This window comes from Marmota flaviventris, chromosome 17 (genome assembly GCF_047511675.1).
Source record: "Marmota flaviventris isolate mMarFla1 chromosome 17, mMarFla1.hap1, whole genome shotgun sequence".
In the NCBI taxonomy this organism is placed as follows: domain Eukaryota; kingdom Metazoa; phylum Chordata; class Mammalia; order Rodentia; family Sciuridae; genus Marmota; species Marmota flaviventris.
The window spans coordinates 49,030,618-49,174,796 of record NC_092514.1 but is presented as its reverse complement, the minus strand read 5'-3'; positions in this window follow the sequence as shown (position 1 = coordinate 49,174,796).

Genomic DNA, 144,179 nt, shown 5'->3' with positions numbered 1-144,179 from the left:
GCTATTATTTTTTAATAATTTTTTTTTCATTTTTTAGTTTTACATGGACACAATAGCTTTATTTTATTTATTTACTTTTATGTGGAGCTGAAGATCGAACCCAGTGCCTCAAACATGGTAGGCAAATGCTCTACCACTGAGCCACAACCTCAGCCCACCTGTGTACTATTTTAAAAATTTACCATTCATGGGTGGGGGATGTGGCTCAAGCAGTAGCGCGCTCACCTGGCAAACGCAGGGCCCTGGGTTCGATCCTCAGCACCCCATAAAAATAAAGATGTTGTGTCCACTGAAAACTAAAAAATAAATATTAAAAAATTATCTCTCTCTCTTAAAAAAAAATTACCATTCACTCTTGCTTATTCAAACCTTGTGAGTTTTATTAATAATAAATATTGAGTATATATAAATTTTATTTTGCTAATGTAATATATTACAATTAATTTATTGGCATAAAATCACAAATTTATTATTTATAGGTCAAATGTCCTCTCATTTGAGAACTGAGTTTGTATGGATGTATTGTATGGATGACTTCTTCACATCCTCTGAAAATTAATTCCTAAATTTCCAAGTTTGAATTACTCTTATATGTGTTGTCATAACATCATGTGCATCAAAATACATATGCCATATAATTTGTTTATTTTTTTACAGGTGGTATCTCACTCAAGAATCAAAGCCTATATCACAGGACAGGAGCCATATCCTTAAATATTTTCAATTTTTATTACATATTTGCTTTTTCTGAGATCACAAATATTTACATATACATCCTGGAATAATTTCTATATATGATCTCTCAAGCTATTAAGATACAAACATAATTGAAATTGCAATAGCTAAGATAAATGATACTGACAAGAATAGAGAATACTTTTTTACAATGTTATGCTTCAAATTATAGTAAATTTTAGATTGAAAATCTAAATAATAAATTTTCTACCATGAATTTCTTATTTTGTTATGTTTTCAAAATTATTATATACATAAATAATTGCAAATATGTTTTGTCTTCAAAACATATGAAAAAATGGAAGTGATTTTATGCATGAGCACAGCAAAGTTTGAGTTAAAATCATTAAAAATAAGAATGTTGGTCTAGTCAACAATTTTCTAGAGCAAAAATATGTTAAATTTTATCACAGAATTTCTTTTAGACTGTTCTCTGTTATATGTAAAATGAGGAAGAGAAATTTATCTAACCAATATTTTTTTACTGAAATTTTGCTTCTAAAATAAGTAAGCAATTTAATGGATTTTTAAAAAAAATAATTTAGTGTTGAAACAAGTGATTTTTCAACTGAGTGTTTTATAGTTTAATTGTTTGTTTTTGAATCATTAAACACATGCTGATTGACCATGATAACAATCAAATTAACAAAACAGCTGCAAATGTTAGTTTTAGCGATAATATGTCTCTTTTGAGCCCATTTAAATTCACACCTATTGAAGAACTGAAAATTTGATTTTCAGATTTTCCCAATAAAAATAAATTCTAACCTTGAGGATAGTAGGCTATTATAATGAAGCAAAGTGATTGCCAGAGGCAATAATAAGATTATCATACAAGACAATATTGTGTATGTAGAATAGGTGCGAATAATTATAGAATGCATCTATTCCAAAAACATGTCACAGTTACAATCTATTGCTCAAGTTTTCCCTACTAATGCAAGAAAAAACAATGTCCTTAGACTTTCATCTTGTTTGCGGCAATCAAAAAAAAAAAAAAGAGTCTAAAATTTAAGTTAAAGGAAAAAAAAAACTTTACCAAACGAAGGCCACAATTTCATATTATTTCTCCTTATTATCATAGGGTCAAACAAAATTGGTTGCAGAGGCAATATTGCTGTCATCAAAACCTGAGTTCTTGACTTCTACTGAGTTCTTGCTTTTTTATCATGTAAAAGGTATAGGTAATTTATTCTCGCAATGTTTTCTATTGTTAATTCTTTTATTAAATTTTGGGCATTGGAAAAGATTATAAATTAACCTTGAAAATCCTACAAGAATTTTTAAGAGAAGCATTTTATATTAACATTTTAAAATTACATTTTTATGTGTCACATTTCATCTCACTAATCAGAGTTAGTTAGTGGTTTACTTGGGGTACCCAGACTCAGACTTGAAATGAGGTTTTGTATACAAATTAAAATAGTATAAAAGATCTAGAAATGCAGATCAAGTAAGGAAATAAAACCAAGCAAACATATATGTCAGAAAAAAAGAAGAAGAGTTGATAGCTATAACTTTATTCATAGGGAAGATGTATTAGGATTCTCTAGAGGAACAGAATCAACAGGAAGTATAATTATAAAAGGGGGACTTATTAGGTTGGCTTATGTGACCAGAAGCTGGATAGTCCACAGTGGCCATCTGCAGGGTGGAGAGCTAGAAGAAGCAGTAGCTGCACACTCCAAGAGGCTGAAGCTCCAGAACAAGAGGGATCAATGGCGCTACCCTAGCCCAAGACTGAAGGCTTCTGGAGAATCCACTTTGGAAAAGTGAAGAAGTGAAAGTCTGATATCCTCAGATGATCACAGCAGCAATCAAGAATCTGTCTAGAAGAATGAAACTTACATCTACTTCTGCTTCTTTGTTCTTCCAACTTTTATTCCATTTTACTCCATCCAAGCCATTATCTTATTGAACAGTGCTGCCTGCACTTAAGGAGGGTCTCCATTTCAGTTGGCTATCCCACATGCCAATCATTCCTAGATACACCCTCACTGACATAACCATAAAACCTCTTAATCCAATCAAATTGACAATCCAAATTAACCATTACAGAAAAAATCTACTGATCTGAGATGAGGAATCTGAGTTTCCATATTTCTTTTGCCTTCAGACATTGACTAGGCAGCTCCAAGAAAAACATAATTTCTGTCTCTTTTCTTTTCAGAGAATATGAGCTTCAGTAGCCTAAAGGTATTCATTTGCTGGGTTGGAAGGATGTCACAAGAATAGTAGGGGGAAAACAGTGATCCAAAAGATATGAGCAGAGCACAGATATTTTGCACCACAGTCAGGTGTTACTATCTCACTTTCAAAGGTGAGAAAAGTAAGATTAGAAAGAAAACATGAAAAATGCATAAGGTCATATATACACCATTTTAATATCATAGAATAATTTCACTAGTTTAAACATTTTGTTTGCTCTACCATTTACCACCACATACCTCAAATCTCTGGCAATTACCACTCTTTACTATATTTATAGTTTTTTTTGTTTGTTTGTTTTTTTACTTATGAGTTACGAAGAGATCCACCCCCAAAGCTAATGTGTGAGACAATGCAAGAATGTTCAGAGGTGAAAAGATTGTATATTTGAGAGTTGAAACGTAATCAGTAGATTATTCCACTGATGGAGTAACTGGGAGGTAACTGTAAGCATGTGAGTTGTGTCTGGAGGCAGTAGATAACTGGGGTATATACTTTGTCCCCGGTGAGTAGAGCTCTTTCTCTCTGATTCCTGGTCGACACATCCTCTCCTACATTTTTCTCCCATGATATTTTGCCACATCTTGGGCCCAGAGATATAGAGTAGGCTGACCATGGACTGAACCTCCAAATCCATGAAGCAAAACAAACTTTCCCTCCTCTAAATTGTTCTTGTAAGGTATTTTGGTTATAGCAACTCAAAAGCTAACTAAAAACAGATATTGGTACCGAGAAGTGGGGTCATTGCTGTTACTAACCTGACCATGTGATTCAGAAGACTTTGGAGCTCATTGAAGGAAATTTGAAAAGTTTAGAGATGCAAACTGAAAAATCTTTAGAATATTACAAATAGAGCTTAGTGGGCCATTCTGAAGGGAGTTCAGAAGACTAGAATTTTGATAGGACTATGGACAGTAAAGACTGGGTCCATGAGGTTTCAGAGGAGAAGGAATCTATTAGAAATTGAAATAGAGTCCATTTGTGTTATGTGCTGGCAAAAAGATGTTATATTTTGTCCTTTTCCTGAGACACTTGTGAGGTTGAGTTTAAAGGTGTACTAATTAATTTGCCTGAGAAAATTTCAATGCAGCACATTATTCAGGCACCAGCATGGACATTGCTGGCAGTTTTTAGCCAAGATTGCCGTCATAATCAGGAGCAAAAGGCAAAGCAGAAATATTTGAAAAACTTGCAATTTGGTGAGTAAAATCAAGGCCAAGGAACTTGTGATTATTAAAAATATTATATCCACTAGAGAGCTGCTAAGTATTTTATCCAGGCTTGAAGGTATCTCAGGAATTGGCAAAATCATTCTCTATTTTGGCTCAAGGATGGAACAGTAAAAATTCCTTTGAAAAGAGAACTTGGGGGCAATCTGCTTACCCAGGGGTGCCTGGGGAGTTTTTTTCACCATAGTTTGCTACTCAGGTACTCTGAGGCTACTGCTTGTACAATCCCAGGAGGATTGGCTACTGCTTGAGATGGTGGCAGACCTTGTCATCAACCATAAGGTGCTTGTCCTGCAGGAATGCAGGATATATGAGTTAGGGGGTCATGGAGGCTTCGGTGCAGCAGGGTCATAGTCCCTGTGGGCTGCCCCTGAGAGGATGATGTCTGAAGATGTAGAAAGCAAGCCAAAGTTGCAGTGAGACCCATGAGATTGTGAGATACAAGTAAAGTGAGATATCTGCTGAGGAAAGCCACAGAAATAAAGCAGAGACAAAGAAAGGAAAAGGCCATGAAGGCTGTAAACAGAAAGGCCATAGGGTTGTAACTATGGAAGCCCTTTGGAGAGAAGATCATAATGCAATGTACCCCAGCTGTTGTACCTGAAGCTATAGGATCTATTTGTTCAGCTGGATTTTGCTCTTCCTTTGGTCTCATCCCTATTTCTATGCCCCAATTTTCTCCCTTGTGGAAGGGAAATGCTTGCCCTGTGCCATTATGTATTGGAGATATACATTAGTGTTGCTCTTTATGGGGGAAAACGCCCATGAATTTGCCCTGAGTCTGAGGTGAGATTGTGGACATAGACTATCAGGCAATGATGGAACTGTTAAGACTATGGGAACTCTTGAAAATGGATTAAATGTATTTTGCATTGTGAGATGGGTAGGAGTTTGGGAGACCAACAGCAGAATTTATGGTTTAGATATGAGGTGTTGTCCGAACACTCATGTATGAAACAATGCAAGAATGTTCAGGCCAGGTATGATGGTGCAGGCCTGTAATCCCAGGGGCTCAGGAAGCTGAGGCAGGAGGATCGAGAGTTCAAAGCCAGCCTCAGCAACGGATCAAGGCCCTAAGTAACTCAGCAAGATCCTGTCTCTAAATAAAATATTAAAAAGGGCTGGGGATTAAGTGTTTAAGCGCCCCCTGGTTCAATCCCTGGTACTAAAAAAAAAAATAAATAAAAAGAATGTTCAGAGGTAAAATGATTAGATTATGAGACTTGTGATCTAATCTGTGGATTGACTGGGTTTTTACTATAGGCAGGTAGAGTCTGGCTAGAGGAAGCAGGTCACTGAGGGGGTGTAACTTTTGAGTTTATATTTTTTTCCCCTGATAAGCAGAATCCTCTCTTCACTTCCTGGATGCCAATCCTGAGCCTCTTTCCTCTGGCACACGCTTCCATCTGCCTCACCTTGTCCCAGGCTCTGGAGTCAGCCTCTGAAACTATGAGGCAAAATAAACTTTCCCTCTTCTAAACTGTTCTTGTCATGTGTTTTTGTCAAAGCTATGCAAAAGTTAATTAAAACAGTTTTCCAGAACATCATATAGGTAGAATCTTACCATATGTGAATTGCACAATAGAAAAGTTAATACTAACATAAAGGAATTTTAGTTAGCAATGACATATTAATACTGGTTCATCAATTATAACAAAGTAGCTCACTAATGCAAGATAGAAGTAAAAAGAAAACCTTAAGCAAGGAAGAGGGATAAATAAGAAGCCTATACTAACTGCTCAATTTTCTGTAAACCTGAAATTGCTCTAAAAGTATAGTCCATTAATTCAGGAAAGCATAAGCAATACAATTTACATACAGCCATACACAGGTAAAGATGTAAAACTGAGATTATACATGACCCTGGCTAAAAATCCAAATTGTCCTCACTCTTTGTCCATTACATCATACTATGCAATAGTATTATTTGTTAATAATTAACATGTAATGTTTTGATAAAATATGAGCTGATATTTTCTAGCATTCTATGCATTTATGATTACTTTGAATATTTTATTTCTCTGTGTTATTATTCATTATAATTTTATAACCAATAAAGCCAGAGGCCAAAAACCAAGAACTGTGGCATATAATATAAATCAATGTATCAGGCCAGCACTGAGACAAAAGTAAAGAAGGTGACCAGGGGAATTACCCCTGTCTGAAGGAAGCAGCCACTTCTCAGCCCCAGATTACTGTTGCCACAGGAATATTTTTCATACTCAGATGAAAATGATAATGTTTTATACACAGTCTTCTAAAAGTACTGGCAATTGACCCAATTTGTTTTAACACTGAAAGCCAATGTACTTCATGTCAGAAATCACGCACACACACATACAAACACACACACATGTACACACACACACACACACACAGCACACACACGCCATGTTCTTGTTGCCAGTGAACTGTCACTTTATTCCTTATATATGCCAGTATGGTTTTTGGTACGATTTTAAGTATATGTCTCAGCTAAAGTCAGTCAAATTAAAACAATTTAAAATCATGATGGTAGCCAAAAAATGAAAAATATATATTATGTATAAAAATATATATTATGTATAATATGTGTGTCTATTATATATTATACAATTTATATATATATATATATAGATATATAGATATAGATAGATAGAGAGAGAGAGAGAGAGAGAGAGTTCTGGGGCTTGCATTGTGGTCTTGAGCTTGGGATGCCTGAATTAAGGTTAAGACTTCCATGAACTATAATGCTTTTTCAATTCAATCACAAATAATCGGTTATTTTCAATGCAAATGAGTCCCATTTTTGGTTTTGAATGTTGGACTAAACCTGAACAAAAGTGAAAGAACATCTCAAAATACTTTACATTTGTTCTAAATATTTTCAAAGTGAATCCACTCTGCATAAAGCAATGACTCACAACCTCAAGAACCCCATGTCATCATTAAAAAAGTCTTTTTTTTCACATCACTTCTATTATTATGAAATAAGATTTCATAATATGTTTCACATCAATACACAAAAATTTTGATAAAATCCGTCAATCATCTCAAGCTGATAAAGCTACAAACTATAACATTAAGGAGAAAAAACAGAAAGACAATTTAAAATTAAATAACATATTTCTAAGTGCTTTCACATGATAATACTAGTAATATGCCTGCATCTATGGAATGATGTCAGCTACTAGTGAGGAAGAAGAAAATTTTTAGTATTTGTGATCTAAATATCAAAAATGCATTGTTCTCAAGAAAATATCTTTCAAATTAGAAAACAGTTCTTGGTATAAGTTCCAGAAACACAAATAAAACAAATTCTTTTTTTTATTTATATGAATTTCGAATGTTTGTGAAATGCAACATACACATTTAAAAATGGGCAAAAATATCTAAAAAAAAGTGATGATATAGACTCTGTAAAGTGATATAGATTCTGGGATCAGAGGGTCATTGAAAAGGTTTTAAACATAATGACCATTGGAACATTTTGCAAGTCACACAGAATGTGAGAAAATTCTTAATCTGTTGACCATCTCTTGTATTAACAGGATTCCAGCATCTATGGTCCCAGTATTAAATTAAATACTTCAGTGTCCCAATTATAGTGCTAATCCAAGATATTACAAATTCTTCACTTAAGATCAACATTTCCTATTGAGACCCAATGTTCTAAAGTTATCATGAAGACAGAAGCCAAATGCTTAAACTAACACACAGCATGGAGTGAAACAAATGAAAAAGAGCTCATTTCTTTCAAATGTTAACTAACATGGTACCTGGAAGAGAGTACAGTTTTAAAACAAACATCAGCCAAAGCGGACCAGCCCCCAGCAAAGAGCAAATTAATTGGCTATTAATGTGCTGCTCTGTCAATCACCTCAAGCTGATAAAGCTACAAACTAAAATAATCTTTATGACTGTGGCCATCATACATGATGGTTGTTAACTTAGGGTCAAGGTGAATTTGGTCAATGTTTGTATTCTATTCAAACACTTTCATTTATAGCTCTGACATGTGCCACTTTTTTTTGATTCAGAGATTTCCCACTAGCCTCTTTAACTGAGGCTGTCATGACTAAATGGTCAAGATGGATTTTACAGAAAAAAAATGAAGTCTTTGATTTTAACATTTTGAAGAGGTTACATAATGACACCATCAATTTATATGTGAGCACAGGACTAGAAATCAAGAAGAGCTCAGATTTTTAAAACAACTTCCAGGCATTGATATACTCAGTAAAAGTTGAATAAATATCTATATTCATCATTTTCTATCAAAAAAATTTTGAACAAATATGAAAAACATTTCTAATAATGTGATCTATAAAATTTGAAGCAGGACTATGGTTTTAAACTCTTAATAGAATTACTTCAATTGCAAAACTATATAAGTATAAAAACATTGAAAAAATGAAAAATGTGATTTCTTAAATTTACCAAAAACAACATGGAAAACCACAAATGTATTCTCAAATCATATTGATTGCAAAAAGGCAATCATTGTTGAACCAAACAAAATCATAAGAAAATTATTAATAGCCAAAGGGGTAAATTATATCTAACCTAATTGTCATAAGATTCAATAGCCATAGAACATCAAAGACATGAGTTAGACCAGTTGGGAAATGGACTGGAATCTTCATATTACAATTTCTGTGAGGAAATAAAATGAGTGAAGACTTTGATGCCTGAGAAGAGAAATTAGTACATGAGCAAATGTATTAGTTTGTCACATATACAGTAAGTAGGTGTTCCAATTTTGTTTCTCAGTCTTCTTCAGATTTAACAAACATAATATATTTCTTTGGTCGGCTGATGATTCTTAGAAATAAATGAGAAACTGAAAGGTCAAGATTCTAATCTTTACTCAGCTGACATATGCAGTCTCAGCTAAGTCATTTAATAAATCTGGTTACCAAAGTGCAGTTAATTATTTTTAACCATCTTTATTAATAATATTTCAAATAGTTTCACTGAAAGTTATACAAAGTAACTATAGCTTTATTGCCTCTCATGTACATGTATATAAAAAGATATTATTTTCATTAAAATATTATTTAAAGTGGCTTCTTGAAAAATAGTTAGATAAAATTTTCAGTAACTACTCTTAGATGTACAAAATAATTATTTTTTCCTAGAAAATTTTCCCTAACATAGGTGGGTAGAAATTCCTTTCATTGTTGAGCAAACTGTGAAAGATAATATGTTGGATACCTAGCAGGAATATACATGTTACTTGGATATGTGAATATAGAGGGAGTTATACTGTATAAGATTGAAAAAGTGTGAAGAAATCATTCAGTGGCAGTAGGTGCCCTTGAATATTTAAAAGTAGGAGAGTGTCAGGAAGAAAAATTTGTGTTTCCCACACTACTCTGAGAAATTAGGACTCTAAAGGACCATGCTATCATAATGGAAAGAAAGGTAGGCATTCTAGTAATATGGTAAAAAAAATGCAAATTATTTGTTACCATGTGCCTTTTGTAGTCCTTTTATGGAAGGTAATATCAGGGAAATACAAAAGGACTCAAAGGCATGTTTTTATTTCAAACACCGTCTACAAACTTTAAAATTTACAAATCCTACAAGTTTGATGCCCTCTTCAACATAAAAACAGGAAAACACCTCCCTTAATGCTGTGTTTTTCCAGAATCTCTAGAAATCTTCTTTGCCTTTTTCAGTAGCAGAAAGTCTCCATCCATGTGCTTCATGCAAACACTATATGATTTTTTGCATTTGTTTATCCAATTTTCCATGAGCTTGATCTGAATAGCTATCTAATTTATTCTCTGAGGATAAAGTAAAACAGCTTGTCTCTTCACAGAAAATATGTGGACTGAATTATTTATTTCTAACTTCTTAAGAAGCTTATAAAATGCAGGATGAAAGGTCAAGATTAATTAAGAAAAATGGTGTGAATTCCTACAGAAGAAATGTATGTTAATTGGCAAAAATCTATGGTAGCCATCGCCCTATTGATATTCAACAAAACTAGACTGGACCAAAAAAATAAAAGTCTTATTTTGAACAAGTTGTGGGTTGTGATAGTGTTGATTTTAGTGTTGGAGTGCATGTGATTTTTGGATAATATTTTTTCTCAGAAGTGGTCCTCACTGACAGTTGTCGAAGGTAATGGAAAGTCACTCCAGATGCAGGACCATTAAGAGAGACAGGGTTGGAAGGAGAATTACAGGATTAGGAAAGTTGTAGCCACACCTCATAACTCTTGTGTTCTCTAAATAATGCATGTTTAATGATCGTACCTTTTATCCTAAGGAGAGCTCATCCTGGCTTCCCATCCTTCAGAAGCCAGCATTTGTGCTGACTGCTGCTGGTTGTGTTAATGCATGTGGTAAAGACTGAGAACTGATCTAGGAATCACTCTCCCTTGATTAGTATCTACTTTTTCTTCTCTGTCATCACTTGTTCGGAGTGCATGTGAACTTGAATGTGTTACATTACTGCCTCAAAAATGACATATTCCAAACAAACCCTATAATCTTGCTCACCAAGATAAATTTTCTCCTGCATTCTGAAGCCATTTATTTCTTTTCAATAAATATCTCTTTGCCAGATATTGTTCAAAAGTAGTAAGATCAATGAAGCCAAACATGCAGGTCAACTGTTCTTAGGGAATTTATGACCAAATAGGGAGGGACAGGCATGTAAATAAATGCAGTTCAGTACACAATAGAAATGTAGAAGAAGGGTTTGACTCTTCCAGCCTTTCAGTCCCTTGGTAATTTTCTTTTCAATGTTAGTTCTCTAGAACTAGTTCACTAGAATGGATATAAGTTCTCAAAGAGCAGACACCACAGTGGGTGAATGAACGAAGTCAGTATTCAGTAAGTACTTATTGAACAAACTTGCTGAGTATGTGGATTAATGACTATGATCCTGGGGGTGCGGAGTAAATATTTGTTAAATGAATAACGGTTCTGATAGAAATAAGTTCTCTTTACTTTCTGCTTAGATTATTGTAGATTATCCTTAATCCCAATCTTTCTTTTCCAAAATATAAGGATAAAATAATTGAATGCATTGCTCCTAAATCACTAGCATTAATACAGGTGTGTGTAAACTTTTTTTGTTACAGAAAAGTTACTTAGTTGTTATGTTTATATCTAAAAATGTCCCAGAAGAGCCTATGATGGGCTTATGAGAGCAGGAATCTGAGAAGTGCATTAATTCATTTGATGGATAATTTGAATGGACTACTGAGTGATAACCATAGTAAGGGGGTCATGGAGGACCTGGAGGAAGTAGGTCCTTGGAGGTCCTATCTTGTCCCTGGATCCTCTCATTCTCTCTGCTTCCTGGGAAGCCATGAACTGAGCTGCTTTCCTCTGTTCACATCTTCAGCTGTGATGTTGTATCTCACCTCAGGCTCAGAGCAAGGGAGTCAGACTGAGATCTATGAAACTGTTGAGTCCAAAAGAAACATGTCCTCCTCTAAGTTATTCTTGTCAGGTATTTTGGTCACTGTGATAAAGAGCTGGCTAACATGTTGGTCTCCTCTATGTTCTGGTCCCTAAGGTCTCTTTTGTGGCTACTCAACTCTGCCATTGTGTTGCAAAAGTAGCTACAGAGAATTGAACCGGATTTAAAGACAGGTAGTTAGTGTAGCTAGGTAAATCAGGTCTAATATTGATTGGGTCTGATAGAGAAAATAGGAGTCTGATTTGAATCCTGGAAATCAGAAACTGTACCTCAGAGATTGAAATGTTAATGTCCCCAAAGCCCAGCCTATACTGCCCATCCTTAAGAACTGTTAATGAAGCAACTTCTAGCAAATAGGGAAGCACTAATTAATTCGCCCTGGGCCCCCTTCCTGCCAGGATCACACCCTACCCCCTGCCCCACCTGTTTCCCACTTTTTGGCCTTCCCACCTGCATCCCTCATCACATATGCAGGATAAAGGGAAATAAACAAGATAAAGGAGAGGAATGTAGAGGGAAAAAGAAAACTTTAGATATAAAAGGAATAGTACTTCCTCATCCCTTGGATTCTGCCTTTTGGGTCCCCGTCTTCCTCCAGGGAGAAGTCTGTTCTACTATCCTTTCAATAATACCTCTTACTTTCTACTCTACACTTGCTTCAGTGTGCTTCTCTGGTGTTACACTTCAGCATTCAGGAAAGAAGGATTCAGCAAGGTAACCAATAACCAGCGGTATCATATTGTGAAAAAAAAAAAAATATGAGTGAGCTCCATTGTGACCCAACAAAGTTATTTACAAAAACAGGCAGTAGGTCTCATTTGACTGTAGCTTGCTGATCTCTGATTTAATAGCTATTCTAAAGTTCACAGAGCATTTCTATATGAACTTTATATTTGCATGATAGCATTATAGGGTTTTGTCCAGCTATTTAAAAAAAGGGATAGTTCTCCTTATATGTATAAGGAATTGAGTTATGTACAAGGAATTGAGTTATGTACCAGGGGATAGAAAAGTAATAAGACAAAAATCTGTGACCTAGTAGAACAACCCTTAGTCAAATCTAAGGCAAGCCTGTAAATAGATAGTTCCCTCTCAGAGAAATAAGCATCATATTAATAGTATCATAGAACTAAGAGAACAGAGAATAGATGATTATATTGTCCTTATTTTGTACTACAATTCGACTTAGTTCCCCAATAAGAACTCATTAGAACTGTCAAGAGAAAATAAATCAAACCTCAAATTCCACTGTTCCCAAGGAGCTTACTTGTAATTTAAATTGTATTTTTGGTGCTAGTGTAATTTTTCCAAACTGGTAGCTGGTGGAAACAGCCTGCTCCCATTTTCTCCACCTCAATACTTGTGGGAAAAATCACACTCAGACCTAGCATTTGGAATGAAGCTTGCACCTTGCTCCTGAACATGTAAATGTAGCATCAAGGGTGTGAAGTTCAGAATCAAAGCAATCTGAATTCAAATTCTATCTCTCATATCCTGTTAATATAGCAAAGTTGGTGGCACATAATTCATCCTCAAAGTCTTCATCTATAAAACGAAAATAGCATTTATTTTAGAGGAATCAATGAGAATTAAATGAAACAAAATTATCAAGTACCTGTAATTTTGCAGGCACTTAGTACCTGCTGGTTCTCCTTATTGCCACCTATAGCTTAAACATGCTACACCTTAGTGCTGATCTTATTCCAGACCCTGTTCCTGAATGCTGATGCCTCCTGCTGACTAGCAAGACAGGGCTTGAACAGCTTCTGTTCACCTATGCCCCAGCCTGTTTTCTGATCTCTACATTGTGTCAAGGAAAAGTTAAATGAATTATGGAGATCCAAAGTATATTTCTCTTTTGTAAGCACAAGAAATACTTTAAGATAATAAAATAATGGCATAAATATCAGTACTAGCAGCTGATGCTGAGAGCCTATATTTCAAGGTCTGTGCTAGATGATATATTCATTATGTCATTCCATAATCGACATGAGGCTCTGACAAACCACTGCTACCGTTAATGCTCCAGTTTAAGTTAAGTTCAGTAACTTGACAACAGCAAATAGTGGACTTCTCCAAGCACTCACTATTAAAAATTATAGCTCAAACAACTTGTGAACTCATCTATCACTCCGTCATAAACAAACTTTCAAATTAGGCACTGGCTAGAAAGCTCATAGGTTATCTACCTACCTACCTATTTATATTTATGTTTCTTTGTTTTATCTAGATAATCCATTTATCTCTCCATATTCTACATCTACCCACATATATAAGCATCTTAATATAAATTAACATAAATTCTATGTATCTCTTCTAGCTATCTCTCTTTATCTATCTATACAACCATCTTTTCAATTATCCTGAATAATAGTATCCAATATACTCTTTCCAAAAAGATATTATGCCAACATAACATGCAAATGAATTCTCCAATTAATAAGCTTAACATATTCTTTCCTTTTTCTATCTCTATCATTTCTATCTCCATACCAGGAATTGAACCCAGGTGTGCTTTACCACTGAGTTATACAACCCCACACCCCACACCTCACCCCCCATCCCCCGCCATTCTTTCTATTTTTTTTTTTTTTTTAAAGCTGCAGCATCTCACTAAGTTGCCCAGGTTGACACTGAACTAGCAGTCCTCCTGCTTCAGCCTCCTGAGAACCTAGAATTACAGGCACACATCACCACTCCTAGCCTAAAATACTATTTTGAAAATATGTGTTGGCCAGGTGTGGTGGTGCACCCCGGTAATCCCAGTGGTTTGGGATTACCATAATAACAGATAGAAAGATGTCAAGTTCGAAGCCAGCCTCAGCAACAGTGAGATGCTAAGCAATTTAGTGAGACCTTGTCTCTAAATAAAATACAAAATAGGGCTGAGGATGTGGCTCAGTGCTCCCATGCCCTTCAGTTCAAACCCAGTACCCCCAAAAAGAAAATATGTGTTTTCATTCTTATTCTATCATTCATAGTTTGGAAACATTTTAACTATCAGTTTACCAACAGTTCACACACACACACACACACACCCCACATATGGCCACTCCAGAATTTACAAAACTTTATGCCTTTAAAGATTAGATGGAAAAATGCCTTTCAGAGGAAAGGAAAGACAACCATTTCCCTTGCTGATAATTTAACTCTAAGGCAAATATCAACTCAAACTTAATAATAAGTGGCAAGTACCAGCTCTGTCTGCTTCAGTGTGAGTAGACAAATGAAATTACTTGGAAAACATCCAAAATTGCAGTGATTTTAACCTTGCTTTCACATCAGGATTACTAGGAAGTTGATATTATTATCATTGATCTTTTAATTTGGAGATTCATGCACATGTAAGGAATAATGGAGAGAACTACCCCCATGTTTACGTTTCCTATTCAAAAAATGATAATGCCCTGAAAACCATAGCATAATGTCACAGCCAAAATAAGGACACTGATCCAGATAGGATACGGGTGATCTTATCACCTCCAGGACCTCTCCAAGTTCCTTTTTATAACCATACCCACTTTTATTCCACACTCACCACCCTTCTTACTTCCTGGCAACCATTTATCTGTTCTCCATTTCTATAGTTTTTTGCAATTTCAAAAATGGTATATACATACACAATATGTACCTTTGGGATTTAATTTTCCTTCAGTTTGATTCTCTGGGGATTCATCCAGGTTTTTGCTCAGCAGTTGCATGAGTCAATGGTTTGTTGTCTTTGATTGCTGAGTGTATTTCATGATTTAGATGGACCAGTAGGTTTAATCATTTACCTACTGAAAAACATCTGGGTTATTTACTGTTTGTAGTTATTATTGAAGTGCTGTTAGTGTAGAGATTTTTGTATAAATAAACTTTCAACTTTCTGGAATACAGGGCCAAGAGTTCAATTCCTCAGTCATATAGTAATTTAATGCTTAGTTTCTAAAGAAAATATGAAAGTATTTTCCAGTTTATATTTCCATCAGCAATGTATGAACAATACAGTTTATTCATTTAAGTACAAACACTTAGAGTTATCAACATTTATAATACACATATATAATGTATAAAATATATAATATTTTATAGTATATATAATTTATATATAAGTCCACATAAATTTATATTTTGTGTATATATATATATATATATATATATATATATATATATATATAGCATTGTGATAGTGTACCTCATTCAGATAGGTTTTAACTTTCGATCTCTACTGATAATATTGAATATCTTTTCATGTAGTTGTTTGCTATCCTGCATATCTTTTTGGTGAAATAGCTTTACATTCTTTTCTTGTTTCCTGATCTGATTGTTTACTTTTTGACTGTTCAGTTTTAAGTGTGCTTTATATATTCTAGACATCAGTCTTGATCACATACATGGTATGTGAATATTTTCTCCTATTACATACCTTATCTTTTTATCCTTTAAACAGGGTTATATGCAAAGTAAAATATTTTGTTTAAAAACATTTTTTAGTTGTAGATGGACACAATATATTTATTTATTTTTATGTGGTGCTGAGGATCAAACCCAGTGCCTCATGCATGTGAGGCAAGTGCTCTACCACTGACCTACAACCCCAGCCTGATATTTTAGGCTTGATGTTGTCAGTTTATTTGGTTTTCCTTTTATAGATCATGCTTTTGGTGTCAATTACAAAAATCTCCTGTCTCCTAAGGATTTTGTCTCATGGTTTTATCCAAAAGCTTTATAGTTTTATCTTTTGAGTTTATATGTATTTATGTTAAGAGATCAGATATAGTGTTTTTTTTCTTTGTTAGTTTTTTTTATTATTATTTAGTTTAGTTTTGCTTTTACTGGTGGATATTTATTTGCTCTAGCACTACTTGCTGAGAAAGCTATCTTTACTCTATTAATTTTACAAGCTGGTCAAAAATATGTTAGGTATATATTATGTTTTTCTAATCTTATTTCTGAGTTCTATATTCTGTTCCATAATTGATGTGTTGATCTGTCTCTCTACTGATATTAGTCTTTAGTATTCTAGATATAGTAGTATTGCAATTGGTTAAAATTATTACTCCCACTTTTTTTTTTGCAAAAATGTTTCTAGCTATCATTATATTCCATTGCCTTATCATATGATTATTAATATTTTTGTCAATGTTTGCAAGAAAACCTTGTTGGGGTTATATAGGAATTGAGTTAAATGTGTATAATTGACAATTGACATCTTTATTACATTTGTTGATATTTTCTATCCTTGAAGATGGAAAAACTCACCATTTATCATTTAATATGTTTCTTCAGTATTCTGTAGTTTTCAGCATGTGGGTACTATGTGGTTTTGGTTAGAGTTAAACCTAAGTATTCCATCTTCCAAGCAATGGCAAATGACCTTATATTTTTAATTTGAATGCCAATTGCTAGTACTTAAAAATTTGATTGTTTTTTGCACAGGTACCTTGTGCTATGTGACTATGCTGAACTCAGTCATTAATGGATTTTTTAAAATTCTTTGTAATATTTATGTAGACAGTTATGTCAACTGCAACTAATAACACTTTTATTTCTTCCTTTATTTTTCCTTTTTCCTTATTGAACTGACTAAAGTTTCCACCAAGATATCAAATAAAATTATTGAGATAGTACTTCCATGGTTTGTTCCTAATCTCAGGAAAGCATTGTCTTTAATCCATTAAATATAATGGTAACTTTAGGAGGTTTTGTAATTTTTTAAAATCAAGTTGAGGAAATTTTCCTCCATTGTTCTTTTGTCTGAATTTTATCCTGAGTGGGTATTAGACATTTTAAATGAATTTTGTGAATTAAAAGAATACTTTGATTTTTCTTTTTAGCCTATTAATATGGTGGATCACAGTGATTGATTTTCAAATACCAAATTGGCCTTGAATCCCTGGAGTAAACCCTATGTAATGGTTAATTTGATTGGATTAAGAAAAACCAATGATCAGGGGGCTTCTGGGTATATCCATGAGGGTGTGTCTAGGAATGATTGGCATGTGGGATAGCCAACTCAAAAGGAGACCCTAAGCACTGGCAGCACCATCCAATAGGATGATGGCTTGGATGGAATAAAAGTTGGAAGAACAAGGAAACAACAGCAGGTCAAGCTTAATTCTTCTTGAACCAGTTCTTGATTGCTTCTGCAATCATCTCAGGATATCAGACTCTTGCTTCTTCACTCTTCCAAAGCAGACTCTGCCCGAGATTCTCCAGAAGGCTTAGGTCTCAGACTAGGGCAGCACCATTGAGCCCTCTTGTTCTGGGGCTTCAGCCTCTTGGAGTGCACAGCTACTGATTCTTCCCACTCTCCAGCTTGCCGACAGCCATTGTGGAGTATCCAGTTTCTGGTCAAGTAAGCCAACCTAACAAGTCCCCCTTTTATACTTATACTTCCTATTGATTCTGTTCCTCTACAGAACCCTGATTAATATACCCTATTTCATCATTCTATGTAATTACTTTTATATGTTTTATATGTTTATGAATATCATTTGCATTTATAATGTTAAAATTGTGTTTGGTTTTTTTTTTTTTTTCACTTTTTCAACTGTCTTTGTCTGATTTTTTTATCAGAATAAGATTGATATTATCAAATGATTGAAGGGGCTGAGGACATAGCTCACTTGGTAGAGTGCTTTCCTCGCATGCATGAATCTCAACAAAACAAAATAAAATGATTGAGATTTTTCTTTTACTTCCTGGGAGAGTTTATGTAGATCATCAATTATCTTTAACTCATAAGCATTATCTACTGAAGTTATTTGGGTCTAGAAATGTCTTGTTTGTGAATTTTTAAATTATAATTAAATTTCCTTAAGAGTTATAGGGCTGTTCTAATTACCTGTTATGTTGAGTGAATTGTAATATGTTCCATTTTTAAAAATTTAAAAATTGTTATTTTTATTGGTTCTTTTTAGTAATACATGACAGTAAAATCCATTTTGACATAATTATAAAAACATAGAATGTATTGTTCTAATTGAGAACCCTACTACCTCTTCTTCCTCTTCCCTTTCCCAACGTCTGCTCCCTTCCCTCTATTGATTTTTCTGCCAATTACGCATAATTATTTTTTAATTAATTTCATGTGAATGTACACAATGGTGAGATTCACTGTGGTATAGTCATATATGTACATAGGAAAGTTTTCAGGGGAAAGATGGCCAGCATCTCATTGGAGGGTTCTTCTGCCCACAGGAATCCAAGCCACCCTAAATAGCCACCCTAAGTCTTAATATCTCAAATAATTAACCAATAATAAAACACAAACACTCATAGATATATTTACACAAGTGAAGCCCCTGACAGATCTAATTCACATGGGTTCTTGAAATAGACAAAGACAAATGGCCCCAGTGGCTTATTTAAGGGGGTACATCAAAGGCAGGGGTAAGCTTTCAAAGGCAGAGTCTTGCTTTGTGAGTCTTGCAATCAACAGATTCATTGACATCTTGGCATGTCACACCCATTTCAGGTGCTATGTGAGATCTTAGGCAGAGCTTGAGGGGGAAGTTCACCTGCATCAGACAGTCAATCCTTGTGGGGAGTGCCCTAGGGAGTTCCCAGTGCCAGACTTATCCCCTCGGGAGGCTGCATAGTCCACAGATAGCCCAGAGATGGCTGTGACCGAAAGTTATGTCAGATTCATTCCACTGTCCTCTCTTCCCTTCATTTCCTTTTATCTAATCAAATGAACTTCAATGCCTGATCTCCTATATTGTAGTTTAGCTTACATATATCAGACAAAACATTCAACCTTTGTTTTTGGGGGGATTGGATTATTTTATTTAGCATGATAATTTCCAGACTCATCCCTTTACTGGTAAATATTATAAAATCATTCTTCTTTATGGCTAAATAATATTCCATTGTGCATGTATACCACATTTTATTTATCTGTTTATCTATTGAAGGATACATATGTTGGTTCCATAGCTTACCTATTGTGAATTGTACTACTGTAAATATTGATGTGGCTGCATCACTGTAGTATGATGATTTTAAATCCTTTGAATATATACTAACAAGCAGGATAACTGGGTCAGTTGTGGTTCCATTACTAGTTTCCATTACTGCTTTCCAGAGTGGTTTCATCAATTTGCAGTCTCACCACCAATGTATGAGTGTACCCTTTTCTTCACATACTCACCAACATTTATTGTTACTTGTATTCTTGATAATTGCCATTCTGACTGGAATGAGATGAAATTTCAGTGTAGTTTTAATTGGCATTTCTCTAATTGAAAGGGAACATTTTGAACATTTTTTTCATATAATTGTTGACCATTTGTATTTCTTCCTTTGAGAAGTGTCTGTTCAGTTCCTTAGCCCATTTATTGATTGGGTTATTTCAGTTTTTACATTATTAAGTTTTTTAATTCTTTATATATCCTGGAGATTAATGTTGAATCTGAGGTGCAGGTGGCAAAGATTTTCTCCCATTCTGTAGGCACTTTCTTCATCTTCTTAATTATTTCCTTTGCTGTGAAGAAGCTTCTTTTGAAGCTGATGCCATCCCATTTATTGATTTTAGATTTGATTTTTTAAGATATTGTTCCACTTCAAATTTATATGTCACTTTCAGTATTTTCTAATTATCTTTTTAATGTCTAAGATTTGCAGTGATAGCCCTTCATTTTGTTCCATTTTCTAAAGTTAGTAAGTTGTCTTTTCTATTTTATTTTCTTTATGTGAGATTTGCAAATATATTTATCTTTGAAAGAACAGGCTTCTTTCCATTGATTTTATATATTTTCTGTTTTTAATTTATTTAATATTACGTTTTCTTTACTGTATTATTTCTTATAGCTTTGGATTTATTTTGCTCTCATTTTTCTAGGTTCATAAAGCAGAAACTTGTATTACTGTTCTAAGACTTTTCTTCTTTTCTAATATGTTTAATCACTACAAAAGTACCTCCAGTCACTATTTTAGGCATGTTCCACACATTTTGATATATCCTGCTGTTATTTTCATTCAGTTCAATGTGTTTTTTATATTAACTCTTTGACCTGTGGATTATTTAGATATGTATTGTTTATTTCCCCAGTGTTTTCAGATTTTCCTGTATTTATGTTGTTTACTTTTAGTTTTATTCCTTTCTGAGGATAGAGTGTTTGTCTAATTACAATTTTAGAATAGCATTGATATTTGTTTGGGTAAAAGTTAGTTGTACCTTAGGTGTATGTTCCTTGTATACTAGAAAAGAAAGCATTTGATTATGTTGTGAATGTTGTGGGTGTTCTAAAAATATCTGTTTGATTTCATTAGTGATACCAAAATCTATGGATGATAAAAATCTCTTATATAAAAAGGCACAGAAAAGGTTGTATTTGTATATAACTTCTACACATCCTCCCCTATGCTGTAACTCATTTCTAGATTATGTACAATACTAGTGCAATGCATGTGCCATGTAAATAGTTGTTTCCTAGCCCCTTCATAATGACGAATGACCATTTTTTTCCCAGTATTTTTCCTTTCAGGCTTTGTATATCATTTCACTCAAAGTGAGTTTCCTATAGAAAACAGTTGGGTCATGCCTGTAATCCAAAACAGTTTGATGTCTTCTGGGTTTTTGATGCAACTATTTTTTTTGGTTGAAATCATACTTTTATATGTTAGGGGAGTCTAAATCTTATTTATTTCTTGTATTTTTGTTGACTCTTTATGACATCATTGGGTAGGAAAAATGTGAATACTGCTTTGTTACTTCCAGATGCAAGGATAAGTTCATTTTCCCCACTCTACATGCATTTACACAGCCTTCTTTTTAATGCTAGGTAGAGATGGAATGTCCAGCTGCCAACGTGGTCTCCATTGACATTAAGGTTAGCATATCCTTACAGTCCTTTGGCAGTAGTGGTAGAGCTGTGACTCCACTGGGCTTTTTCTGACAATATTCCAGTGGAGAAGACTAGGGACATCATGTCACTGCCAGGTTAGATTGGAGGTCCAGGTTCCCACATATGTTCTTCACGGATACTGTGTGAGTAGGTGGGCATTCATTACCACTTAAGAGGGATGAAAATTTCAGCTCTCTGTGAGTCCTTCTCAGACACCGTCCCAACAGTGGTGCTGAGGTGCCTCATTACAGTCTCACACAGGAGGAAGTGCAGGCTTCAGCTGGACCTTTGCTGGTGCAGTTGTGGATCAACTATGTTGATAGAGTAGAGCAGTTATGCTATCTCAGTAGGCTAACCTTTCCCTGGTCTTTTAGCTAGAGATAGGAGAATTTTGTTTGGTTTTTGGTTTTTGTGGTACTAGGGATTGAACCCAGGGACCTGTGCATACAAGGCAAGCACTGTACCAACTGAGCTATCTCCCCAACCCTAGATAGAGATTTTAATTGGGGCTTTTTGTGTGTGTCTATTGGCATGTCCAAGTTGTTAACTCCTTTAGCTATCAACTTGGGATAATGTGAAGCAACATGAAAGCCAGGGAGCTCACCACCGTGTCATTTCTGAGATCCCCAAATCCTTAGCCACTTTGCCTTATAAGCATGAGACCTTTCCGAGTCTTCTTATGCTTTTTTAAAAAAATAGTTTACATCCAGGAGTTTTGGTTATACATAGCAAATTAAATAGGAAAAAAAAAATCATCTACTTCATCTTTCTGGAAGAGGAAGATGTGACAATTTTCAAAATTACAAATGCATGAATCTCATCCTTAGCTAACTCAATTTAATCAATGAAGAGTATGACCTGAGGATTCAGGCTTTAAAATATCCCCAGGTGGTGTTTCTTATGTGCAGCTGCGATATTTTGTCCATGGTTCCTGGGTCATTGCTCCCCTACCCCTTGCTATTTCTTAAGTGACTACAACTGCAAGTTTAAATTGTTCAGCCTTTTGTCCTTGGTTCCTGAAGATGCTTCAGAATAGTTTCAGAGGGATGAAGGTGAAAGGCAGTCTGTTGTTATATTGTTGAGGTATTACAGGCCTTAGAAACACTTCTCAGAAAGCAAAATCTTTTTTTGACCTCCTCTCATCTGCTCCTTCTTCTCCAAAAGATAGAACATAGAAATTAGAATTTCTCTTTGCTAAGGTTGATCATGGGATGTCATCTTCCCATGATTTTTTTTTTTTTTTTTTTTTTTTTTTTGTCATGGAGCTGGCCACAAGGAAATTTTCTGATCTGCTTTGTCAATAGTTGATCATAAGATCCTCTTTTCAGAAGTGGTCCTGCCTCAGAGGAATGACTGATACACAAAGAGACAAAGAAAAATCTGAACACATGGGCCTGCCTGGGATTTCCCACTCAGGATATTTACATCAAATTAGACCCTTTTGCTCCAATTTCATTTCTTCACTACTGTCCAAGGTTCTATAACACTGATACGATGAAGTCTTAATAAAAATCCAAAAGAGTAGGGCTCAGAGAGCTTCTGGACAGCTGAACAGTTGGAAGCATGCCAGAAGGTGAACAAGAACCCCACATATACTCATCCAACTCTTTGGGGACTGGAAGTTCCTGTGTTTGGGACCCTTCTGAAACTCATACATCTCTTCATTTAGCTGGATTTTTTTTTAATCCTTTAAGATATCCTTTATCCTAAACTAGTAAGCATGTTCCCCTGCATTCTATTAACCACTCTAGCAAAGTATTCAAGTTTAAAGAGGCACTCCTGAGAACCGCAGTTGGGAGTCAGTAGGTCAGAATTTCCTATGACTGGGTCTGAACTGGGACATTCTTGTGGGATTGAGCCCTCAATCTGTGACAAGGGTGAAATGCAGCTTTTAAAAAATAATAATAATAATGGTGGGACACTCTCTGATCTCCAGGTAGATGGCATTTTGATTGAGGTGGGTTAGAGGATGCTCCAATGGTATCTGATGCAAGATTGATTGCTTGCTCTCTGGTAAGGAGAAATCCCCACGCACTTTTAGAATCACAGGAGTGAGCTGTGTTGTGAATGTATAATAGGAGAAACTGAGTTTATTTTCCCCTCTAAGCAGCCATAGATGAGGAACACTCAGACCATATGTTTTATCCTCTGTCTAAAGGGAGAACGTGCAATTCCACCCCAGCTAATTGTTTTCATGCAGGATTGCAAACCTAGTGCATCAATCTTTTTCCCCAAGTGGAATCAGATAATAGGATTCATTACAGTGTGAATATTCTCAGGGTTTTTTTTTTTTTGTTGTTGTTGTTGTTGTTGTTCTTTTGGTTGTCAGTGATTTTTTCTTTTATATATCAGGTCTTGGGACAGTTTGTGAGTCCATAAACACCAATCTGAGAATGTAGCTTGCAGTCTCTAATTTGAAACTTTAGATTACCTGCTTGTATTTTCATGAACTAACAGCTTATTTCTTCCTTTATGTTCTTACATCCACTTTCCAACTTTAGAAGTTAATGATTGCAGAATTCCACACCTTCTTATTGGGCACTCACTCCTATTTTCTCTCTTACAAAATATAACTTATTAAGATAATCAAATAAAAAAATGGGCTCTCTGGTAAAATTGGGCTCTCCCTTCTTTTCTTTCTGGAAGGTTCTTTTCTGTATCTCCTCTTTTCAGCATTCTACTTGAAAATACAGTTTAAATGACATCTTACGGATGACTTCCTTGATGCCCTTCAAAAGAAGTGGTATATTACTATGTATCTAAATATGGAAAGGATTTAACAATTTCTTTAATGGTAGTTATGACATACTGTCCTATTCATGTATTTTGCTTTCCGTTATGCTTAACTTTTCTTGAAAACTAGTGTCGTGTACTATAGGGCAAACACAATGCCAAATGCATGCTAACATTTGCATACAGGTATGCCCTTTAAAAATTACTGGGATTGAGACTTAATCTTCAACTTAAACACACACACACACACACACACAGAAATATGAATGCGTATACACACACACACACATTCCATGTTGGAAATCAAATGATAAGTCTTCCTGCTTAACCAGCTTTCTCAGGTGTATATTACTTTCTAAATGAAGATGATTTTGAAAGGTATAACTTCATTATTCCTCTGAATGGAACGAATTTATGAATTCATATTGTAAGTTCATATTTTCTGCACTTGATTCTATGGGTGTATACTATTTTGCTATGGGGTTTCACATTTCAAAAATTTTATTTTCCTCATGGGCTAAAATCTCATGGGGATTATTAGCATCCTATGTCCTTTATTGATTTTATGATAAGCAGACCAATTTACTTTCTCCAAATATGTCCAACTATCCCTCCAGGCACAGTGCCTTCCAATTGTTGAAACTGCTGACCATATTCAAGCTGTTCTGAGAGCCATAGAGTGCCTGAGACCATGCCATTATGTGGAAGAGTTAAAATAAGTAACTTGCTTATATTAGAGACTAGAAAACTAGAAACATTATATTATTTTACATAAAATCCAGGAGCAAAAATTTCTAGAGTCTTCAGTAAGCAAGGACATTTCCACTCCAAGTAGCACAGCCCTTCAAACATTTTTTTCCAAAGTTATTATTAACCTACTGACTTTCAAAAGTCATAATACAATCTAATTTGAACATAGTAACATTTAAAGATCATTCACTGTGAGTTCCTCACAAATATCACTTCAACATTTTTTAGTATCAAAGAGACCCAATAATTTAATCATATATTACATAGTCAATTTTCTTTTTTTCCTCTATTCCTAAAGGAAACCATTTCTGTGGACACTTACTGAGGTCAGTTGTCTCAATGTGTTCTTAACTGATTAATGAACTAACGAATATCTTAAATGTTTGTTTAAAGGTTACTTTTACTATGCCAGGAATATACAGGAATATAACAGAAGAATACTGATTTCCATGGCTTTATAGACTAGTATAAGAAATAAAAAGTGCTTTGAGTGAGATATAAATAAAGTGTTTGGACTTCTGTAGATAAAATCTTACTCTTGCTCTCTTACAATAGCTATAGAAATTATAGAAAATATAATAGAGTTGATAAATTTGTAACTATATTTGAAAACAGAAAAAGTGAGATGAATATGTGAAAAATCTAAGAACAATATTTAAAGAATCAGAAAACTGGAAATGGACGTGCCAACTAGAGACAGTATTGCAGGTAAGCAAGATGTCTGTATATAAGATCAATACAGAAATTAATTTTCCTTAACAACAATAATAATGAAAGTTTTAAAAAAAGAAATAATGGACCAATAAGAAGTATCAAATTTGCAAGCTTTGCAAATTTTAAAAAGGATAAAATATCTAGCAAAACATTTAACAAGAAATGTACAAGAAATTTATTTGAAAACAGTAAAATTTTATTAAAGAGCATGTAAGGATCCTTGCATAGAGAAATTTATAGTATTTATCAATAGGGAAAATTCATTATTATAAAGACTTATTTCTATCTAATTAGTCAGAAAATTTATTTCAATCTCCATTATTATTATTTTCTTTTTTCTTTTCCATTCACTAAGTTGCTAAAGGTGTCCCTAAGTTGCTAAGACTGGCCTCAAACTTGCAATCCTCCTGCCTTAGCCTCCCAAATCACTGGGGTTACAGGCACCTGGATTACATCAGGTGTAATGGAGCCCTACACCTGGCTCCATTAAAATTTTAGCAGAACTTTTCTATAGAATTTGACAAGCTAGTTATCGGTTTCATGCTAAAGAGTAAGTAGGGCCAAAAGAAACAGAACAAAGAGAAATGCCTTCCCCCCCCACCTCCAGTTGCTAATATATGCCTATGATATATAGTAATTTTGAAAGTAATGATACTCTTTAAAAAATAGACATATAGGGGCTGGCTGATTCTGGCTTTTGTTCAATGTGTTCAAAGCCACGTCCTTCCTGATGTTCTCCAGAAGTATTCTTGTTCTTCACTATTCTTTAAGTACCTGTGTTTCAGTCACCTCTTGGCCTTGCAGCATATTGTTCTCTTTGTCTTCATAACTTTTGCCAACCTTTGAGGTTTAGTGGCTGGTTAAATGGGCTGCATCCTCCCCAAGTGGGAGAGGATGCCTCTGACAGTGGGGGAGAAAGGAGGAGACCCCCTTGATGTGTATTTCCTCTTTTCCCCATCTACCCCCAGAACATAATTTAGGACCCCTGTTTTATGCTTCCCTGTTGGACAGGACAAATGCCTGTAGAATGAATAGATGAATCAATCAGTGAATAGAACTTGTCCCTTTGCTCTACCCTGCTTCCTAGCCAGAAGAGATTGTGCCACCTCAAAGGCTGTCTATTTTTCCAGGGTTTCTAAGAAGGGGATTTTCTTAGGCCCTGAGCGGTACAGACCACATATATTCAACCTTCCTTAACTGAATGCCCATTCAGTTGAGGGGTGCTGACATTTTCTTGTCATATGATGGGAAAACACTCTTAAAATTGAGTTTGAGTAGAAAGACTGTATGAAGAATAATAAACTCAAATTTGACCTTCTAAAAACAAATAGACATATAGGGGCTGGGGTTGTGGCTCAGTGGTAGAGCGCTAGCCTAGCACATACAAGGCCCTGGGTTTGATCCTCAGCATCACCTAAAAATAAATAAATAAAATAAAGGTATTGACAACTATAACTAAAATAAATGTTAAAAAAACAGATATTATAGGTCAATGGTTCAGAAGAAAGGGTCCTTAATCATTACATTTCTTAATGGATGATGAAGCCTAGCAATGATAAGTCACTCAAAGAAAGCATTAGAAAGTAATAATTACTATTAAAATGCCAAGTGGTAAGTACCTACAAAAAACACCACACTGTAAGCAATGAAAATATGCTTGGGCTGGGGATGTGGCTCAAGTGGTAGTGCGCTCGCCTGGCATGGGTGCCGCCAGGGTTGGATCCTCAGCACCACATGCAAACAAAGATGTTGTGTCCGCAGAAAACTAAAGAATAAATATTAAAAATAATTCTCTCTCTCTCTCTCTCTCTCTCTCTCTCTCTCTCTCTCTTAAAAAAAAGAAAGAAAATATGCTCTATTGTTTGTGTTTATGTGTGTACGTACACATGCATACACAGGTGTCTTGGCTGTGCATATTGGCTCTCAACCCCCAACTGTGCCTATTCCAGAGACTTAAAACCCCCAAAGAAGTGATCATACAATTTCTAAAAATTACAAAGTTCGATGAAATTGAGGACAGGGTAAGTTTATTTCTTTCTTATTATCTCAGAATAAGTTTTACAGAAGAGGTTAAAACTTAAAAAGACTTGACGTTTTTATTTGCATATAAGGAGACATGAGTGAAGTTAGGAAGAATAAACTTCATGGACAAAGTAGAAAGCCAGTCCACCTGCAGTTTAGCTGTGTCTTTGCTCCACTGTTGCTCAATGTGAATTGTTCCCTCTCTTTACCTCAGTCTTTTACAGAGGTCATCTCTCAGCTTCAGACTCAGTCCTCTGTATACAGTGTTTGATGCTGGGGCTGGGACTACAAAACATTGTTCCTTTGTCAGTTGATCTCCATTTTGGCTCTGCTAGAAGAGGAAATAGAATACGACCCTAAAGGTGGAGGAAGGAAAAGGGATTATTCGTTTCCCTTTTCTCTCTTTCCCAACAGTATCACCTCATACCTTTTTCTTTACTCTGGCGGTAACAGTTCTTTAAAGAATCAACAATTCAATGCCTGAAGGGGAGTGGTCTAGGTATGCCATCCCAGGGTGCTTCCAGGGGACCAGTGTGATCAGCTGAGCTTTTTTACAATTCAAACACCTTTCACCATCTTAGTGGGAACTATTTTCTTTGCCTTGAGGGGAAAAAAAAAAGAATCAACAATTGAGTCCAGATCATTTTTTCTTCCCCTAAAACTCATGAAACCAGTCTTTATCATGCTCCAGGTCCAGTTGAGAGGTCTAGGTCTCAGTCCTGAGAGGTCCTCTTCCAGCACTAGATCTGCAAAGTCTTCTCCTCAAGTGTCTTACTCCATGGAACTCCTTTTCCTTCAAGCTTTTAATTATGGAGTTTGAGGAAGGATGGCAGTGCTGCCTCTGTGATGTTTCAGGTTACCTTTATATCTTTTCCAATATCTAGTTAACAACTTTATAACTGCTCACATAACTGATGTGGTCTCTGTCAGTTGATAGGACTGATTAATACAAAAATATTAGAGATCTGCATTTATCTTTGGATTCTTATTTACAAAACATCTTTTCTAAACGTTATGGCGAGATTGCAATAAATCACCAAGTCCATCTTAAAGCAGGAGATGGAAACTTTATTCACCAGTCAGCCGTCTGGATCCACCAGCTGGTGGGCCAAGGGGTAGCCTGCAAGTCTATACTCTTCGACTCCCTCCTAGGGTTTGAGTACACCCTTTTATAGTAAGTGGCTGTTGCTATGATTCAAAACAATAAACAATCGGCATGAGATCTAAAATCATAAACAAAAAAGGGAACGAGCCAAAATGTCCCTAGTTGAATACAAGTTGAAGAATGATTACTAACATCTAGACAATCAATCTCTGAGAGGGTACATTGTCCAGTAAAAATGGGAACCAAAGAGAGAAAGATTTTACATTGTATAAGGATTGTCATTTTATGTTGCCAAACATGCTATGCTAAGGAACTACTGATGGGTACAGAGGCGGGGCTTTCCATGGAAGAAGCATTTCTTACATCATGGAGTCTCAGGCAAAATGGAGTCTGTTTGGTCATGGCCCATATAGCCTGGCCCATAACATAAACAAAGTCAAAAAATATTTACATTGTTTATTTTGACAACTCAATTTTTCAACATCTGTTGAGTACCTATAATGTGTCAGGAATTGCATTAAATTCTAGAGATATGAAGAAGAATGAGACCCAGTTTCTTTCTCCAAAGAGTCCACAGTGCCATGGGAAGAGAGAAATGCAAACAATTAATATCAATGGCAGTAATGTACACGTTATAATAAAAGCTACAAAGACAGCGCACATCAGAGAGTGCTAAATATTCAAGGAGAGGAGAAGTGGTTCCACCTAAGTGTACAGAATATGTAAATGTTTTGCAAACTGGAAGGAGTGCAAAACACAAAATTGCCTTTAATCCTGGGTATCAACAAATGTCATTTGTTAATTGAAAAAATAGATTGTGAAGATGGCAGGGAAAAGGGAAATGTGAAGAGGTATACCAGATCACAGAAGTCCCTGTTAAAATGCCAAAGAGTTTAAACTTTATCCTTCAGGCCAGACACATTTAAAAAATAATTCACTGCAATCATTTTAAAATTGAGACTTCAAACAAAGCTCTGGCTTCTCTTGGAATATCAGACCATCTGGCTACTCTGGGCTCACATTCGGTATTTTCAGAAGTGGCTGGAGCTGAGTCGTTTCAGGTGGCCAATGTCTGCTGGCTGCTCTTCTCCTTGTATTTTTATTTACCTGGATGACCTATGTATGCATTTTCCACCCTGCATTAGTGAACGGGTAACCTTTAAGCAAGGGAATTTCATCTTCCTTTGTAATGTGTGGTTTAAATATCACTGGAAGTTATACAGTGCATATTAGAATTAATGAAGTCTGGGAAGTATTCATACAAGGAGCAAGGATAAATATTACTTTTATTTTTAGAGTTTATGGCTTTAATGTTCACTGGTAAGATGCCAAAAACGTATCAGGACTAATGAAGAAAAAAGATATTGGGGCATTAGATTTGGGTATGTTAGCTTTGAAATGTCTATGGGATTTCTAGGGAGCATGTCCACCAAGCAGGTGAATAAGTTGCAGTCTCTCTTTGTCATATGATGAGACTGGAACCTTGGCAGGAGACTTGGTCTAGAGACATGGATTTTTGAGTCCTTTACTTGTGGATAGTGTTCTAAACACCACCAAACTAGAAAATGGGTCACTTCTGTTGTGTGTGTTATAACATAATTAAGGATACCTATCTCCTCCCAAAGTAAGTTGATATAGTTGGGGTAGAATTCTGCATGGAAGTAATGTTACATGGAGGAAAAGAGGAATAACCAAATAGAACTGACAACAAAGGGGTCCAAAAAGGAAACTTTTCTCAAATAAATTTCAGTCAATTGCTGAAAAAGAATTTTCCTGAAAAAGAATTTAGTATGCAGGACTATTCCTTCCCATAGTTTTATAGAACATGAAATGAAATATGGTTTCCTAATGAATTTGAAAATAGTAAGAAACTACACTATTTAACAGAATTGACTTTATTTGGAAACTTACATATTTTCACATTTATATCCATGGGTCTAATATTCTCACTAAATAGAATAACTGTATTGTATCTCCTGGAACATTTTTATTAACAGAATTTCCAAGCTGTTGGCCACAGTTTGCTGGCCTATGATTATTAGTCTGACCAGATATATTGTGTTACAGTTATTTTCTAAGAAAATCTTAGAATTGCATTTTAGGATTGATCTAATTTTCTTATAACTGCATTATATAAACTATTAGAGACACAAATGATAGAATTTTATTGTCTAAAGCAGTCACAGAGGGACTATAGAATGCAGAGATCTTAGATGTGTAGCCCTTTTGCCCAAAGGGTCAGTAGCAGAAACAGAACTATAAAACACATCTTCTGTCTTTATGCAGATGATTAAGCAATAGAAATCTTATTATATCCATTATTGAAATTCATAGCTATATAATTTGTTGATTCTTTGATTATATGGTTAACATTAGCTCTACTTATTATACATTGTATCTTCCACCAAAATATTATCTCTTATGATGCTCTAATGATAACCTCTTATGATTATTTAATTGCATATGCAAATGTATCAATCATAAAGTGATGGGTGTTTCACATTTTTCATCTTCTTCTTTGAAATACTCATGTTTTATTAGACATACATTCAAAAACAAAAAAGTGAATGCATTTCTTTCAATGATAGTTATCCAAATATTTAATAGCCTTCAAGTAGTGTAAATAGCTATTGATGATGGATAAAAATGTATATTTAATAAACTTGTAAATCCCCAAAGCGATCATTTACAGTCATTTCCTGAAACTAGTTTCAGAGGATCCTCTAGCAAATCTCTTTTAACAAATCTTATTTGTATCCTGTATTGTTGTAAGCATTTGTAAGCTAAATTACACAAACTAAGGAACTCAAACAATTTAATCAAACAGGATGTTTTTAAAGACATCAGTAAATATATTTAAGCATCAGACTGATTGTACAAGGGGCCACCAAATGCCGCAGTCTGGCTGGGCACAAAATCACGAGCCACCACACAGCTTGTAGATTCAAACAGCAACTCTTTATTCCCGAACTCACACCAGCCGTATACAATCCACGTTCTCTGCCCAAATCCACCCCTACTGGGCTTCTATCTCCCAAAAAATACTGTCTGAATCCCGTGAGAACTCAAGGGGAACTCAGGCAGCAGGATACGCCCTATTCCCAGCAGGAATAATCTTAAACCTGGAACCACCCTAAACCCGGATAGTCCTAAACTGGGAACGCCCTAAACTCGGATCCGCCTTGGTCCTTGAGCAAGGTCACCTACATGCAAAGTCACTTCAAAATGTCCTATTTCCATGAGTCCTTCCACTAAGCAACATGGGGTACGCTGGCAAGGAAATTGTCATACCTACTTGGCTAATGGCTCCCAGCAGGTGTATACTTAGCTCCAAACTCTTCAAGTTGTATACATTAAATAGGTACAAATTTTCTATGTCAGACATATTTCAATAAAGTTTTTTTAAATACATATTTATATTCATATTCATAGTTTATCTGTAAGTCTGCATTCAATCAACATAAACATTTAACATCATAGCTGCAAATCTGGAAGGAGATGAATAGGAAAGTTTTCTGATGAGCAAATTATCATCAAACACATAAACTTTGATCAGCAGAACTTCTATAGAAACACACTCATGTCTTCATTTAAGCAAATTAGAAAATTAGGTTAAAAAAATAGATGCAGTAGAATAAACCAATAGCTGCAAAGGAGCTGATGGTTGAAGGAGTGGTATAAAAGTGTAGTATTTTGGTTAAGGACAAAATATTAAATCATTCAACAGGCCCTAAAGATACTATTAGAAATAACATTATGCAAACTCCATTAGGTCTTTATATATATGATTTATCTCCCTTTGACTGTCATTTTTAAATTTAGCCATTTTGTTTGAAGTCATTTTCAAATAGCCTATGCTCATCTGTGTTTTTTTAATGAAAAATATAGAACATAAATTACTTTCCCTCTATATACATAAAGATTATACTCTCTGAATACACTGCACACATATACTATATAGCACACACATCTATAAGAAAGTTATTTCTTCAATAATTATATTGACATTTAAGCATGGACTTACAGGTTGGTTAAGATTTTATAAAACATACATATGAAATTTTAACAGTTTGATGAATCTGCCATGAATATGGATCACATTTAGTTTATGGGTTATACTGCCTTCTGTTGGCATAAATAATTATAAAAGAGACATAGAAGTAGCTGTCCAAGGTTGAATGACTCAACAATGGCTCTCACCTTATAGATGACACTATTTAACTTTAATCCTGAAATACTGACCCTTGCTCTTCCCTGGTAACTTGTACGTAGTATGTACAAGAAAAAAAAAAAAGCACCAACCTTGAATCTGCTTGATGCCAATTCACTTCAGTTACAGTGAATCACACAGTCCAAACTTGTTTAATTAGAGATTTCTTAATGCCAACGTTAGTTTTCCTCGAGGTACTAAAATTTGTTCTTGGATGTTTCTTCTAATGGTATGAAAGAAAACATTTTAAATGATAGATTACTCAGATTCTCTCATATTATTCTATTTAGAAGAAGAGAGGAGGTATTAAGAGAGGAGGTGTCAGATCAGTTACTTATTCAGCAAACACAGATTAAGCACGGGGATGTTACAATGAAAGAAAATATCATGACTTTTCCTTTTCCTTAATGAGGTTGCTATAAAGTATGCAGAATAAGCGAAAAGAATGAAAGAGACATGCCAGAGCTCTCACGGGAGCCCTCACACTCACAGACAGGTGCATGGACCTACACATGTGTGCTCACACACCAAGTTTCCACAGATCAGAGCTGCTGGAGATTTCCTATGATCAGGAGGCTGTCAGTGCTATTGCCTGCCAAGAACTCAAGCACGGTGCGTCTGGCTGCAATGATGAAGCTGTTCATTAGCTGGCAGGTGGTGGAGCTAATTGATTTGGGAGGCAGTGTGCTCTAGTCAGAGTGGAAGATCAAGCTTTGGAGGGAGACAGCTCATCTGTAACCAGCCTAACTACTGATCTATCAGAAGCTCCTTTTACATCTTTAAACGTCAGTTCACCAAGTCCAAGCTTCAGTTTAAGAATCTCTACTTTGCCAGGCGCAGTGTTGTGTGCCTGTAATCCCAGTGACTCTGGAGGCTGAAGCAGGAGGATGGCGAGTTCAAAGCCAGCCTCAGCAAAGAGTGAGGCGCTCAGAAACTCAGTGAGACCCTGTCTGTAAATAGAATATAAAATAGAGCTGGGGATGTGGCTCAGTGGTCGAGTGCCCCTGAGTTTAATTCCTGGTATCAAAAATAATAATAATAATAATCACTATTTTACAAAGTCATCACAACTTGAGGTTTCCTCAAGTGTTGGGTCCAATTTTCCCTTTTAGTGTTGAGTCTCATTTTCCCTTTTGCCTAATTATTGATATTGTTAAAACATTGGCTGAAGCCCAGAAATAAACTTTCCCCTCCCCTCCCCTCCCCTCCCTTTCTCTCTCCATATTTATATGATAAATCACTAATCATTAATAAGCTATTTAGTCTGGTAAGAAGAATTAACTAAATCCTCGCCTTCAACCCAGGAGAACTGCATTTGAGTGCAGGGCTCCTCTGGGTGACTGCTTGGGTGATCTCCTGATAGAGAAAGGCATCTGTGACTGATTTAGGGGAGTCTTGCATGATCATATGAGGCATCCTCAAGATTTGTGAGTCATGAAGGCTACAATTGCTGCTGTTCAGACTCTTGCTGTTCAAGAACTACGCTCCAAAGGTAGTAGAGATCTAACCTCAAAGAGTTCACAGATGCATGTGGAAGTAGACTTATATGCTGATAAATTCAGTACAACACAAATTGCATTGGAGCACCAAGAAAGGTCAGGGCCCATTTGCAGGATCAGGAAGGTTTCCTATGGAACACAAGACTTGGAAAATGATCAAGAGGCCAAGAAGCATCTCAGCAAAACATATACGTAAGCAGTTACTTCCAATGTATATATATATATATTTGGGTTTTCTATTTTTCTGAAAAAAAATCACACAATAGATATAGAACTGTTAAGATTTTCATTGCTGCCTAGGGATTACTTTGTAGTCTATTTGTCTCTGTCTCTTTCTTTCTGGAAATCTAACCTATCATTTCTCCTTTTTCCTAGTTACTCCTTCCTCATTTAAGTCAAGGGTCAAATGGGAAAATGCTTTACTAATGAGTAAGCTAGCATGATACTGGAGCTTTGTAAAAATTCCTGATGGAGTTCTTCATTGGCCATGAGGGGCAGAGTCATAAATTTTAAAGAACTCTGATGACAACAATTAAGGTAATGGATTCAGGCACAGGTTCTTAAACATGTGAAATGTCTTCTCCTCTCTCCCAGCACCATAACCTCAAACAATGGATATTTCAGTCACTGGAAAGTTAATTATGTTCTTATTTCCTATTTTCTATTTCATTTCTTTGGTCTTGTCCAAGAATATGGATCTAGTTCCAAGCTGTTCCACTACCTCTGGGAAAAATGTAGCCACCTTGTTTGTATTACTGCACAAACAGGCACCTTGATGAATAAGTGTTTCATTCTCTGGAAGCTGACAGACACTTGGGTTTCTAGGCAACACCTTATAACCAACAAGTATCATATCACACATCATAAATCGAAGAGATATCAATACACTGCTCTCTCCAAGGATGAACAAAGATTTACAAGTGACAATGATAAAAGTTTGACAAACAGGGCTGGGTGAGGGATCCAGATGATGGATAGTAAATAGACCATCTGGCAGGCAAGTGTACAAAATGGTTGGGAATTTTCCCCTCATTCTAACTGAGAGGCTATAAACATTTTGTCAACAAACTCTAGAGCTCAGCTCTTCACTTGGTGGCAATGACCGCTGCCAGTTGATGAACAACTTGCCATCTGAACAGCTATGAGGAATTTTCCTGTGAGCCTTGGATACGTGATTGGCATGGGATGACCGGATCGCTAGGTAGCAAGTCCTTCTCTGCATCTCCCCCTGGGTGCTCTATTATAATAATTAAGTGAAGTGGGGTGCAGGTCTTGCAACAGGGCCACTTTGTCTAGGTGCTATGCTCAATGCACTTTATTAATTGAAGAGTGGAGAGAAGCAATATTCCCTGCTTCTCTAGAAAGAAGAGAAAGCCCCTCAACTCAGAGGTACTCTTTCTCTTCCTGAGACTCCAGCGAGGAAATTGGAGGCAGAGCTCTCTCTAGCCTTGAGTAGGCATCAGGGAGTTGATGAGCCTCAGGAAAGGGGACTCTGGAAGTGATGGGGGCAGGGGCCAAGCAGGCATTGGGGAATACATTTGTGTGGAGTAAGTTGTTTTCTACATCTTATTTTACAAAGGCAAGGGTGAACTATAAAAACAATAATATGACCAAAGCCAGAAAATTAACATCAGAGCATTTAGTTTGGGAGCTTGTCCCACTGTGTTCTAAGGGATGATCATGGTAACAAATACAAACCCTCTCAACTCCAGTGGCCCCCATTTGTCAAATTTTGTGTTTTTAAACTTGCAAGTAAAATAAATTACACCCTTGACTTAGGAGACAGGGATCTAATAAACAAACAAGCAAATACATAAATAAAAGTAATACATGGATAATAAAAATAGCATTACTGAAAACAAAAATCATAGATTTATTGAGTTCTTATTACCACTAGACACTATCATGTGCTTTAAATACATAATCTGATTCTATATTCACAATAGCCCTTAAGAGGCACTCATATTATTACCATTTTACTGATGCAGAAACTGAAACTCAGACCTTGGATTTTCCTAGAGTCTACAAGTCAGCAAATGGCAGAGATTTGAACCCAGGCACTCTGACTCCAGAGGCTTCACATTTTACTGCCTTCTTTGTGGCACATATTTTTTTGCTTTCTAATTTTTTATAAACCTCTTTTAAACTAAATTTCTTTATATAGTAGGATGAACTACATTTTTGTCATAGAATATATCACTTTCACTTTTCCATTAAGTAACCTACACTTTTTATATAAGTTTTGAATTTTTACCTTGAAACAATCTTAAGTTTACAGGAGAGTATGAAGGTAGTTTAGAGTTTTCTTATATCCTTTACCAGCTCCCTTTAATGTTAATATCTTATACAACCATGGCCCATTTGCTAAAATCAATAAGTTAACATTGGTACAATAGCGATAACTATATGCTATTTTTATGTTCTTTCATCTAGTGGCAAGAACTCAGTTCCACTGGTGTTAAAAGATGGACTTGGGATGAATCCTTTTAGAAATTTCCTTCTTGTGAATAACAGTCTTGTGAATAATAACAATAATTATTTTAATAGCTTGAATTGTCCCCATATCACCTGATATGACTTCTGCTGATTATTGTGAAATGTGAATTGCTAGTGATGATTAGAGGAAGCTGGGTAGATGTTTGTGGTTTTTCTAAGCTTTATTCTGGATGCATCCCTTTGAACTCTATTCCTAAGGCATGAAATATAGCTATTCCAACAAACGCATTCCCCAAGAATATCAATGTAGACTGAGCTATATATTACCTATATTTTCCCGTCTCACCTAAATAATGTAGTACCTACAAAAGGGATCTTCCCAGTTCTTCTCCTAATGATCCATGGTCAAGAACACTCAACCTTACAGAAAATTAATATTAAACTTACTCCAGTTTTCAGAAGGATTCCATCTCTTCTCCTGGAACAGACAAGCAAGAGGATAAAGTGCAAAAGGGGAGGGAATAAAGTCCCCATATATTCTCCAGATCACACTCTTTTGAGCTGTGGTTTGGCAGAAGCTGCATCCTCAGACTATAGCCCCTCTCTGAGCTCTGAAGTGGGCTTGAGTAACATGGTTTCTTCTCTGAATGAACCCAGACTGAAACGGGTCCCTCTCTTTCCAATGCCTTGGTGATTTCAAAGTTCTTCTTGCTTTCCTTGCCTCTGTTAAACTTCTAGAAATAGTTAATGCACTGAAACCTTCTTTTGAAAACTTCTCTATATGTGCTGTTTTCTGCTATGGTCATGGCTAATGCACTAAAGGTTCCAATTCAATGACTGGACTCTAATCTTTGCTATGAAAAATATTTAGAAACTTTTCCATTTATTTAAGCAAGAAAATTATAAACACAAATTTCCATTGTCTTGAAATACCAATTAGGAATTTGTACATAAATATTTGTAAAGCATAATATCTGAATATTAGCGTGTCCAAGATTCCTGTTGTCTCAAATGGAAGAGAAGCATTTTTAACCCTTTGTTTCCTCCCTTACCTGACCAGGTTCTTTTTCTAAGACAAGTAATATCTTTCCTGCCTTATTTATCTAGATGATTCAACTTGTTTTAACCAAACTCAGCTGTTGCCTTTTTCATACAACTCCATCTGCATCTGATACCCCTTCTTTGTATTTTGTAATAATTGTATATAGAACATAAGCACAAGGCATTGTCTGAACAGTCTTAAAAAGAATTTTCCTCAAGATATGCAATTCTAAGAATTCATCCCAAGGAAACAAAACTCTGTACCTACACAAAAAGATATTATTTATAACACTTTAAAAAAATTAACCCAGGGAAGAATGTCTTCCAGCAGGAAATGATTGACTAAAGTACAGTGCATTTATACAATGAAATATTAAGTAGCCATTAAAAGTCATCATCTAAACTTGGTATAGAAGGATTATACCTCAACATCATAAAGGATATGTACAACAAACACTTAGGCAATGTCATACAGAATAGGGAAAACCTGAAAGCACCTCCTATAAAATCAGGAATGAAGACAAAGTTATCTATTTTCACCACTCTTAGTCAATAAAGCATTTGAAATTTTATCCAGAGCAATCATGCAAAAGAAAGGAATAAAAAAAATAGGAAAAGAAGTCAAATTATCCATGCTTCTATATGTATGATATGAGGGCCTTAGGGACTCCACCAAAAAATCTCATAGAACTATTTTAAAAGTTTAGCAAAGTAGCAGCATACAAAAATCAATATACAAAAATCAGTAGCTTTTCTATATATCAAAACCAAACTCACTGAGAAAGAAATCAGGAAAACAATCCCATTCAGAATAACCTTAAGCAACAATCTAGGAACAAACTAACCAAGGGGTGAAAGATTTCTACCATGAAATTATAAAACACCAAGGAAATAAATTGAAGAAGACACTAGGAGATGGAAACACCACCCATGTTCATGGATTGGGAAAATCAACATTGTTAAAATGGCCATACAACCCAAAGCAACCTAGAGATTCAAAGCTATCTCCACCAAAATATCAACTGCATTCTTCACAGACTGGAAAAAAACAATCCCCAAATTTATGTGGAACCCCAAAAGACCCGAAATAGCCAACACAATCCTGAACAAAAAGGGCAATGCGGAGGCATCAAAATACCAAATTTCAAAATATACTATAGTGCCATAGTAACAAAAACAGCATGGAATTAGCATAGAAACAGACATGTAGACCAATGGAATAGAATCCAGAATAGGATCCAGAATTAAACTCATACATCTACAGCCAACTGGTTCTTGACAAAGATGCCAAAAACATACATTGGAGAAAAGATATCCTCTTCACCAAATGGTGCTCAGAAATTCACATGTAAAATACAAGATTTTTACCTGTCGATGATCGAACTAGACCCCTTTCTCTCACCCCGCATATAAATCATCTGAAAACGAATTAAAGACCTTACATTAAGACCTGGAACCTTGAAATTCTAGAGAAAAACATAATGGTAACATTTCAAAATGTAAGCATAGTAAACAACTTCCTGACTAGGACTCCAATAGCTCAGGAAATAAAAGCAAGAAATAACAAATGTGATTGCATCAAATTAAAAGTTTCTTCACAGCAAGGGAAACAACAGAGTAAAGAAACAACGTACAGAATGGAAGAAAGAGTTTTCCAGTTATTCAACTGACAGAGGATTAATATTCAGAATACACAAGGAATGCAAAAAAGTTACCAACAAAAGACCATGTAATCCAATCAATAAATGGGCAAATGAGCTGAGCAGATACATCTCAAAAGAATAAACACAAATAGGGAAGTGCAAATCAAACTACACTCAGACTTCACCCCACCCTAGTCAGAATGACGATATCAAAAGAAAAAAAATATTCTGGTGATGATGTGGAGAAAAAGGAACCTTACACAGTGTTGGTGGGAATATAAACTAGTACAGCCACTAAGGAAAATATGGAGATTCCCCAATAACTAAAATTCACTTTGTGATGCTATATTAATAATAAGGCAAAAAATACCTTATACCCACATGCAATACAAAATATAAAGTGTACCTATGTGCTCAAGGTGGTGGATATATTTATATATATATATATATATATATATATATATATATATATATACACACACACATATATAAACACACACATATATGTATACATATATATGTATATGTATATGCATTATTAAATTTAACATGCATTACTTTTAAATAAAGTGCAGTATACTTAATAAAAATAGAAAAACCTTTCTTAAATACACACTCTAACAGCCCATGTGCTACTAGCACTCTTCGTGAATATATGTTCTCAAATTCACTCTGTGAGGTAATGCAAAATTGGATTGTGAAAAATTACACATTGCAGGAATTGTATAAATGAAAAACTTGCAAGTGGGAGCAATAGTAATTTGTACCAAATTTACCTTTCTCTATTTCATGTGACAACTAGACCCTTTGTGAAGCTTTTTCTTGCTTTTTGATCCAGCTGTTCTGCCCAAGGTTGATGCAATATTCGGGTCAGATATGCATCAAACACTCTATTTTGTAGATTTCATGTTTTATTTATGGTTATTATTTTAGATGCTATTTCTCCTATCTTTCAGCTGAATCACTGCCAGAATGACTCTTTAAAAATAACAAAATAGTGTGAACAATAGAAATTGTAGTTAGAATCTATTTTCCTCTGTATAACTGACACTGTAGACAGGAAGTGAGAATTTTGGTTTGCCCTGAATGCCTAATATAAATAAAAATCTAAATGACTCTGTTTTTTATTATGGAGTTCTGCTTGTGATAGAATTCTTTGTCACATAAACCCCTGCAGGAAGGAGCTGACACAGGTGCCAGGCTGGGCCAGAATTTTCAGTTAACTATGTATGTATCAAGGTGACCCTCTGTGCAGAAGGTGCCAAGGCTGAAAATTTAAAAAAACAAATTCCATTATTTTTCCAGGTGAATGTATTAGATAACCTTGCCTTCCAACAAGTCCTTTCTGATTTGATAATTGTTGATTTCTGATTTTTCAAGCCCCCCAACATACCAGGTGGCTGGTACAAAGTACAGTAACATTCACACTTGTTTGAGGCTTTAGAGTTTGCAAAAGTAATGTTCTATGTCTTCTCATAACAATTCACAGCACTTTAGGCTAAATAATATTATCATCTCCATTTTACAGATACTAAAACTGAGATTTCATTAGCTTAAAGGGTTTGCCCAAAGATGTTAAGTAATTTATGGAGTTGATATTCAAACTCTAGACTGTTAACTATTTAGGTTATGAAAATTTCTGCCATTTCATGTTGTTAAATAGGTTACCATTTGTAAACTATGGGTTACCATTTGTAAATTGCTGTGATTCACATTATTTTATAGTTGCTAATTAATGAAATTTAATAAATTATATAGGTTTCTGCAATACCTGAAAATTGATATTTTTCATCCTCCATATTTTATATTTCTAGACTATTTTTTGACTCATATAATTCAGAATTTCACATATATTCATCATCTATCAGAATTATTTGTCTTATATTTAATATATGAATTTTATATATGTATTTCTGACAAAAATGTCTCAAATACTTAATAGTATGTCATTCTATTAGAACAATTAATTTTGTTAGGAAAATAATGTGTTAATGTTTTATTATTATGTGAATAACAATCCCCTTATTTAATGCTTTGTGAGTTTAATTCTTTTTATGGCAAAGGTTCTTGACATCTGGATGCTTACTTTTCCTAAAGCCAGAAAGCAGTGCTTTGGAACATGGTGGCTGAAAATTGAAAGGCACGTTTTATTATTGGCGCCATGCTGTATTTTAGTTATGTTGAAAGATCAACAAACAAAAAGACAATGTTTTGTTCATGTCAAAGCTGAGGGTTGTGCTGATTTAATAACTATTTGAAGAGGTATGACACTTTATATGGGGGAGAATATATTCTTACTTTTCCTTTTGATTTGTTTTAATTCTAAAACCTACAAAAAAAATTCTACAATTTTTGCACTTACAAAGATCCATGATCCTTTCTTATCCAGTCTAGATAACAAGATATATGATTCTTTCCTGTTTTTTTTTTTTTAATCATCAAACTCACCCCTAACATCACCACTACCTCTGACTTCACATTATGACCTCCTTCTTTTCAACACCTACATATCACTAAGAGTAGTTCTATTTTTAGGCAACATTTTCTTAGTTTTCTGTACTTCACCTCTTGACCCACAAGTTCAATGGCAATTCCATCTCGCCTTCTTTCTTAGTTGGTGCCATCTTGCTAAAACTATTTCTCATTAGTATTGTTGAAAAGTATATTCTCTCTAGCCAATTATATTTTTTCCTTAATTTCAACACTCTTCTCTCTCCCTCTATCACTTTCTCTCTCTCCCTCTCTCTTCCTTCCTCTATCTCATATCAATGTGATATGTGTACTACTTATGTATATCTTGTAACTAAAGAAAACATAGACCTCTTCCATATTTAATCCTTTTTTTGGTCTCTCAATCATATTGTATGTCTCTGTTTAGTTACAGCACTGACTATACAACCAAATATTGAATGTTTTTGTACTATTTTCACTTTCACATCATTCATTCATACTTCAACCCAGATATGGTTTCTTGCAACCTCTTTGCTACTGATTTGATTCCTATGAGAATATTCCAATACCTTGAATGATTTCATATTTTGTAAAAGTATGTGGATATGGTTTCCTTATGAGAAGTTAATTCTACTTTTCTAACCATAAAATCAAACATTATATGCTCATTATAGATCATTTGATGGGTATGTGAACAATATGTTTATTCTTTTCATTCTCATTCATTTTCTTATCTCATTTTCCCTCCTCTCGTATCATTTTACTCACTCCTTTCGTTCCTTTTCATTTTCTCCCCTATTTTTAATTGTATTGTTAATGTTATGCAAATAATCATATTTTTGTTGTTCTACTTTTTATTTGTTTTTATTGAATAATCTCTTTTCTCAGTGCCTTCCTCCTACTTTCCCTGGATTTGCTTTTTCTCTCTTCAAGGTCCAAATTCAATGCTCATTTATGTTATAATGAAACTATTAAAATATGTAGCTTCCTCTGAGAAGAGTTATCATATTAATCATATTTAGTATATCCTAAATATATTCAAATTGTGGTTTTGGGGGGTTTAATAATCACTTAGAAGAGTATGCTTTTTGTCTTTAGTCAGTAGTTCACATTTGCTTGGTAAAGCATTTTAAATTGATTTCTATGTCATCATATTCTGATCAGAGAATATGAACAAGATAATGTCTTCCTAACTGGGGCTAAGTTTTTTTTTTTCTTTTTAGAGTGGTACATAATGAATTTCAAAGTTAACACATAAAGGATAATAAAAAGATTTTTTTTAATTTGTTTTAGGCAATCTTTAATATCTTTTATTTCATCTTCACTAATTAAGATCTTCAAATCTGTTATAGCTTTGTTATTTGCTTTTTCTTGTCATGGAACAATAGCCACGTGTTAAACATTCCCTTAACAGTTTTATTTCTGTCACAATGTTGACAGGGTCTCAATACATACTTTTTGCGATGCCATTATATTCCTACAATTTGGCTATGAATGTTATTTTTTTTTTAATTTTTTATTGTTGGTTGTTCAAAACATTACAAATTTCTTGACATATCATATTCCACACTTTGATTCAAGTGGGTTATGAACTCCCACCTTCACCCATACACAGATTGCAGAATCACATCAGTTACACATCCATTGATTTACATATTGCCATACTAGTGTCTGTTGTGCTCCGCTGCCTTTCCCATCCTCCCCCCTCCCCCCTCCCCACCTCTCCTCTCCCCTCCCCTCCTCTCTCTCTACCCCCTCCACTGTATAACCCTGAGGGTCTCCTTCCATTTCCATGCAATTTCCCTTCTCTCCCCCTTTCCCTCCCACCTCTCATCCCTGTTAAATGTTAATCTTCTTCTCCTGCTCTTCGTCCCTACTCTGATCTTAGTTACTCTCCTTATATCAAAGAAGACATTTGGCATTTGTTTTTTAGGGATTGGCTAGCTTCACTTAGCATAATCTGCTCTAATGCCATCCATTTCCCTGCAAATTCTATGATTTTGTCATTTTTTAATGCAGAGTAATACTCCATTGTGTATAAATGCCACATGTTTTTTATCCATTCATCTATTGAAGGGCATCTAGGTTGGTTCCACAGTCTTGCTATTGTGAATTGTGCTGCTATGAACATCGATGTAGCAGTGTCCCTGTAGCATGCTCTTTTTAGGTCTTTAGGGAATAGACCAAGAAGGGGAATAGCTGGGTCAAATGGTGGCTCCATTCCCAGCTTTCCAAGAAATCTCCATACTGCTTTCCAAATTGGCTGCACCAATTTGCAGTCCCACCAGCAATGTACAAGTGTACCCTTTTCCCCACATCCTCACCAGCACTTGTTGTTGTTTGACTTCATAATGGCTGCCAATCTAACTGGAGTGAGATGGTATCTTAGGGTGGTTTTGATTTGCATTTCTCTGACTGCTAGAGATGGTGAGCATTTTTTCATGTACTTGTTGATTGACTGTATGTCCTCCTCTGAGAAGTGTCTGTTCAGGTCCTTGGCCCATTTGTTGATTGGGTTGTTTGTTCTCTTATTGTCTAATTTTTTGAGTTCTTTGTATACTCTGGATATTAGGGCTCTATCTGAAGTGTGAGGAGTAAAGATTTGTTTCCAGGATGTAGGCTCTCTATTTACCTCTCTTATTGTTTCTTTTGCTGAGAAAAAACTTTTTAGTTTGAGTAAGTCCCATTTGTTGATTCTAGTTATTAACTTTTGTGCTATGGGTGTCCTATTGAGGAATTTGGAGTCCGACCCCACAGTATGTAGATCGTAGCCAACTTTTTCTTCTATCAGACGGCGTGTCTCTGATTTGATATCAAGCTCCTTGATCCATTTTGAATTCACTTTTGTGCATGGCGAGAGAAAGGGATTCAGTTTCATTTTGTTGCATATGGATTTCCAGTTTTCCCAGCACCATTTGTTGAAGATGCTATCCTTCCTCCATTGCATGCTTTTAGCCCCTTTATCAAATATAAGATAGTTGTAGTTTTGTGGATTGGTTTCTGTGTCCTCTATTCTGTACCATTGGTCCACTCGCCTGTTTTGGTACCAGTACCATGCTGTTTTTGTTACTATTGCTCTGTAGTATAGTTTGAAGTCTGGTATCGCTATACCGCCTGATTCACACTTCCTGCTTAGCATTGTTTTTGCTATTCTGGGTCTTTTATTTTTCCATATGAATTTCATGATTGCTTTCTCTATTTCTACAAGAAATGCTGATGGGATTTTGATTGGCATTGCATTAAACCTATAGAGAAGTTTTGGTAATATCGCCATTTTGATGATGTTAGTTCTGCCTATCCATGAACAGGGTATATTTTTCCATCTTCTAAGATCTTCTTCTATTTCTCTCTTTAGGGTTCTGTAGTTTTCATTGTATAAGTCTTTCATCTCTTTTGTTAGGTTGATTCCCAAGTATTTTATTTTTTTTGAAGATATTGTGAATGGAGTGGTTGTCCTCATTTCCATTTCAGAGGATTTGTCGCTGATATACAGGAATGCCTTTGATTTATGCGTGTTGATTTTATATCCTGCCACTTTGCTGAATTCAGTTATTAGCTCTAATAGTTTCTTTGTAGAGCCTTTTGGGTCTGTTAGGTATAGAATCATATCATCTGCAAATAGTGATAATTTAAGTTCTTCTTTTCCTATTTTTATGCCTTTAATTTCTTTCGTCTGTCTAATTGCTCTGGCCAGTGTTTCGAGAACTATGTTGAACAGAAGTGGAGAGAGAGGGCATCCCTGTCTTGTTCCAGATTTTAGAGGGAATGCCTTCAGTTTTTCTCCATTCAGAATGATGCTAGCCTGAGGCTTAACATAGATTGCTTTTACAATATTGAGGTATGTTCCTGTTATCCCTAGTTTTTCTAGAGTTGTGAACATAAAGGGATGCTGTACTTTGTCAAATGCTTTTTCCGCATCTATCGAGATGATCATATGGTTCTTATTTTTAAGTCTATTGATGTGGTGAATAACATTTATTGATTTCCGTATATTGAACCAGCCTTGCATCCCAGGGATGAATCCTACTTGATCATGGTGCACAATTTTTTTGATATGTTTTTGTATCCGATTTGCCAGAATTTTATTGAGGATTTTTGCATCTAGGTTCATTAGAGATATTGGTCTGTAGTTTTCTTTCTTTGAAGTGTCTTTGTCTGGTTTAGGTATCAGGGTGATGTTGGCCTCATAGAATGAATTTGGAAGTTCTCCCTCTTTTTCTATTTCCTGAAGTAGCTTGAAAAGTATTGGTATTAGTTCTTCTTTAAAGGTTTTGTAAAATTCTGCTGTATACCCATCCGGTCCTGGGCTTTTCTTAGTTGGTAGTCTTTTGATGGTTTCTTCTATTTCCTCAATTGATATTGGTCTGTTTAGGTTGTCTATATCCTCCTGACTCAATCTGGGCAGATCATATGACTTAAGAAATTTATCGATGCCTTCACTATCTTCTAATTTATTGGAGTATAAGGATTCAAAATAATTTTTGAATTATCTTCTGTATTTCTGAAGTGTCTGTTGTGACATTGCCTTTTTCATCCCGTATGCTAGTAATTTGCGTTCTCTCTCTTCTTCTCTTCGGTAGCATGGCTAAGGGTCTGTCGATTTTGTTTATTTTTTCAAAGAACCAACTTTTAGTTTTGTCAATTTTTTCAATTGTTTCTTTTGTTTCGATTTCATTAATTTCAGCTCTGATTTTAATTATTTTTTGCCTTCTACTTCTTTTGCTGTTGTTTTGCTCTTCTTTTTCAAGGATTTTGAGATGAAGTATGAGATCATTTATTTGTTGTTTTTTACTTTTTTTAAGGAATGAACTCCAAGCAATGAATTTTCCTCTTAGAACTGCTTTCAATGTGTCCCATAGATTCCAATATGTTGTGTCTGTGTTTTCATTTATCTCTAAGAATTTTTTAATTTCCTCCTTGATGTCTTCTATAACCCATTGATCATTCAGTAACCTATTGTTCATTCTCCAAGTGATGTATGCTTTTTCCTTCGTTCTTTTATGGTTGATTTTCAGTTTCATTCCATTATGATCAGATAAGATGCATGGTATTATCTCTACTCCTTTATATTGTCTAAGAGTTGCCCTGTGACATAATACATGATCTATTTTTGAGAAGGATCCATGTGCTGCTGAGAAAAAAGTGTAACTGCTTGATGTTGGGCGGTATATTCTATATATGTCAATTAAGTCTAGGTTATTAATTGTGTTATTGAGTTCTATAGTTTCCTTATTCAACTTTTGTTTGGAAGATCTGTCCAGTGGCGAGAGAGGTGTGTTGAAGTCTCCCATGAATATGGTATGGTGGTCTATTAGACTCTTGAACTTGAGAAGAGTTTATTTGACGAACATAGCTGCACCATTGTTTGGGGCATAAATATTTATGATTGTTATGTCTTGTTGGTGTATGGTTCCCTGAAGCAGTATGTAGTGTCCCTCTTTATCCCTTTTGATTAACTTTGGCTTGAAATCTATTTTATTTGATATGAGTATGGACACTCCTGCTTGTTTCCGAAGTCCATATGAGTGATATGATTTTTCCCAACCTTTCACCTTCAGCCTATGTATGTCTTTTCCTATCAAATGCATCTCCTGTAGGCAGCATATTGTTGGATCTTGTTTTGTGATCCATTCTACTAGCCTGTGCCTCTTAATTGGTGAGTTTAAGCCATTAACATTTAGGGTTATTATTGAGATATGGGTTGTTCTTCCAGCCATATTTGTTTATTTCTGTTACTAAACATGTTTTGTTTTCCTCTTTGATTATCCCCCCCCCTTTACTGTCCTACCTCCCACTGTTGGTTTTCATTGTTATTTTCCATTTCCTCTTCCTGTAATGTTTTGCCAAGGATGTTTTGAAGAGATGGTTTTCTAGCTGCAAATTCTTTTAACTTTTGTTTATCGTGGAAGGTTTTAATTTCATCTTCCATCCTGAAGCTTAATTTCGCTGGATACACAATTCTTGGTTGGAACCCATTTTCTTTCAGTGTTAGAAATATGTTATTCCAGGATCTTCTAGCTTTCAGAGTCTGTGTTGAAAGATCAGCTGTTATCCTGATTGGCTTACCCCTAAATGTAATCTGCTTCCTTTCTCTTGTAGCTTTTAAAATTCTCTCCTTATTCTGTATGTTGGGCATCTTCATTATAATGTGTCTAGGTGTGGGTCTCTTATGATTTTGCACATTCGGCGTCCTGTAGGCTTCTAGGATTTGGGATTCTGTCTCATTCTTCAAGTCTGGGAAGTTTTCTCATATTATTTCATTGAATAGACTGCTCATTCCTTTGGTTTGGAGCTCTGTACCTTCCTGTATCCCAATGACTCTTAAGTTTGGTCTCTTAATGTTATCCCATATTTCTTGGATGTTCTGCTCATGGTTTCTTAACAGTCTTGCTTAGCTGTCTATGTTCTTTTCCAGTTGAAATACTTTGTCTTCATTGTCTGATGTTCTATCTTCTAAGTGTTCTACTCTGCTGGTAGTATTCTCCATTGAGTTTTTAAGTTGGTTTATTGCTTCCTGCATTTCTAGGATTTCTGTTTGTTTGTTTTTTGTAACCTCTATCTCCCTGTATAGTTGATCCTTTGCTTCCTGGATTTGTTTGCATAATTCATTGTCGAAGTGATCTTTCATTGTCTGATTTTGCTGTTTAATGTCTTCCTTGATACTCCAGATCATCTGAAGCATGTATATCCTGAATTCTTTATCTGACATTCCATCTGCTGCAGCTGTTACCTCTTCTAAAGTTGCGTTGACCTGCATTGCTTGTGGTCCTTTCTTTCCTTTTCTTTTCATACTGCTTGTGTATCTTTCTTGCAGGGGCGGGCGGTGGCTCTGCTCTCTCCTTATTCCAATTGGGGTGTCGTGGCTACCACGCCGGCAGGTCACTGGGCCTGTTCTGGGCGCTGGCAGTGGCTCTGTTCTGCCCCTACTCCAATTGGGGTGACGAGTGTACCACGCCGGCAGGCCACCGGGTCTGATCCGCCGGTCGGTTGCAGGTTTGCCTACCTTACCGGCGCGGGCGGCGGCTCTACTCTGCCCCTACTCCAAATGGGGTGACGTGTCTGTCGTACCGGCAGGCCACTGGGCCTGTCCCGCTGGTCGGTCGCAGATCTGCCCACCTTTTGGGCACGGGTGGTGGCTCTGCTCTGCCCCTACTCCAATTGGGGTGTTGTGACTACCCCGCCTGCAGGTCGCTGGGCCTGTTCCTGGCACGGGCGGCGACTCTGCTCTGCCCCTACTCCAATTAGGGTGGTGTGTGTACCACGCCGGCAGGCTCCTGGGCCTGATCCGCCGGTCTGTCGCAGGTCTGCCTAACTTGGAGGCGCGGGCAGCGTATCTGCCCTGCCCCTCCTACCACGCCTGCGGACCCCTGGGCCTGATCTGCAGGTTGGTCACAGGTCTGCTCACCCTGCGGGCACGCGTGGCGATTCCGCTCCGCCCCCACTCCAATTGGGGTCACGTGGCCACCACACCGGCAGGGCCTGCTCCGGGCATGGGAGAAGGATCTGCTCTGCCCCTACTCCAGTTGGGGTGACATGTGTACCACACTGGCAGGCCACTCGGCCTGACCCGCCAGTCTGTGACAGGTCTGTTTACCTTGCAAGCATGGGTGGCGGCTCTGCCCTGCCCCTCCTACCACGCCTGTTGAGAGCCACAGCCGAAGGGGCCCCAGCAAACTTCCAGCTGCCGGCTAATGATTGGCTCACAGCGGCCCCAGCAACATCTAGCTGATTGGCTCCTCTGCGGTGATGCTCATTGGGCTGTTTCCCTGCCCTTTCAGACCATGGAGCTGCTCATTGGGGGACTTTTTTGGCTCTGCCCACGTGACCCAGCCAATCGGCCTCAAGAGCAGGAGGATTGTGGGAGTTGGAGAAGCTTGTGTGGGAGAGAGAGGCTTGTGGAAAGCCGGTGGTGGCAGTTGAGGCTCTGAGGGTTTTTCCTGAGAGGCTGTTTTGTTTGGCGTGTGTGGTTCTAAAAATAAAGTTAGTTTCTTTTGACAAGTAGCTCCTGATTGTGCCCAGCCAGACTGCGGCATTTGGTGGGCCGCACGGGGAGCGACTGAGGGTAAGTGAAACTGCTCGCCCCTGAGGGCAGGGCAAGAGGATGGGTAGCCATTTTAAGATTCCTCTTTTGTTATTTTGTTTCACTTTTGTTTTAAGTTGCCTGTCCCTGGAGATGTGTAAGATGGAAGAAAATCCGCTCACATCTGAGGAACAGATAGGGAGAAAGGATGGATGGACATTTCAGGAGGCTATTATAATGATTTTGTGTTGTTCCAATTTTGTTTCACTCTGTTTCAGTTTTGTTAGGCATTATCTTGTTGGGTTGTATTATAGTAGAAATACGGGATCAGAAATTAGTAAAAAACAAACTGAAAGAGTGTTAAGTAAATTGTTAGAGGAAGGAGGCATCTCAGTAAAATCAAGAACAATCAGGGCATACGTTGATACAATACAAAAATGTAGCCCATGGCTTTTAAGGAGGAGTTGTTAAATATATCACAATGGAACCATCATGGTGAAGATTTAAAAAGAATAGAAAAGAAAAGCCCAGGGACTCTGCCAGTTGGCACATTGCCATTGTGGACGTTCATATCTTGTTTGCTTAGTCCAAAGCCTTCAGTTCAGACAATGGTAGAGGAAGGAGAAGACATAATGATTCAAGTAAAAGAGAAGGCCTCTCAAGCTAGTCAGACAGAGGAAAAGATTCAAGTAAAAGAGAAGGCCTCTCAAGCTAGTCAGACAGAGGAAAAGATTCAAGTAAAAGAGAAGGCCTCTCAAGTTAGTCAGACAGAGAAAGAAAGTGTAAAACAGAACAAGCCATCAGGGGGAAAGTTACAACAGGAGACTGCTACTAACACCTTTCTATCACCAGAGGGTGTAAGTGTCCAACCAACAGCACCACCTCTACAGGAGACTGCTACTAACACCTTTCTATCACCAGAGGACATAAGTGTCCAACTAACAAGGCCACCTCCATATGCTGGGAGGTCCCCAACCCCCGCAGTTGATAGTTGGGATCCTGAGACAAGATCTCAAATATTAACATGCCCTGTATTTGAGGCAGGAGGGCAGCGATTTTACCAAGTTTTAAATTTCAAAACAGTGAAGCAGCTAAAAGAGGCTGTAACAACCTATGGTCCTCAAGCACCCTTCACTGTAAGCATGGTCGAATCCATTAACAACTTGAACATGACGCCAGCAGATTGGGCTAATATGTGTAAAGCTGTGCTAAATGGAGGACAATACCTGTTATGGAAGGTTGCCAATGAGGAATTTTGCAAGGAGACGGCTAGGCGAAATGCAGCAGCTGGTTATCCGCAGAGAAATCTAGATATGTTGTTAGGAAAGGGACCTTATGAGGATCAGCAGCAACAAATTACATATGATCCTGGTGTATATGCACAGATTGCTGTAGATGCAATTAAGGCATGGAAGACTTTACAAGGACATGGAGGTTTACAAGGTCAATTATCTAAGGTAATACAAGGAGCTAATGAACCTTATGCTGAATTTGTAGATAGGCTTATTCAAACAGCTACCAGAGTTTTTGGGAATACAGAACAAGCAATGCCATTACTAAAACACCTGGCTTATGAGCAAGCGAATTGTTGGTGCAGAGATATCATTAGACCATGGAAACATGAAGATTTAAACACATATATTAAATTATGTAGAGACATTAATGAACAAGAGCAAGTCGTGGCAGCTGCAGTAAAACAGGCTTTAGATGCCAGAGACATTAATGAACAAGGGCAAATTGTGGCAGCTGCAGTAAAACAGGCTTTAGATGCCAGGCCAAGAACATGCTACAATTGTGAACAAACAGGACATTTTAAAAGGAATTGCCCCATTGGAGGAGGGTTTAACAAAACTAGGTATCAAAGGAGTAGAATACCAGGTATTTTCCCACGATGCCGTAGAGGGAGACATTGGGCTAATGAATGCCGTTCTCAAACCACCATAGAGGGTACTCCATTATCAAAAAACGAACAAGGACCAGGTGTTTATCCACGATATCATGGAGAAAGGCATCGGGCTCCATTGCCAAAAAATGGACAGGGGGGCCCAATGCTCCGGGGCCCAAAACCACAAATATACGGAGCACTGGAGGAACCCAGCAACCCCATCAGGATAGTGCCCAGGACACATTGTCCATCAGATCCCTCATCAGACAAACCAGAGGGAGCGCAGGGTTGGACATCTGCGCCTCCGCCAGAGCAGTACAAACTCCAGAGATGGGAGTTCAAATCATTCCCACAAGGGTGAAAGGACCACTTCCCAAAGGAACAGTAGGCTTATTATTGGGACACAGCTCTTCTACTCTAAAAGGACTTATGATAAGTCCTGGGGTAATTGATCCCGATTATGAAGGTGAAATAAAAATTATAGCCAGTTCTCCAAAGGGTATATCAGTAATTTCACCAGGAGATAGAATAGCAAAGTTATTAATAATACCCAGCCTACATGATAAATTTTCCAGTCGTACTGTAGAAAGAGGTTCCAAGGGATTAGGCTCCACAGGTGTAGATTGGGCTATGCTTTCTTTAAATTTAGATTCTCGCCCCATGCTAAAACTAAATATTCAAGGACATGAATTTAATGGGCTACTGGATACAGGTGCAGACCTTAGCATCATCTCTCGTCAAGAATGGCCAAAACATTGGCCATTACAACAAGCCACTCAAACGCTTCGAGGCCTAGGAGTGGCAACTAATCCCCATAGAAGTGCAATGGTATTAGATTGGAAGGATCCTGAAGGATGTGAAGGAACTATACAGCCATATGTATTGGATCATCTTCCCGTAAATTTATGGGGACGAGATGTCCTAGATCAATTAGGTTTGACATTAACAAATAACATCAACCAAAATGCACCCACTATTATGACTAGACAAGGTTTTAGGAAAGGAAAAAGATTAGAAAAACAAGAACAAGGTATAGCAGCACCAATACAAATAGATCAAGGAACAGACAGACATGGGTTGGATTTTCAGAAAGGGCCACTGAGACAATAAAAATTACTTGGAAATCAGAAAGACCAGTATGGGTTCCTCAGTGGCCCCTGACTAAAGAAAAGATACAAGCAGCCCATGACCTGGTCAAACAACAATTAGCAGAAGGACATATACAACCTTCTGTATCTCCCCATAATACTCCCATTTTTGTCATCAAAAAGAAATCTGGTAAATGGAGATTATTGCAAGATTTAAGAGCCATTAATAATGAGATGGTTATTATGGGACCTGCTCAATCAGGGATTCCTCAGTTGTCTGCTTTGCCAAAAACCTGGTATGTTTTAGTTATAGATATTAAAGATTGTTTTTTTTTCAATTCTAATTCATCCTGAGGATAGTCCACGTTTTGCATTTACTATCCCTGCACTGAATCATGAAGGTCCTGATCAGAGATATGAATGGAAAGTACTCCCTCAAGGGATGGCTAACAGCCCAACTATGTGTCAAATTTATGTTAACAAAGTAATCCAGCCACTTAGAAATCAAAATCCTGAACTACAAATATTTCACTATATGGATGATGTATTATTAGCACACAAAGATAAAAACACATTGCTAGAATGTTATGCCACACTTACAAACTTATTAAAAAATTATAATCTAGAGATAGCAATAGATAAAGTACAATTAAATTTTCTAATTAATTATTTAGGAGTTCTATTATCCTCAACCATGGTCCGTCCACCAAAAATTCAAATACGAGTAGATCAACTCAAATCACTTAATGACTTTCAAAAGTTATTAGGAGACATAAATTGGATAAGGCCTTATTTAGGTATACCAACAGGAGAGTTGGGACCTTTATTTGATATCCTAAAAGGTCCATCAGATCCAAATTCACCCCGAATGTTAACGCCTGAAGCAAGAAAGGCATTAAAAATCATTGAAACATATATGGAAAATATGCATTTGGATAGAATTGATATAAGTTTGCCTTTATTATTTATTGTACTACCAACAAAGAATATTCCTACAGGAGTATTTTGGCAAGAAGGTCCATTATTATGGATACATTTATCTTATTCTCCTAACACTATTCTTACTAGGTATCCTGAGGCTGTAGGACAATTAATACTCAAAGGAATAAAAGCAGCAAAGGGAGTGTTTGGAATTTCTCCCAATAAAATTATTACTCCATATACTATGAATCAAATTGATGAGTTAGCTAATGAGTTAAATACTTGGGCAATAATCATGTGCAAATCTAATGTTTCATTTGATAACCACTTACCATCTAATCCTTTATTGTCTTTTTGGTCATTGCATCCTGTAATTTTTCCAAAAATGACAAGAAAAACACCTATCATGAATGCTCCAAATATATTCACTGATGGGTCAAACAATGGTACAGCAGCAGTAGTTACCCCTGATCAAACTTTTACATTTTTAGTACCCAAACAATCAGCTCAAAAGGTAGAGCTTAATGCAGTTTTACAAGCTTTTGTGATGTTTAAATATTCTGTATTTAATTTATTTTCTGATAGTCAGTATGTAGTTAATGCTATAGTATCTCTTGAAGATGCTGGTAGGATTTCCCCTTCTTCTACTGTTTTCTCTTTGCTTTCCACTATACAAAGTCTAATCTGGGACAGAAAAGATCCATTCTTTATAGGACATATCAGGGCACATACAGGATTGCCTGGAGCCCTTAGTTTGGGCAATGATTTAGCAGATAAAACTACACATGACATACATATTTTCTCTACACTAGAAGAAGCTATAAATTTTCATAAAAAGTTCCATGTCAATGCTAATACTTTACAAAAGCGTTTTAAAATAACTAAGGAACAAGCTAGACAAATAATAAAACAATGTCAAAATTGTGTGACCTTTTTACCACAAGTTAATCTTGGAGTCAATCCTAGAGGATTGATACCTAACCATATTTGGCAGATGGACGTCACACACTTGCCAGAATTTGGAAAATTAAAATATTTGCATGTTACAGTTGATACTTCTTCTGGATTTTTGATGGGCTCCCTTCATGCCGGAGAAAAAACTAAAGATGTTATAGCTCATTGCTTACAAAATTTTGCCACTGTGGGTGTTCCAAAACAGTTGAAAACAGATAATGCCCCTGGTTATACTTCTACCTCTTTTAAACAATTTTGCTCAACATTTGGCATTACTCATATAACAGGAATCCCATACAATCCACAGGGACAACGCATAGTTGAAAGAGCTCATCAAACTATTAAAATGTACTTATTAAAGCAAAAAGAAGGAATTGGGAAGGGGTATATATTCCCCAAAGATAAACTTAAAATAACCCTTTTTACTCTAAACTTTTTAAATTTGGATTCATCAGGACTTAGTGCTGCGGAAAGGCATATGTGTCCAAAAAATGTGCATAAGCCCAAGGTACTTTGGAAGGATATTCTAACAGGACAATGGAAAGGTCCTGACCCAGTAATTGTCTGGAGTCGGGGGTCTGTTTGTGTGTTTCCACAGGGAGAACAGCAGCCGATTTGGATTCCAGAGAGATTAACCAAGGTCCTGACCCAGTGATTGTCTGGAGTCGGGGGTCTGTTTATGTGTTTCCACAGGGAGAACAGCAGCCGATTTGGATTCCAGAAAGATTAACTAAAGCGATTTCTACAGACCAAAAAGAAGATGATTTGGCTCAAATCCATAACAACTGATATCCAAAACTCCAGTTTGGCTATTCTTACATCTGCAACAGAACCAGGATGCTTTTTTCAATATCTATTTTATTATTGCCCTTTGCCATATCATGAAGTTCTATTTTGTTTTTTGAGCTCATACAGACCTAGGTTAATGTTTTGCTGATCAGTTCTATTTTTTGACTATAGAGTTTTTAAAGATTGCAATGGAGATTTCACCTGTAAAAAGTTATAAGGCCTTTACTATAATGTTATGTGTTGTATGTTTTATATTATGTGTGCACACTTGTGTTTTGTGTTATATGTTTGAATGTACGTATGTCCATATATCATATATGATGAGCGCTCATGATAATATGGATCCAAATATTTTTTTTTCACATGATTTATATGGTTTAATTTAAATTGGGTAAACAACTGTTGAGGATTGTTTTAATATGTAAACAAAAAAGAAGGTTAACAGATCTGTTTGTTTACTTTCACCTTTCCTTTTCATTATATTTAATAATTCTCTTAAAGACAATGTAAATTGTTAAGAAAATTGTTTTCTTTTAGTGCCTTCTGTAATGTTACATAATTTTTTCTTTAGCCATTATTGCCAGAATTCCTATCTTCATCCCAGTGCTGGTGAAGTCAAAGATAAAACCAATCTACAGCTTCTGCAATAGCCATCACTGAACTGCTTGCAGAACTTGCCTGGACCCATTGTGAACTCACCTGTATGCATTGTGAACTATCTGTTGGTGCAGCGACTTGTGGTAGTGTTGGGGTATTTTTGCTGATGATGTCATCGGTGGTACAATTTTTCCAAAAGGAGCCGTCAATTGGCTTGGTGTATCTTCCTCCCTTCTGCTTGTCAAGATTGTCCAGCTAAAATTTGGGGGCCAACAGAGGTGAGGCAAAGAACCTCACCCCCCCGCTGGTACAAAGACCTCTCCACAGGTGTGGCTGTATATTGGACCGGTAGTCAATGACGGGTAAGATCCAATTGCAATGGTACCAACCTAACGGGTAAGGACCATGTGTACTATTGGACAACCTAAGGCAGGCACGGTCCCTAAGCCACATGCTTTTTGTTTAAACAGAGAGGGGGAGATGTTGAGAGCCACAGCCGAAGGGGCCCCAGCAAACTTCCAGCTGCCGGCTGATGATTGGCTCACAGCGGCCCCAGCAACATCTAGCTGATTGGCTCCTCTGCGGTGATGCTCATTGGGCTGTTTCCCTGCCCTTTCAGACCACGGAGCTGCTCATTGGGGGACTTTTTTGGCTCCGCCCATGTGACCCAGCCAATCGGCCTCAAGAGCAGGAGGATTGTGGGAGGTGGAGAAGCTTGTGTGGGAGAGAGAGGCTTGTGGAAAGCCGGTGGTGGCAGTTGAGGCTCTGAGGGTTTTTCCTGAGAGGCTGTTTGGTTTGGCGTGTGTGGTTCTAAAAATAAAGTTAGTTTCTTTTGACAAGTGGCTCCTGATTGTGCCCAGCCAGACTGCGGCACACGCCCATGTACCACTGGGTCGCGGGTCTGCCCACCTTGTGGGTGCGGGTGGCGGCTCCGCTCCGCCCCCTCTCCAATTGGGGTCACGAGGTCACTATGCTGGCGAGCCGCTGGGCCTGCTCCAGGCGCTGGCGGCGGCCCGGCTCCTCCCCTCTGGCTCGACGACAAATTGAGGAGACTCGGGTGTCTGTGCCTCAACCCCCTACCAGGAGACCAACTGTTTCTGTCACCGCTGGTATTGATGAAGTTCTCTCCTCCGCCACTTTCTGATGACATCAGATCTCTGCCATGTTGGTATCCTATGTGAATGGCAGCATTTCGTTACCCTTGCTGGGCAACCAAAGCAACGGGTGAGTCCTGACCGGCCCTCAGCAGGACCCGGACCGAGAAGCAGTTTCCGTGGGCTCCTAGCCCTGGGCCAGGGCAGTTCCGGGAGCCGGAACTCGGCCGCTCCGTGCTCGGTGTAAGCTCCAATAAGAGTAGGCTCCAAGAAGCAGTCCCCGCGGGCTCAGTTCTGGGAGCCGGAATTCGGCCGCTTAGTGCTTGGTGTATGCTCTCATAGGAGCAGGGTCCAAGAAGCAGCCTCCGCAGGCTCCCCAGCCCTGGGCCAGGGCGGTTCCGGGAGCCGGAACTCGGCTGCCCTGCGCTCGGTGTTGGCTCCGATAAGATCAGGTTGTAAGAAGCCCCCAGGCACTGAACCCTAGCAATCTGTCTGCAAGCCGCAGGCGAATGGCAGCCTGAAATTACCTGTTCTATGGCTGAATGAGCTGTGGTCAGTCGAAAACAGGGATGGTGACCTGAATGTTATTTTATAGCAGTGTATAAAATAATTTCAATGCAATTGACTTTATTTGATGCCAGTTTTACCAGGCTTTACATTTTTTAATTATTTAAATAATTTTTCTTTTTTAGTTTTTTTTGGGGGGGAGGGAATCATATTTAATCAATCTCTCTTTGCAGACTTTTGTGATAAAGTCCTGTGCTGCTCACAGTGCGTAGGATTTTCTGTTGTGCGTCAGAAAAATGGATTATCTGGGGATATGCATATTGGTACCCTAACCACAATTAGTATTTCCATGGCACTAATAAAATATAAATGTGAACACTTTTATAATACAATATAGATTTTTTTTTTTTTGGCTTTGCTTGAAAAATCAGAAAGCCTAAGAAATCAGACCTACTTTTCTTTTATCAATAGTAACGTGAAGTTGGTTGAGAGCTGCCCCCATAGATGGGACAGGCCAGCAAGGTGGCATCAAACATTTCTTACCTCCTAAATGTTAGAACAATTTTGTTTTCAACTTCTCTTTATAAACGTCCTTTAGACAACACTTCTGCATAGTGGAAAACTTTTAGTTCTAATAGCTCTTTCTGTCTGTCCATGTCTGTAATACACATTTATGGTCCTTTTCCTATCTTTGCACAACAGAGGAGCTCAGAGTAGAACAACCTCTACCTTTGGATCAGAAAACAAAGCCTTGTTTATTGGCCCCTCTGCTACGTACTTGAGCAAATACCTCAAGAGTGAACTGGACTTATATGCAAAGCACCATCATGTCCCAAACATTTTAAATTTCCTGGACTTTTAACTTTTATTTATTTATTTATTTATTTGTTTGTTTGTTTGTTTATTTATTTATTCTTTGCCTTCTTGGGATTATCCTACTGCTTTTCCAAACTAACATGGACAACCCGGATTTTGCTATCTATTCATCAATCTATCTCTTCCCCCATCTATTGACAAAGACTTAATGAACTTTAAACTCTACTCTGACTAACTCTTTCTTTTGGCAAGAGTAGCATTTACCCTAAATGTCCTTTAAAACTTGATTCCCTGCCTTGGCTTCTGCTTCTGAATTGATGAGCCACTGGCTCAGGAAGGGGGAACATATTGGCTCCATGCATGAAGAAGAAAGCATTACTGTCATTCAATAAATGTGTTCTGCTGCCTGCTGAAGTTCCGAATAGAAATCAAACACCCAAAAGGAAACCTATAACAAAACAATTACCTGAGAAATGAGTACATCCTCTTCTCATGCCCTTAGAGAGAATTCTCAGAAAGAGAGACGTTGCAAAAGCAAGATGCCTGAAATTTTTAGTCCCACGTTGTTTAAACCACATACTGGGAATTCAAGCAGAGCTGCTAGATACAGTGTTTTTCCTTGCACCTCTACCATAGATTCTCATGTTTTCACAGCTTATTTTATAAGGCTGTCGTGTTTGGATTTATTATGCCAAGCAGTCATTTTCTCTTCCACGGTACTGTTCTGTATATCTAACTACACATCCATTTATTCATCTCCTTTTCTACCTAGCCATCCTTCAACTGTTTATCTTCTCCATATGACTCTTCTTTCGATTGCTCTCTTTATATTTCCATTGTTTAGCTTGAGGTAGACTTGGGACAGCCACATTCCTTTTAAAGACTTCAGGCACTATCAGAAATACTGCCAGTCTCATCCTCTGATCATCAACAACTTCTTAGGGAAGTTCTTTTCATTTTGACATGGCAAATTAATTTGAGTTAAAATTCACATTTCTCTCTAATGATAGCAATTTATACAGGATTTGTGGAATTTTCCTAATATGAAAGAATGACATGCTTGAAAACAAATATGTATTCAATTAATAATCTATTAATGTCTTGACATGTATAAATGCATGGAACACATTTGTTGCCTATAAGTAAGTTTTTTTGTCCATACCATTAATGAAATGATTTGGTTTTTTGGACTTCAGATATGCCTTAAGCTTTTCTAGTCTTTTTTTTTTTATTTGATCCTTTCCTTAGGACTACTTTATCCTGTCCCTCTCTGTCTCTCACTGGCTCTTTCTCCTGCTGCTGACTATGAAGGCCCAGAGGCTGGCTCTCTTTTGTTACAAGATTAGTATTTGCTAAATGGTGTTAACAGAAGTGGTGGTGGTTTATTAGCACCTAATTGGTACTTTTCCCAGAAGAACTAAAACACTGTAGGAAAAGTCAGGACCATGTTGAGAAATGTTTGCAGCCTTTGTGAACAAATAATTATTGATGCAGACTATTTAAGGATTTCTTTGCTTCTTTGCCTTTTAACCTGGCAGCAAGTTAGCTACTTAGGGAACTCTATATATTGCTGAGTCAGTTAATGTTTCAAAAGAGGAATGAGCCTGGATTTGAATATATATGAGAGAGAGATCTATCTTTATACATGGAATTTTTAAAGTAGTTTATTCTTTTGAAGAGTGTATATTAATTATACACATCCATGGGTTTAGTGTGAAATGTTTCCACACATGCATACATTGTGCACTGATCAGATTTGGGTGATGATCATTTCTCTCTCATTATTTCTTTATTCTTAGAGATTTTGAGCTCCTGTCTTCTAGATCCTCATAGGATATATATTAGGCTGTTATTTAGTCATTCTGCTGTGCTGTGGAACACGAGGACATATTTGTTTCTAAATGTGATTTGATACCCTTTATATTTATTTTAGACATGATGCCATTTATCTTTTATTTTAGACATTTTGACAGCTGATTCCGGTACTGATAGAAAATGCAAAGATGACCAGTATAGAAAACACTTGCTGGGTTTAACCACACAGCATGCATCTCCCCTTTCTAATGATACCCCAATTTCCTTGTAGAAAATTGTCTTCTTATATACTACATATTGACCTGGTGGGTGATAAATCCAGATACTCTGCTCTCTCAGTGGAAGATCCTTCTTCTTAACTATCTAGCCCGTGACTACCCAGGTGCTAGATCTAAGTATGTTCACAAGCTTCTCTGTGTAAGGACACTGAATCATGGGCAAGGTGCATAGGAACAAAAGGGATAGTGCTCTAATTCTACTAGCAGACTCTTCACCAAGGATTCTTTCACAATGATCATTGCTATTATTTCTGCATTCTCGATCTTTGAACTGAACTGAAGTCTGAAATCTTACACATCCTGTCAAAAATAAGCACAATGTACAGATTAACATGGACACATAGAACTTAAGATCATCAGCACTAAAGACAGACTGCATGGGTTTAGCCCTGGCTTTGCAATTAATTGGATAACTTTGGGCACAATATTTGGTCTCCTCAGTCTTCTACTGTTTGCCTTTATAAAATAAATATAATTTCACTGCCTATCTCACCATCTCATGGGGATATATATATATAATATAAAATACATATGTACATATATTAATATATAAATACATATATATTAAACATTTAGAATTGAGCCTGAGATAGTGCATGCTCTCAAGACTTAATTATAATATCTATTAAATCCTTAGTTCATTCTCTTGCCTATTCTTTGTTACACACACATATAAATTATCTCAAACAATCTTTTTGCAAAGCTTTACATCATCTTGCTTATTACCATTTGGCAAATATACCTAAACCACCCAAATTAATTCTCACAAAAGAAAAGAAAAATCAAAATTACCAGGTTCCATGTTGAAAAGACAAGATTGCACAGAAGTTTCCAAAACACTCTGTAAGTATCATTCTGCAAAAAAATTGCTGCAGCAAATGTAATTTATACTCCTTTCAGGCACCCTCTTGCAGAAGTTTGTGCATCAAAATTATAGAGTCACCTCATCAGGGACCCCTCCTGATGTTACAGCTGTTGACCGGTGACGAGTCCTTGCTTCCCCAGTGTTGAAGAATAACACCAAAGAAGCACGCCGAGGCAAGGTCAGAGTAGAAATTAGAAGTTTATTAAAGGACAGCAGAAAAGACTTCTCCCGGAGGAAGAAGGGGACCCAAGAGGTGGAATCCGTGGAAGGGATGTTGTCTCCCCTTCTTATAGTTCTTTCAGTGATGGAATGTAGGTGGGAAGGACCGAGGGGTGGGACACAGGTGGGCCAAAGAAGTAATCTGGTCAGGAAGGACTTGAGTCAGCACCTTTTTGCTGGGGGCTGTTCATTAACATTTCTTTGAGGTGGACTTTGGCCTAGGGCCTTTTCGGGACTTCATTAACATTCCATGAGTTGTCCTGCGTTTCCGGAATCATTGCCAGCATGGCCTCCATTTTAGATTTCACTCGGCATTAGACCCGATTTATCTAACTACACTGACTACCTAACTTTAAATCTGGCTTCACTGACAGCATCTCACAGGATTCCACAGGAAGGAACCCCACAGAATCTGTATTGTGGCCACTCCATCCCAAATTCACTAGCTCTTCTCTTGTGGGCCTGATGTTGCCATAAGGTGGTTGACTGAGTTGGAAAATGCTGCGCTAAGACCTAGGTCACAAACATGGGAAAAATATTGAAACATCTTGGGGTTTACTGACCTACTGGGTGCCCTTATATTCAAGATAGACTCGTTGCTTGAGGATAAGGTAAAGGGAGAAAAATTATACTGATCTGGAAACTTGTATCCACTCTTTAGGAGTCATAATACTTGAAAGGGTTATTTCACCATTTTTATTGTTTTTATATGATTTATTATATTTAGGTGAAAGTGCTGTATATCCTGAAATGTTTTGGGAAAGCAAAGAGAAATGCCCTGAAATGATAACAAGTTGAAAGCAATTTAAGTAGTTGGCAGCTCTGGTATCTGTCAGCAAATAACACTAACAACGTGCTATTTGCTCAGAGTTTATTTGTAAGATTAATGGTACTAGATAGGATATTTTTTGTTTGTACTCTATTTGTCAGCATGGTATCAGTCAGAATGAAAATGTGAAATTTAAAAATTCCATTGTGAATATTTTTTACTGAGGATATTTTTCAAGGTATTTGTGCAATGTTAGCATGGTTCAGATGCAATTCACAATTTTAAGAAGATTGCCATACTACAAAATATGTAAATGGCCCCAGGGATAAAAAGATGAGGTCAGAAGGAAAGGTGCCGCAGTCTGGCTGGGCACAAAATAACCGAACTGCCACAAGGCACTTGTAGGTTCAAACAGGAACTCCTTTATTGCCCGAACTCCCGCTAACACCACCCAAGCGGCCCTTCCATCAACTGGAACTCCCTCCACCGGAACTTCCCCAACCAATGTGAACTCTCCAGGAATCCCCACGAAAGCTCAACCAGAACTCAAGGGGAACTCTGTGAGAACTCAAAAGTAGCGGGCTCCCAAGGCAGCAGGAGCCTCCCTATTGCCGGACAGCAGGGGTCTATCTACAACTGAATATACACCCTGTTTCAATCCAGCATCATCCAGTCACAGCAATTATACACAGCTTAACTTAATTATCATCATCTTAATGGCTCCCTGGCATCACCTCTCAACCATTCCTTCTGGCAAAATGCCAGGGGCCATTCCGACTGGCTGTGGCTCTCAACAGAAAGGGGCTCAAAGCACATCACTACAGGTTGTTTTGATCAAGAAAAAAGTTAGAACCGCCCTTCTTTATCTGAAATGTGGACTGTGGATCTGATAGTAATTTTGTTTTATTTAGAACTAGACTTTGTAGTATATAAGCAAACAATAGGAGTAAAATATTCAGAAATAGTAATTTTTAATAATGAAAAGCAGTATAAACTCAGACATCAAATAATTCTTATGAAACTGGTTTTAAGAATACTGTTAATTATTATATTTCTATACCAAAAATCTTTAGGTTATATTCACTCAATATTTTTGTTTTTCATTTCTGGAAAAAATGAAGAAATAGGATTTATGAATTATTGTATATGCTTAGAGATCAGCCCACTTTGTGGCACCAATGTACTAGAAAGGCTATCTTTCTAGAAATTAATATTTATTGGTTTTATTAATAGAAATGACATTTCCAATAGGTCCTTTAATCACATTGTTTCAATAAAAAATAAGTTAAACAGTACTGATTTAATACTACAATTTGATTAAAAAAATGTATTATGAGAAAGTTATTGTAGGTACAGGATGAGTAAATATAAGATAGGGAACATGCTCCTAAAATGTCATTTTAGAAAAATGTTCAATTACTTTTAGAGAGATCCTGAACCAAAGTTGATGTATTTGGAAGAAACTCTATAATACAAAGATGTTTCTTAATGATTTTGTGAGAATATAAAGATGTTCTGAGTGAAAGGTTGAAATATTGGTCTTTCTTAGATTACATTTTTATTGGCTTGGTGCATATGTAACCCGAATATACTCTGTATCTCCTCTTTTCATGGACTTTTCTGCATTTCATTATTTTCCTCTCAGATCCATCTGAAACTCTGTTACGGCAATATTCTGTACATTTTATAGTGTGTTTCTTTCTGTCCTCATAACCAACCATGGTACATAGGTTTTTACCACATCACAATACTGGGAAGGATGTGTATGTTAAGCAGGGGTTAGAATCTATGGAAACACACAGCTATTGACTTCTTTAGTATAGGGGAAATGATCTTTTCATCAGCAACTTATCATAGAAGAATGCAAGAGAAGAAGAAGAAGAAGAAGAAGAAGAAGAAGAAGAAGAAGAAGAAGAAGAAGAAGAAGAAAAATCACAGGTCAAGCCAATACTGACAAGTCCAAGAAGCTCAGTGTGTGTGTGTGTGTGTTCGTGTATTATAGGAACTGAGCATTTACATAGGTACATTGGCACCAAGGAATTTTGAAAGTTTTGTTTTTCCACTTTGTATATTCCCTAGATATTGCTGGATGTTTACAATGAATTAGCACTGGAGCTGTGGAAACACAATGTGGAGTCCACAAGAAAAAGTACCAAGAGAAGTGGGCAGGCAGTTGCACAGTCTGGAAGTACTACAATTGGGATAAATATCAGAGACTAATGGAAAACATTAGAGGGAAACTACAACAACCCCTGATGCAAAGAAAATTCTTCCTAGAAGAGGTGCTGTCTAACTCACTTAAAATGTGGGGGAAAGGAAAATCAGTGGATGGAGAAGAAGTGGTAGGTCTGCAGCATAATACGGGCTTCCCAAACAGAAGGAGCAAAATGTGTCTGTTTCCAAGAGGACCAACATCACACAGTCCACTTTGAAAATCACAGTTGGCTCAACAGGTTTGGAGACCTGGATGGGAGAGGGGGAGAGGATGGGAAAGTCCTCTTGTTTCCATTGAAATTAGTTTTACATCTTAGCTAAGGCAGTGGTTGTAGATGTTCTAGAAAAGAATTGGGGGGGTGAGTACTTGAAAGCAGAAATGAAGGATCCAAGAGAATGCTGAGAAGGAAAAATAGGTCTCCATTGCCTCCAAGCTGCTGCTAAAATTCCCTTAGTTCTCTGCTAGGGATGGCAGCACTGAAGGTCGCTTCTTTGGTTCTAAACAAATTCTTGTTAATATAAACAAGATATAATTTATTAGAAGAATGTTTGTGACCTATAAATGAAAAAGAAAAACAATAGAAAATTAACCTCAGAAATAAGCAGAAAAGATGTCCATTCTTTATTGAGTGTGGCTCCATTTCTATTTTAATTTCACAAAAACATTACTAATCACGTGCTGTGTCAGGCACCATCTGAAGATAGAAGGTGGGAAAAGACAATTTAGTAAAATAGTCGTGCCCACCTTCATTGATCTTAGAGTCTAGCAGGGTTGAGAGGAGGGCATACGAAATAATCTCAGAAAACTGTTATTTAATTGGGAAATATAAAAGATGTTATGCAAGATGCTAGGAGAGAGAAATAAAAAGTTTTACCTAGAGTGTGAGAAAAGACTTACCTGAGGAGGTGACTTTTCAACTTGGGTGTGAAGATGAACAGATATTCAAGGGAGAAGCAGATATGAATTTCCAGCCATGTGAGAAAGGTCAGTGTCCTGGACATTGTAAAAGCACCATGGTTGGAGATCAGTGAGTAAAGTGGGGGATAAAACAAAACTGGAGAAGTAAGATGGGGGCACAATGTCCTTCCAAGTATAGTAAGGAGATCATGCAAAGATTTGGTGTCATATCCTCAGTGTCTATGAGGTGTTTCAGGCTGAATTATGGTGAGGTTTACATTTTAAAGATTGGTCTTGATACTACATAAAGAGTAGATGGTAGGAGATAAGAATGGAAGCCAAAAGATCAGGCAGAAGTTCTTAGGGTAATCAGGACACATAAAACACTTGTGTTACAGTTTTGTCTGGTTTTACATTTTGTATTCTTTTATACTTTTCTTCTAGTTCCTTTGGGGAATTGTTCCCTTGCCACATGTACTAGAGGAAGCTATTAGCTGTGGTACCTAAAGCTAGTTACTCAGAATATTTCCATGCCTCTAGTTAAAGTGCTTGGTTCACAAGCTGGCCACAGTCAATCAGCATACTCTGTAGGTTTTACATACAGAATCCATAAAAGGAGAAGCTGTTTCTCAACTGGTGATGGGCAAGCCCAATGCTGCTCACAGCGCACCAAGGTAGGTCTATCCCAGTTCAAGGCTGTGAATCCAGTTAATTAATTAATGGTAATGTTATTAACAGAATTAATGCTACAGACTGAGCTTCTCCAATCCAAAAATCTCAAATGCAAAATGCTCTGGAAACTGAGATCATTCATGTGCCAACCTAATGCTCAAAAGTTTTCTGATTAGGGAGCATTTTGACTTGGGATGTTCAGTGGGTGAACTCTATAGGAATTTTCCAAAATTTGAAAATCTAAAACACTTTTGGTCCCAAACATTTTGAACAAGGGGACATAGGCACTGACTTTTTCCTTTTTTCCTTCTGCCCCAATATGCCTTGTATGTTACTGATCTTTAATTTAAAATTTTGATCTTGGGCTGGGGATGTGGCTCAAGCGGTAGCGCGCTCGCCTGGCATGCACGCAGCACTGGGTTCGATCCTCAGCACCACATACAAATAAAGATGTTGTGTCCGCCGAAAACTAAAAAATAAATATTAAAAAATTATCTCTCTCTCTCTCAAAAAATTTTTTTGATCTTGTGTTTATTATGGCTATTTTGTATTATTTTTTAAAGCGTAGCATTAAAATATTATTTATCTTGATTATGTTTGGTGCCTCTTTAGATCTTGCATCCTTGATGAGCATCAAAATCCCCTTGCTTAGTGAACACTGATCATTTGAAACTGTCTAGCATTTGAAACCTATTCCTGTGTTTAGGAAATACTGTACTTCCTATGTTTTGATGGAAAACACTCTTCTCATAAACCTAAAAATATCAACTATAGCTGGGGGGAATACTGTAGCTTGTTTTAATCCACAACCAGTTTAGTGGGCTTATATGTTGCCTTCCCCTATTTTAGAAGCAAGGGAACTAAAACACATATTCCCATACTTTCTCAAAAATACTGGGCAAGCACATAGCCTTAGATTTGCCAGTCTTGGATGACATGGGAAAGGAATATTAGGCGTGTAGTGCTCGGATTTGTTCACAAGCATCAAGGCAAAAATATACAAGCATAAGCACTCATCCTCCACACACGCAAGTTATATCTGGATAGGCATTTCAAAACCACAAGTTTGAAATTGTTATTGTCTGAAGTTATGGAGGTCATTCTTCCTCAGTATGTCAATCATCTGGTATTTCAATCTTATGCACTGTAAGTATTGTAGAGACAGCCTTGTATAATCTTAGCTCTTTGTGTGAACAGAATCAACCAATTGCTACAGCTCCTTGGAGATACTTCTTTGAATATAACTGACTAAAAAGTCAGAGCCACAGCAAGTTGAAGATAAATCCAAAATAAAAAACATAACTAATTCAGAGAAGCTAACATAAAAATTGTTTTTGTACAGAAATTCACTGTCATTTGTGTACATATGTACACAAATACATTTTTACATAACTCTGTACAGATTATAAGAAGTCCCACACATATTATTTCATTACTCCTATTTGTTTTCTACAAATCTGATGAAGTCCTGATTGTCTTTAGACTCTGAATGAAGCTCATTTAGTTTATAATAATCTAACTTGTAAGAAATTTTAAAACAATTTATTTTAATGGGTACATAAAAATTACACATACTAATGGGGCACCATATAATATTTGGATACATGTACACACTATGCAATGCACTAACCTAACTTGAAGGAATTTCATATTAAAAAACCATGAAGAATCTTTATATTGAACACTTGTAAGTATAAGAGGAACAAGAACCGTCTATAAGATGGATGATATATGTATTAGAATTGGCTCAGCAGACAACATATGCTGCATATCAGTACTTGCTTATATAACTGCTTTTATTTTTTTTTTTTTAACTTTGGTGACTGTTTTTCTAACTAAACAGCAAGACCTTATACTTCTATAGAACACCAGTTTTTAAAAGGAGTTTTATACATATGTCCAGTTTTATGACAATTTCATTATTATCAACCATTTTGCACCCAAGGAATTGAGAATAAGTAGTTAAACAATATATCCAGCACCAACCACGTGTCTAGTTGATAGGTCTAAATTCAAGCTTGGGACTTCTGATTCTAGGTTAAGGCCATTTTCTTTGTAACATATTTGTCATGTATGATTAAAATAACACTCAACCTTCCACCTCATAATGACATTTTGGTCAACAATAGAAAACATATACAATGGTGGTCCCGGGAGATTACATCAATTAGTGATATTGCAGTGGTCTTAATTTGTGTACATCACAATGTTTGGACAACAGCAAGAAAAAGCCTAATGCACAGTCCTAAAAATTTTTCCCACTTGTTAGGAGATTCAGGACTGTATATGAGTAGACCATTCCTATTGTTAGTCTGGAATATAAAGAAAAACATTAATTTCAATAATAGAGAATCTGCTAAATTTCTTTAATTCTTTCAGTATTTGGGTTGTTTCTATAAAAAGACTTTCAAACTTGACTATTAATTATATTGCTTCATTTTGAATTAGCAAAACTTTTTTATTGAGAGGTGAGCATCTGAATAAAAAAATTCAGAAGTGTACATCCTGCCATCTGTTCCAGCTTGGTCCCACTGCTGATTCTGATTCCAAAGAAGTACATTGCTCTATATGTGTAAGGCAAAAAGCCCTCATGGATCCATCTCCAACAAAATGAGGAGATAATCGGAGGACCCCTCAATGGGAAAATTAACGTGCCTCGAGAACTTATGGGCTGGGGTTGTGGCTCAGTGGTAGAGCACTTGCCTAGCATGTGTGAGGCACTGGGTTCGATTCTCAGCACCACATATAAATAAATAAAATAAAGGACCATCAACAACTAATAAAATTTTTTTTTTAAAAAAAAGAACTGTGTGCCTCATCTGGTTGTGAAGATGAGGGTCCAGGGGAGAGGAGCTCACCACTGTGACGTGGTCTGGCTATCCTAAAAATCAAGTGTCCACTTTACTATCAAATATGGAACTATGAAGGACCTGTGTATCCTTAAATTAAAAGGCTGACCATGAATTTTGGTTTTACAGAAACATGTCTATTTTATATTCCCCTTTGGCAAAACAACAATGAAATGTACCTTCTTCATTGCAATAAAATATGTCTATGCATTAAACTTAGTCCATCTGTAAATATAAACCTTTTTAGAAAAATCTCTCTGGTTGTTCTCTAAAGAAAGTTCTTTGATAAAACAAATTATATATATCCACACACATACATACATACATGTATGCATATTATATTGAGGTACATTAGGAAATATCTTGGTCCTCAAAAGGCAGGTTTACTCAAAGACTTCTAATGCCTCAATACTTTAAAATGGAATGATAGACTAGATCTAAGTAGAGAATTAATTTGTTCAAGAAATCTCTGGACACCGTGTCCCAAATATTATGCAAGACACAGAGTCACAGGATAGAAATACATGGCTTCAATAGCCTAGGGCTTTGGAGTCTGTTTAAAAAAAAAAAAACAGCATAGGAATTCAATGCTGTGTGTTCTGTGTTACAGATACAATGTCGACAGAAAGCAAAATGTGATCAATACTGCTTGGGCATGTTTACAAAGTGTCAGTCTGGGAAGACTTTATAGAGGAGAAGCAAAAACCTGAGCCAGACTTCTAAGAAGTACACATTCCTTATGAGATGAGAAAAATCATGGAATTGTAAGCTGAGGAAATTTTATATAATGAGATCTGAAAGGGGCAAAAAGGAGAGATTGGGGAACTTTAAATATTCAACATTTTCTTAGAATGGCATGTACAGGGAAGAGAAGAGTGGGGAATGCATACTGAAAGGTAAACGGGAAGAAAGGAAGTAAGTAAGGGAAGGAGGAAGGAGGAAGAAAGGAGAGAGATATTGAGGCGGGGAGTGGACACAAAAGAAAGTTTGTATTATTTTCCAAACCCATACAGAATTTTTTAAAAGGATAGATAAAATCAGGCTTGCACTTTATAAAAGCCACTTAGAAAGTGCTATGTAATGGAGAAACGGAGGTGGCGGGGAACTAGGGAGAAGGGAATGTAGTTGTTTTCAGATCCTGTTTCCAATTCCTAATTTATAAATAAGAGGCACACATCTCTCACAAGCCTATCAGAGTTAGGTGTTTCCTATGGTCAGCTACAAGTCAGGGAAATTCTTGCTCTTCAAGAGCCTGAGCCTGCTAAACCCCCTGAAAACTTGAATCCACCTTTATTTGACCTAAAAGGTTTTCTCTTTTTTTTTAATGTCCTTATAATGAAAAGTAATAAATCTCCTTATGCTTAAGTGACACTTTCATAAAGAGAAAAATATCAACCTATGTTAAGTAGATAAAGGTTATAGAGTGAGGCATCTTAAGGATTCAGGAAACTAATTCAAAGACTAGTTAAGATTCTCATAAGAGATCATCAGAATATAAGGCAAACAGAGGGACATAGAGAATGAGATGGTGTGGGATGCCTGGGAGAACAGGGAGATTGATCAGCTATTATGAAGGAAAAAGAGAAATCCATGAAGAGTTCCGTGTTTCTTATATGAATGATGGAGTGCACTATGGAGTCTTTTACAAAAATTCAAAATATGAGTTATTTTCCAGAAATCTCCAGATTGACATGATATTTTAAAACAAATCAACACTTGATTTGCTGATTCTGAGTCACATATTTCAGGTCAGGAAAGTATATTTTTATCAGAAAATGGAAAGTTAGCAATTTCTGTCATACCCTACAATTGAACTTTGTAATTTACTAACCCTTGGTCTAGCTACACAGCCAAAATATTGGTTCTAGTGGATGCCACTTTAAAATATGAAATATTGCATGAACAGTTATAATTAGGCAATTAACTCTATTGCTTATGTCTTAGAGTCAGAAACACAAAGCCTTAAAATTAGTATCAATACTAATACATATAATCAGTTGAACTTCCTGTAGGAAAATAGAGGGCTAAAATAAGTTAAAGTCAACTACAAGGGTCCTAATGTGATTAAATAACACTCTGCAGAGATGTATCAAAATATTTGAACAAAGGCATCCATTACTTCCAGGATAAACTAATCTTACCTTGAAGACACTATTCACTTACGCATTCAGTCTGCAATTAGTGAACACTGATTAAGAGTCAAACACTTGCAAGTAAATTCTGGGACAGAGTGTTAAAACCTTGGACAAAGAACCTGGCTTTTATAGTCCATAATTTAGTGGAGAAGATAATTATTCAATGATCACAATATTCAGTAACTACACACTATGCTAAAATCTAAAAGAACTATGTGGTAGGTAAAAGATGCCCTTCCCTTCCCCAAAATGCCTACATCTGAATCCCCAGAACCAATGAACATGTTAGTTGATATGATAAAGGGGACTTTTCAGATATTGTTAAGAATCTTGAAATAGTTATCCATATGACCCCAATGTAATCACAAGGGTCCTTATAGGAGAAAAGCAGAAGGGTCAGAGTCAGAAAAGAACCTGTGATGGAAGTAGATGGTTAAAGCCAGAGAGAGATTCGAAGATGCCAAGCTATTGGCCTTAAAGATAGAGGAAGGGGCCATGAGCTAAGGGATGCAGTCTGGGAAAGGCAGATTCTCCAAAGTGCTTTCAGAAGAGGCACAGTCCTTCTGATAACTTAATTTGGGCCCAGTGAGCCCCATTTTGCTCTTCTGACCTCCAGAACAATAAGGTGATAAAATCATGCTGTTTTGGGCAACCAAATCTGTACTAAATGAAATAGTGGGAATAGGAAACTAGTAAAAAATGTTTAAGGAACAATGTGGAGAATGTGCAGTAAGAGGATCTGCTCTGGAATCTCTTTTTTGTTTGCTAGTTTGTTTGTTTTCTATACTGGGGATTAAACCCAGGGATGCTTGACCACTGAGCCACATTCTCAGCCTTTTAAAATTATTTATTTATTTATTTATTTTCTTGAGACAAGATCTTGCTAAACTGCTTAGGATCTTGCTAAATTGCCGAGTCTGGTCTTGAACTTGCAATCCTCCAGCCTCAGCCTCCCGAGTCACTGGGATTATAGACATATACCACCACGCCCGGCTTGGGCTCTCTCATTTCAAACATGATTTTGAAATTCTAACATAAGTGTGCTAAGCTCCCTAAAAATGAATCCATGGTTTTCTTTTGCCATTAGTTCAAAGAATTAAATCCATCACACCACCTGCAGGCCTCACATGAGATGTCGCAGTCTCACAGAAAGTAGCCTTTACCTCTGTCATTGGAACCCTGTTGCTCTATCCTCAGCACCTGGACATAGGCCACATTCACTCCCACCTCAAGGCCTTGAGGCAAGAATTCTGGGGTGCTCCCTCTGCAACCTCTCCTCCTCCTCCAATTCATGACAACTTTAGAAGAGTGTTCAACTTCCCTAGTTCTCGGAAAGGCAAGTACTGTTGGAGAAACATAAGCTCATTTATGTCTTCAGGGAACACAAGATTAGATAGAAATAGGTGACCAACATAAGAAAGGATCATCTATACTTGGAGCTTCCCAGGAGATAGGAGGCCACGTGATGCAGTGGAGGAAAAAAACTAAACAAAAAAAAAAAATAGCGATAGGCGTGACAGTGTTCCCCTTTGTTCCTATCTCTTCTGCTCATTCAGCTTCATGTTTACTACCTTCAGTTTGAAAGCCTTAATTTTTAGTCCTAGGACCTTTTATATTGTCACTTTATGTTGTTTTCTTCTCAGTTGATCTCACAGTATCTTGGTGGGAAGGGAAACTATAATGGTAGCTGGGAGGAACTATGGGCTTGGATTTCAGGGACCACAGAAAAAAAAGAAAATCCTGAGAGAAAGGATGTTGAAATTGAAATGACAGCCCTAATTTAGCCAGCACAAGTACAAATCTGGTTTAAACAAGATGAAACAAATTTCCGAAATATGGAATTGTATCCAGCATAAGAGCAAGAAAATCACCAGGCATGAAACAAATAAAGCAAGAATAAAATGAAACTTAAAGCAAATGATTATGGCCCCAAGTACACAAAAACAAATATTCTCAAGGAGATTATACCAAAGTTTATATTTATTAATTAAAGGATTAAGGCACTAATAAGAGTTTATATTTATAAATGGGCTGAGTTGAAGGACAAAACAAATTCTAGAAATGATGTGCTCTGAATGAATTGATCTGTTTCAAATTGTGAAATGCTAATTTTATCTCTGACAACAGGCCTTGAGGTGAAGCATGCTTGGTATACAGTTTCCGTATGCTTAGCATCCATGTGGAATAGCTTTTCTCATCATTTACTCTCACAGTTTTGTATCTTTATATTTAAAGTGTATCTCTGTTGCAAACATCACATAACTGGGTCTCGTATGTTTAGAAAAATGAGTATCTGAGTTTTAATTGGAATGCTTAATCTACTTACCATTTTCTGCAAACAGCAATGTGTTTAAGTCTTTGGTTTTACTAATTCCTGTATGATTCATCTGTTTTTAGTTCCATTATTCCTCCTCACCTGCCTTCTATTAGGTGGATAGCATTTTTTAAAAAATTGCTCTAGGGATTAAGGTAAACACTGCACTATATGATGAGGCTCATAGACCTAGCTCAATTAATTCATACCACAAAGAACTTCATATGCTTAAATTGGAATGGAAAAGGCAGAGTTGGAAAAACACTGAGGGTTTCTGAAAGGGCCATAATTTGCATAAAAACAAGAAGAGTTTTGAAAAGCTTTAGATATGGAAATAGGTTTTTGATGACTCTCTCCAAAATTTTTCTGATAAAATAGATTAACTCTACTAAAATTTTGCAAGCAAAGGAATAATAGTCTAATGCTGACTTTAAGAATAGACTACCAACTTTAGATAGCATTCAGAAGTAGAACCTGAAGCCAGTGTGAACAGTTTCCTTCTAGTGTATATGTGCACATGTGTGTGTGACAGTGTACATCTTTAACTGGAAATAGGGGACTTAATATGCAAGCAAAACTCAAATGGAAAATAGTCCTTTTTGTCAGATCACCTGTTCAATTAGCATTTTGATGCAGCCTTGGGTTAAAAACAGAACAAGACCTAGAATGCACTGATGCCCTTACCATTAAAAACAACTGAATGCTTCTTTCCCAGTCATTAGCCCTTATAGGTGGAAGTTGAAGACAGCAGTGCATATCATAAACAAATACACATTGGGGGAAAATGAAATTTCCCAATGTTAACCAACAACACAAATGGAAAAAAAATGTAGATAATCAATAAACCTGGCTTAAGGGGGAATCAAATGCTCAACTTACTGTTTTATTTTTAAATTTACAAGAAGAAATTTATCTAAATAGTGGAGAACAACCTTGCATGCTTTTGTTTAGTTTGGTTTGGTTTTGGTTTTAGTTGTAGATGGACACAATACCTTAATTTATTTATTTATTTATTTATTTATTTATTTATTTATTTATTTATTTATTTAATGTGGTGCTGAGGATTGAACCCAGTGCCTTGCACATGCCAGATGAGCATTTTACCACTGAACCACAACCCCAGCCCATCTTACAAAATTTTGGTTAACCCAAATACTAACTGGAAAGTTTTGTGTTGTTAGACATCCTCTGCTTCAAAGTCAACACACTGTTCAGGTGGTAGATATCTCTACTAATCCTCAGATGCTCTCTCTCTTGTGCTTAATTAATAACATCCTTTCCTCCTTTGTAACAATACAGCTGCTAATATACATACGTATACATATTAATTTCCTATTATATAGATTATACTATCACAATCATTTTTATATAGGAAGACACTGAGGGCAGGGAGTTTATGTAACTACGTAAAAAAAGAATAAAAAACATGCCTAGAAGCAAAAACATCAACCTTTTATTGAGGTTGGGAAAGATGGCAGACAAGAGTGAAGAGTGGTTGGTAAGGGAGAGAACCTGCCTTATTTATTATTAAAAATGCACCTTTGAAAGAGGGTGAGAGATCTGAAGTTAATATGAAAAAAAAGGCTGTAATCTATTTTATTTCTTGGGAGTTCATAGTTGTCTAGTATTTTATTTTAAAATATTTTTCTCAATGTTTGAAATTTCTTCATTTTTAACTCTCAGCAGAAAGACAACTCAAACTCCTTGTGTATTGCTCCCACACAATTTCCTGACCTTTTCTCCTCTAAGCAGATATCAATTTTTAAGTGAGCATCAAAGTCCTATCATAACAGCCCTTGATAATAACAACTAACTCTTATATACCAGAAAATTGTCTGTAAAATACAAAGATTAAAATGTCTTAAATAAACAGAACTTTTTCTTTACCCCAAAATATATTTCATCTCTGCAGTATCTTTGGGAGTTGCTCAAGAAATATTTTAAAGTTCCAAAAATCCCGAATCCAAAAGTTGTAAGTATTTAGCACCCTGCACATGAAAGATAGTTTCTCTTTGAAATTCTACAGTTGAAAGGGAGTAAAACCTAATAGACATCTTAGGGAAGGCAAACTAAACATAGGTAGTAATTAATTCATGCAACCAAAATATTGTAGCATAGAACACTTCCAAATCAGAATGAAAAGATCAGAGTTTGTGCTTTTTCTAAAAGCAAAGTATTTTTAAAGCATCAATCTGCTTTAGGGTCCAAGGACAAAGTTAGAAAATTAGAGTTGACAGTGCTCCTGATAAATTGTTTTTACATGTGAATCAGCTGCAATGTCATATTTTATTGGCTGTCATGATTATGGGTAGAATTTCACCTGAGTGGAGAACAGGGGCTAAAGACTGGGATCCTCTCAGAGAAGAATTTCAAACAATGTTCCTTCAATGAGGCTGGAGAAAGGAGGCCACCTGAGGTCAGAGCTCCTTCCTGAGAGCAACCCCCAATGCCCACCATCTTGTATTCTCTGAGCAATTAAAAATGTGCTACGTCTTGGGTTTTAAGTTTGATTCTAACTTGAACCTGAGCCCTCTTCACTTTCTTCTTTATGACTCTTTCCCCTGCTAAGATAAACAAGGACCTAAGCCTGATTCTCTGACTGGAGAAGTTTTAGGGAAGATGGTTCCAACCACTGGGAAAGGGCTTGTGTGCTTACTGACTTTCTATGACCTTCTTGCTCTTACTGAAGTCAGGAGGAAGAGAAAAGGCTGAGCATATAAGGAAATGGGCTTTGGGTAACTTCCAGGGTAGCAGAGCACTAACAGCAGCTGCATATTTTTGCTGAAAATTTCACACACACACACAACACACACACACACACACACACAAGTGTTATTTTTTAAAACAGGACCTACATATCCCAGAATCCATATAAATTTGGGACATACATGTCCTGGAGTCATCCATGGCCTCTCCAAAAAAGGAAACATGCTTGATGAACACTGCACGAATACCTCATGGACATTAAGTGCCTTACCCAGGATCAGCATATAGATTCATTTAAACTACTTAAACATATAGATCCTTAAACATACAGATCCATATAAACTAAACATATAGATCCATTAACATATAGATATAGATCCTTAAACATATAGATCCATATAAACTACTGAACAAAAGCCATCTGGGGGATCCCTCTCTTGGGACACCATCCCTCTTTGGGAACTCTGTTCTCTTTCTCCATTTAACTCTAATAAATCCTGTTGCTTGTGTCCATGGATTTCATTCTTCAAATTCACAAGACAAAGAACCCACCTGATATCCACTCTTCGTGTTACATTATGACTCCCACCCCCATCTGTTTGTCTCAATGATGGTCTTTTCCTTAGTATTAGAAATTCAAAACAAAGATTTTAAAAAATCTGTTGTTTTTATTTTTTCCCCCAAGACTATCACTGATTCTTCCTGGTTAAATTGGTTTCAGAGATGGATACCTGGGATCATAGCCCATCTGTATAAAGCAGACTCTGTCTAGGTGAAGTCAAACACTGCTTCACTTGGGGTCAGCATGTGAATTTGGTGTCATTAGTAGTGTATTTTATCAGTGGAACAAACATTTAGTGTCAAATTCTGAACTTGGTTTTTAATTAATACTTGTGACAATTTTATATCCATCTCATATGACACAGTGACTCTGAAGGAAGAAAGCACATCTAAAAGTTTTTTAAACCTTAATCTGAAAGACAGATTTAGTGTGAGAGTCTCTTCCATTTACTTCCTGTTATTTCAGTAGAACAGGTATTTTGGGTCTTTAATCAGTTTATACATCTGTATTATATAGCCCAGTTTTACCAAAATGTTGAACTACCACCCAAGTTAAAAATACATATTATATCATATTAATATCAACATATGTATGCATGGAAATATGTGTGTATATTTTATACACACATACATTTGCATGAAACAAAAACATCAAGGAGTAATACTTGTCTTTAAAAAAAAAAGGACTCTGAATTTTCTTCTTCATTCTTTTTCTATTAAAAAAAATGTTAGGAGTTGGGGATGTAGCTCAGTAGTAGAGTGTGTGCTTAATAAATGTGAGGCCCTAGGTTTGATTCCTGGCACCTAATAATGTCAGCAATATAATAAAAATGAAAATAAAAATGCTAATGTTCTCTCCATTTTTATGACCTACAACCAGGTAGAAAATTATGACTTGCAAAATACTGGTTAGCCAGTATAGATACACATTAATCTCATTTTAAAATTATCTATGTATTGAGCTGGGCACAGTGGTGAAAGCCTGTAATCCCAGAGGTTCAGGAGGCTGAGGCAGGAGGATCTCAAGTTCAAAGTCAGCCTCAGCAATGGCAAAGTGCTAACTAAGCAACTCAGTGAAACTCTGTTTCTAAATAAAATAGAAAATAAGGCTTGGGATGTGGCTCAGTGGCCGAGTGACCCTGAGTTCAATTCCTGGAATTCCCCTCAAAAATTATCTATGTGTCTATATGTATATCATGTATGTCAGATAATTTATACTCTCTATATAGTATACATTATTTATTTCCCTATATATAGTATTCTATACTTATAATAGAATAATAATAATAATAATAATAATAATATGTACTATGTACATAGTACATAATAGAGTATAAATTAATCATTTCACTACTCTTGTCTCTAAAATTTTAATTATAATGGTAAGGTAAGGTACATATGATTATATATCATCATTCAAAACAATGTGCTTGTTTTGATTTAAATCCAACCTTTACGCACCTACAAATAAAAGAATTAGAAGAGAAAGGCTGAGCTCCAGCTGAGATATAGATAAGCCATGACTAAGGTAAAAATTAATGTATACAAACATGAACCTACTTTATAAATAAGATATCCTTTTAATTTTTTCATAGTAATGACTAGTCAAGTGTCAAAATCCTTAGTCAAGTGTGATAAAAAAAGGTCTTTCTATATAGAATTTCCTTTTTTTTTAAAGAGAGATGAGAGAGAGAGAGAGAGAGAGAGAGAGAGAGAATTTTTTAATATTTATTTTTTAGTTTTTGGCGGACACAACATCTTTGTATGTGGTGGTGGGGATCGGACCCGGGCCGCCCGCATGCCAGGCGAGCGCGCTACCGCTTGAGCCACATCACCAGCCCTATATAGAATTTTCTTGAAAAAAAAATGCTAGTTCCTATTTAATCTTGCTTCTAGATTATTTATTTTGTGCCCCAGCCATATGAATAACTGAGGAAAATGCCATCAGCTGAGATGTTTTGTTTTTCATAGATGTATTCTATTTATGCCAATAATAATGGAAACTTTTGTTCAATTGTTAACTTGAGATTTTAATGGTGTTTGTGATAAATTCAGACAATAAGTAACACACTTACACCTGGCGTTGATACATTTCTTTATACATACACCCACAGTGCAGCTGGAGCAGAAAGAGATTTCTGGCTTATAGTCTCACCTATTGTCAGTAAATACTAGATGTTCTCAGTTATAAATACACAGCAATAACTGAAGAGGGTCTTCTGACTGCTTGCGAAGAGGGATTTTAGAAAATAACTGCCTATGACTGAATCCATTTATCATATTCTTGCAATAAGTAACTTTTTACCTCATGTAATGAAATGTCATTTAAAAAAAAAAACTTAAGTGTTATAACTGTTACCTTTGTTTATGAAAAATCCACAAGGAAGAAAATTAAACTCATGATTTGGAAAGAAGGGAATAGGTCAAACCCTACGACCAGAATCTAATTCCCTAGTGGCTTACAGGAATTCTGAGAGGATGTCCAGACTTTTGAAAATAGACTCCTTTATGGGGCATTGGAGGAGTGCTTGAATAACATTAGCAGAATTGCATTTCAGAAAGATTACTCTGATTACAGTCATCATATCCAAGGTCAAAAACAAGAGGAGAAACAACCTTCCTCACTGTTGAGCTTTATACTCCATAACTTCTAAAGCAGAGTGAATGCAGGATAATTGGGTACATGCAATTATCACAAACAGAATGATCAAGTTCTTGGCTGTAAACAGCTGGTTAACAAGCCCTGGGTTTTAGTGAAAACTGGTCATTTGGTGCATGGTTGAGTTATCCAGAGCAAAAGGTCAGGGTTAGAGGAATGTAGGTGCTAATTCTTTGGAATGCATATGGATTTCAGAGAAAGCAAGCTTCTTCACTTTATTCTGCTTTTCCCACTATCTATGAGAATATAAATACTAAATATTATTTGAATAACTAGTTAAATGAAATAGAATTACTTAGTGGAAGAATTGGAAAAATAATTAACGAGCAATAAGTAGATTCTACACTTATACATCCAAACTGCAATAAGTCACACAGGCACACTGGGCTATTTGCTTAAAGGTATGACGCTTACTTTTTCTTTATCTGTCTATTCCCCCTTAAAATTTATTTTTAATCTGATTGAATTGAAATAGGCTATGGGTACTATATAGACATTTCTCTGGAATTATCTAGATGACTCAACTGATATGGAATGTTATCCATGGCATATTTTCAAGGAAAATCAAAGCCTAGTGGATTCTTTACTTGGAAATCCATGGCCACAGAACCACCAACACCTCCAAAAGTATTGACCTAATCTCTGTGCTGGGGTTTGAACCCACAGTACCCATCACTGGGACACCCTACCAGGCTAAAACCAAGATACTGGTGAGAAGTCTACCAACCTTTGAAGATGTCCCCTTTGTACCAATATTTCATGGAGTCTCTTTCAATGGGTAAGTTTTAATATACTCTGGCTAAGTGATCTGACATCCTCTTAGCCCTTATAGTGAAGAAGAAACTCTCTTAGAAAATAAACTTTCTTGGACTGAGGTTGTAGCTCAGTGGTAGAGCACCTGCCTCAAACGTGTAAGGCACTGGGTTCGATCCTCAGCACCACATAAAAAATAAAATAAAATGAAGATATTTTAAAAAAAGAAAGCATGAACTTTCTGTTTTACCAGAAACACTTTCTGGTTTTGGTCATTCAGCATATGCTCATGGTGTTCACAGTACAAATTCAGCCAGTATTTGCTGTGCATCGCCTGTGTCGCTTCCTATGCTAGTTCCTAAGAATACAGGGAGGAAAGACTCGACTCCACCTCTGGTTGTTCATATTCTAGAGAATAAGACTCAGTCATGTGATCGAGTATCATTACCTCTGGGATACTGCCTTTAAGTATTTCAGTAGAACCCAGAGGGCTGGAAAGGCCTACTGTGGGATTTTGGTCTCACCCAGATGGAAAGGTCCATAGTGTAGACTCAGCTGCGACATCAGAAGACTTGATTTGCTGTCAACTCAAGCCTCTGCTTAAAGCTTAAGAGAACAGCAGATTCTGGCTCAGGAATTTGTGTTGGACTCCAAAAGGGCTTAGGAGCTCTACACTGCTATGACTAGATTTTCATTTAATGGTTTAGACCATCTGTCCAATTTCTTCTCGCTGAACAGCCTCATTTGTGAAAGCAACTCTTTCTTTCAATACCTTATATATTACAGAAAACACATATCAAGGCAAGTATAAAAGAAACTTTAAAAATACACAAAAATATAAGCTTGCAGTTTAAGAATAGCACCATGGAAACATTTTGACAACTAACTTAAAAACAATTTTCTTAAAAGGATAATAAAAAATTATATATATATATATATATATATATATATATATATATATATATATATATATATATTAGGAAGCATAAAATCTTATAGATTGAAATAAAGGGGTCAAAGTGAAAGTCATAAAATGCATTTGAATCATAGGCAGCTATGTTTGGATTGGTGGCCATTGGTAAGTGACTGACAGACAGGGAAGAGAGATAAATATGTATGTGAAGGATTTCAATTATTCATATTTCTTAGGAGGCAGCCTGGGTTTAACCTAATGGCATCTCATTTACTGCCTGTTACACTTGGAGGTGGTCGAGCAAGCATAAGAAAAAGGGTGTCTTTTTCAAGAAAATCCCATTGTGACACAGAATACTAGGAAAAGACAGCAGTCAACTCGGTACCATTCCTGGGGAGGGAGGGAGAGCTGAAAAATCATGCTGCTTTGAATAAAGAAAATTCGAGTGCATTTAAATCACTTATCTGAATTTATTATGATAAAGCCATGAATTATGTTCACACTTGCAATTAGATGGCACAACAGATGGTGAAGATTTACAGAAACATTAACATTCTGGATAAGAAAGGTTTAATAAATTTGTCCATGGGAGTCTCTGGGGCTATGAGCAAATGTTTACATGCCAAATAAGGTAGTTAGGTTTACAGGAAGGCACAGACCCAAAGAGGAGAGCTTTTGCATTCCTGCCATGGAATTCTGAATCCTGAAATATGTGATGGTTTTTATTGTTGTGAGAGTTCTAGACGGTTTCAAAATGTGTTTCCTTGAAGCTCACATATTATGCTAAGAGCAGATCTGCCAGAAAAGATATCTAGGGCAAAAACTACAAAACATCTGTCTTTGAATAGTCCCTAAACCCATAGCATCGGGTCATCTGGGGTTTAACTTTTCTTTGAAATACAAGTAATAGAAACTTCCCAAGTCAGAATCATCTCCAGATTCAGCTTTCACATTTTTTTCAGGACACATCAATTATACACCTTAGCAAATCATTCAAGCATTCATTTATCCATTTAATCAATCAATCAAATAACTAATCAGAAAAAAATTTCAGCATTTCCTATCCCAATAGCCTAATTATAAATGCCATATTCTTTATACTAGGAAAAAGGCTATGCCCTAAGTATTGCATAAATATTTAAGAATCCAGAATCTTCTTTAGATGGCTTTAGCTTCATCAGTAAAAATTCTTTCTTGGAGCATCTTTGATTGGATTTTGTCATTTGCATTGAAAAGTATACTCATCAGATAAATCATATGGTCATCATTATAAATATTGTAGCATTCTCATTACCATTCCATCAACAGAATCAAAGCAATATAGTATTTTCAATAAGTAGCTCTGAGACAGCTGGAAAAATGAAAAACTAAAAAGAAAGAATCTAGACAGATTAACTTCAAATGGGTCTTAGACTACATGTAAAACATAAAACTATTAATTTTTAGAGGATAACATAGGAGAAAATGTAGATGACCTTTGGTTTGGCAATAACTTTTTGATATGATGGTAAACTTATATTACATGAAAGAATTGATAAACTAGACTTCATTAAAATTGATTTTTTTTTCTGTAAAAATAATTGTCAAGAGAATACAAAGAAATTCAGACTGGGATAAAATATTAACAAAAGACATATCTGAACAAAGAGCTATCCAAAATATGCAAAGACATCTTAAAATTCAACAATAAGAAATAGAACAACATGATTAAAAAGTGGGCAAAAGACCTAAACAGAATCCTCGCCAAAGAAGATGCAGATGGAAAATAAGCATATGAAAAGACCTTCAATGCCATATGTCATTACAGAATCACAAATCAAAGCAATGGTGCAATATTTCTACACATCTAATGAAACAACCAAAATCGAAAACAATGATAAAACCAAATGCTCCTGAAGATGTAGACTATTTATTATTGGTGGTAATGAAAAATAGCACAGCCTCTTTTGAAGACAGTTTTGCAGATTCTTACAAAACTAAAGATACTCTTAATATATGATCTATCAACCCTGCTCCTTGGAATTTACTCAAATACATTAAAACTTATGTCCACACAAAGATTGGCACACATGTGTTTATAGCAGCTTTATTGGTAATTGCCCAAATTATGCAACCAAGATGTCCTTCATCTTCACGTCTAGACAATGGAATATTATTCAACATAAAAAAATAAATGTGCTACCAAGTCATGAAAAGACATGAGGAAACTGAAGTACATGTTGCTAAGTGAAAGAAGCCGACCTGAAAAGGCGACATGTAGGATTCTCAGTAGATGACAAGCTGAGAAAGGCAAAACTGTCAACAGCAAAATGATCAGTGGCTTCCAGGGTGGAGGGAAGAGAGGGGTATATAGATAAAGAGTGATAGATTTTTAGGGCCGAGTAACTAGTCTGTATGGTGTTTACATGTTGCTCATAGAATGCACAACACTAAGAATCCACCTTCATGTAAAACTTAAACTTTGGGTGATCATGATATTTTAGTGTAGGTTCATTTACTTTAATAAATGATGGGGGGGTGTTCATGACAGGGGAGGCTTTGCATGTGGAAGAGGGGGAAAAAAAGAAGGGGAGGCTTTGCATGTGGAAGAGGGGGAAAAAAAAGGCAGATGACAATCACTGTCGATTCTGCCAATTTTTCTGTGTACTTAGTCTAATGAGAAAATTTTGAGAAAAATATGTTCAATGAGTTTTACTTACAAGAGTCGTTTCAGTGTGAATATCAAACCATAAAAATTCTATAATAACCAATTTGTGTAATCATATAGTAATCCAGGGCAACTTGATGCCTTTTTAAATTAGATGTGGGTCAAAATTCTGACTTCTCACTTCAGACCTTCCAATTTAAATGTGTTACTTTCTGTTAGAATAATAAAACTATCACTATTTGTCTCTACTAACCAACAACATTTCAATTAGTATTTCACATTCAATATGTATCTTGCATTATATTTGGATTAAGTAATGCCCAGAGTCACTCTGCTGGCAAAAGATGTGACTCAATTGTCATCAAGTTCTGTCTGACTCTACAGCTTGACCCTAAATGTTTCTGCAGAAACTCTGCCTCACTTCTTTATGAGTGGGAAAGTGTACACTTATACCAAATTTGACTACATAAAAATCTATATTGAATAGCAAAAATTCCAAAAGATGTAATGACATCTCTAAAGCTGCAGATCCTGTTAAAATTCTAGAATATGCTCTGAGTATTTCCCAACTTTAGATGTTGATGTTCTATGTGTCGTTAACCTGGCACTGTAGCCAAGATACAAGTTTGAAGTTATACCTTCCCCAGCATTGATCTGACTCCAGATCAGCACCACTGTGCCACTGGCTTTTGTATGTTGGTCTCTGATGTTCCTTCTAATAGATTATCCATCTGCTATTCTGTCATTTTATTACTGTATAACTATATTGCTTTATGTAGCAGTGAACTGAGTCAATGCGTCTGGGGTCTCCAGCAATATTTTGACAGGATAATCTAGTTACAAGCCTGTTTCATTCAATGGCTGACATGTTGTTACTTCAGCAACAAACTAAAATTAATGAGGTTCCCAATATGAAGATTATATAAATTCAAGTTTTAAGCACCTGGTTATTAGAAGTATTTTTTTATCAAGTTAAATATTCCAAGTATCATACTATGATACTATTACTTGAGTTTTATAGACTAATACATTCCATACTTATATGGGCAGTGAATTAGTGAATTATGTATGGAAATAAATATATGGAATGAGAGAGAGAAAAAAAATGTTTTAATTTTAAAGGCTGGTGATATTTTCAGAAAAAAATACCAAAAGTTAAACAAAAAGGAATTTTATCTTGAGAGCGCAGGGTAAGAAAAAACATGGTATTTGTCTTAAAATACAGTACTAATACCAACTCAACATTTACTCCATGCTTGCTTTTAAAAGTCAAAAAGAATTTTATGAGTATACATAATAGCTAAATATAAAACACATTTGCAAAGGAAAAAAGTGTACACTTATACCAAATTTGACTACATAAAAATCTATGTTGAATAGCAAAAATTCCCAAAAAAATAGGAGATGAAAAATAACCAATCGGGCAGGGGTTGTGGCTCAGTGGGTGTGGTTCAGCTGGAGCACTCGCTTAGCACGCATTAGGCACTGGGTTCTATCCTCCTCACCACATAAAAATAAAATAAAGGTTATTTTGTCTGCCTACAACTAAAAAAAACAATTTTAAAAAATCATTAAAGCAAAAAAAAAAAAATCTTCCATAAAGTCACCAGGTGGAAGCTATTGTGCACATATTTTATCGAAATTTTTAAAAGAAAATTTTCAGGGTATTAAAATGTTTCTGAACATATAATAATAGATATTTTTCTAACTCATTTTATTGACAGAATATAGCATTGATCAAAAACATTAGAAAGGAAAATTATAAAACTGTGTAATCTATACATATAGATCTAAAAATATTTATATCCAAATATCAAAAAAAAAAAACTCAGAGAAATAAAGCATTAATTAAAAATTAAATTAAAAAATTAATTAAAACAATAAAACACCATGACCAAGTTAATTTCATGGAATGTTTTAATATCTGAAATTAATAAAAGTTACCATCTTACAGAGGCTGTAAGACCATTATGTAGAACTAATGTAACTACTTCTGATGGTAACACTTCAAGTAAGAAAAGTAAACATTTTTGTAAACTAAGAAATGTATCTATCTCAAGACTGTATTCAACATTTAAATTCAAAAAGTGGGAAACAAAATCAATCTTCTCATTATTTTCTAAAATTGCTTATTTTAAAATAAATTAAATTTGTAAAATCTCAGTTTTAATTTCTATTATATAATTATTGATAGATTTAACCAAGATAATAAAATGAGCTTTGATATCCTCAATAATTTGTGAGGTTACAAATAGATCCTAAGACACAAAAGTTTAAGAGATGCTAATGAATCCTCCAATACTCCTCCCACCCCATCATGATACTTTTACCACTACCACAGAAGTTTCCCTTAGATTCCAGTTCATGACCTAGGTAACTACTATCCTGACTTCTGTAACAATGTATTATTTTTGTTTTTTCTTTAACTTCAGGTAAATAAAATCATCCATTTCATTTACCATTAATAATTTTGCCACTTGTTTATCAATCTGATGTTTTACTTTTAGGTATTAAACTAGACTGACATTCTTGGAATTAATTTGGTCATGGTCATTTGTTATTTTAATTATATCTGGGTATATTTTATTGAACTTTGATTTTATTTTTTGATATTTGGATGCAAATATTTTTGTATCTACATTTGTAAAATTGGTGGCTTTATAGCTTTCTTCCTTCACTTTGTACTGCCTTTGTAATTTTAAAAAATATAATGCTCTTTTTTGTCTGGATTCCTTCTTTGAATAGTGTGAGATCATTCCCTGATTTGTATGTCTATCATCCCTTCTTTCCTATGCCATGTAGTATTTAGTTGTGTGAATGCACCATAACTTATTTTTTTTATTCTCCTGAGAGTGGACATCTGGGTCTTTTCAGTTTTGGTGAATAGGAATAGATAGCTCCACGATGAACACTCTGCATAATTATTTGTGGACATTTGCACTAATTTGTCTTGGAAACAAGTCTCGGCATGTTATTATTGTATTTCAGGAGAGGAACCGATTATAAGAAACTGCTAAACAGTTTTCCAAAGTAGTATACCGTTTTACAATATCACTGCATAAAATTTTCTTTGGCTTCATATTTTTTTCCACATTCTGATGGTTTTATAATGTTATTGTGGCTTTAATTTGTATTTTTCAAGTAAATAATAATGCTGAACAGTTTTAATATACCTGTTGTTCATTTGGATATTTTCATTGGTGAACAGTCTATTCAAACTTCTTGACAATCTTTTTTATTTTGGAGTGAAGAGGGGTGGAGTTTTTCTTTTTCTTATTAATTTGCAACTGTTTTATTCTGAACACAAAGCCACCAATAAATGTTTTAAATCAATAAGAAATCAAATACAGCATTACAAACTCAGTCTAGGTGTTTAAAAAGTGGCCCCGATTTGTATCTCTTGTGTTCATTTCGGGTGGTATGTAATTCTGCTGTGTTTTCCCATATGGTCACAGTGATCCAAAACCCACATTCTCAGCCTTCTGTCTTGTGTCTGGGCTCAGCTACATAATTTGTCTTGGTCAATGAGATGTTAGCAAACACGACAGCTAGAGGTTTGAAAAATTGCTAAAGAATTTCCACTTTCTCTACTTCCTTGATGAAAATATGCCTGGAAAAGTCTTCAGGAGGATCAGATATAAAGAACAAGGCTAAGTGGGCCCTCTTGTTCCCGATAGGTGACAGCTAACCAACCCTCAGACTAATGACAGCACAGGTGAGACAGCAAAGGCAAGATTAGCAAAGCTCTTTAACAATCAGCAGGTGATTGTCAATGCCTGGATAAATCCAGATTGGAAAATCACTCCACCAAACCAGAACTGTGAGCTAAATAAACGGTTGCTTTTGGTAAAGACCCTGGGTTTTGTGGTTGGTGGTTGTGTATCATGATTATTTCAATAAACAACTGGTGCTAGTGGACAAATGATTGCATCACAGGAGTTCAATACACAATGATGTAGTATTTTTCACTCATCCAATTGACATTTTAAGTTTGACAATAGGCAAGCTGATTAGGAGAGGTGAATAGAGTAGTGGAAACATAGCTCAGTATATCTTTCCTAGAAGGCAAATAAGCAATGTATTTCAAATATATATATATTTCCAGTTATATCCATTTACCAGCAAATGCCATCATTTCATTCTTCTCTATGGCTGAGTAAAACGCCATTGTGTGTATGTATGACATTTTTTAAAATCCATTCTTCTACTGACAAGCATCTGGGCTGGTTCCATAACTTGGTTATTGTGAATCACATTCCTCTAAACATTTATGTGCCTGTATCACTATAGTATGGTGATTTCAGTTCTTAAGGATAAATAACAAGGAATTGTATAATTGAATCATATGGTGGTTTTACTTTTAGACTTTTGAGGGGAATCTTCATACTGCTTTCCAAAGTGGTCTTACTGATTTGCATTCCCACAAACAATATATGCATGTGCATTTATCCCCACATCTTGACCAATGTTTATTAATAGTAATATTCTTGTTGATTACTATTCTAACTGGAATGAAATGAAATTTCTCTGTATTTTTGATTTCACTGATTACTGGGGATGTTGAACATTTTTTTTTTCATATAATTGCTGGCCATTTGTATTTCTTATTTTGAGAAGTATCTGTTTAGTTCTTTTGCCCTGTTATTGATTTTTTTTAATGTTTAGGTCGTATTTATACAAATACTTGGGAAAAATAATTGCTGTGTGTGTCAACATGCTAATTTTGTTTATAACTTTGGGAGGAGAAAGTAAGTATAGGGAGGAAGCAAGGGTGAAATTGTTTTCACAAGATTTAAATCCTTTTTAATTTTCTTCATTTAAAACCTGAGGTAACAAACACATTCATAAATAAAAGGAATAAGCTGTAAAACAATGAAACCACAAAAAAAAAGATCTAGGAGGCCAATATATAAATATTTAGTAGATCTGAGACTATGTTCAGTCATCCAAAGGCAGTTTCAAAAAAACAAAGAAGTCATTAAAAAATTAATAAGTCTGAGGATTTTCTATGTAATAAACACTGAAAGCAAATTAAAAGTTAATCAACAAAAAAATTTTTAAAAGCATTACCATCTTTCCAACATAAATAGATCTTCCAAAATGGGAGAAAAACATTAAAATGTATTTTAAAAACATTAAAATGTATTTTAAAGTGTAAAATCCGCAGAACATACTAAAAAGGGGAACACAGTTAGCAATCATCCAAAAAAGATATCAATATTAACAGCATATTATTTTTTTTACCTTTTAAACTGAGAAAGAATAAATAATGTTTAAAAATAGTACACTCATTGAGCGTAATGAGCCACAGTGAACAGACCCTCAGAGCTGCTTTTGGTGAGAATGTTAATTTGTAGATATTTCTGAAAAACAATTTGCCAAGGATGTAGAAAAAAATTACCAAAAGGAAATATACGGGGAAAATAATAGTGGTTATCTCTGCATATGAGGATTAGGAACAAACCAATTTTGTTACTTTCACTTTTAAAAAAATTTGCTTAAAAACTGCTAATGCTCTAAAGTGTCATAGTGAAGGTTCTTTGAGGCAGATGGTTTTGTCCACTTTATCAACTGTGATGGACTTTGGGGTCAGGCTTATCAGAGGTTCTTGATCATTAGGTGGAAACCATTATGATGAGATTGCAGAACACCAGTTTGGAGATGGAACACAGTTCCAACCAAATAACACAACATTAGCAAAGCAACTGGAAGAAAATTTCCAGACCATCTTTAGCTGTGGTCCTTGGGTACTAACAATGCAAAGCAAATTCATGTTCTCTCTACCTTCTTAAAAATTTCAAAGTTATCAGAACAAGTGTAAATTACATTTGTATGAAAATATAAAAAGTTTTCAAAACTGAAGTTGGATATTTCTTTCAGGGAAAGGATTGTTCTCTATCAATAGTGAATCTAATGCCTCCTGTTTCTTTCAATCTATTTTCAATGTCTCAAATGATAAAATTTTCATTGTTATGTGTAAGAGTTTCCAACTTTTCTTCTTTTGTCTTTTTAAGATCTTAATATCCTGGGAACTATTCCTATTCTTCGTTGTACATTTTTCTTTTATTAATGTCTTCCCCTGGCCTTTGAAATTTAATTTCAAAAGCTCAAAGAAGTCAACCTTGCTATCGACTTTTAAAGCAGTAAAGGTTTGTGTGACTTAAATAACTTTTATCTTAATTGTTGTTGCTCTTTAAAAAGATACACTCCTGCAAATCAGTGGATTTGCTCCTCTTTTTTTATGCACGCTGTCTATAATTATACCACTGTTGGAACTTAAAAATAAACCCTCAACATAATGGATTTATTCTTTTTTGGCTTAATTTTATTTGTTAGAAGTTTTGTTTGTTTGTTTGTTACCAAGTTAAATATATATATATATATATATATATATATATATATATATATATATATATATATATATATCTCGATTTGAGTTTGATTGAACCCTGTCCTGCAGCCACCTTTAAACTCAGTCTCTTTGGACCAGATCTGCTATGATGGAGGTCAGTCACTGTTTTCTTTGGGATTATAATACACACATGCCATTCTTCTTCCAAGTTTTACTCTTGTTCTTCTATTGAAACAGTTTCTGTGAAAAGACATGTGTTCTTCATTCTCACATAATTTATAATGCTGCCCTAAAATCCCTTACATTAAATTAGATAAAACAAATAGGTCAAATAAAAATTGTCAGGGTCTGAGAAGGAAACTAATTGGGCATCTATAGATAGATAAGGTCAGAAAGTAGATGGAGATAAACAAAACCTTAAAACACTCCATTTCATCAAAGACAATAGAAAATATGAGCTCTAGACCACCGAACATTTTGAAAACATTCTGATTCTTTTTTTTTTTAACGTAATCCACGTAAGCACCCTGTTCCTGGTCGTATTCTACAAAGCCAAAAGCCAAATTTTGCACCTTTTTAACTTTGTCAGGTGCCTTGTTACACATTTGCCGTCCTGGCTACTCTCTGCTTCTTAGAATACATAAGCCCTTTCTGCTTCAAGGTCTTTGAATTTGCAATTCCCTAAACTTTGGATGGTTTTGTTCTACATTCATAGAAGTGATTCCATCCTATCTTTTAAGGATAAAGATGCCCCACTTTAATGGATTATCTTTTCATTAACCATTTTTTTTTTTAATGGTTGTACCTAGTTTGTTTCTTTCCAAGCTCTCTTCAGAAGTTGAAATTATCTTTTATCTACTTGGCGTCTCACTTTTCTTTATAGGTGCTACGAACCAAGAGGGTAAGAGTAGTGCTAACAGACCATTAAGTATCTAGCTAAAAGTGAGCATTTAGCACACAGTCAAAAAACATTTGGTAATGAACCGCCAAAGGTAAACCACCCAAAAACCTACACTAGTGACAGCACAGTTGTGGCTTTTCTGTAATGAACCATGACTAAAATACGTTTCATAGCAAAATTATTTTTCATCGCTTCTTGTTGCTGAGCATGTAAACAAAGTTCAAAACAATATATCATGATGAATGGAAGCAAAAAAACTTTCATAGCATATTAAGAATTTTAAGGTAGACAAGAGATGGAAATATCTCCACCTAACCTTTATTCTTTTCTAGATCCTAGTACATAGTAGCTCCAGATAACATTTAGGCTTAAATAAGACATAGGAGTAAGCCCAGCTAAGCAGCAGTCCTAAAACAAGTACTTCCAGAGAAAGACCAGACTTGTCTCCCAGAAGGGTGTCAAAGGTCAAAGGTGAGCTTACAGTAACAAGAAGGACCTCAAAGTTTAAAGAGTGAATCCTCAGACTCCCTGTAGCTCTGCAGGGCCCTCTGCTCCTCACAATGCCCTCAGGCTCACACGCTGAAGGTCACCTATGCAAACATTCTCCCTGTTATTTTGGGGAGATAAGCTCTTTCTGTCTCAAGCAATTTATTTTCTCTGCTTGGAATCCTTTCCTTTTATTTACTCATAGGACTGCCATACTATACAAACCTCCCAGTAAAACATCACGCTCTTGTCCTTGAAAAAAAATCAGGTTTCATTCTGTACCAGCACTCACCCTTTTCTTAGAATCCATGGTGACTTTTACTGATGTAGTGTTGTTTTGCTTTCTGTCTCCCCATTTGGCTGATCCCCAGTGGCATACATATTTGCATCCATGTTGTCCACCATGTGTGTCAGTTTTCTAGCACTGCCTTAATCAAGGGCCCCAGCCTGGTGACTTTAAATCACAGATATTTGCTTCCTCTTAAATGTGGAGGCTGGAAGTCTGAGATAAGCAAGGTTGGTTTCTTTTGAGGTCTCTTTCCTGTCTTCTCCCTGTGTCTGCATACATGTCTTCTCTTTGCATCTGTTTGCCCTTCTCTCCCCTTCTAAGAATAGTAGTCATGCTGTTTTAGAGCCCAGCCTGTTGACCTTGTTTTAAGTGAATGATCTCTTTGAAGACCTTATCTCTCAATATAGTTGTATTCTGAGGTACTTGGGGTTATGATACACATTTGAGGGAGTTGAAAAAAGAGATTCAATTCAGCTTATAAAACCCTTATTTTCCCAGCACCTTCCTTAGAGCTCAGCGCACAGTAGGAGCTTTTACAAAAAAAAAATTGTAAAATAAATGAAAAATTTAGAGCAATTTTTTTCCTCTCAGTTACAAAGAAATTGGAGAGCCAGGGCATGGTGGCAGTTGCCTGTAATCCTAGCAACTCAGGAGGCTGAAGCAGTAGGATCACAAGTTCAAGGCCTGTCCATTGGTGAGGCTCTAAGCAACTTAGTGAGACCCTGTCAAAAAAAAAAAAAAGCCCCAGTTAAAAAAAAAAAAAAAAGATAAAATGGAAATAAAGCACATTTGATCAAATCCACTCCTTTAAAATATTTTGAAAAAGTGTACTTCAAATAGAAGTATAGTAATCTTGGCTTTTAAATATAAATAGTCAAGATTTCTCTGAAAGATTCAGATAGTTGTTTTTTTTTTTTAATGAATTTGTCCAAAAAGGACGATCTAATAAATTTTCCAGCCAAAGGAGCAAAGAGAGAAATCTTGAGGCTAAAATCTATGCATGATTTCAAAGACTCAGATGTTTTGAAGTACAGTGTTTAGCCTTAGTTGTATCAGACATGTGAAGAGTTTGTAAATTACATCTTCCTTGTAAATTAAGTCATTCCTCTTAAATCTGTGAAGAAGATACATTTGGAGTTGGGTCTTGTTAGATCAATAATCAGATAATACCTTCATAGCTTTCTCCATGTTTTAGAATAATTATGGGATTAGCCATAAATATTAATTCCTGTTCAATATGTATGTACTCTGGAATCCCGGGGTGTGAATAGCAATATCTTATTACACAAACCAGAGTATTCATTAAGTGCTTTTGGGTAATCTTTAGAGAGTACATTAAAATTCAGATGTTACTTTGCATATGAGTAGTCTGCAAAACTTAAGGAAGTGTTTCAGAAATAACTGGTGAATGCCTTCCTGGAGTAGAAACTTATTAATCGAAATATCCAAATGAGGATCAGCATAAGAGAAAAAAAAATAAGTGGTTACATGGAACCAACTTTCTCTATGATTAATCCAAAAGAAGAAAAATTTTAATAGAAGATAGACATTGCCAAATTCCTACCTCATTCATCTGGGCAGTGAGCTCGAGAATGCTTTGTTGCTGCTGATGTTTTACTTTTTATTGTTATTTTTTTGTTTGAATTTTGTCTGTTTTTTATATTAGAAGAATATTTACATATTTTTGTGAAATACCATAAGAGAGGCCTTTATTTTCCTAATTTTTAAGGATGCATTATAGTTGTATACACCAATGGGATTTGTTGTTACACATGCCTATATGCATATAATGTACCACATAGCAATATAATTTAACAAATATCACTCCCCAGCACTTCCTCTCTCCCTCCCCTCCTTTCACCCCTTCTTCCCTTTTCTTTGCTTATCTGCCTTTGACTTTTAGTTGATCCACCCCACACACAACTTTTCTTTTCCTGATTCTCTCTAGCTTCCACACATGAGAGAAAAACATTCCACATATGAGAGAAAACATTCTAACTGATTTCACTTAACATAATGTTCTCTACTTCCATCCATTTTCCTGCAAATGTCATAATTTTACTCGTCTTAGGGCTGAATAGAACTTTATTGGATATGTGTACCACGTTTCCTTTATCCATTCATCCATTGACGGACACCTAGGCTGGTTCTATGGTTCGGCTATTGTGGATTGTGCTGCTGTATACATGGGTATGCATGGATCACTATAATAGGATGACTTTAATTTTTCAAGATAAATACTCAGGAGTGGTATAGTTGGGTCATGTGGTAGTTATCTGTAACATTAAAAGTGTCTGTTTTTGAGGAGAAGGGAAGGAGTTGGGATAGGAAAGACAGTAGAATGAACTGGACATAACCTTCCTATGTTCATATATGAATATATGACCAGTGTAACTTCACATGTACAGCCACAAAATGGGAAGTTAAACTCCATATATGTATAACAGGTCAAAATACACTCTACTGTCTTATATATCTAAAAAGAACAAATAAATAAAGTGTCTAACTCCTTTTCCCATTTATTAATTGGATTATTTGATTTCTGTGTAAAATTTGTTGAGCTCTTTATATATTCTAGATATTAGTCCTCTGTCTCTGTCCAAAGAGTAGCTAGCAGAGGTTTTTTCCCATTCTGTAGGTTCTCTCTTCACATTCCTGTTTTCTTTGCTGTGCAGAAGCTTCTTGATTTGATGTCATCCCATTTATTAACTCTTAGCGTTATTTCCTGATCTTTAGGGGTCTTATAGCTTGTGCCTATGTACTGGAATGTAGCCCCTATATTTTCTTCTAGGAGTTACATAGTTTCTAATTTAAAACTAGAGCTTTTTAAAAAGTACAACTAGTAGACAGTTTTATGATTTTTTTGTTTTCTTTTTCAAATGATCATATGATTCACTTGTTTCTTTAAATGTATAATTCTAGAATTTTAGCATAAGTATGCATATTGTGACAATAATAGTATAAAAAACAGTTTTATCAACAACAACAAAAAAATCCCTGTATTTTCTCTTTACAGTCATCCTTCCTTCTAGTCCAACACTTTGCAGGCAATGATGGTCTCCATCTCTACAGTTTTGACTTTTCAACAGTGTCATGTACCTGTAAACTAGAGAGTACATTAAAATTCAGATGTTACTTTGCATAAGAGTAGTCTGCAAAACTTAAGGAAGTGTTTCAGAAATAACTGGTGAATGCCTTCCTGGAGTAAAACATATAGACTATTGGCCTATTAAAAACATAGACTATTAGCCTGAGACTGGTTTCATTCACTTGGTATAATATCCTAAGGTCCATCCAAGTTGTTGAATATACCAGTACTTCTTTTCTTTTCCTTACTGAAAAAAAAATGTTCCCTTTTATAAATTTACTGGTTTATTTATTCATTCTCCTTTTGAAGAAATTTGGATTGTTTCCAGTTTGTGAGTAGAAAGACTGTAAACATACCATTGCAGTTTTTGTGTGAACACAAATTTTTGTTTCTATCTGTAAATAGGGTGGGGGATGGAGGGGAAGTGCTTCTGTGATTAATATAATTTGCATCTCTTCATGATAACATCCTGAGTTCTAGTCCTATACTCCAAATCTCTCTGGGGCAGGAAAGAAGAAGACTAAGTCAAGTGACTGAAAGTTCAAAGGTGGTTATTGACAGCTGCAAAACACACCTAGAGGGCAAGCATGTCCCCATTCATAGAGCCCTCTATCCTGGGGTCAGCATTGGTTTTAACCTGTGATGTGGGTTCACATTTTCTTTCCATTAAGTTCAAAAACTAAAGAGTTTCTTCTCTTTTTTTAAAATGGCTGGAACTAAAGTTTACTTTATTCTTTTTGAACCATCCAGATAGTCTAGAAATAACTTAAAAGATAAAGAAGCACCCTAATAAGCCCCATAAAATAATTCTGCAACAAATTTCAATTCACAGGCATGGAATAAATGAGATGTATTCATATATACTGACGTTATATATTAAATGCATGATGCACATAAGTATAAATGCATACATGAATGCATGTAATTGTATAAACTGCTTTTTAAAAACCTAGAATCAATTAATAGTACTTAATACTAGTAAATCTCTCAGTTGGAGTACTAGAATAGTAAGGACCTTTCTGAGTGAACAAAAAAACCATAATAATATTGACTCTGTGCCTACATACCAAAATTGTGTTAAAGACTCAGAAGATAATAGTTATAAAGACTTTTTAAATCCTTAGAGAAAGTTTTGTATGAGTAATTTTTCCCATTTGCATACCTCATATGTATGTTAATAACAAAGTTTCTCAGGAGAAGACTTCCTGCCAGGGGCACTATATTTTAAAGGTGATATTAAGTTATGTTTATTTTGTGAGAGAATAAAATTGCCCTGGTGTATCAAGAGTAATGTAACATATAAACTCAAAATAAAGTCACAGAAGGAAAAGTGATGCATTATTTCAATAACATTTTATATTCTTATTGCACATTTCATCATGAAGATCAATGAAATGATCCAACGAATGATAAATGCCAGAATTACACAACCTCCTGTCTTAGCAAATTATCTCAAGAATAGAAGACACCCACTCAGCGACACAGTTCAGTGACTTAGGATCAGAAGTCAAAATCTCAAGAAAAGTTACTGATTTTTTATTTGTCATGTCAATCAGATCATGAGTCAGGTGGGAGGCTGACCAAAGAGAGTAATCAAACTACACATTATGATTTTTTTTGCATCTATATATATGCATGTTTTCTTTTTAACAAATGAAAACAAAATTGACACAATTCAATTGCTTGTTATTGTTATCATTTTCACTTTTCTGTAAGGAACTTATAGCAGATGTCTCAATATTACGGACTAAAAGGCAAAAGAGAGAGAATCAAGATTTTCTTCATAGTTACTTTAACTTTATTCAGGGGTGGGTGATGATATATTTTTCCCCCTGAACTCTCCCAGCCCTTGGAGAATGCACATCACACACAGTCTATCCATCTCAATGCTTTCCATCCCCACTGAAATAACAATCTCCATCAGACATGCTGTTGCTAGGATACCATTTAATAGAATTACTGTAGTGTAATATATTCGTAATATATTCATAAAGGAAGAATCTGGAGATAAATAAGAAAATAATTATAACAACTTTGTCATGTTTATGTAACTTGATGCATTAATATATATATCTAGAGGCATTATTTTAGGGGTAAGGAAAAGGTAGATTTATTTCCCATTTAGAATATTCTTAGTGATTCATTGAACACCTCTCTCATATTCCAAACACTTGAAAGCATTCCAATTAAAGAGGATAATTAATCCACAAGTCTACATTCCTAAATTTCTCATAATCAATATTGCAGTTGATTGGCACAAATGCTGATATCTGACAGGGAAATTATAAAACATTTGATTTGAAGGAGTGCTTCACTTGTATTTTTTCTAGAAAGAAGTATAAAGTATCTCAGTTTAGAGATTATGCACTTTATTATTGAAGAGTTCCATCAACTATTAACTCATCTACAAATGAATCATAATTAAAATCATACACAAACTAATGGTCATTTGTGCATTTTAATCATAGGACACGTTTTATAAATAGACTATACCCATGCCAAAAACCTATAGATAAGATCTGACATCAGTACATTCATATGTTTTTAGAAACTCATTGGATGATGAGTAACCAGAAAGATGATAAGTAACCAGATTAGAGACCTAAAATCTATGGAAAATTGAATAGCATGAATAGCAGGATTTTAAGTGAGAGGACAAAGGTGCTCATATCTTTAGAATTATGTATTAATTGTGTTAGTATACTATCAGGATCACAGTACATAATTTATACTAAGAAGAATAATTTTAACTCTTATCCATCATAATGTATGCCTTGTATCAGGACTCTCAAATATTTCTCATTTATAATACAGAGACTATGTTGCAGTAGACAAAATAAATGGATAGCATGAGCAACTAACTCCATCTGTAAATTTTTTAAAATAAAGCTGGAACTGAAAATTTCACCTCTGAAGTATGAGTTTTGGATTTGAACATTTTTGCAAGTGAAAGGTGAAAAAACACAGCCTGCCAGGAAATGGAAAATAGAATTATTTTTGCTCTTATCAATTTATGAAAGTGCCTGTAAATTTGCAAATATCACCATTGACATTCAGGCAATCCCTGAAAAATAGGTTTGAGTAAGTTGGAGAATCAAATATCAACTAAACTAGGTGAATTATGCGTGACCAAAATCGTAATCCAAAAGCTTATAGAGTGTACTGATTTTTTTTCCTAATTCTAGTTTCTTAAATTGATAGTTCAATGACTATGGACAAATATTTTCAATATCCCCTGCCGCCCACTCCCCCGCCCCCGCCCATTTGCACACACTCGCACAAAAGGTTTCACTTCATACTTATCATGGACACTCAGGCTAGTTAGAAAGTTATTGAAATCCTTCATTTTATGAAAATTCAAAAAACTGGGAAGCTGGCAGGATTTTCAACTGTTGAAAGAGAAATCATTTTGAATTCTTACTTTTGCCATCCTTCAAACCTTTTACCTCCAGGCTGAAATGCAGCCAGCTAAAGACCAACCTTTCCCTCTGATTCTTAGAGGGAAACAACCAGCCTGTTGCCTTTCCTCTCTGCTGTCAGCCCCAGGCAGACCAGCTGCCTGCCGCTGGAGGAGGGCAGAAGAGGCTTGGAGGATCTCAGAGGGGCCTCTGATTCCTCCAGCCCTCAGGCCAGGGCTTTTAAGTCTGCAGCTGAGTCCCAGTCTGGCCACCTTGTTCTTACTGTTTTCAGGTGTTTCTGAAAAATCTGTGTTGGAATTTTAGCATAAATCATTAAGTGGGGGAATTGTGAAAAAAATCAGTATTCATGATTGGCAGCAGTTCATAAGAGAGAGACTTCTATGTTTCAGTGGTGAATTTTGATAATAAAGGCATAGAAATCTCACTTCTTCCCTAGTGGTTTTAGTTTTGTAGAATTATTTTATAGTTTAAAATTTTTGACATCATAATTTCCTATCATGTAATCAATATGAATTCAGTACATACTTAACATTGAAGAAATTAAAATGGTTCTATGGGATTTGTTACAAAATAGACTCAGATGCTAGAAACTTGGCAGTGCAAAGACAACACCCTCTCTTTGAGAGTGGAAATGTGCCCCAACTTTTCATATTGATTCTGGCCAGAAATATATTTATTTTGTTGCCTTTGAACTCACAAGACTAGATATTAAATTATTGACTTTGTAACTTTGCTTATCAACTGAAGAAAGGAAGGTAAAAATATGGTGTATGACCTTTAGCTCTCCATTTCTATGCCCAAGGTAGACATTACCAAATTTATATATGCCTTCAAAACCTCAAAACGGTGCAGTAGATGACCACTGTTAATCTGTACGCATTGGCTCCTATGACGCGACAAAGTCTTCTGGCAGCAGTGACTTCTTAATATGCTAAACCTCTGTGCTGGATCTTATTAACAGGAAGGTGCATCTGAATAGCTCAAAGAGCTTTCCAACACACACATACCCAACTTGCAACACCATAAAGTTTGATTTTGTAGAAATAAGGTGAATCATAATATACACATTGAAAACAGAACTTTCAGCTGATACCGATGTGTTAGGTATGCATTGTTGTGTAACATAATTCCCATTACAAATCTATAAATATTAACAATGTGGGTCTGTGTAACTTCAGATGACTTGGTTTCTAGTTCTGACCCCAGAAATTCATGAGCCTTCCTGAGCTTAAGCAGGCATATGGTTAGTCTCCCTAAGGTTCAGGTACTTCATTGGCAAATGGAATTACCAAGATGTTGCCTGCATTTCCTATACTCATTGCAACTCAGAAGGATTTCTGGCTTAGCCCTGCCTATCAGTGTGACTACAGACAAATCACTTCAATTCGGGGTCCTCAGTTTCTTCATATTAGAAAATTGGATTGTATTATTAGTTCAATTATTCTTACTCTATTCTGAATTGAGTTCTCAGGGTAAATGTAAGTAGGTCAAGGGCAAGAGATCAAGATCCCTAGCCCTCTCTCCTCACTTCAGCCACAATGTCTTGTTTCCATGTTAGATATTTATGAGAGATTCTGCTGCAGCCAAATATATTTTAAAACACCAAAAAAAGGTGGTCACTAAGGTCATATCCAGCTCAAAATTCTTTCAATGTAATTCATAGCATCGTTTGTTAGTGTGGTTTATAAAATGAAAATATGTAAAACTGAGTGTCCTTGGAAGTGTTCTAGTATAAGCTGAAATTTCCTGAGCTTTCTAAATGTCCTAACCTCGCTGTGTTTTTATTGTCAGTCTTGGCTTAATTCCTTTTGCCTTTGAACTCTTGTAAGTGAACCAACACATTCCTGATCCCACTCTTTTTTTTCTTTTCTTGCTTTGATTACCAGGAAGTTTAAACATTCAGCCAAAAGTTAATTTTAATGATTTAGTAAGGCTCTATAGCTACCAATCTGCATTCTTTCTACATCTCTGGTTTTAATATTTTATTTTCATTCTAATGTTGAACAATTTTTTAAAATTGCTTCTTATATTATTATAAGTCACTCCATATACTTTGTGAAAAAATTAGATAAAATAAGTAGAAAGAAAAAGTGAATTTATGACTCTTTCTTCCTCATTCCAAGGAAATTTTCCACTTGTCCCAGATTATTCATCACTGAGTGACCAATCCAAGTTGATGAGCCCTCAACCTTAGTCCTCCCTATTACATTTTATTTATTTATTGGATTATCATTTTGTTTTTAATTTGAAAGTGTGAGTTCACATTCTCATTTGAGTTTCCTCCACCACAAAGTTCTTTCCATAGTCGCTGAGAAATCTGAAATGCTAGATCCCACTCTCATCAGACTAATCTCAACCAAATGCAGACATCACCCAATTTCAACAAAGGTAGAAGATAGGTTTGTAGCAGTTCTCATGCCTCTCCTTTTCCACCTGACAAGGCTTAGCAATAGCCATACAGCTACTCTTGAAATATGGAGGTTCGGGGAAGATTCCTGAGTCCCCTATTAACCACCTTAATCTCCATCCTAAGTCATGTATTTGGTAACCAGCGCTCCTTGAAAATAACATAGCTAAGTGAGAAAGTTGTCTTGGTAATTAGGTCTTTTCAGGGTCTTGTTCAACTTATCCTTCTTGTGAGCCCCATCCACATATCCATAATGAAAATGCCCAATTTTGAATCACTCTGTACAGATGATCCACACATGCAAATTAGAAAAGATTCTATTCAACAATTATTTAATTTATAATGTGCCTACTATGTGTTGGGCTCACAGGTCACACAAATACAGGGATTGGTTTAGAAATTCAAGGAAGAGTCCAGGAGCAGGTGGATATATCAAAAGTATTGTAGATATTAAAAGGACTCTCAATGCAATGCAGTAACAGAAAGATAAAGGTCTTTGAAGTGTGTTTCAGAGTGTGGGGCTGTTAGAGTCTGTAAAGGAGTCAAAATAACACCTGGCATTTTGCCAGGGGAATGTTAGAGTTGGTAAACAAGTCTGGATGGTGCCTGGCAAAATGCCAGAGGGAGTGGTTTGAGAAGTAACAAAAGCGAGCCATTAAGTGTGGAGATTCCTGATTGGTTGACTGCTGTATCTAGTTTATGTTAATTAGATAAGCTGTGTGGAATGTATAAATACTGCTCCTGTCCTACAATAAATGGCTCCCTCTCCTGCTGTATCAACGTACACAAGTTGTTCATCAACCCCCCGGTTATTTTGCTGCAGCCGGACTGCGACATGGGGCATTCTTAGCTGACTTTGAATGCTCCAGGTGAGTTCCATGGAAACACATGTTTATTCATAAAAACCATTTAAGAATTTACCAGATAAAGAAAGTTGGGAGAGATTTCCTGACTGAGGAAGTCGCATCAAGTATCAGGCAGGCAAAAACCACAAGTTTTTTTTTTTTATGAAGAAAATATAATATGTGAATGCAGAATGGCTAGGAATGTCGTTGATGAACAAGAAAGTGTCTTGGAAGGAGCTTCTGCTAATATTAACGCATTTGGACTTTATTCTGTAAATTATGGCAGAACCCTTGAAGCTTTTTCAAGCAGAGAAGTGATCTTCCTCCACAAATTCTGTACAGTTTTACATAAGTCTTGAAATGGTTTGTTTGGATAAACCTCTGCTTCTAATTTTCTTTTACATTTGCACATCAAAAGATTATTTTTATGGAAAAGCACTTGTAAATTATATGAGACCACTGCTGTAAATGTAACTCCTCTGAAAACATTTTGGAAATACAGCTGTAGAATATTTTAAAGCATATATGTTTACATTGGAATCCAGATACCTAAATGTGAGCCTGTTTCTGAATGTTTGCAAGGATTCAGTCGCTGGCAAATGCATAGCTCATTTACTGAGGTTTACATTTTACTGACGCAAGCTTAATAAGGCAGTAGAGACTTCAGTTTACATTTCTCAGTAAAATACTGTTAGAATTATGCAGATCTGTTTCTGATGCTGCCATCGTTTGACCTAATTGGGTTTTACATATTTGCATGAGTGCTTAATTTTTTTTTTTTTTTGCAACATATTTTCAGGTTTCAAAGTATTTCAAGGTACTCTCACTTTTTTTTTTCAAATGAGAATCTAAAATATGGCAGTTGACTACATTTTATGAGGTGGTTTGAGACATTTTGAGCCTTTTCATTTAGAGGTTAAAGTAGTGGCAACCTCAATATCCTCACAGGTGAATTTATGGGAAGAACATGAAAAAAAATCTAGCTGATTTCTTCCTCTCTTAACCCTGTTTCTCCTCCTCCTCCGTTTTCCTTCTCTTCCTCCTCTTTGTCCTCCTATTCCTCCTTCTTCATTCTCCTCTTCCTCCTTCTTTTTATCCCTGCCTATTCCTTTTTTTACCTAGTTTTGAATAGTTAAGAGTGATTCAAATAATTTTCTCCTCTTTATTTCTACAAAATGAGCCATATTAGTTTTTCCACCTCCATTTAGGTTACTATCTCAACAAAGAAGAAATTTATTTCAATGCTGATCTTCAACACTGAGAATAACAACAAATTCACCTTTTACTCTTCTAGGTGTGTCTTTAAAATAGGATCTGAATAGTAGTGATTACTACAACAATAATAATAGCTGCTGGTCATTGCTGATGCATGGCTTTTACAGTGTACATATGGGTCACAGGAACCATCATCTTTTATTTTTGCAATAATTCTATAAGGCTGTTATTAATGTTCTCTCCATTTTGTAGAGGACAAAAACTATGTTTATTCAAGTTGAATAAATTTTCCAGTATCAAATCATAAATAGAAGAGATGTCTTCACTACTAATCTCTCTAGTTTTAAAACTGTTTTGTTAACTTCACCCCATGTCTGCTTTGATTAATTGATTTATTCATATAGTAAAACATAATAGATAGCTTATCATTGGTGAGAACTTGCATTAGAAAATTGTATGGGTCCACTGGGCACAGTGGTGCATTACTGTAATCCCAGTGGATCTGGAGCCTGAGGCAGGAGAATTGAAAGTTTAAAGCCAGCCTCAGCAACCTAGTGAGGCCCTAAGCAACTTAGCGAGACCATGTCTCTAAATTAAATATAAAAAGGCCTGGGGATGTGGCTCAGTGATTAAGTGACCCTGGGTTCAACCCCTGCTACCAAAAAGAAATAAAGAAATTGCAAGGGCCCAAAGAGGAATGAATACAAGATTCTGTTCTCATGAATGATATACTTTATAATACCAGTAAGTCCAATAGTATATAGAAAAGGAAAACACTAAAACGACTTGTGTTATACAAGTTCCAAGCTGGACATTTGGAAGAGATTTTAGCACACAACCTCACCAATGACCAGGGAAATGCAAGTTGGAATTGCCTTTAACTATCCATACACACTGACCATATTGGTGAATATTCTAAAGTCTGCCACTGCTAAGTGCTGAAGAGGATGTAGAGCAAAAAGTTCTGTGGAATAAAATTTTTTAAATCTAGAAAATGTAAAAATACACGTGTGCGAGTTGTAGAACTTCCTCTCCTAGGATTTCCCTGATTGATTCTCTTGCACAGCTGTACAAGAGAGGCACAGACGTATGCTTCGTTGAAGCATTGTCTGTAATAACAAACAAAAATTATGATAAAACAAAAGCTGTGATGGATCCATGAAACACTATAGAACAATTAAAATAAATAAGCTAGAAATACATGCATTAATATTAGTGCAACTCACAAAATATTAAATGAAAGAAGCAAATCACAAACTTTATGAACAGAACAATTCTCGTCATATAAATTTTTAAAATAGGCAAAGTGAAGCTACTTTTAAACAATATATACATAGGTGCTACAACTATAATTTAAAAGCAGGAGAATGATTATCGCAGAGATTAGATCATTGCTAGCCTTTATAGCAGAGGCAGGTTGATGTGCACATATGTATGCTATTGGCAAAAGTCTCTCTCTTAAGACAGGTGATAGTTATATTAGTGATTTCCAATCAGGTTTTATATTTACAATTGTCTTTTAAATTGGTTGCATGTTTCAAGTCATCTTTTATATACAAATAGCTTTTCAAATACACACCTTTTTAAAAGACTGAATGAAGAAAGTCTTCACAAGGGCAATGTCATTTATGTATGCATTAGAAAACAGGATTTGAAGTTATGGAGAAGGGGTAAAAGGGCACCATGATCAAAATAGCTGTACAACCTGTTGCTAACTTGGAATGAGGGCTTGATAAACTATGAAATGAGCAGTCAGACCTATTGTGGAGTGAAAGATGCTAAATAATTCACATGTGTGTGTACTGGAGCATGAGAAAGGAAACACACAGGTGAATATGGGTTGTAGTGAACAATGGTTCCTGGAGATGAAACAGGACATTAAAATCAACCACATCAGATGTTACTGAAAAAGTATCTATCATAGGAGGGTCTAAAAATATGCTTGGTAAGAAGCAACACTTATTTAACAAATACAGCGATGGAAAATGTGGTAGACAAGTTCATTTGAAGAGCCCCTAAAAGGTATTAACAATCTAAAAAAAACCATTTTAAATCAATGTTTATTACATAAAAACTGGTAGTTATGTAACATGGTGTGGAAAAAAAAAACTAGGTAAATATTCTGATACAGAGAGTACAGCTTTCCTTGAGAAAAACTCCACAATAAAGCCAATAAAGTAAAGCAAAGAGTGTTCAGACCATTACAATTCAGACACAGAAATGGTGGAAAAGATGTTTCAGTATGAACCAAAATCCCCCCATGACTTGAAAGAATTCAGGCCACAAGCAATCTGGAAACCACAAATTTTAAATGCTTTCATGGGTCAATGAAAAAGTAGTGGTGGGCAATGTAATTAAATGAAGAGAGGCCATGTTGCCCACAGGTACTCCAAATCAACTTTGCAAAATGAGCCCTTCAGGTCTGCTTCCTGGATTCAATCTTCAAACTAGCCATCTGCCTCTCAGTGGCCAATTGGCTTGGGTAAGGGAAAGGCGAGGACTTGTAAACATAGCACCCCCTTGAGTCCACTGGGTCTGATACTTACCATACAGCACTTTTAATCGTTGCAGCATGCTGTATTCCTTTTTCAGTGTTGAGAGTTGGGGGAGATTGGAGTAGAGCAAGTGATTTCTATTCATCCTTGAGTGAGGTGGAATCTAGTCTTGCCTTTTAAAAGTAGTGTAAATTCATTGAAGAAGCACAAAAACCAATATTCACATTTAGGTTTGGATTTTAAAAGCTCAGGAAGTAGTAGAGGTCATGGTATTCAGCACATTCTTGATGTTTTAGCAAATGAAGCATATTAATAAAAATTATGTTCCAAAATTTTGATACTAAGCTGTTGTTATCTACTACACTAGAACACCTCTGGATCTCATGGAAAAATACATAATAAAATTATGTGATGGTAATATTATCAATAATGATGTAATCACAGTGACATTAATAATAATATGAGGGAATTCCTTCTGAAATATTATTCTGTAATAGAACAGGTTGAGTGTAAATAAGCAATGATCATTTGTAGCTCATGGGCAATTCTGTGCTTAATTTTTCATATTGTAATTTGCAGTAAAAATTACAACATCAAGAGCTATACTTTATTTGACAATAGGAAAGCTGCATTTTCTTTATTATTTTCCTTCAGTAAAATTATCCATTCTAAGTTACTCAAAGTCTCCTTTTTTCCAACTTTCAGACAATACAGTGAAAATTATTAACACACTCTAAACTTAGATCCACATTAAATAAACTATCTTTCATTATTGCTGCTCCCAAACTCCTCCGTTATTATTGCTGTTGTTGTTGTTATTTCTAAATAGATCACTTGAAATTTTAGGTTGCAGATTTGGTGACTCTAAGACTGAAGAGTGTCTAAACTGTGAAGCACCTTAATTTCTTCTTCTACTCTTGACCAATCAAGTCAAATGACTCTGTTATTCCTAAAGTTATCCTCCACTAACGTGTAAGACAGAAGCTGCATTTTGGCTCCCCCACTTACTAGCTGAAGGACTTTAGAAGAGGCACTTAAATTCTCTGAAGCTTACTTGTATGATCTAGAAAGTGGAAAATTCCAAATGAAAGAAGAACAGCATAGTGCAAAATCCAAAGGAATTACATAGGGAAGGGGAGCTGTCCACAGGGACCCAATGTCATACCCTCAGCATCTCAGAATTTGAGCCAGTATTTCATAAGTTCTGGAATCATTAAAGGAGGCAATTTATGCTAACAAACTTTGCAAGACATGGAATTTTGAGGACAGTTCATGTTGATTCCCTATTATGGAAGAGAAGCAGTTCCCTAAGCAAAATATAACCCATGCAGAGGTCCCTCCACACTGGGGACAGTTACAGCTTATGCTGAACAAAATTTGCCATAAGCTTGTTCAACTTATTGTTACCAAATACTATCCAGAAATCTGCTATGGAGGTGCAGGTTATGCTCTCTGATAGGTAGATACAGGCAGAAAAAGAACTATCTTTTTATGGTTACTTTCTGGCTACACAGAGACCAAACCAATACTCTCTAATGACAACTTTTCTATACTTTGACAATTTCAGCACTTGAAGTGTTTCCAGAAGTACCCTCTATTTAAAAAAAAATTGTTATGTTGTGTCTTATTAATATATAAACAATTGCAAAATCGTAAGTAAGTAGAAAGACTAGCAATAATGAACATTTATGCACTCATTGCCCAGCATAATCATCATTGCACGACTGACTGTGTCCATCTATCCTGCCCTTTTCTCTGCCGTCTCCTTTAACAGCTGCAACAAACCCATGTGTGCACCCATCATGACCATGGTTTTCCAAACTAGCTGAAGCATGGAATGATCATGTCACTCTGCAGAGGTCAGACCCAGGAATCAAAGACAGCTCCATCTGTTCCGGAGCCTTTTCTCTGGCCTACTCTTGTATGTTCCATGAAAGTTAGTGGCGTCTAGAGCCATATGAATTGCTATATCGGTCAGAGCACTGCCATAAAATAGATGGCATACTTAAATTGGGTAATTTGAGAATGGGTCAATAAAGTGACTATTTACAAAAGATAAATGAGGGACCAGGAGCAAGAGGGAGTGTTCACTAACTCTGAGCCCAAAAATATGCAAAGGGATTAGTTCTTACCAGAACCCAGATTCAGAAGTGCCCGTGTGCAGAGGGTCACTTGGTAGGCGCCATTACTAACAGTTAAAGGACACAGCCAGCCTGGGTGAGTCCAAAACCAATGGTCAGAGGGCATCTCATGTTCTTTGTTGATTTTCTTGCTTTATTCAACCAAGTCTAATTAAATGTCAAAAGTCAGGATAATCCACTTCTAAGTCCACAGAAGTAGCCTCCCAGGGCCCAGATCAGAGGGAAAGGATAAATATGGAGGGGAAGGAAGATAACATCCAAGATGTTATAACATCCAAGAAGATAACAACTGCATAACAAATGCAGAGATGATGTGGTATGTTATTTTGAGACAGTTGACCCTGTTCTTATAAAAAATTAGGAATGTTGGTGGAAAACAATAAAGGGCAATGTATCTTTCATTAGAAACAGCTTCATAATTTATTACATTGATAATGTGAATAGAATTTTCCCAAAATATCTAATAATGGCTAAATTTGAATCTGACTCAAATAGTTTAAATATGGGTTTGTATGAAATGTTTAAAGCTACTTGTAGCCTGAAGAGTTTGTGATACATATATATATATATATATATATATATATATATATATATATATATATATATGTTCTTAATTAATGTTTTTGAACACATGTTGATATAGTGTAATCCATTTGTTTTTTTTTTTTTCCATTTGGATTTTAAATGACATAAGGAAGATATTAGGAAAGAATAGTGCAGAATATGAAACAGACCTTTCCTTTCTGATTTTACTTGTTATCCAGAGACAGATATTTATTATGGTGATCTCCTCCCTTGCTGAAATTCAGAATCCCTGGGGGAACTTTTAAAATATGCAAGTGTTCATATCTACCCCAGCCACACCTACTCAATCAGAATCACCAGAGGAAGGACCCAGCTAATGCACTTATTAAATACTCAGAAAGGATGATCAGGCCTAATCAGGGTGAAGACAGCTTCATGTGTTTTGAACCTCTTAGCAACAAAATCTTGGTGTATCTGAAAGTTTGAATGTGGACTGAGGAAATCCAACAAGTTTGCTCAAAGTAACCTTCATAAAGTTAGAAATTTTCGTCACTCCTTTTCACTGATTTATTCTGAATGCCTAGAATAGTGTCTGCCACAGAGCTGTATGTATTTGATTTGTTGAATCGATTAATTATTTCATTTCAAAATGAGATAATGCACACAAAGAATTTAGCATGGTGACTACCATGATGATGGCATGATACCAATTTATACTCTTTGTTCTTCTATTAAATGATTGCACTCATATCTGCTTTGATTAGCAAATTGTTCAGTCTCTCCTTCTTGGTATTTCTCAGTTTCATGCTACACCAAACACTGGGCAGGCTGAGAGAAATCAAGGATGGTGTAAACTGCCATTATTCCCATAGTCATATTGTCATTGGAGAAGACAGACCTCCATCGTCAGTAGAATGGATATTGCTTATTCACTGCTGAGACTCTTATTCTCTCTTAGCTTGTCCAGCTGCTATAACAAAATACTACAGATTGGGTGACTTATAAACAGTAGGAATTTATTTCTTATGGTTCTAGAGGCTAGAAAGTCCAAGCTCAAAGCACAGGCAGATTTTGTATCAGGTGAGGGCCAATTCTTCATGAACAGTGCTTTCTTGCTTCATTCTCACAGGCCTCTTTGGTTTCATAAGGGCACTCATCCCATCCCTAGTCTCCTCCTAAATGTATCATATTTTAGTACTATTGCATTGGGATTATGTTTCAATGCATGAATTTGAGGAAGGGACATAAAAATAAGTTGTTGGTTGCTGGTAGCAGGCCCGCCCTGGCCCCTGGGGACTCAACCCCCAGTTCTTTGTTCTGCATGTCAATGTGGCCAGCTCACAAGGCCATGACGCGGGCTTGCGGTTCCCTGTTTATCTGCCTAGAGCATATGTGTCTCTCGGGAACATCTTGACCTGTTCGAGCCTCCTGATAGGTGACGGTGACATGACGGTAACCCAAGGACGCAGTTATTACTCTTCCCTCCTCACTTTTGAGTGATTTCCCGCAGCTGTTAAAAAGATATATAAGGGGAACAAATTTGGCAATAAAGCGTGCACACGCTCCCTCCTGGATGAAGAACCTTGGTGTCCTGTGTATTTTTTAACCCCGCCGTCCCTCGCCGGACTCGGCTCCGTTAGCCGGACGCGGCAGTTGGTTCCGATTTATGCCCAATCCACAAAGGTTTTTCTTGCCCATTCCCCTTATTGCATGTGCTGGTGCCTGTAGGACCATAACCTATGCTAGGACAACCAGGTCATAGGAACATCGGCGCTTCATTTAGAAGAGCTTTTTTCATGAAAACTGAGAGTCCCATGTGACTAAGTTGGAAGCTCAAAGGCCCCTTTCTTGTTCTTTTGCCACTTGTCTGAGAAGTTCTTACAGAGGTTAATTTGTCAACACTTCTTCCTTTCTCTTCTCCCCTCCTAGAAAGAGCCCTCTTCTCAAGTTTTATAGAGAAAAATAATTTGGAATCTGCAATGTTGGTCATTACAACCACCTGAGACTTTAACCCACACTGCAGAGTAACACACCTTGAATCCCTACCATACATCGGACATTAGATAGCCTAAGGTAGATTTAGGAGAGCCTGCTCTGCCTATCATCATTTTAATAGGCTTCAGTAATTAGAACATTCCCTGGTCCCATATTCCATGATCCTACTCACATGAGAGGTGTAGAAGAAGCAGGTATATAGAGACAGAGGTTAGATTAGTTGTCACAAGGAGCTGGGAGAGATGGGGGCATTGGGATGGGGGTATGCCTAAATGGGGCAGGGTTTATTTTCAGGATATTGAGAGTATTCTTACATTGATTGTGCTGATGATGCACATCTGTGAGTATACTAAAAGTAGTGAATCTGAATGGATGAATTGCATGGTGTATGAGTTATGTCTTGACAAAGCAGTTTTTTTAAACAGTGAAAAAAAAGTTCCTTAAAAAATAAGTTCAGAAGCACTCTTACTAAAATGCGTTTGCATGGTAAAAATTCTGGAAAATGCTACAGTCGAGTAAGTATAAACTTATTTGCACATGGGTAGCCTTGTGTTTTTATTTTGCCTCATTATATTCACTAAAATCTGTAATCTTTTCCCCCTAATATTTTCCTAAACACAAATTGGGGAAGTACACATATTTGACAAGTACTCTTTTTAATCTTCACAACAGTTCTTCATGAAAATGGTTATTCTTATTTTAGCAGAAGAAAAAATTGAGATGCAGAGATGTTAATAAATTTATGCACAATATCGTGAAGTGAGGGCTGAAGTTAAGGCATGCCCCCAGATTCCCTCCCATACTCACGTAATCAATGCTAAGCAGATGTTTGAATGATGATACAATTTTATATTTATTGATATGGAGATATCTATAGTAAATCTTGAGGAAATAAAGCAGCAGACACATTACTTATATGGTGTGCATTTTAGAAAAAGGAAATATTCACATGAGTTGGACAGTATTGTGTGTCTGTGCTTCAGTATAAGAAAATACACTAAAAGGTGGCCATATTATTGACAAATTAAAATGTTTTTAATTTATGAATTTATGAGTTTATTCTAATTTTTCAACAAAACTTATCTATTTTTTATAAACAAAAAATGAAGATAAGTAATCCTCTCCTCCTCCCTCCCTCCCTTTCATTATCCTTTCTATAAAGACAAAAAAGCATCTTAAAAAGGGTTTTATATGATAGAGAGTTATAGTGAGGAATCTCAAATATCTTTTGGGGGGAATATGAGTAATTTGAGCTTCTAATAAAATTTCAGAGATTGACACTGATTTTAATATTTTTGGTTTTTAACTTTAAAATTCTGCTTTTATCTTCACATATAATGAAATCTAGAATAGTTGCTTTCTTTTTATATTTGATAAGTTTAAAAAGCACAGAGATTAGAGTCAGAAAGTCTCTGAAAGATAATTGAGTTAAACCCTTTGATTTGAAGATATGGAAAACTGAAGTACAGAGAGGTTAAGCAATTCATTCAAGCTCACACAGAGTGTTTGAGGGGGTGAAGGTTGACCTTGACCTTTCTCAACTCTCAGACTCTCTTTCTGCTAAATGACAAGATGTTCACACACACACACAAAAAAAAAAAAAAAAAAAAACTTGATTTGCTCCATACTGTCCATGATGATTAAAACCATGCAAACTTCTTTGCATAGGCAAAACCAATCAGATGGGACCCAGCAGATTTCTCAAGACCAAAGCTTCCAAATCTAAAAAAAAAAAAAAAAAAAAAAAATGCTTTTATTTTTTCCTTTAGCCCAATAAATAACAGAACATGCCATGCTGATGTAATATCACTTGTGCCAGCCTGGGAGAAGTTGCTGGGCCATCTTTTCAATCCTGGCCACTGGTTGATATGTTTTCAAATTGGGTTGCATAAAATGCTCTACTGTAAGGGGTTACCCTATGAGATTTTCCTTAATGTAGATCTGTGATTGGGTTTGACTTTCATCAGAGGAATTGCAAAGGGCTCATGAAAGCTCAAGAAGCATGATTCAGAGGAGTTCAGGGATTTTACGTTTCACATTTTATTAGTCAGTCTTCAATTAAATAAGAAGAACCACTAGAGGAGATAGTGGTATGTGTGCAGAAGAAAGAAACAAAGAACAGTCAGTATACCAATATCCTCCCCCATCCAAACTGATACAACATCGTCTGTTCTGCTTGTTCACCAACACTCTGAGCATTTGCACCTACCACCAGCTAAGCAAAGCCCAGTCCAGCAACTGTGTCTGTTCCTATCAGGATTGATTTTGTGTAATACCACCCACCAGGGCTACAGGTATTAATCTGGTTTGGCCGCTGCTCACCAGGCTTTCTTCCCAGAAAATATACCACCTAGCCACCTGTAGCCTATGCCTCTTGTATTGGCAGACAGAACAGTTCCTACTGGTGTTGTGTATAAAAGGGTATAACAGGACAATGTGTAGATTTGGCCCATCTCTGCATTGCCACAATGTCTACTCATTTCACTGACCCAGGTGGCCACTTTAAGAGAACATACCAATAGCTCCACTTGGTAGTGACAATCACCGTCCGTACCTGGGAGGGAGTTCCTTCAATGGGCATCAATGTGTCCTATTTTAATGTTCCTCTATAACTTCCACAGGGCTGTGGACCATATGAGCACCCCTTAACAGGCCATGTTCCACTGCCTTCCTGCTGCCTGACTATATGGAAAGACCTTTGGCCATCACTCATGAATTGACCAAAACTGGAAACTTAGGGACTTTCCCTACTTTGGTTCTTCTTCCATCACTTTTGGGAAAATGGAACATAATCCAGTCCGCTGATCTGATTGGTTCTCACCTTCTTTCAAGCCGGATATCGTTCACTGACCTTTGAACTGCTGTCCGCAAAGCAAGCAACTCGTCAGGTCAATTGTGAGCTGCTGTAGGTCTCTTGTCAACAAGCACCCTCCTCATGAGATCTCTTCCCTTCATTCTCCAGGTGTAACCATCCTGTGGAAACCATTTCTGCATGATTACAGAACTCCCTGGGCACCACCATTCCCATTAGAATATTTCTCTGACCCCCACAAATCGTATGGTGTTTTAGTCAAGCTTTTTCACTATCATGACCAAAAGAATGGACAAGAAAAATTTTGAGAGGAGGAAAAGTTTATCGGGCAATCATGGTCTCAGAGACCTTAGTCCATAGATGCCTGACTTCGTTGCTCTGGGCCTGAGATGTTCTAGAAAAATCTCAGAACATGATGGCAGAAAAGTCTGGTGGAAGAAAGGACCAGGAAGCAGAAATACAGCTCCACTCATCAAGAACAAAATATATACCCCAAAGACTTGCCCCTTCAATGACCCAGCTCCTCCAGTTACACCCCATCTGCCTCTAGTTACCACCCAATTGATTCCAATCAGGGGACTATTACTGATTACGTTAAAACTCTCCTAACCCAATCATTTCACCTCTAAAATGTCATGCATTTTCTCACACATGAGCTTTTGAGGGGCACCTTAGATGTAAACCGTAACAGAGTATTTCTGATTTTCAAGATTTATTTTTGTCTTATAGTCACTGAGGCTGTCTCAATGAATTCCTAATATCACGCCAAGAATTGTCTCTTAAATGGAGATTATTTAGTTTAAAATTCCAGGATTCATTACTCAGATGTGCTTGTAGAATTTTGCGATAAGCCTCAAAGTCAACCTTCCACACAAGGCTATCACACAGAAAATGTATCTCTATCCACACTTCAGATTCTATTCTGGACTGTGCAGGCTCTGGCAATCTTATTGGTCCCTATTTAGGATGTCCAAATAATATCACTTGAAGGGTGGACTTCCAAGCTTTCCATTGTACAATACTGGGCAGGAGAAACACTCCCCCATCAGATGCAAAGCCCTCTGCATAGTACAGTCAGGTGAAAGGGACTCAACCTCTTCACACAAAGCCTGTTCTGCCATACCAATTTAACAATATTTACCTTAAGTTCATCAACCTTACATTTTTAACTATGCCTCCATTAGGCCTAAGGGTTTTGATTTTGCATACTAAAGAAGGGAAGTATTCTTCAGCAAAACATCATGATCATCCTCATAAAATATTCAGGAAAAGGAGATAAAACTCCTTTATGTTTAAAATTTTCCAGATTTCAAAATCCTCTCTACCTGTGTTTTCATCATATAAATGTGGCATGGATAAGGTGAATCATGTAGTCTAGTCCATAGTCCACCAGGCTGTCTGTTCCCTTGGTAAAAACTCACTTTGTGTCTAGATGCCACATAGCCATCTGTGACTACTCCCTAGTGAACTGTGGGTCCTTTTTCAACCCAACTATATGGTTCTCTACTCGGCACAATTTAAATTCAAAGACACTGACCCCATATTACTTACCCCCACAATCCATTTTAGTAAAGGTTCTTCAGAAGCTAATGATACCGATCCACAAAATAAAACAATCCCTTCACACTATTTCCCCTGGTTTCAACAGATTATTGATTTTATTTTTTCCTCCCTCGGATTTTACTACCTCTGTTACCAGATGTTTCAGAAGCACTTTTTGTTGTCCCTGTATAATTTTGTACTCAGTGGAAAGCAGGATGGCTAGTGGCCAAAGCTCCGTCTCACTGAAATCTCAGCTTGATCTAGCACTAAATGCCAACCCAGCACTCTCTTTTAATTTCCTTTTAGCTATTATGGATAACAATAGCCAAGGGATTGTGTATTTTGCCTTTTTCTTATTAATTTGTATTTCCTTATGCATCAGTGAACCAACTCTCTGGGAAATAAATCCATTTCTAAGTTCCATTTGAAACTTTCACCATTAATAACTGAGCAATGCACAGCTCCTGCTCCATTTCATGGGTACCCAGAAATCAGAGGCTTCTCATTCCCTGACCTTTATTTTTTTTCTTTTCCCAAACCACCTCCTTTTGTGAGCCCCTAGAGATGTTCTAGAAAATCTCACTTCTCTGACCCCAAATGAATAATGGGGAAAAAAATGAGCTCTTTTTCCTTGTATACTTGCATCACTCTCACAAATATCTGTGAGAGTGAAATTCCCTTTTTCTGACAAAAGGGAATGTAGGTTTTTCCTGTATTTAGCAATTTTCCAGTTCCCTGCAGAGACCAAGTAAGTGTCCTACAATTTAACTCCAACACTATCTACTGGGACATAGCACCAGAGCTTACACGTAAACATCTCAGTCCAACAAGACTACCATGTCCACTTCCACTTCATATGTCCATTACCCATGCAAGTGGCCACAGACAGTAAATCAGAGGTTCCCACAGTCCTCTCTTTGGGTTTGGTTATTTGCTAGAATTTCCTGAGTTCCCAGAACTCAGGAAAACAACTTATTTACTAGATTCCTTGTTTATTATAGAGCCATACAACTCAATGGCTAGCCTGATGGAAGACATTGCACAGAGCAAGTTATGTGGGGAGGGGGTGCAGCTTCCATGCCCTCTCCAGGTGTCCGACCGTTCCAGCCTCTCCATGTGGACAGTGAACTTAAAGCTCTCTGAACCTTGTCTTTTGTATTTTTTTATGGAGGCTTCATCATGTAAGCATGATTGTAAATCATTGGCCACTGATATTCAACTGGACCTTCAGCCCCTCTCCCTTCCCTGGTGGTCTGGGGTGGAGCTGAACTTTCCAATCCTTTAGTTCCCTTGGAAACTAGCCCCCCATCAAGAAATTCCCTAGGAGTCCACAGTCACTAGTCATTCCTTTAGTAAAAAGTAAAAAGACGATCACTTCTGTAATTCCAGGGATTTACAGGAGATGTACACCAAGAAACAGAAGCAGGGGCCGAATACATATTCCGTATTATGTCTCAGATAGGTAGGTAGATAGGTAGATTAGATAAATAGATTTTTTAAAAAGGACTCCAATATCTGGAAACTGAGCTGACATCCACAGATAAGGCTCAATATTATTACAAACTGATCTGATGCTTATAGCTAAATTATAGTGTTCCCTTATCAGACAAAACACTTCTCATAGAACATCTGCCTCAGACAAGGACACTGCAGCTCGTAGTACCAAACATCTCACTCTCACTAAAGGAGTGACTGCCACTCCTTTCAAATTAAAGCTTTATTCTATTTTAATATCCCCCCAATGGATAAGATTTATTAAAATATTCAATCATGGAATTGTCTCTGCTTTCTGATAACACTCAATCTAGGGTGAGTTTCTGCTTCCTTAGAACCTCCCCAAAATTACTCAACCAAAGCCTAAATCCCATAACAGATCATTCTAATGCATTGCTACTAAGATATACTACACTTCCCAATGGTGTATATTCTCCTTTGCTGCAAAGAGTAATAAACACAACTTGTTAAGTTTCATGTAAGCCTGATTGATTAAATCATCTATGCATATTGTGTGTATGAATAATATACATATTTTCATAGTAAATATAACCATATATATACATATATATAAAACTTGTGCAGTTGGTCTTTCAAGTTTTCATAGATTCTGCTCCTGCAAATTTGACCAACCACAGATCAAAATTATTTTTTAAATTACTTCTAAACACATACAGATGTTTTTATTGTCATTATTTCCTAAATAAGTCAGTATAACAACTACTTACATAGCATTTATTCTGTTAGGTATTATATGTAATCTATAAGTGATTTAAAGTATAGGGGAGGATATGTGTGGGTTATATGCAAATATATTATATTATTTCATATAAGAAACTTGAAAACCCACAGATTTTGTTATCTGCAATAGGTCCCAGGGCCCCTCCCCTTCAGATACCAAGGCACAGCTACCATGTATTTTTATTTTTGTTACAGGCATTTGACCTTTCACCACTGTGAATGCTGGTTAAATAGTCACTGCAATGCTATTATCTACCAGTAGGTTGCACACAATATGCATAGATATATTGAAGCTGAACAAGTAATGTTTGTTACTCTTCACAGCAAAGGAGAATATACACCCTTGGGGAGTGTAGCATATTTTAGTAGGAAGGTATTAGAATGATCACAGGGCAGGGAGTTGGAAAAGAAGATGAATGTAAAGTCAAGAAACAAAAAGTGAGCTGGATCATTGGAGACGGCAATATGGAGTCATGTTTAATTAAATACAGACACAGATACAGATGGTTCCATGTGGAAATATTTATAGATATGTCTTTAAAAAATTGGTTAGTATACATACAAATATCTTCTGCTCAAACTGCTGAGAAGGCTAAAAAGCAAAAAATGTCTCAATAGCAATAAGCACACGATGGTTCAAACTCTGGTTTCTGATATCATTCACCAATTAAAGGAACTGAAACTCTTTAGAGAGACAGCTGAGGTAGGAAACATATAAGATGAGCCTGAAGCATCTCATAGTGCCAGAAAGTAAGAATGTTCTCAAAACCAAAACTATGTGCTTTGACAGAGATATGTCAGTGATACACAGAAGCCAGATGAAGAACCCTTCATGGCCAATACTGGAGCAATTGAAGCAACAAAATAAAGCAATATTGGATTACAAGCTCCAAAAATGAAATAAAATTTCATAATCTCATATTGACACAAGTAAGTAATTGAACAAATGCATACATAAATTATTGAGGGAGAATAGACAATTCTCCCCTGCAGAATTCCAAAAATTGATGTGGATATTTCTATTTCAAAGAGATAGAATATTATTCCCAAGTGTAAGCTAAGCATAATGGTTTTCTTCCCAGCATTGCCACATAGAAAGAAGAAAACAGTAAGGTTTACAGTGGAGAAACCTGACAAATGCTATCTCAAGCCAGGTGGTCAATGCTAATGTCAATTGTGGTCAGTTGCTGGGATGATATGTACCTTGTCATGATGCGATGAGAATGGCATTTCAAGTCCTTGTTCTTCCTTCTAAAAAAACACATTGCCCCAGTATAACTATGAAGAAAAGAAAGAAGAAAACCAGAGAAATCCCAGTAGACACACATTCTATAAAATACCAGTCCAGTAACATTCAAAGCTGTCAAGGTCATCAGAAGTAAGGAAAATCTGAGAAACTGTCACAATCAAGAACAGCCCAAGAAGTGGCGACTAGTAAGTATAATTTGCTATTGTGGATGGGGATCCTGAAACATAAACAATGAAGGAGGAGGAGGAGGGTGGGGGGAAGAAAGGTGAATAAATCTGAATAAAGTATGGATTTTACAATAATACAATGTATTAATATCAGCTATGGTTGGGCCAAATATATTAAACTCATGAAAATGTTACTAATAAAGAACATTGGGCATGGAGTATATGTAAACTCTGATTATCTTCACAATAATTTTATAAGCCTAGATTAATCTAAAATTAAAAAAAAAATTTAAAAAAACTTAGTTAAGGAAAAAAGAGAGCAGATGGAACTCGTGTGTCTTTGTGTCAGTTCTAAGTTTCTCTTGACCTGGATGGCAGGTGTGTCCTGCAGAAGCCTGAGCCCTTTTCACGAACCCAAACACACACACCTGTGGAGGCAGGAGTCTGTGAAGCTGGGCAGTGGCAAACTCCATGGCTCTGAAGTTGTAGTGAGCAGCAAAAGACCGGCTACAGAGGGACTGCTAATTGGCCTGCCCTCCACATCTCCCAGGAGAATCTTGCCTGCAGACCACCCTGAACAGAAGCAAGGGAGGAAGGGAATTCTAGAAAACATTGCATCACACACATAGAAATCCTAGCACTTGCTCAATGGTGAGGGATGTTGCGTCACAAACTAAACCTAACCCCTGGCAAGGCAGAGAAGACTTCAATGCATATTGAAGTGTTTATTATAAATGTTCGTCATTTCTTTGGAACAGATTTTGATAGAAAGAGGACCTCCAGAGACAATGTAAATTTAATAGAGTCCCCAAGAGGAAGTAGGAGGAAAAACAAGAAAAAGAACTAGAAGGTGAACTTGAGAGAAAACAATCTTCGGCTCAGCGCCAAGACCCCACACTAATCCAATCTTAAAGGAACAACTCGTCCCATGTATGAAAGTTAATTTTAACCTAATAAATATTGATACTCTTATTTGTTAAGGCTATCATTCATGTATGGCCATTATGTTTTAAAAAGTTAACACAAAGTTTAATGATTGCTTGGCTATTTTCCAAAAGCAATTTACAGCTGGGAATTCATCTATTTGATTAAATCAAAACAACTGTTAAATTTTAATTTTGCATCTTGACTCAGAATTCAACAGCTGGCCTAAAGTCATTTCCTTGCCGCCTCCTTTGTCATTGAGACTACAGGAGTCTACTGACTGTTTAAACTCTGATCTTTTCAGATGATCTGAACTTTCAACTGGGCTGTACATTTTTGAGAACAAAGGAGCACACAGAGTTTGTTTTGATTTATTTTCAGCACCTTGCAGGGTATCCAGTGCTTAGTAGGGCCCAATAAATAGATAATGGAGCAGAGATTTAATAGTGTGAATCCACACATAAAAAAAAAGAAAAGAAATGGCTTAATGGAAATGTAAAAGCAAATGGTAGTAGCATATTTAAAGGAAAGATCATGAGCTTTGACTTCAGACAACTCTATCGTTTGGGCCTTGGACAAATTACTTAATATCTAAAATAAATGTATATACAATCTACAAACAGATTCAATATATGTTTCTAGTCCAAACTCATCTAAATTATACTCTGCACATCCCAATGCCTGCTTCGTATCTCCATTTGGAAAATCAACTTGTCCAATGTTAAACTCTAGGTAAGTTTCTTCTCTATAAAAATAGTTATTTTACACCCCCCCCCCTTTTGTACCAAGGATCTAACCCCGGGGCATTTAACCATTGAGCCACATCCCTAGCCACTTTAATTTTTAATTTTGAGACAGTCACACTAAATTGCTTAGGGCCTTGCTGTGTTGCTGAATCTGGCTTTGGACTCCTGATCCTCCCGCCTCAGCTTCCTAAACCACTGGGATTACAGGCATGCACCACTGTCTCTGGTTTATAAAAATAGCCTTTTATGGAATATCCAGTTTCATGTTCATTAATTCCAGCTCCATTCTTCTAGTTGCTTATGCCAAATGTTTGACATTATCTGTAATCCTTCATCATCTCCCATGCTCTATAATTTGTTCATAAGCAAATTTCACCATGTTTATTTTCCAAATATTCAAAATATTTATAATTCACCATTTCCCACCATCTTTTCTGCCATAATTCTGGTCTTGGCCATTATCACCTCACTAGGATTATTGCAATAGGGTCTTACTCTTTTCCCTATTCCTGTTGTAGCTGTCCCCGCTTCCTTAAAAGAACAAAGATGTCTCCCTAGAAATGTGTCCTACCTATGTTTCTACTTGGAATAAAAGCCAAAGTCTTTGCAAGGAGTTAGAATACCTTGTGAAATCTGCTTCTTCTTCTCATTTATGAACCTCAACTTCTGCTGGTGTGCCCCTCATTCACCTGCTGCAATCACACTGGCCTCCTTAGGGTCCAGTTTCATTTGCAACAAACTAGGAAGAGTGATAATAATGTCTAATCTAGCTTTTATCCAAGGTAGTAAATGGAATAATGCATATAGAGTTTAGCTCAGAATCTGACTTCTGGGAAGCATTTAATCTATGTGAATAGTGGCTGCTAATATTTCCAAGTCTATCATCATCATCAACATCATCACTGTTAATGTGGCCTCCCAAGAAGCACCCTCCAAAGAGAGGGTATTCACTTTCATCACTGACCTTTTTAATCTTAGGACTCAAAATCCTTGGAAAGTCACGAGTAAGTTTTACCCTCCAAGGTTAAAAATTTTCCATGGATTAATTTTTTATCATTATTATTCTGATTCAGGCCCTAGAGGGAATATCAAATTGCAACTTCACAAAATATTCTGAGTTTCAGAAACAACACTTGCAAAACACTTTTTGGCTGGGTAAACATTCAATTGATTGTATGTCCTAGTCATTTTTTTTAAGTCAGCTCTATTACTGCAGCCATACTTTATACAATAGGCAACATAATACATTTACATTCAAATTTGAATAATACCATGCACAGCCAGCAATAAATAAGACTTAAATTTAGGTTATGCCTTTGCTTGCTTTCTGAGAAATTTCTCAAAGAGAAGAGCAAATGGAAGTTTTTGTTGCTACTGTTGCTGGGTTGTTGGTTTTTTTTTTTTTTTTTTCTATTTGTTTTTAAATTTCCCTTTGTGTCCAGGCTTCAGAACTTACAAAGAAATCTTACACCAGTTTATCCTGCTGTCTAATGATCAGCTTGGGAAAGCAGGTAACTTTATACTTCTCCATTAATTTATTTAAAATCAGAGCACGAGTGTGTGTTTCTGTGCCTTGTGAAATGTTGGGAAATTTCAATTAGAATGATTTGAAGAAAGCCATAAATCCTTGTCAATTGGTTGTACACTGTTATCATTGACAATTGGCTCATCTCTTGCTTCTTGTATTGCAGTTAATAGAAGCTCCATGTATGTCTGTTGAAGGCTGAAAGAATTGAATGAGACTACTTTATTTTCTTTTTATACATTTTTATTGGTTCTTTTTAGTTATACACGTTAATAGAATATATTTTGACACATCATACATACATGGAGTATAACTTCCCATTTTGTGGTTGTACATGATATGGAGTTACACTGGTCATGTTTTCATATATGAACACAGGAAAATTATGTCCAATACATTCTACAGTCTTTTCTATTTCCATCACCCCTCCCTTCCCCCCACTCCCTCTTCTCCAATCTGATGAACCTCCACTCCTCCTTCCCTCATTGCCTATTGTGAGTCAGCATCCACATATCAGAGAGAACACTCAGCCTTTCATCTTTTTTGGATTGGCTCATTTCACTTAGCATGATAGACTCCAGTTCCATTCATTTACTGGAAAATGCCATAATTTCATTCTTCCAGATGGCTGAGTAATATTCCATTGTGTATATGAACTATATTTTCTTTATCCAATCATCTGTTGAAGGGCCCCTAGGTTGTTTTCATAGTTTAGCTATTTTGAATTGAGCTACTATAAACATTGCATCACTATAGTATGCTGTTTTTAAGCCCTTTGGATATATGCCAAGGAGTGGGATAACTGTGGGTCAAATGGTGGTTCCATTCCAAGTTTTCGTAGGATTCTCCATACTGCTCTCCAGAGTGGTAGCACTAGTTTGCAGTCCCACCAGCAATGCAGGAGTGTACCTTTTTCCCCCACATCCTCACCAACATTTACTGTTGCTTGTATCTTGATAATTGCCATTTTGAATGGAATGAGATGAAATCTCAATGTAGTTTAATTTGCATTTAATTTGCATTTCTCAAGCTGCTAGAGATATTGAACATGTTTTCATATATTTGTTGGCCATTCATATTTCTTCATCTGTGAAGGCCCTGTACAGTTCATTTGCTCATTTATTGATTGGGTTATTTGGGGTTTGGGTGTTAAGTTTTTGAATTCTTTTTATATCTTGGAGATTAATGCTCTATCTGGGGTGCATGTGGCAAAGATATTCTCCCATTCTGTAGGTTCTCTCTTCACATTGTTGATTATTTCCTTTGCTATGCAAAAGCTTTTTAGTTTAAATCCATCCCATTTGTTGATTCTTAATTTTACTTCTTGTGGCTTATGAGTCTTCATGAGGAATTCAGTTCCTAGGCTAACTTGATGGAGATTTGGGCCTACTTTTTCTTCTAGTAGGCATAAAGTCTCTCTGTTCTAATGCCTAGGCCCTTGATGCACTTTGAGTTGAGTTTTGTGCAGGGTGAGAGACAGGTATCTAATTTCATTTTGTTACATATGGATTTCCAGTTTTCCCAGCACAATTTGTTGAAGAGGATATCTTTTCTCCAATGTATTTTTTTAAGCACCTTTGTCTACAATGATGTAACATCTAGTAGTGCAAAATTGATTTCTGGGTGTTAATTTTATATCCTGCCACTTGCTGAATTCATTTATGAGTTCTAGAAGTTTTCTAATGGAGTTTTTTTTTTTTAATTTTTTTTTTTTTGGTCTTTTAATATAGAATCATGTCAAAAGAATAGTTTGAGTTCTTCCTTTCCTATTCATATCCCTTTTAATTTGTTTCTCCTTTCTAATTGCTCTGTCTAAAGTGTTCCCAGACCATGTTGAATAGAAGTGGTGGAAGAAGGCATCCTTGTTTTGTTTCAGTCTTTAGAGGGAATGCCTTCAATTTTTCTCCATTTAGAATGATGTTAGCCTTGGATTTAGCATATACAGCTTTTACCATGTTGAAGTCTGTTCCTACTAGTTTTTCTATGTTTTGAACATGAATGGATGCTGTACTTTGTTAAATGCTTTTTCTTTTCTTTTTGAGATAACCATGTGATTCCTGTCTTTAAGTCTATTGGTGTGATTAATTATATGTATTGATTTCTATATGTTGAACCAATCTTGCATCCCTGAGATGAACTCCAGTTGATCATGGTGCACTATATTTTTAATATTTTTTCATGCAATTAAGAATTTTTGCATCTATGTTCATCAGGGTTATTGGACTGAAATTTGCTTTCTTTTATGTGTCTTTGTCTGGTTTTGGTATCAGGGTGATACAAGCTTCACAGTATGAATTTTCAAGGGTTTCCCCCTTTTGCATTTCATGAAATAATTTGAGGAATATGGGTGGTATTTCTTCTTTGAAGGCCTTGTAGAACTCGGCTAAGAATCTGTCTGATCTTGGGCTTTTCTTTCTTAGTAAGCTTTTGGTGAACTGATCTGTTTAAATTTTTTATATCCCCCTGATTCAATTTGGGTAGGTCATATGTGAATGAGACTACTTTAAACAGAATTTAGAATATTTGACTCAGAAATATAACCTTGTAAATAAGATGAGATTGCAGAAAATGTTGGATCTTTCCTACTTCTTAATCAACTCTAAATTGCTAGATTTTGATTATTTAGTAAGATGATAAAATGTCTTCTCCCTTCACTGCCTCACCCATGCCTCCCAGAAAGAGTAGTCTGTCTACCTTGCTGTCTTATCCACAGGGGAGCTGTGCCAGGGCAGTGGGTTAGGTTGCAAATTCGAAGAAAGTACTTAAAGACAGCAGGGGAGACATATGTTTTTTTGGGGGAAAGCTCTCAAACAACTGGTGACTGCTTTGAGAAGATCAGTGGTGTATAGGCAGATAGCACCTCTGTCCCTTAAAGTGCTTCTGCAAGCAGTGCCTCCTCTCCCTGATAGTGTTTTGTGCAGTAGCAGTCAGCTGGATGAGTGACATGAATCCTTTACACAGTACCCTCAGTTCCATACTGTTCCCACTCAGGGAAAGGTTATATCTGTTAGACTGCAGAAGCAGTGACATCACTAGCATGAACTTGCTTAGTTTGTTTGAATGACCAGCATCCCAAGGAGCAACTTCCCCAGCATACATGCACGAACCTAGCTTTCTACAGATAACACTGACTTTCCCTGGCCCCCAGTGTGCATGAGAGAACCAGTGTCCTTCAACATAATAGGTATCAGGACCTTCTGGCTCAGGTTTGCTCTCGTTGTTCCCTTGACTTGGCTGGGTTTTGAGGACCAAAAAGGAGTCATTCAAGATAAGGTGTTTTTTTACTGTTCCTTTTTTCTTTAGTGATGATACACTTGGTTATTGTTTACCTCTCAGCCTGCCTACTCCTGTGTCATCCCCCTACCACTCCACCTGCAGACACGCACCCATCAAGACCATTTTCAGCATGAGAACTTTTCACTTTATAAAACACACCTAAGACTTGAGTTTTCACATAGAAATTTTTAAATTACAAAACATGTGTTACAAGTGCAAGAATATTTTTAAAAAGGTTTATTTTCTTAAATTTCTGCCCAACATGCCATGTTGAATTTCCTCTTTGCCTGTTTACAAGCATGGTGACATATTTTGTAATTTTCCAGTAATCCAGGGATATTAAAGAGCCAGTCCAGCTTGAACGTTCAATGGTAAAATTTATGTTGTCTTCATAATCATCTTCCATCACCCACCAGCCAAGCTTGAGCTGTGCCGTTGACTCCCTGGAGTGGAACAATAGTGATGTCTGCCCGGAACATCAATCTGGCTCAGACTCTTATGTCTCACTCTTCCAGGGTTTAAGAAAGTAGGAAAGGGTGGATACAGCCTCCTCTTGGACAACTGTTAGCATGTCAACAGCAGGGAGGCTCCCTTTGTCTTATAGCTCGGTTAAGGTGGGGTTAGGGTCACTCTTGCTCCCTCCATACTATGGCTCCTCAGAAGGTCAGCCATATTTCTCACTCACTAGACACCCTTTGGCTCAGGCCTCCACTTTCTTCCCTGATACCTCCTACATGGAGACACATGAACTGCTCAGATTCTTTTTCATAGTTGCTAAAGGGAAGTCCTTAAAAAAAAAAAGAAAAGGAACGATTTTGTCCATCTTGTCTTCTCGGGCATAATTATTTTGTAAGCTCTCCATTCAAATTCCCTCCCATGGAACCTCAAGTCAAAATAGACACCAGTGTTCTTGCGTGACACCTCAATGTAGAGTCTGCAAGCCGACTTTTAAATTATAGAGTCATGATCCATCTCTCCTTATTAGAAATAAGCTACAGGAGAACAGGGACTTGGTTTTGTATTTTCCCTTGATGTATGTGCCATTTCTGAAACAGTGACGGTAGACTGAATGAATCATTTTCCCTAGACAGCATATCAAATCCATGTTCTTTTTTAATATGGATCAATTTATTAATACTACACATGTGGGAAACTCAAGAAATTAATTAGGTTCAGAAATGTTGAAAAACCTTCCCATGGCCGTGTGTGAGTACCACATGAAAATCCCAAATGCTTGCAAAGAAAGAAACAGAGAGGATAAAAAATTATAAAGAAAAACACACTGCCGACCTGAGGACACTATGTCCGCCTGCTAAGTCATCCATACTCCCACAGATTGGTATCGATTGGTAGGACACATTTCAGGGTGATCTAAATCGAATGAAATAGAAAATTATTAAATGTTGAAATGTGGGAATGTGGTTTTTGTAGCTTCTATCAGCCTTTGATAAAATATACCCCATTAAACTAGGATGAAGGGTGTCTTTCCTAGTTTGGTCTATGGATTTCTTGAAATAAATGCCCTCCGCCAGGTCCCACAAGCGATTGTACAACCACTCGGCTACCCCCAATGACTATGGAAAGCATAAAGACTGAAGAAGATCCTCCAACCCAACACTGTCCTTGTGTCCTGCCCCGGGCTTCCTCCTAGGGACACCTGGGTTTTAGAGTGACTTCCTTGCAACAATCTAAGGCTCCAGTGCTTGGGACCAGCTGAGGCTGGCAGTGCCATATTATCGATGGGACTCCACTTAGACTAGAACCAGTGTGGAACTTTTCCCAGTGAGAGCACTTTCTAATCTAACCTTTATAAATCCCTGACCTGCTTTTGTTTTCTATTGCCATAGCAAACTGCCACAAACTTGGAAGCTTAATACAACACAAATTTACTGTCCGTAGTTCTGTAGGCCAGAGGTTCTAGTGGGCTCAGCTGGTCCTCTGCAGAAGGCATCAAGTGGATGAAACCAAAGTGTCCTTCTTGCTACCTGTCAGCCAGAGGTCTGCTCCCATAGGCTTCTCACATTCCTTCCCATATTTTTCATGACGTCTCCCTTAGGAACAGGGTGACAGTCCCTCTCAGTAAATTCATCATTAGTGAACCACTCCAGTTTTCCCTGACTTTCCCTTCCCCCACCACATCTCGATGACTTCAGAGAAAGCTTTCTGCTTTTAAGGGCTTGCATGATTAGATCAAACCCACCTGGATAATCCAGGATAATCTCCCCACTTTAAGATCAGTTACCTCCATTTCACCTGCAACGTCAACTTTGCCATGTAATAGAATATACTTACGGGTCCCAGGAATAAAAGGGTAGAAATTTTGGGGAGGCCATCCTGCCCCCATACCTCTTTCTAGTGGGGTTTACCAGGTGTCCTGGTGATCTCTTGGGTTTCCTCCAATGGGTTCACCTTGGGGTCTGGTAAATGACATCAGTTCAAGACGGCCAGCTTGCCCCTACTTTCCAGCATGGCATTTCTCTTTGGTGAGTGCATGAGATTGAAACATCTGAAGGATTGGTAATTCACTAATTTTTAAGTGTCTCTATGTTACAGGATGAGGTCAGAGCTCAAGGCTCTGAGGACTCATCATAAAACACTGTGAGAAATAACAATGTTGCTAGACTTCTCATGATAGAAGACAGAAAATGTACCTGAAATGGTGCATTTGTGTGAAGAACAAACATATAAATGTACACAAAAATCAGTTCCTACTACACCTAAAGGAAGAGATGGGGTGCTTGCTCAGTATTAAGAATCTGCACATGCACTAATGACACAATTGTAAATTCATAACAAATGTGGTCAGTATACATTAAATAGACCCAGAAATTTTGCAATACATTATTTAACAAAATTATTTATATAGAAAATAGCCCACACGCACATGCGCGCGCACACAGACATCCCCGCCACCCCCCCACACAAAATTAGTTCAGGATCCACACATCCATGGTGGTGTTCTTGCTTATACTAGTAACAAATTATAATCCACGTGTTCAAATAATCTTGTCCCCTGCTATAGCATAAATATTTATTTTGTGAAGCAGAGATTTCATGGTCCATTTCATAATTTTTTCATAATAGTATAAGAAGTGTGTGTGCCAGAATTTATGCCATAGTGTCTTTAATAGTCACGACTTAATTTGGTAGTGAAAGTGTTTGTATTTGATCCTTCTCCTCATCAATTTGGTTTTGCCTTCAAAGAGTTTTTTTTGTTTGTTTCTTTTAATTTTCCCTACTTCTATTTTAATTTATTGCATTTTATAGTCTTTATTCCTCCCTTAGTGTGGCTTCTTTATTAATTATTCGTAGTTATTATTTCATCTTCACCTTTGACTTCACTCTGTATGCATAAGCTGCTCTTAACATCATTGATTGATAGACTGACCCTGTTCTGGCGTCCAAAGGGGAATCTTTGTCCTTTATTACACATCCATTTAACTTTTTTGTTCATTTGTTTCTGGTTTCATCCCCCATTTGTACAGGTTCTACCTGTGCCAAATTTTTGAACTTTTGAGAAATTGATTTTGGTTATAATGTGATCTTTTTTTTTCTTTGCTAATTAAATTGTAATTTCTTATCAATAAACCACTGATGTCCAAGAAAGCCCTGCTACTCCTTGACTACAGGAAATCCTCATTTACTTTTAAAACTCATGTTTAAAATATCTTTTCTTTTGTGAGGGCTTCCATACCCTTAATCTTAAGCAGAATTATTTCCTCAATTGTCTCTGATGCCTCTGGTTATGAAGGTCTCTTCAATCAATGTCTCTGTCCTTTCTAGAATGAGCTTCTGAGACAGGTTCGCTGTATCTCTAACACTTAGCAGAACTAACAGCGCTTCAAAACTGGTCCGTGAATGCTTCCTGTTGTGACTGCTCCACAGGGAAAAAGCAGAAAAGGTAATTCAAATCTACTTTCCTTCCTGCTTGCTTTCTCTTTTGTTTTTGTTAACGTTTTCATTTCAATTACACATTATTTTAATCATGCTCAAATGTACAGAAAACAATGTCACAATTACTTATGCATCTGCCTCTGAGATTAAAGAGAGTTTAATAGTTTGCCAGATTTGCTTTCCGGATCTATTTATTTTAAAATAAACGAGGGCTGGGGATATAGCTCAGTTGGTAGAGTACTTGCGGGGCATGCACAAGGCCCTAGGTTCAAAGAAAAAAAAAAGGAAAAGAAAAAAGAAAGAAACATAAGTACAACCAAAGCTGCCTTCTCTCTCACCACTTCCCTCCTTACTCCTCTCTTTCAGGGGATAACTAATGTCCTAAAGTCAGAGCAAATCAATCTCATGCATGCTTTTATGACATTTAAAGTATATGTATGAAGATATAAACAATATATACAGTTGTACTGTGTGTTTAGCTCGTAAATTAAATTGAATAGAAAAAGGTGATCATTTTTACCACTGCCTTCCACTTTCAGACATATATTTTAATGCATATGAACAAAAGAAAAAAAGCAACCCTCCAATCCTATGTTCTGATTGGCTGTGTCCAAACTTTTGATATCATAAATAATTTTTGTTTACTTCTCATATTAGCCAGACTTCTCTACAGAAACAGAACCAATATAGAAAGAGATTTATTATAAGGAATTGGTTCACACAATTTTAAAGGTTGGAAAGTTCACAGACTGGAGACACATAAAAGCTAGGTCCAGTTTGAGTCTGAAGGTCATCAAAGGCAGCCTCTGGGTCCTTGGGGAAGGCTGGTCTTTTTTATTTTTTTGCAGGTGTTCAACTCGTTGGATTGAGTTACATTATGAAGGTCTTCTGCTTTACCCAAAGCCCACCAATCTAATGTGAAACTCATCTACAAACACCCTCAAAGAAATACCCAGAACAATGCTGACTAATATCTAGGTACCTTCTGACCCACCAAATTGTTGTCAAATTAACTATCGCACTTCCCTTAATCTATTTTCTTAGTTTCCAGTAAAAAAGCTTTGAAGGCCCTTCTTGTGCTCAGGACAGGCTATACTATTTCTCTGGGAAGATGGTCATAGCCCTAAATCTAATCTTTACCCTAACCTTCATCATATCCATGATAACCTTCTCCCATCTCATTCACATGATATATGATGACATGTTTGTCTTCATGTGACTAACATGGAAGATTAAAACCTAGACCTTTCACATTACATAATTACCTTTCCTCAAATGGAGCTTTGTTTCTCTGTAAATGTTCCTCCTGATTCTTTTTCTGTTAGCGCCCCGTAGGCTAAGTCCCTGCCTTCTACACCCTGGTAATCTCCGGCCATTCATTCCTAATTGAAGTTATGCTTAACCCAGTTTGTGAGATTTTAATTAATCCTTCAAGCTATCCTTCAAGCAAGCATCCTACTTGAAGTTTTACTTCACTTATGTTTCTAAGATTTTAATTAGTCCTCCAAGGCTGCTGCTTTTGAACTTTCGCTTTGACTCCACAACTTCTGCTGCCATTTTTTTCCTCAGATTCTAAGACGCCCTGCATTGTAAGCTGCACTGTTGATTAATGACATCTTTTCTTTTGTCATGTGGGGGAGTTGACAGCTCTGAATTAAATGTACATATTTCCTTTTATAAAATAAACCAGCTGTCAAAGGGATGTGTTTATCCATATGATTATATAGCACTCTCTATTTCTATATCACAATCAAAATTTGCATTAAAACAAACTCTCCTTAGCCAAAGTCCAATCTTCTTGTTCTCTTCTAGCCACTGGCATTAGGCATCACATCTCTGTAACAAGATTCTGTTCATAACTTGTGCTTGTGTCTGATTGTAAGGGTCCGGCGAAGCGTCGGAGAAAGAGACCACCAAGAGACCACTCATGCAATTGGCAGAAGGGGATTTATTGATCCAGCATGCTGGGGCTCCGTGCCCACTCGAGAAGGGAAAGCAGCCCAGAGCCCAGAGCAGGGGCTGAGCACTGCTTAAGTACACCTTTTTGGGGAGGGTGGGGATTTTACATACATCACAGTCTCCTTTAACAAATCATCATACACCACAGGAAAATCAAACAACAATTCCTAAACATGATTAGTTCATTCATTGGCGGGAACAGGTCGGGCGGGGGTGATAGGTCAGTTCTAAAGCGGGGTACACATTCAAACTGATTGGTTTAGGCCCTGCGATGCCTACGTGCAAGACCACACAGAGCCCTTAAGTTATTAAACAACCAGGCGGTCAGGGGAAATATTTACTGGGCAGTTCCAGTATTGTCTTAACAGCTACAGGAATTTCAGGTTTTACATGTAGCCTAGGAACTTAACAATACCTAGTCCTTTACATTTTAACTCAGGCCTTGCAGCTTAGAAACTTTACAATGCCCGGTCTTTTACACTTTAACTTCAATTTCTTTTACCCTTACATGATAGACCCAACCTCATCTTTTCTTAAAATTGGGAGCCATCTCGCCACAAAGCCATGAAAAGATAATTTCGGCTTTACTATAAATTACTGCAAATTCTGAACCTGTTTGGAATGCCTGCCTGTGCCTTGAACTCACCCATGCCTGGCTCTCTGACCAGAAACTTTAGTGACGCCTCACAAATCTTGGCCTTCCCTGGCCAGACAATGACCCTCTCTGAGGCTCTAATGGTCCTCATAAATTCTGATGTTGGGGCCAACAAAAAAATGTAAACTACCATTAGTGTGATGCTTGTCAGAGTTCTGTTATCTGTAACCCCCCTTTGTGTAACTTTCTGGGCTATAAAGCTGGGCTGCAGGAAAGGTGGAGTTGCTGTCTTGTTCCCACCGTTTTGGGTGGGAGAGGCAGCCCAGCCGGTGGAAATAATAAGCTTGCTTTAATTTGATTTTAATTGGAGTCAGGGGTCTTTTCTTGCATCCTGGTCTAACAGTGTCAAGTCCGAAACTTCTTCCCCTGGTCCTCTTCCCTGTGCATTCTAGTCAGTCACACCTGATTTAGGGATGTGCACAGAATAACCTACAATAAAAACTTTGGGGAACTTTACTTCTTTTCCTATGCTCAGGATTTATTTTATCAGGAAAACACATCGTTCCTTGAAGTCTTGATAGAAATGTACCCATAGGATGATATTTAGAATTAAGAGGTTTCCAGTTTTGTTTTCTGGTTGTTGATTGATTGAATCAAATGTTTTGAGTGATTTGGCTCAATTATGATTTCCTTAAATTGACCATTTAATCTAGATGTCTAAATGTATTGGTGTAAATGAATATAACTACTATTTTATAGTCACTTTGTCAACTAAGTATTTTGTTTTATTTTTCAAGTGTATTTTAAATTTCTGGCCTATAATATTATGGGTTTTTTTTTCTTTGAGACCTCCTTTCTTCTTCTTTCATTTATGTTCCCTCTTTATCTTATTGTATTGAATACTTAATTTGCTTAAGCTTTTATTTAATATGGTACAGGAAGACAAAACCAACTCCCCATTTCTCCCCCACCACCCACACACACACACATACACACACACACACACTCCATTTATCATAATGGGACTACTGAATCAAAAGTTTAAGACTGACACACCTTGTTATAAATACCAAGCTAATGAGCTTCTTAATCATACCAGTTGACGACAACTAGAGGAGATAAAAACCCAATACCACAGTCCTGTAGAGGACCCACTGACTCTTAAGGTTTGAATAGGGACTACCAAAGTGCTAAAAAAAAATCACAATTTCCTTGGGGAATATATGACACTTAAAAATATTAACTACAGCCAGCTCATGCCTTTCTTTACCTGTCTCCACAATGGGTACAATTAGTGGGGACAAATATCACCATCATCCCACAAGGCCTGAAGCACTCCACTAGACGGCAAGACTCCACTGCATGGAGGAAAGGAGGTGGGCACGGGAAACACAGCCACTTCATCTTAAAGGAATGAAACTATCCTGTCACACTCAGATTCTGGTCAAGAGAGCTGTGAACAAGAGAATGTCTTGGACTTGGCCTTCAGGGCCTGGACCTGGAGAGAAGTTCCTTGAAAGGACACTCACCTTAAGACTGTAAGGACTTCCCTATTGAGGAAAGCAGTCATACTACCTTTTCTTTCAGACTTGGATAATACCTGCAAAAACTGGCCTGTGCTGTGTACAGTGGTGCACGCCTGTAATCCCAGCAGCTCAGGAGGCTGAGGCAGGAGGATTGCGAGTTCAGAGCCAGCCTCAGCAAAAGCGAGGTGCTAAGCAATTCAGTGAGACCCTATTTCTAAATAAAATACAAAATAGGGCTGGGGATGTGGCTCCGTGGCTGACTGCCCCTGAGTTCAATCCTTGGTACACCGCCCAAAATAAAAATTGACATTATTGAGTGTTCATATTGGCTTCTGGGGGATTAATAAAATATTCTTAAAAGGCAAAACTATCAAGGCTGAATTTTGAAATACAGCAAGGTTTACCAGTGTGGGTAAGGTAAAAAGATATGAGAAGAGGAAAAGACAAAAATAAAAATGTCACCAAGTCTTAATTCAAATTCAACTGAGAATAAGACTGGGAGACAGCGAGATGGAAATGAAAGTGTGAGCTTCACTCTTGAGGAAGGCTGTACTGAAGGAAATGATCCAAACATAGGGCCACGGTACCCCCTAGACAGCCTCTGACCCCATTTACAGCAGGGTCAGCATACCCAGTGTAAACTTGGGGTTCACACACTGTGGATAGTCCCTTCTCCTTGAATACAGGCAGAGCCTAGTGACTTTCCAACAATGATAACAATACAGAAAGAGCTGGAGGATGTGATTTCTAAGCCTGGACTGTGAAGGAGCTCAGATTTCCATTTTGCTTTGCCCAGTCTATTTTGCTGGTTTTCTCAGCTAAACTGCTCTGATGAGATAAGCCGCCTTCTAGGGAGCTCTACATGGAAAGGATGCAGAGGTGGCCCCTGAAAAGCAGCCAGCAGCCACATGAGTGAGCCAGAAATTGAAATCTCAACCCCCGAGATCACTGCACTTCTGCCTAATATTTAGATTTTAGCCCTCGAGAAATCGTGAAGCTGAAGATGTGCCAGATAAGCTCAACTGAGACTACTGACCCTGAAACTATGAGCTAATAAATGTTGTTTTAAGCCATTAACTTTTGGGACCATTTGTTATGCAGCAATAGATAACTAATAAACCTCTCCTAGCAAACATTATCTCATCCAAAAAAGAAAGTGAGAAGAGAATCCTTCTTACCAAGAAGAGATAAATCTGCAGAAAACTGAAAATCGGAAGATACTAAGCCTCACATCCCTACTAATTTTATTTCCCAAATTCACCTATTACATAAATATTTCTTCTTCCCCAGGGAGTGCTATTCAAAGGTAGAGTTATCCAAATGTGACCCTATGTTCCCTTGATCTGGAAGTCGACTTTCTGCAAGCTGAAAGGCAGGTTTCAAGTTTAAATGACTATGTACAAGTTCCAAGTACAGGGCAGCTAGGTATTCCAGACAATATTGTGCAGAGCAATACAAATCCAAATTGTTCAGTGCCAGATAATCTGTGTGATTCTCCACAGACAAGGGGTATTAGTCAGGGTTCTCTAGGGGAACAGAATCAACAGGAAATATAATTATACAAAAGGGGACCTATAAGCTGGATAGTCCACAATGGCCATCTGCAGACTGAAGAGCTAGACAAACCTGCAGGCTAACATACCTTTCCTTGGAATAATGGAGAGATTGAATTTATGCTGCGTAGTTCAAGAGGCTGAAGCCCCAGAACAAGAGGGATCAAAGGTGCTACCCTAGTCCAAGACTAAAGGCTTCTGGAGAATCACGGGCAGAATCCCCTTTGGAAAAGTGAAGAAGGGAGAGTCTAATTTCCTCAGACTATCAGACTAGCAACCAAGTACCTGGTCAAGTGGGTGTGGTGGTGCATGCCTGGGATCCCCTCAGCTTGGGAGGCTGAGACAGGAGGATCATGAGTTCAAAGCCAGCCTCAGCAAAAGTCAGGTGCTAAGCAACTCAGAAAGAACCTATCTCTAAATAAAATACAAAATAGGGCAGAGGATGTGGCTCAGTAGTTGAGTGCCCCTGAGTTCAATCCCCAGTACCCACTCCCCCTCAAAAAAAAAAAAACTGATCAAGAAGAATCGAGCTTGCATCTGCTGCCGCTTCTTTATTCTTCCAACTTTTATTGGGTGCAAGCCATCATCCTAGTGGTCAGTGCTGCCCATGCTTAGAGAAGGTTTCCATTTCAGCTATCCCACATGCCAATCATTCCTAGTCACTCCCTCATTGACACACCTTAGCCCTCTTAATCCTTGGCATCTCTCAATCCAATCAAGTTGACAGTTCATACTAACCAATAAACACATAACCATTTTCTCATGCTTATCCTATCCAAAGGGGCATCAGGGATGTGGTGAGTTGGGGAGTTCCACCCCTGGACTAGAACCTCCAGGCTAGCATACCTTTCCTTGGAATAATGGAGAGATTGAATTTTCACATCTCCTTCTTATTGTCTCTGGTTTATGAAATTTCCTTTTGTTCCAGTATAAACTATTTCATGCTCTGTGCTGTGCTGAGTTATGAAATCCATTCTGACCACTAGGATGAACCCTCCTTAACCCCAGCAAGACAGAAAGCAGTAAGTGAGTCTAAAGATGCCTCAGAAGTGTTTGTTCTGTGCTTCTACCCCCTACTAAGAGCAGAAATGTGCAGAGTTAAGTACTAGTCCCAATCCCCTAAACATTTGTACATGCACATATACAAATAGGAAAAGTCTGAAACAGGGAGTCAGTTGACATTTTTTTATGACTTACAAAGTTTAAATAAAACCTGGCTATTCCCCTGGCTTTGATATAGGCCAGAATTGGGAAATACATACGGATTTGAATGGCAAGATGTGAAGGCAAGTTCAAGGACACAGTGTAATGAGGTAGCAGAATGCACATCAGTGTTCTAGAATCATGTGGGTGTGGTGCCCCTAGAATCATGCAATGCAGTGGTCCCAGCAGAACCTTAGATGACAATAATCACTCATATCTCCTTTTCTCCCTTGACCTTTCCTATTTTAGGAATGACAGTTTGATAGGCAAAAGGAAAAAAAAAGTCTAAATCAGTCCAAGACCTGCCACCAAGATACTGAATCGCCTCTTACCTCCCTGTTGTATTTGTGGGGCTGCTCAAAATAAGTAGCAGGATGATTCATCGTAGCCTCTGGAAGTTGTCTGACAGAACTCTATTCCAGTGTCTGACCGAAGCTACTTATATCTTGTGTCACTTTCTGCAGTGACTCAGTTCCAAGTGAAGATTAATGCAGTTAGAACATTTTGCAGAAATAGTAAATCACCCTTGCAACTGATTGAGACTCTGGAGCTGCCGAGCCTGTGAGTTATTCATGTAGCTCTCCAGCACTGCTTTCATAAACAGATATTGTTTCATTGGTTGCTAATCATTCCTGCTGAAGTTAGAGTAAACTCAAGGCCAGGGGAATAGCAAGGTTTTATTCAAAGGAGCCAAAACTTTGCAAGGCATAAAAAATGTCAAGGTATTCCCTGTTCCAGACTTTTCTTACATTGATGGACACTGAATACTTGTTGAAGAAGAGTTTGTATTCAAAGTCTGTATGCCACATCTCTTTCAGAATACCTTTCTGAAATTGAATGCATGGAATTATTTCACTTTCCACAAGTCTCTTTTTCACCATCCTCACAGTGGTTAGAAATTATATTTCTCCTTGTCAAAATAAATGACAGTCACATGAAAAAATACCGTAAGGAAGTTGACTAGGTAGACTAATCTCTCTGCTATTCTCAGAAGGTAATATTGGTAGAAAAGTAAGTTTTAATTTAGAACATCACAATCAAGGCTTCGATGTTTTGTTTGCTTTTTGAAGTTACTGAGACCGTTTTTCAGGGCTATTAACAAACTAGACCCAAAGCTATTTTGGACAGAGACACAAGTAAAGTATTGAGCATACATTTCAGACTCAAAAGGTCTATTGAATGGAGGAGTTCAACTGTCTAGAAGGACCACATGTCTCTCTTGGGTGTTTCAGAAATGCTTTTTTAGATGTGAGAAACTTTACCTAATGGTAATAGATAAAGAAATAATTTCATTGGAAGCCCTCATTGCTCTCACTTCTAGAACAAGAGTATTTCAAATCTCAGTTTCTTTATTAGATTCAAGGCTCCTAAGAAAATTTATATTTCAAGTGCTCAACTAATCTCTGAAATAAAGTTGAGAAAAATCATTCTTAGAAATATCAACCTAAAAATTGATTGCACGTCAGATATCCTTTCCTGCTTGGTTTTATATGGCTAAAATGATAATGCATTATTCCTGGTCAGAGGAAATATCTTTGGCATCTTTGTCGTTCACTTACTGCCTAAAGAGGCTTGATAGTTAATTGTCAGAAGTGGCATCACTAGACAGGTGAATGAAAAGGACTTCAGAGGAATATTTAGCTCAAGGTCATTGTTGTCATGCCCATATACTGTAAGGGTTAAATTAGTAACCTCAAAGTTTGCTTCCATTGCTAACATTCAGTTTTATGTCAAAAATTAGTCTTATTTCACCCTTTCTCCCTGTATTTTACATAGTTGCAGGTATTGAGTGTCTCATTCATCTTCCATATCAAGTAGGGGCTAGAAGAAGAGTGATAAGGTTCGGACATACCGTATTCACTATGTCAAATATTAACTAATAAGTTATACAAGTTCCCTTGCCAGTGTAAAGCACCTGGGTTATGTGTAGGGACAAGTGCAGAGGATTCAGCTATTAAAAATGCTTAATTACAGGTGTAGTCAAGAAAGCTTGTGAAAATCATTTGAAATAATTTCAGAAGTATAACAGAGATTTTCAAAGGGCTTTTTAATGCTAACCCACTGGGTTTCATTGGTTTGTTATTCTCACTTGAAGAACATAATATGAAACAGATAAATCAGTCTGTTATCATATAACAAGTTTTAACATTTTATTTGATTTATTGAATAGAAGAAAAGGAGGGTGATCTTTAATATTCTTTCTTTTATTTTTTTTTTAACTTGGAGCAGCAAAGTTGGAGTAGAATCATCCTTGAAAACTGTTCAGGCAGAATTATTTTTAAGTGGCATCTACAATGTTACACTATTACACTGTCTGAGAATGAACCACTACTCAATATTACCCTCCTGCAACTACCACCAAGAAGGTGATGCACTTATTGCATAAAATGTAAACAATCTGACAATTTACAGGAACACTGTTCAATGGGACTTTCTGTAAAGCAAGACCTAGTCTGTAATCTGCACTATCCAATATTTGGCTATTCCATGATTAAAATAGGACTAGTGCAGCTAAGGAAATCAGCTTTAAAATTTTGTATAACTTCAGTTAATTAAATGTAAATAACCACGTGCGGCCACTGGCCACCATATTAGATGGGGCATTTCCACAGTCTCAGCATCTTCACAGAGTTTTTTGAATAATTTGAATCCCATAAGGTCTGTTGCAGGCCAGTTCTATCACTGTGCCAGCTTATGAAGCCAAATTAGGATATCAGATTATATGCTTTTATTTCAACTTTGATTCTCATTTGAAAAATATATAGATTATATGTTGAAGCCCGTGCGTGCGTGTACACACACACACACACACACACACACACGAACCTTCATGTAATTTCCCAAAATGTGCACATAAAACCACATGGTTTAAGGTTGAAAAAAATCCATAAACTTCAAAAGATGTCTCCTGATGTCTGGAAAGGAAGGCTTTTATTCCTGACCATTGTGACCAAAGCCATTACAGTCAGGACCAACATTTATTCAACCTTGTCTTCTAAAATAGCCATAAATACTAGCAACCACATGGGAAATCGAGAAGAAAAAGTAAGAAACAGACTTTGGAAAAATATTTTTTATGGTTTGTTGGGCATGTAGCCATAAAAAGACATCATGGGCAAAGGTACATTTGTAAGGATCATAAATGCCTGCATTCCAGTACCAATTCTGCCACTTACTAGTAGTGATGACATTGGCCAGGTTAACGGTTAATGCATCTCTCTGAGTCTGAGATTCTTCATCTGTAAAAGAAGATATTAGTCTATGGTTTTTTAAATCATGAGAAGATTAAATAAGACAATAGAGGCAGATAGCTTTCATTGACCTTAAATATGTTAATTCCTTGACTTTACATTTTTTATGAAAAATATTTTAAAACATGAACATTAATTAAAGCCATGTATGCTCCAGAAATAGCCAGTCAATCAGACTTTTCTGTGAAATAAGAGTTCAGTGTGACTTTGTAAGTAGGCACTACAAAACCAGGGTATCTTCAGCCCAAGGCAGATGGTCACATTCTGAAGGGGGAAAAAAAGCTTCTTTTTCAGAAAATCCTCTTAGTTGGTTCCTTCATTATGATTGGGCAAAATGCCATTTACAACAGATGGATATGAATACAAGCAACCAGAGAGGCTGCGCTCATACCCCAAGTCTTGGCATATGGCTCCAGACTCCCTCACCAGGCTGTTGAAACAGCTGCTGTGTGTTCTCCCCACCTGCAGTTACAAAGCTCTGCCAAGAGTGTCCAAGCACACAGAAGAACTTGCAGTCGGGTGGTTCTTCTGGGTCAGAAGCCATACCCATCACCTTATGAGCTCTAGGGGCCCTTTTTCAAAAGCTTTCTTTTAAATTCCCTGAAAATGAGAAAGATATTTAGCCATTCAAATCCATCTATCCTTTCACTAATATTGAAGAGAGAGCAGGCTTAGAAGGGGAAAAAAAAAAGAAATGGATAGAGATGTATTCAATCCTCAACTTGACAATTTGCTTGTAATTAAATATAATTAATATCTTGGACACTGAGGTCCCTCTCTTCAAGGGAAAAATGAAGAATACTTGATAAAATTGTAGTGATGATTAGGGAGAATGATGCAAAAGAGAGACCAGAGAGCTGGGATGAATATGGCAATAGTAGTAATGGTGGCAATTTCTAACATTTACTTATTGTTTGTGGCATATCCATCATGGTTTTATATGCTTTATAAGTGTTAGACTTTTAGTCCTGATAGTCACTTCACAACTTCACAAAAATTATATATTACGTTATATACATACATATAACATATTTTATATATATATATATATATATATATATATATATATATATATATATATATATAAATTGAAGCAGAATAAGTTTAAATATCTTGTCCAAGATGACAAAGCTAAAAAGGCATGAAGTAGAGAATAAAAATACCAGGCAGCCTGGCTCCAGAGCTTGGCTTCTTAACCACTACTGTAGGTGCTAAGGGAATAGCAAGTACTTTTATGGGGAAAAAATGATTCACAGGAAATTGAGTATGTTAATGAACTCTCCATTGGTGAAAAGCAAATGACAGCTATAGGGTCTGTGAATGATTTCTATCTGGCACTTCTTGCTTAGGTAGGAAAAAATTGCAGAAGGAAGGATGATTCAAAGTCACTCCTTTTTTTTTTTTGGAAACCAGAAATGGCGTTACAAAAGTCAAAATCGTTAACATGCATATTATAAAGAAGCAGTATAATTTAAGTAATTGGGCAAATCCTAAAAGAATTGTTTTTATATTTTAATCGCTGGCAGAATAAATTTAGTTAATGGAATTTATATTCTTAAATTTACATTTTCTATCAATCCTAGTCTGTATTTACATGTGATTTTACATGCAGCAATTTAAACACAGCCTGACTTGATGAAATTAATTTTATTAAATATGGAAAGAATTAACTACTTGTTTAAATTGGGTTGGTCTCTCTTGTGTATTTGAAACCTGTTTTTACCAAGTAGAATTTTTTTTCTCCTATTAAGAACCAATGACCTACAGGAACACTGCTACATCGATGTTCATAGCAGCACAATTCACAATAGCAAGACTGTGGAACCAACCTAGATGCCCTTCAATAGACGAATGGATAAAAAAATGTGGCATTTATACACAATGGAGTATTACTCTGCACTAAAAAATGACAAAATCATAGAATTTGCAGGGAAATGGATGGCATTAGAGCAGATTATGCTAAGTGAAGCTAGCCAATCCCTAAAAAACAAATGCCAAATGTCTTCTTTGATATAAGGAGAGTAACTAAGATCAGAGTAGGGACGAAGAGCAGGAGAAGAAGATTAACATTTAACAGGGATGAGAGGTGGGAGGGAAAGGGAGAGAGAAGGGAAATTGCATGGAAATGGAAGGAGACCCTCAGGGTTATACAGTGGAGGGGGTAGAGAGAGAGGAGGGGAGGGGAGGGGAGAGGTGGGGAGGGGGGAGGGTGGAGGATGGGAAAGGCAGCAGAGCACAACAGACACTAGTATGGCAATATGTAAATCAATGGATGTGTAACTGATGTGATTCTGCAATCTGTGTATGGGGGGGAAGGTGGGAGTTCATAACCCACTTGAATCAAAGTGTGGAATATGATATGTCAAGAAATTTGTAATGTTTTGAACAACCAACAATAAAAAATTAAAAAAAAAAAGAGAACCAATGACCTAAGGAGAGGAATATCAATTGAGGGCTACAACAAAGCTATAAAGCAGAATCATTTAGAATTATTTTTAAACTTATAGAATAAAAAAATCTTCTATTTGCTTACTTTGAATATTTAGAAGAAGTGTTATAACGCTTAAATATCACAAGTTCTCAAATATGTAATTCAGCCTAATACAAAGCCTACAATGAAAAGCAATGTCAGAAAACTGGAGATGGATTGAGATAGAAACATATCCCATCAGGAAAAGGGATATTAACAAGTGGAACGAAAGGAAACAGAGGAAACAAAACACAAGAAAGGAAACACAAGACTTCAGCCTCCTCAGTTCTTTCCTCTATTTCTTAGGTTTAGCTTACATGTGTTGCTCCTCTGCTACCCACCTTAGTGTCCAGAACATATATCTAATCAGTAATCCAGGAACCAGTGGACCCAGAGGGCAGAACATCAAGCCAAACAGGATTATCATCCAGCCTTAAGATTTAATGTTATTTGCTTCATTTAGTTTCAGACTTGCTCAGAACCTGATACTCCTTTCTTCTTTCCTATCCACCTCTTTTGAAATGAGAATACCTACCTTATGCCTGCTTTACCTTTGTACCAAACAAGCACAAATCAGACATCAACCTGTTTGATTTCACAGGTTTCATATTGCTGGAAAGAAATATGCATAAATTGTACCTTGAGACTCACCCGTACTAATTTAGATGCATTTATGTGAGATTTGGTTTTAAGTGTTGATGCTGAGGAGGGTAGGGGCTATGGCTGTGGCTCAGTGGGAGAGTGCTCACCTGGCATGAGTGAGGCAGTGGGTTTGATCCTTGGCACCACATAAAAATAAAAAATAAAGGTATTGTGTCCACCTGCAACTAAAAAATATGTATTAAAAGAAGCATATTGGATTAAAAATATTTCAGGGAGCTATTAGGATGGAATAAATATATTTCACACCTTATTAGAACGTCAATTTAGGGGAATCAATGTTGAATTGCTACAGTTTGAATATTTGTGTGACCTCCCAATTCACACATTGAAACCTAATCCCCAATGTTTAGGGTATTTTGAGGTAAGGTCTTTGGGAGGTGATTAAGTCATAAGAGTAGACTTCTCATAATTGGAATTAGTGCCTCTATAAAATAAAAAGAGATGCTGTTTCAGTCAAGTTTTTCACTGCTGTGACTAAAATAACTGACCAGAACAATTTTAGGGAAGGAAAAGTTTATTTGAGGGGACTCACGGTTTCAGAATTCTCATAGACAACAGGTTCCATTCCTTGGGACTTGGGGTGAGGCTGAATATCATGGCAGAAGAGTGTGACAGATGGAAGCAACTCACATGATGATCAGAAGGCAGAGAGAGAGAGAGTCCACTCTCCAGATACAAAATATACACCCCAAACCCACATCCTGAATGCCACACCCTACCCACCATGTGTTGCCACTCAATTAGTTAATCATCATCAGGGGATTAATTCACTGGTTGGGTTAAGACTCTCATAACCCAATCATTTCTCCTCTGAACCTTCTTGGTTGTCTCATGCATGACTTGTGGGGGACAACTCAAATCCAAATCATAACATATTCTAAAGAGATCCCTCATCATCTTTATCATATGAAGGCACAGTGAACAGATGGCAGTCTATACACCAGAAAGTGAGCCCTCACCAGATACGGGATTTGTCAGTGCCTTGATCTCAGACTTCCCAGTCTCCTAATCCAGGGAGAATAGGTTTCTATTTTTTATAAGCTACTCCACCTGTGGTATTTTATTAAAGTAGCCAAAATGGACAAAGACAGAAAATTAAATCTGTATTAGTCAAAATATATGAGAAAAAAAGAATCAATTCTATATACACATAGCCGTACATGTGTATGTATATATATATATATATATATATATATATATATATATATATATATATATATATATATGTTATTTATTATAGAAATTATATCACAGGGTTATGGAGGCTAAATTTCTTGATCTGTCATTATCAAGCTGGAGAATCAGAAAAACCAGTGGCTTAATCCAACCTAAGTCCAAAGGATAAGAAAGGGATGGGAGATCAGGGCATGTTGTAAATCCTAATGTAAAAAGGCCAGAAACCAGGAATGCCAATGTCCAGGGGCAGGGCAAGATGCATGTCTCAATGCAAATAAAGCAAATTCACACTTTCTCATCACTGTGACCAAAAGACCTAATAAAAACAACACAGAAGAGGAAAAATTTAATTTGTCTCATGGTTTCAGAGGTCCAGTCTATGGTTTGTTAACTCCATAACTCTGGATCCAAGGTGAGACAGACATCATGGCAGAATGTCACAGCAGAGGAAATCAGCTTAAGAAACAGCAACTAGGAAGCAGAGAAAGTTCACTCACCTAGGACAAAATGGAAACCCCAAAGACACACCCCCAGCAACCTATTTTCTTCAACCACACACTGCTAGCCTGCAGTTACCAGCCAGTTAATCTATATCAGTGGCTTATTCCATTGATCACATCACAGTTCTCATAATCTGATCATTTCACCTCTGACCATTCTTTCATAGTATCATATATGAGCTTTTGGGGGATACCTCATATCTAAACCATAATACTCTTCTACCTCCACATTCACAATCATGAGCACAATCTTTTTTATACTCTCTACCAATTCATACATTAACCTCATCTAGAAACATGCTCACTGACACATCTAGAAATACTGTACTATGAGCTCTCTGGGCATCCCTTAAACAAGTCAAATTTAACACAAAAAATTAACCAAGGACCTGAGGTTCAAGGTAGAAAGAGTTAACTACAACTCCTTCTATGAGTTGATCATGGTATTTGTTACATGACTCTATGTATTGATGGAAACATAGAACTACATACCTAAGTGAAATCTGCTCTCTGTGAATTATTTAAATTTTAACTCAATAAAAGCAAGTATAAACAAAAAGAAAATATCATTTAAACTACAGGACTATCCAAGGCAGATATGCTCTCTGCTATTTTGGAATTCAAATTCAACTGTGTAAAGCAGACAATAAACAAGTAAACACATAAATATCTAGTGTAATTTCATTTGTCTGATTGATATAATTTCATTTGGCTGAGTCATTTATACTAATGAGTCTAATAAGATAGAAATAGAGAAGGATAAAATAGTATGCTTCCCAGACTCAT